Here is a 144,179-nt window from a genome sequence, read left to right as displayed (position 1 = left end):
ACACTGGCACTATATGGCAGTAGCAAGAAATGAGGGTATTTGTATTCCCAATATATTCTTTGAATTCCCAGTCAGACAATGGCACTGTATACCAGTAGTAAAAATTGTGGGTGCACGTAACCCCAATATATTCTTTGAATTACCAGTCAGAAACTGGCACTATATGGCAGTAGCAAGAAATGAGGGTATTTATAACCCCAATATATTCTTTGAATTCCCAGTCAGACAATGGCACTGTATACCAGTAGTAAAAATTGTGGGTGCACGTAACCCCAATATATTCTTTGAATTACCAGTCAGAAACTGGCACTATATGGCAGTAGCAAGAAATGAGGGTATTTGTATTCCCAATATATTCTTTGAATTCCCAGTCAGACAATGGCACTGTATACCAGTAGTAAAAATTGTGGGTGCACGTAACCCCAATATATTCTTTGAATTCCCAGTCAGACACTGGCACTATATGGCAGTAGCAAGAAATGAGGGTATTTGTATTCCCAATATATTCTTTGAATTCCCAGTCAGACAATGGCACTGTATACCAGTAGTAAAAATTGTGGGTGCACGTAACCCCAATATATTCTTTGAATTACCAGTCAGAAACTGGCACTATATGGCAGTAGCAAGAAATGAGGGTATTTATAACCCCAATATATTCTTTGAATTCCCAGTCAGACAATGGCACTGTATACCAGTAGTAAAAATTGTGGGTGCACGTAACCCCAGTATATTCTTTGAATTACCAGTCAGAAACTGGCACTATATGGCAGTAGCAAGAAATGAGGGTATTTATAACCCCAATATATTCTTTGAATTCCCAGTCAGACAATGGCACTGTATACCAGTAGTAAAAATTGTGGGTGTATATAGCCCCAATTCTATTGCTAGGGGACTTGCAGGGTATTTCTGGGGTGAAGGTGGGGGGGCACACCGTTGGAACGGGTATCGGGGTATATATCGGGTATACGGGAATACACTGACAGTGTATTCCATTCAGGATCCTGGGAAAGCTGGGTTGCGGCGATTGAGCCCGTCAGTGCCACGTTACACTGACAAGCTTCTCCCTGGAATTTAGCTCTTACAAGAGCTGTTGTGGTTGTCTTCTCCTTCCTATCCTAGCCTGTCCCTGCCTACCCAGAATCTAAGCCCTAGCTAGCTGGACGGAAACCTCCGTCCTCGGTGAATTGCAAGCTCAGAATGACGCGAACCTGGGCGGCGCTGTTCTTTTAAATTAGAGGTCACATGTTTTCGGCAGCCAATGGGTTTTGCCTACTTTTCTCAACGTCACCGGTGTCGTAGTTCCTGTCCCACCTACCCTGCGCTGTTATTGGAGCAAAAAAGGCGCCAGGGAAGGTGGGAGGGGAATCGAGTAATGGCGCACTTTACCACGCGGTGTTCGATTCGATTCGAACATGCCGAACAGCCTAATATCCGATCGAACATGAGTTCGATAGAACACTGTTCGCTCATCTCTAATGTTTATCAGTCGAATCTGCCAATTTCAGCTTGACTAACCATCTAATGTGTATGGGGGCCTGCGGAGGGAATGTGTCGGAGGAGATAAGGATTGGGCTGTTGGATTTCAAAAGTCTGATAATTTTGTTCTGGGAGAGGAGTCTGGCAGCAGCTTTTTCTATATTTAAATTCAGAACAGAAGCACTACTAAGTGGAGTCAAGTGTCCATTTATATGGGGGAGTCTTGCAAGAAAGTCAGCACCAGGTAACAGACCCAAAGGGGTAGTGGAGAGGGGCACATGACTGTAAATGGGATGAGGAGCAGACAGGGCAAGTTAAGGGGAAGGGGTGAGATAAAGGACAGTAGGTGGGGTTGCAATGAAAGTTATAAACATATGTGGAAGGAGGGGGGAGAATCATTAGTGACAGGAGAAGCTGTAGGGAAGTTTTTCCCACCTGCTCTCCCTTAATTTTAGGTTTGTCATAGCAGTGTGCATAGGAGGGTTCTATGGAGGCAAAACGGGGTGGAGGACCAAGGGATTAACTCCACCCACTTGACAGTTTGGATGCTGGTTGGGGAACCAGATTGGTTGGTAAGTCCTGAGGTCAGGGTACCCAGGATGGATTGACACTCTGGTGTGGGTGCCCCTGGGCCAGGTGTAGTAAGGCCGGAGGTAATAACCGAAGTGTACTGGTTGGCGGTTGTGGGGATGGTGCCTTCAGAGACTCCTCTTTGTATGGGGGGTACAGTTCTGGTGTTTGATGCAGATGTTATGTTATTTATGGAAAATGTGTTTAAGGTTATGTTTTAATAAATTGCCACTGTGACCTTTTCTTCCAACCCAAGTGTCAGTGTCTTTACTGTGGTAGGTACCATGGGGGTGGTTGGAAGTTGGGTCTCCACTCACAACTAGACCATTTTACTAGTCAAGCTGTTACTTCAGTAATAATTCAATCAACAGTTCTCTGAAGTGTATGGTTAGCTTAAGAGAAGCTGACCATTCAACTATTTTTGGAGAGGAGCCTCTGGACAACTCTGATTGGAGAGGTGACTAGCTACAGGATAACGGATATAAGTAAACCCCTCACAAGCTGGGATGTTATCATGTTATTAAACCTACATTTTATTAGTTGGAATATGTACATGTATCTTGTGTAATATTTGCTATATGGCCCCATGGCTACTTGCTATGCTTTTGCTACAGTTGCACTCAATTTGCACTTCACCTTAAAGCCATGAGTTGAAGTGTGTGTCGGGGGGGGGGGTTGGGGCTGGGGGGTGATGGCTTGGCATGGTGATGTTAGGAGCAGGAAAAGGTTCGGTAAGAAGGAACAGGTGGAGGTGGATAAGTCTACCATAGCTCTAGCAAATCATTCTAAGAAGAAATATGCCATGGTACGCTGCATCATGCAGCTATAGCTGCCATTCCTGCTCAGGTCTGTATCTATTGCAACCAATACAGGACCTCTGATGACATAGATATGTGACGTCACGATGGGGGCAGAGCTCCCAATCTGGGATCGCCCTTTTAAACCTTTTGATGACTGAGGGCTGGCACGCTGTGCCTGGCAAGCTGGACCCTCAAAGATTTAAAGTAAAAATGCCCTCCTGGGGCTTTTCCTGCACTATGTGTCTCTCCTCTTGTCTTTATTCTAAAAAGAGTCCTCTTCTATGTGTTGTAGGTGACCAATGTAAAACTCTGTAAGAGGAAAACTAGGAGTTGTGTTTAATGTCAGCAGTTGTTACCTGATGTCCATGTGCCTGACATATGTATAATTTGACCTCAGAGTCAAGCCTCTCCTACCAGGCCTCATGACTAGATCTGCTGTATTTACCTGTCTCCTGAGGATTATCCATCTAATATATTCAGTGCTTGCACGTATGTTTTTGAAGATGAACAGATGACTGATAAGGAGACTAAAAAACTTCTTCTCAGATCTTAAATCATATATGTCTAGAAAGAAAAAATCTAAAGAATTCAAACAAGAATTTGCTGAGCTGTTTGAGTTTTCTAATTAATCCTAAGGATTAATGCTGGGAAGACCAAGGAGATGATGGTGGACTTTCGCAAGCGGAGATATGCTCCAATACCAGTGGATATCCAGGGGTCAGCAGCTATAAGTACCTAGGTGTGCTCCTTAATAATAAGCTGGACTGGGCTCCACAGCAGGCTCTACCTGCTTAGGAGGCTGAGATTCTTTCGAGTCCTGGGGGCACTTCTTACAGCCTTTTTCAACTGTGCCAGGCATCAACCATCTTCTTTGCAGTGGCATGCTGGGGGAGTAGCATATCAACCAGGGATAGGAATAGACTCGTCAAGCTGATTAGAAGGGCCATCTCTGTCCTGGGGATCCCCCTGGACCCAGTGCAGGTGGTGGATGATAGAAGGATACTGTCCATGGTGAGTTCCATGCTGGAGAATAACTCCCATCCCATGTATGAGACCGTGACTGCACTGGGCAGTACTTTCAGTGACCGACTGCTTCATCCTAAGTGTGAGAAGGAGCACTATCGGAAGTCTTTCCTCCCTGCTGCGGTTAGGCTGTACAATCAACACTGGGCTAAACGTAGATCACTCCATACAGAGAACTGAAAGATTATGAAGTTGTGATATCCCTCCTACTATCTTCTTTAACTTTTTCTTTTTATCTGTACCTACTGTCACTGTAATGCCTCTATCGTAGAGCTTTTTGTACTCGTATTTTGTATTTTATAATATCATTGGATTATCTATGCTGCTGTAGCACACCAAATTTCCCCATGGTGGGACTATTAAAGGATTATCTTATTTTATCTTAATTCCTATGAGAGGGATCTTCAGACATCAGAATCAGATTCAGACATGGTGATTTCTGAAAATAATTATTTATTTAGAAAAGAAAATTCTGTTAAGTAAATTAAAAATGTTAAAAATAATAATAGAAAAAAGACAGACTGTCCTCTCCACCCTGAACAAGGAGAGTCTGTTTTATTTCGCCAAGAGAAAGGCTACAGTCCTTCCAGGGCATCCAGTCTTAAAATCCATTATGGAGATGGAATGGAAATTTTCCGCTAGAAGATGCGAGATTGGTTCTAGGCTTAAAAAAAGTGTACAAATTAGGTCCTGGGGAATATGAAGCTTGGGAAGAGCCAGCCAGAGTTGATCCAACAGTTGCAAACTTCTCTAAAAAATATTTTTTTCCGGCAGATGATTCATATCTTCTCACAGATTCAAAGAATCGTAGAGCTGACATTTTTCTAAAAAAATGCATATTTATCCCTAGCAACTTTATCTGAAGCTGCCATGGCAGCCATTCCCATGTCCAGGGCTCTAAGATTATGGTTAATCCAGGGTAGAGATACCAAAGATGGCATTCCGTGGGAAGAACTAATGGAGTACTTTATTCACTTAAACTGGTTGCAGATTTTTCTTCAGACTTTCCTTGAGAATAGCCGTAAAGAATCTAGTAGTTACCATTGCAGCAAAAAGAGCCATATGGTAAAAACAGTGCCCAGAGGAAGCTACATCAAAATATAATCTATGGGAAGTCTACCCAAACTCTGCCCCCCTTTCCTGCTCATGATGGATTGGCTTGAGGAGAGCCTGCGTATGGGTTGAAGGACTCGGGCAGGATGACAGTACCCACCTGAAAGTGTGGCAGTTGTGGAATGTCTTTTTACTATTCTTCTGCCTTTCAGACCTTGTTTTCTGCTCCTTCCCCTGGAGACCTTTCTTCATGTCTGTGACCTTATCCTGTTGTCTCTTTTATGTTCAATATTACTATTCAGTTTCATTGTGAATGTTACTTATGAACTTAGTAGCCCTGCTGTGTCAGGAGCAACCCCCCTCTCCCATTTCCCTCCTTTCCCTAGTTTATTGCATATTTTGTTGATGTTTTCTACCCTCCCCTCCTTCTTGTTTCCCTCCAATCACTCCCCCCCAGCCGATTCCACCAGTGATTGATTATTTCTTTCCTCTTGACTGATTGTGTTATGTACTAATTTTTGTTGTAAAATCAAATAAAACTTTTTTAAGGTTAAAAAAAATATATATCTATCTATCTATCTAATCTGTGTTCTATAGACTTTGAACCTGGAAGACTTTTTGGGTTAAAAATGGATTGGCTAACAAGAAGGCAAAAGCCATGTTCTTTCCTCAGACCAATCAAAACTGTAAGCCTTGCCCATATTACTAGAGAAGATAAGAATTGTTCCTGAAGAGAGAAAATAATAGACAAAATGATTGTGGTAAACCCTATCAAAAATTTAGATCCCTTAGAAAAAACATGAAGATGAATGTTGGCAAACAGGATTTTTTTACATCAAGAGCTGTTAAGTTGGAGGTTGTTTACAAAAAAGTTTTCCCGCATGGTGCAGCACTACCAACAGGTAAGTGGGTTCTGGATTTTATAGAAAAAGTTTATGTAATAGATATTCTCCACAAACCAAAGGATCATTTTCTTCTGAACAAATAAGAAATTCCACATGTTTTTTGTCTGATAGTTTTGGCAAAAAATGCTATAAAAGAAGTCCCAGAAGAGGAACAATGTTCTGGAATTTATTCAAAAATTTATCCAGTTCCAGAGGTCATCGGTTCTTGGAGATTGATCATAGACCTCAGGTCTCTAAATAGCTATATGAAGAAATTTCACTTCAAGAGGCAAACAATAGGGACAGTTACAGCAGCCTTTCACACAGGCTAAGTCTTAGCATCTTTAGGCCTAAAAGATGTTTTTCTACATATCCCCATTCATCCTATTTCAAGGAAATCCCTGAGGATATCAGTCAATCATTTAGGATCAATTAGTCACTACCAATTCAAAGCACTCCATTTTGGTCTAACTGTCTCTCCAGGGGGTCTTCACCAAAGTGGCAGTAATAGTAGGAGCTACTCTGAAATTGAAAGCAATGCAAGTTTTTCCCTAACTAGATGCGTGGCTGATAGCTGCTCCATCTGCATCTCTTCTGCAAGATCACCTCAATGTAGTCATCATGACAATCAGGGAACTTGGTTTCCAAATAAATTGGCAGAAATCCCATTTGTTACCAGAAACTTCAAAAAAATTTCTAGGCTTCGTAATAAACACAGAACTGCAAGTGCTTTTTCTTCCTCAGAAAATAATGAAAAAATCCAAGCTGCAATAAAAAAAAAAAAAAAAAATGTTAAAGGGATTGTCCGGGATAATTTGAAATCAATATACTACTCTAAACATCCCCCACCCTACTTTCTAAATAACATCAATTATCAAAAATTAATAGTTACCCATATCCCTGGAGCGGTCACACATTTTCTGATTATCTGGTGACAATCCATTTCCCCATTTCTGGAAACAGATCATCACTACTACTCTTTCCCCCATCCACTCCATTATACTTACCATTCAGGCTTCTTCTGGTGAGACGGCTCCTCCTTCTGTAATGATGCTGTCTGTGTGGTAAGCGCTCTTCTCCACTGTGCACGCTGCTGCTGGTAATTCACCTTTACTGTGCTTCCACGCATGCGCAGTGGAGGTGGCTCATCGCTGCAGAGAATGAGGACTACGGGAGCAATACAGGAGGAGGGGTCATCTCGCCAGGAGAAGCATGGAGGAGTAAGTATATGGTATGAGTTGGGGGTTGGGCTGAGTAGGTAGTGAAGGGCGGGATAAATAGAGAGACAGGAAGGGGGTGTAGGGGAGGGGGAAGAGAGGAAGAAGGGGGAGTAAGGTGAGAGGGTTTGGGAGTAAGGTGAGAGGGTTAGTGAGGAAATTACATAGGAGGAAGCTGAGCATGTAAACAAAAATAGAGATACCAGCAGCCCCCAGAAATCACTTAAAACACGCTAAAATGTATATGGGTGCATTTATTAACCCATTAGTAGCATTAACAGACATTTAAAAAAAAAAATTTGCCTGGAAAACCCCTTTATCCCCTTCCCAACATCCGCCGTACTAGTAGAGCGTCAGGACATAATATGTGGCACTGTCAGAAGTCTAAGCAGAAGCAGCCATGGACTCTTATTATATGGGGACTTGTAACAGGGGCCCTTACTGTATGGGGGTTTGTAAAGGAGACCCTTACTGGATTGGGGCCTGTAATCAGGACATTATATTGTACGGGGCATATTATGGCCTGAACGTCACATCCTGACATAGTGTCAGGACGCAATAAGCAGTGCCGACTGGAGGCCTAACTAGAGGTGGTTGTGGACAGGAATGGAAAGGCAAGTGAAAATTACCTACTGCCGTAATCCAATAGGTAGTGGCCCATAGTTCCTCTGTGGGCGACTGTATTGGGGTGACACTATGTTGTGTGGGGGTACAATAATGGGAGCCCTTACTGTACGGGGACCTGTAACATGGGGCCTTACTATATATGGACCTGTGACATGGTCCCTTACTGTATTTATTTATATTTATATGTTAACTAGGGAAATTAGTGTGGTTTAAACATTTAGATTTTTTTTTTAATATTTTTAAAAATCTTCTTTTGCAGTGGGTTGAGGTTAGGTTCAAATCTGCACTGGAGTCTCCATTGGAAACTATGCCACAGAAACTTGCCAGGAATTGGTAGAGGGGAAAGTCAGTATAAAATGGCAGACACACGACGGACACCATAGACTATAATCCTCTAGTGTCTGTGGTAACCACTGTTTTAGAGTCTTGCTCTCTGTTGTTTTGCTCCCCTGGCCGAACCAGAATGATGAACAGCCCAGCACAAATGTGAACCTATTCTGAATCTGCAGTGTTTAGGGTCAATGCACATACAGTTATTGGGCGCGGATTTTGACGTGGAATCCGCACCCAATAACTCCGTGTGCATTGAGCCTTAGATTGCTTATTCCATAGACTGCAATACTACTGTATTGCAATCTATGGCAAATTCCGTATGTAAATATTCTAGTCTGCACACAGGCTTCAATAGGTAGATTATTATGGCAGAACTGGGGGCCTTCAGAAGACTCCAAGCTACCATGGTAATGGGATAGCTCCTTCAATTGCGCTATGGGAGAGCCATTCAGTTGCGGATCATGGAAAGGAAACTGAACATAACCACATAAATGCCATGGTCGCATACGCTTGCGGCATCTGAATGGTTAAATACTCTTGATCAGAGTCCTCTCTGATCATGGGCACTGCTGCCCGGTCACTGCTGTGTGAAACAATGCTCTTAAAAGTTGGTTCCATGACAAGATATCCTCCTCTCCTGAAAGCATTCCTCCTTCCAAGCTCTCTTCAAACCAGCTTACTCATGTACCAATATAAAAATGCACTAAGATTATGTCGTAAAATTCAGACTCAAAGTAAGCCAACTAAAAGGTGGTATAAATGTTGACTAGACAGCCTAAACATACACCAGATTTATCATACAGTCCCAGCCACTGTGATAAATTTGGTGCACTTGCAGACTGCCTGTCTAAGTTCACAACGTCTAACTATTAGTAAATCTGGGCCAATGTTTACAGTTTGGGATGTGAAATGAAAAGTTGATTTCAGTAAATGACAAGACTCTGTTAGCACGACGTGGTTTCATGTCACCATTATATAGTACCAGAACTCCCTGTACTGCAGACTGCTCCCATCTGGTACACATGTCTATATTTAGATCGCACCTGTACTTAATTGTTTCCCGTTAATCTTAGTCAATTATCCTAGCTTACATAAAGTTAGAAAGAAACCCTTGCTGAGAACTTCTCATTTTATTTTTTTCAACTTGGCATTTGTGTTGGTTTCAAAGCTGTAATTCGCATTTCAATAAAGAATAATCTTGAATTTTAAGGTGCAAGTAAAAATGTAAACTAGCAATTATTCCCACTGTCAAGTCTGAGAACATGAATCAAGTTTCATATACTTTATATGTATGATGTGTTTTGGAAATACTAATTTTTCCTACAACTCTGAGACAAAGGACTTTGGAATCTAAGATGGAGGCTTTGTCTTGTCTGTGAGCCTCGTGGTGAGGTCTTCAAATTACAGCAAGGGGGGGTCGTCTGAGTGGACGAAGGAAGGCTGGACATCAAAGGACTGAAGCCAATAGAAGCTGGACAACTCAGGATTTTGGACAAAGCTTTGTTGAACTATGCATTAATCCCACCTACCCTTTTTGTAAAAGTGTGTGTACTTGTAATAAAGAGTCAGTAGCTTGCTGTGTGTTGACCTGGGCACTGAAGCAATTCAGCTAGCTGATGAAACAGACTTGAATTCTGTGTCATTATTTAGCAAAATCGCGCAACAATAAGCTTCTTTAATTTGGACTGACTGATTGATCTACGATATAGTCAATTTGACTTTAAAACCACTATGTATGGTTTGTTACAGAATTTCTTTGCTTCAGTGGTAGTCATCAGGCTGGTTTCACACAAATTTTTTTTACTGTATTTCGGTAAGGCTACATTCACAGGACACAAGGGTTGTCATGCACCCCGGAGGCACTCGTTTTCATGGATCCTACATTTGAGTTTATGGAAGGGTCCGTGAAAGTAGACAAACATAAGAGGTGACCTATATTTTGACAGTCCATTACAAGGGACCATCAAAATAATGGTCAGGTGATTAGCCCCCCCAGTCACTTGAATTGAATTCAATGCTGCTTTGTGATGTCCGTTAAAAAACGGACATACTCTTAGACGTTTGATAGATGTACATGCACAACTAAGGGTCATAGCTTTACAGGGGATTAAACAGTTGCTTCCCTATTCTAAACAAAACTTCTATGATAAGGGTAACAAAGCCCACACTTTGTTAGCAAAGCTGCTACCTTTGGAGCATTATCCTGTTGAAAAGTGAACAAAGATCCCAATAAGGGCAAACCAGATGGCATGTCACTGTATATTGCTGTGGTAGCCATGATAGTAAAATTTGCTTTGAATTTTTAATAAATCACCAACATTGTAACAACACCACTGTACACACATCCTCACACCCTTCCTCCATGCTTCACAGTGGGTACCACGCATGTAGAAACCATCCGTGACTCACAAATGTATGTTTTGGAACCAAAAATCTCAAATTTTGACTCATCACAAATGAGCAAAGCACAGGTTTCCACCTGTCTGATGTTCATTTGTTTTGTTTCTTGGCCCAAGCAATTCTCTTCTTCTTCTAGTTGTTCCTCAGCTGTGGCTTCTTTGAAGCAATTTGATCATAAAGGCCTAATTCTCAGTCTGCCCTAAACAGTTGATGTTGAGATGTGTCTGGTACTTGATCTCTGTGAAGCATGTATGTGACCTCCAGCCCGAGGTCCTGAGTTTGCATTTTGCCCTCTACACACAGGCAGTTTTTCCTTTCCTGAGGTAGTTCTCGTGAGAGCCAGTTTCATCATAGTGTTTGATAGTTTCCATGACTGCACTTGAGGATTCCTTCAAAGCTCTTGAAACTTTCCTCACCGACTTTTATATCTTAAAGTAATGATGGGTTATAATTTATTTATCCGTAGTCCAGTGGGTCTTGCCATAATGTGGATTAGAACAGTAACTGAATAAAGCCAAACACTGTAGGGAACTGTATACCAATCCTACCTCTGCACAACACCACTGATGGTCTGAATCCCATCATGCAAAATTGAAATTCACAAATTAACTCCAGCTAAGGTATATTTGTTAAATTGGACACCAATGCAGGTGACTACCTTGTGAAGCTAACTGAGAGAATGCCAAGAGTATGGAAAGTGGTGATCAAAGCTAAAGTGGGCAACTTTGAAGAATCTAAAATATAAAACAGAGTCTGGTCTATGTTAGGCCTGGTTCACATCTGCATTCGGGGAGTCCGCTTGGGGACCCCTGAACAGAATACTGAACGCATTAAAAAAGCGGTGAACAGTGAAAGCACACGGACCCCATAGACTATAATGGGGTCTTTGTGTTCTCCGCGTGGTATCCGCACGAGTCATGCGGAGAGAAAAGTAGTTCTTGAAGTAGTTTTCTTTCTGCATGACTTGTGCGGACACCGCACAGAAAACACACAGACCCCATAATAGTCTATGGGGTCCGTGTGCTGTCACTGCTCACCACTTTTTTAATGCGTTCAGTATTCCGTTTATGGGGGTCCCCAAGAGGACTCCCCGAATGGAATACTAAAAGCAGATGTGAACCAGGCCTAACTCTTTTTTGTTTACTTTTTAATCCCATGTTTCCTTTCATGTTTTCATATTGTCAATATGAATCTACACTGTAGAAAAAAAAAAAAAAACATAGAATAGGAAGGAGTGTCCCAACATTTTACTCTTGTTCTATATTTAGTAAATTCCAGAAGTAATTTGCTGTTTTCTAAAACAGTAAGGCTAGGGCAACGTCAACACAGCACAGTTTTTCTGACAGCGCTTTTCACAGACAGTTCCACAGAAGTTTCCTGCTTCCATTATACCTATAGGGAAACCGCCAGTATTTCCGTAGGTATAATTGACATGCTGCAATTTCCAAAACCGCAACCGTTTTGGAAATCTCAGCTGTGCATGTTTTTCTGCAGTGTTTGCAACGTGGGTCTCCAGCCTAAGAGTGTACTTATTTGCAGTGGCATAACTAAAGTCTTGTGGACCCTGGTGCAATCTTTTGTCTGAGACCCCCTACCTCATCCCTCCAGCGAGTTCTTGATAGTGATGGTTACGGTTGCTAAGGAGTTTAATCAACCTGAGTGTGGTTAGTGTAATCTGTGGGTCTCCTTGGCTTATTGGCCAAATGGAAGCTGCAATCTTAATACTGATGCTATTGCTTATGGCCCCCTAAGGCTCCTAGGCCCCAATGCACCCTCTGCACCCCCTCAAGTTATGCCCCTGCTTATTTGGGTTTAAAAATGGGCATCTTTTTCTTCACACTGCACCTCCAAAGAGTGTGTACTAGTGAACCACTTTGTGTCTGCATGTATCTATTTTGTTTGAGGTCACCTCTTCTTTAGTGGTATTTATGGAAGAAATCAGTGCTACAGACTCTGTGAAACATTCTAACATCCACTGAATTATTCCTTGGTAAACTCCAGTGCAGATGAGAGTGACAGGCAAAAGTAAAGATTTCCTTTATACTTTGAAATCAGTAAAGATATACCTAGAAGACACTTATAATTATCAACATTTCTACCAAAGAATCCTTATATTTGCCAAGACATTCTGGCTTAGTCTCACAACTTAGTAAGATGAGTTAATAATTACAAGTTTTGTATCTTTGATCACATATCCGATCACATTTTATTTAGCAGGAAGGAAAGAAACATGTTGTGCTTGTTCAGGACATGAACTGTTGTATTTACAGTCCTATGAAAAAGTTTGGGCACCCCTATTAATCTTAATCATTTTTAGTTCTAAATATTTTGGTGTTTGCAGCAGCCATTTCAGTTTGATATATCTAATAACTGATGGACACAGTAATATTTCAGGAGTGAAATGGGGTTTATTGTACTAACAGAAAATGTGCAACATGCATTAAACCAAAATTTGACCGGTGCAAAAGTATGGGCACCATTATCATTTTATTGATTTGAATACTGCTAACTACTTTTTACTGACTTACTGAAGCACAAAATTGTTTTTGTAACCTCACTGAGCTTTGAACTTCATAGCCAGATCTATCCAATCATGAGAAAAGGTATTTAAGGTGGCCAATTGCAAGTTGTTCTCCTATTTGAATCTCCTCTGAAGAGTGGCATCATGGGCTACTTAAAACAACTCTCAAATGATCTGAAAACAAAGATTGTTCAACATAGTTGTTCAGGGGAAGGATACAAAAAGTTGTCTCAGAGATTTAACCTGTCAGTTTCCACTGTGAGGAACATAGTAAGGAAATGGAAGACCACAGGGACAGTTCTTGTTAAGCCCAGAAGTGGCAGGCCAAGAAAAATATCAGAAAGACAGAGAAGAAGAATGGTGAGAATAGTCAAGGACAATCCACAGACCACCTCCAAAGAGCTGCAGCATCATCTTGCTGCAGATGGTGTCACTGTGCATCGGCCAACAATACAGCGCACTTTGCACAAGGAGAAGCTGTATGGGAGATGATGAGAAAGAAGCCGTTTCTGCAAACACGCCACAAACAGCACATTTGGACAAGTCAGCTTCATTTTGGAAGAAGGTCCTGTGGACTGATGAAACAAAGATTGAGTTGTTTGGTCATACAAAAAGGTGTCATGCATGGCGTCCAAAAAAAACAGCATTCCAAGAAAAACACTTGCTACCCACTGTAAAATTTGGTGGAGGTTCCATCATGCTTTGGGGCTGTGTGGCCAATGCCGGCACCGGGAATCTTGTTAAAGTTGAGGGTCGCATGAATTCCACTCAGTATCAGCAGATTCTTGAGAATAATGTTCAAGAATCAGTGACGAAGTTGAAGTTACGCCGGAGATGGATATGTCAGCAAGACAATAATCCAAAACACCGCTCCAATCGACTCAGGCATTCATGCAGAGGAACAATTACAATGTTCTGGAATGGCCATCCCAGTCCCCAGACCTGAATATCATTGAACATCTGTGGGATGATTTGAAGCGGGCTGTCCATGCTCGGCGACCATCTAACTTAACTGAACTTGAATTGTTTGTCCAAAATACCTTTATCAGGATCCAGGAACTGATTAAAAGCTACAGGAAGCGACTAGAGGCTGTTATCTTTGCAAAAGGAAGATCTACTAAATATTAATGTCACTTTTCTGTTGAGGTGCCCATACTTTTGCACTGGTCAAATTTTGGTTTATTGCATATTGCACATTTTCTGTTAGTACAATAAACCTCATTTCAATCCTGAAATATTACTGTGTCCATCAGTTATTAGATATATCAAACTGAAATGGCTGTTGCAAACACCAAAATATTTAGAACTAAAAATGATTAAGATTAATAGGGGTGCCCAAACTTTTTCATAGGACTGTATCTAATATTATATCCTGATGCTACTAGTGTGCTGGGAAGATTTCCAGGCAAACACAAGGATATTCAATTATTTCGCTGTAAGTAAGATATATGAGCAGAAATAAACACGAGGCTTACAGCCAGTAATGTTGGTGATAATTCAGATAGATTAAGGTGTTTGGAGATCAAAAATAAATTTATAAATGAGTCGTAAAATACGAAAATGTAGATCATCATGTGCTAAGTAGCTACTACAATGAAAGGCCATTTTACTAGTGACACCCAGCTAATAGCACATCCGACTTGCTTTGACTTTCAGGACTGCAACAATTCATCATGGTGTACAAAGGTATCATTCACAGGTATCAGAGGACCAAGAGGGTGCCAAGTAAATATTCTACCAAATACCATTACTCCCCTATCACCAACCTGAACTATTGACACCTTACGGGAAGATTTCATCAATTCATGCTAGATGTTTTTGTTCAATTAAAACATTCTTGGTTTACATGTTACATTGTGACATGAGAAAATGTTACAGGTTCAACATTTTTTCAAATCCTGGTCCAGCTAGTCCAGCATTGGTGATCTTGCCTTATTCAAAATAATTCATACAGCTCAATTTTCCCATTCTGATGTGGATTCACACTAAAACTTATACATGGAAATCTTGATTGCTTGATGCCGAACTCTGGAGTCCCATGTCTTATGCCATACAGGGAATCTCAAATAATAAAGTAGCCGTTTAAAGGGAATAACTTGATATCAAACTATCGCATTATAGAGAGGATTATGCAGAACACTATCATACATATAGATAGTTGAATAGAAATGCTACAGCATTTCCTTGTAAAAGTAGTTTTTAAGAATACGCATTTGAACCTCATTTGCACATTTATAAAAGGGCTCTTTCAAAGAAATGGTGCAGGATGGTTAGCATTGAAATTCTTGGTTAACAATTAGATGCAATTGTATAGCCATCTGCCAGCGACAAGTCAACCTGTTTAGATGGAACCCTACACTTCAATAACTCATCTTTCTCTGGGCTTTGACTTCCAATGAATTTAGGACAAGTGTATTTCAGCCATGTTATGCTTACCATACACCACAGTCTATCTCTAAATTGCAACCCAACACAGTCCACAAACCGCAAATACACAACGCCACCACCTAATGTATTCAGAATCAGGATCAATAGGAATCTCAGACACACACTACTGCTTTCAGCAGTCAGACACAAACACACTTCAAAAAGGTAATGGTTCATAGAGCACACACAAAGTACCACTAAATTTGATGATTTAATTCAAAAGGGTTTAGTGTTATATATGAGAAAGACAAAAGATGACAAAACAAGCAAAATAGTTTTTACATTTAAACAGAATAAATCTCATAACTTAGAGTCCTTTTGTTTCCATGGAGCTTGGAGTATCTGAGATAGACTGGGCACACTCAGCTTATTCGCCGCTTGCTAAATTTTTGGAGGGATGCAGTTTACAAAATGATGTCACCTCTTGGGACTTTCCACTACACTGGTACCCTTAGGGGCTCTGTAGATGATGCATCATGACTTCTGAAATGATTTTGCCATTCCCCAAAGCCTAAAGGCACTCCTCACCTTCTGTGCACTGTTGTGTGCCCAAATAGCATTTTTCATCAGCATGTTGGGTATTCCAGGAGAAATTGCATATTAAAATTCCTTTTGAAAATGAAAAATTTGGTTCTAAAGTATCATTTTATTGGAAAATTATTTTTCAGTTTTATGACGGCTGGTAGACAGCTGCATTGACTTTGGTCTTGATGAAACACAGTGGACCTACACCAGCAGATGACATGGCTCCCCAAACCATCACTGATTGTGGAAACTTCACACTAGACCTCAAGCAGCTTGGATTGTGTGCAGCCTCTCCATTCTTCCTCCAGACTCTGGGACCTTGATTTCCAAATGAAATGCAAAATTTACTTTCATCTGAAAACACTGAACAACAGTCCATGAGTTTTTTTTATGATATTCTAAGTTATTGACATGCACTAGTGTATATATATATATTTATTTATACAGTCATGGCCTGACAGAATGTCAGGAATCTCCGTTTAGCTGCTGTTGCTTTAAGGTTACTGTGCCTATCTGTGACGGTTCTGCAGTTTTCCGGGCTCTCCTATGCGGATGTAATTAGCAGCTGAGAAGGGATATTTAAACCTTGTTCCTGCTCATCCGCATTCCTGCTATTTGGTTGTACCTTATTGAGGCTCCCATACCCTGATCATACTAGACTGCTCTAATATTGTTAGTAGAAATCTACTTGTCCTCTGATTTTGGCTATGACTTTAGCTCTTGGACAGACTTTTGGCTTGGACACGTTCACTCTTCTGATTCATCCCCCTGGTTTTGATCTACCATCTGAGTTTATCATGGGTTCTGGTCAGAATTCAGTTTGCAGAGCGATTATTTGCTAATCCATTTTCTGGGGTGATAACTTAGGTCCCAAAGTTAGCACAAGTCCATCTGGCTTCACGGCTACCTCTGGTAAAGATGTGTGGGTGCCAATGATCTATCTCAGCACTGTGTGAGATTTAAGCAGCTTGTTCTACTCCTCTCTGTTGTCAGTCACTTCCTACAATATCTGATATTTTCTCCACATATACTATTATAACACTTGTATATACACACACACTCTGAAGACAGAACATGTAAACACACAAATGCATAGAAGACAGATCATGTATACACACAAGCACAGAATATTGAACATGTACCTGGAGCCGAGTCAAGGGTTGATTATAGTAGTCTGCCAAAGCCCAATTTATCAAATAAATTCTACCTGCATGGATTCTCTGCATAAATACAAGTGACATCCCGCAGATGAAGGTCCATGGGATCAAAACGCCTGAGACTTGTTGATTGATGTCTATGCGTGACTAATCTCGTAACACACTGCCATGTGAATATATGTTCACAAGATGTTATATCAATAACGTTCAAAAAAATCTTTTCAGTGCCAGTGTAAACTTATTTGTGGTGAAGAGGATTACATACAATACACATGGCATCTGAACGCATTGTTAGAGGGAATGTACTATTAAGGAGGAGTGCATATCGTGATATATTTTTCGATTGAATATATGCAGGGAGCTGTCAGCCAGTGTGGACACCTTTAGTTGAAGTGACTGGACGTAAGTAAGTGGGATAAAACAAAGTAAGGCTGCAAGCACCCAGCATCTAAGTGGGCCCCCCTAGGAGCTTGGGGCCTCGATACTTGCTCGGGTTTGCCTGGTGCTGCGCCAGCCCTGAAAGCTCACACCTTGCAAATTGCATAAGATGAAACAGTCTTGCACGGTGCAACTTAATGAAGTGCAAATCCTACTAATATTATAAGTGTGAAAGTTTGTGTGTTTGGATGTTTGGATGTTTGTGAGTTTGTTCCTCAATCACGCTAAAACGCCTGGACGGATTTGCGTGCAATTTTCCACAAACATAGTTTTCCCTTAGGATTGAGTCACAGGCTACTTTTGGTGCCACTAAACAACATGGCTTCCTAGCAGGAGACTCACAAAAGCAGGACTCCTAGCCCCAGCTATAGACTCACACACACTGCCTGGCATTTCCTGCCTCAACCTGCCTGCACACTCCTTACTGTCACCTCAGGAGTAGCCCTCACTCTATTCACTCACATTTACATATAGATTTCCACTATATAACAGATCACATTGCCTGTATCACTACATACACAATATAACACATCACATTGTCTGTATCACTACATACACAATATAACACATCACATTGTCTGTATTACTACATACACAATATAACACATCACATTGTCTGTATCACTACATACACAATATAACACATCAGCTATAGACTCACACACACTGCCTGGCATTTCCTGCCTCAACCTGCCTGCACACTTCTTACTGTCACCTCAGGAGTAGCCCTCACTCTACTCACTCACATCACAATATAACACATCACATTGTCTGTATCACTACATACACAATATAACACATCACATTATCTGTATTACTACATACACATACCTCCCAACCGTCCCGATTTCCGCGGGACAGTCACGATTTGGGTGACATGTCCCGCGGTCCCGGTTGGAGGGAGGTATGTCCCGATTTCAACTCAGATCTGCATCCAGAGGACGCAGATCTGAGTTGAACACACATGCGGCTGAAGCAAGGAGCTGACACAGGTCAGCTCCTCACTTTGCCGCTGCCTGCCTCTCTCCCTGACTCATGCGGCTGAAGCAGCTCGCGTGCTCGCTTCGCCGCTGCGTCTCTCTCTCGCTGACACATGCGGCTGAAGCGAGGAGCTGACCTGTGTCAGCTCCTCGCTTCGCTGCTGCCACCGGCTCCTGGCTTGTAGACGCGATGTACAAGCCAGGAGCCGGCGGCAGCGGCGAAGCGAGGAGCTGACACAGGTCAGCTCCTCGCTTCAGCCGCATGTGTCAGCGAGAGAGAGACGCAGCGGCGAAGCGAGCACGCGAGCAGCTTCAGCCGCATGTGTCAGGGAGAGAGGCGGGCAGCGTCGAAGCGAGGAGCTGACCTGTGTCAGCTCCTTCCTTCAGCCGCATGTGTCAGTGAGAGAGGCGGGCAGAGAGCGGCGAGGGAGCGGAGGAGAAGGTAAGTTTTAATGTGGAGGTGGAACGTGAATCTGGGGGCAGATGAAGGAGAGGATGGCATGACACTGGGGGCAGAGATGGAGAGGACGGCATGACACTGGGGGCAGAGATGGAGAGGACATGAATCTGGGAGCAGAGATGTGGGACATGAATCTGGGGCAGAGATGTGGGGACATGAATCTGGGGGCAGATATGGAGGGACATGAATCTGGGGGCAGAGATGGAGTGGACATGAAACTGGGGGCAGAGATGGGGGACATGAATCTGAGGGCAGAGATGGGGGACATGAATCTGGGGGCAGAGATGGGGGACATGAATTTGGGGGCAGAGATGGAGAGGACATGAATTTGGGGCAGAGATGGAGAGGACATGAATTTGGGGGCAGAGATGGAGGGACATGAATCGGGGCAGAGATGGAGAGGACATGAATCTGGGGGCAGAGATGGAGAGGACATGAATCTGGGGGCAGAGATGGAGAGGACATGAATCTGGGGGCAGAGATGGAGAGGACATGAATCTGGGGGCAGAGATGGGGGACATGAATCTGGGGGCAGAGATGGGGGACATGAATCTGGGGGCAGAGATGGAGAGGACATGAATTTGGGGGCAGAGATGGAGGGACATGAATCTGGGGGCAGAGATGTGGGGACATGAATCTGGGGGCAGAGATGGAGAGGACATGAATCTGGGGGCAGAGATGGAGAGGACATGAATCTGGGGGCAGAGATGGAGGGACATGAAACTGGGGCAGAGATGGAAGAGGGACATGAAACTGGGGGCAGATGAAGGGTGTATATGAAACTGGGGGAGAGATAGAGGGGGGACATATAATTTACGGGTGACTGTAGGAGGATTATACTGTGTGCGGGCACATGAAAAATTAATGAGTGGGCGGAGTCAACACAAAAGTGGGCGGGGCTAAATTTGCCGCGGTGCGCACATTTTGTCCCTCTTTCGGTTCTTCAAAAGTTGGGAGGTATGCATACACAATATAACACATCACATCGTCTGTATCACTACATACACAATATAACACATCACATCGTGTGTATCACTACATACACAATATAACACATCACATCGTGTGTATCACTACATACACAATATAACACATCACATCGTGTGTATCACTACATACACAATATAACACATCACATCGTCTGTATCACTACATACACAATATAACACATCACATCGTCTGTATCACTACATACACAATATAACACATCACATCGTGTGTATCACTACATACACAATATAACACATCACATCGTGTGTATCACTACATACACAATATAACACATCACATTTGCTATCCCACCAAACTTTTTAAAGCACTTTTACAGTTTCACACGTCTATGTCCGCCCAATTCTCAAATCACCGCAGACGAAGTCGTTGGTAAAAGCAAGTCAGTTATAAATGCAATAAACTGGACAAAGGGCATAAAAAGATGGAAAATAGATCAGAAACACTAGAATTTATCCTGGATCTTACATTTGATTTGCTGCTTCTACAAAACCATGCACATGTACATTCATTAAGACTGGTGTTATATACGCTGGTCTTAGTGTGTCATCTGCTGGTTTCGGATACACCACATTTATGAAGAGTCACAGGCTCCTTATTCATAGTCACGCAAAAGTGTATGCCAGAAACAGTTTTCTACTCCAGCAAAGAGCAACAGTAGATTTTGACTGTCTTATGTCAAAAAATGGGATAAGTAATATTAAATGTGCCTCAAGGCTGCTCAAATCTCCCTCAGCGCTATCCACACCTCTCCTACATTTTAAGAAAAAAGAGGTGAAAAAAAAAAAAATTTAACGTGACCCTTTTTCGCACAGATCTGGTATGTGCCAAAAATGTTGTCTTTTTTCAATGTACTTTTTACCGTATAAATATACAACTTTAGGTTCTGGAACTAGAAGCCTGGATAGAAAAAAAAAAAGTTTCTTGTCAAACATGCAAATTTTATTATTGTTGTTATTTTTAGATAGCATGAACTTGTTCTCACCTTTCTGTGTATTTGAACATCTGATACTAAAATGAGAAGGGTTGGGTCTGCTGATTTTAGGACTATCCTAATGTACTCAGAATCCTGTTATCTGCATAGGCGTTTATTAGATGAAAAATCAAGATGTCGTTTGAAATTCTGTTTTATGAATCATAATTTTTTTTAGATAATTCCAACATAGTTGCAGATATTTTTTAACATTCCACAGAAAATAGCAAAAGGAGAAAGTCTCAATATTTATGTTTTATAAAAGAAGTCATTGTTGAACTCAGTTATTTGCAGTTACAGGTGGTGTTCTAGAAGTGTGCTCAATGTAAAACACTCATTGACAAAAAAAATAATGCACCGAGAAGAAGTTGTTGGAATCGAATGAAACTTTCTCTGAGTGAAGGTAATGATGACATATGTATGCGATCTCAAAGGAAGCTCTAGTACCCTGTTGAGCCACCTCTGGCCTGGATACAAGATGAGATACATTTGGGCATGGTGGCATACAGGTGGCATATGTTATCTCATGACACATTTACGAACAAATGTAGAAGCTAGGCCTGTATATTCTGCATACTCAAAAGAAGCCGAAGCTTTTGTCCCAGTTGGCTCAATAATTGCTTGATTGTAGAGATTAAAATATGATGACCAGGCCAAGGAAGTGTTGGATTCTGGCAGACACATACCTGGGAACCCTTGCAATATGTTGGTGAGCATTTTCTTACTGAAAAATGCCAGTTAGAAGCCCTGCCACAAAAGGCATGTGCCATTCCACTGGCAGACCTTCACCTACAACACTTCATCCTGCTCACTCTCATCCATTGAGCTAATAACAGAAGAAGTCTCCCAGCTCCTTTCATCTTCTCCTTACTACTACTTGTATTAGTACTACTAATCTGAAAAATCTCTTTCATAAGGGCTTATATGTTATCCAATATACATACAAACTGCTGCCAATTTTCCAACAACAAAAAAAAAGTAAGAAAAATAAAAAATAAAACAAGCTTACTGACAGTTCAAGTCTAATAGTTACTGACCAGGTAATCCTTTTAGTACTTTTAGTACTAGTACTAATTAGCACTACTTTTCTTGAATTTTTTTTTTTTTTTTTTTTTTTTTTTTTTTTTTAAAGACATACACACATTGTTAGGATTGTTGCCAATCACTATTATAATTAAGCAGTGGACAGTAGAATGACTGGGAAAAAAATTGGACAGGCAAAAGGAGGGGGAGGAGAAAACACTTAAGCAAGTACTAACAATAAGGATTTTGGTGGCAACCACAACAATTCTAAATCTAATGGGCACTATTCCTTTCTTGTTGTTCTTGATCTCGCTCACTATAAACTACCAACATCGCTTTGGTGTTTTCCACTCTATTAGCCTCAAAGAAATTGCTCTGTCTTGGTTCTCTCTTCCTAGCTCCATGACCTGATTTTCAGTGTATTATTTGGTGGCTCTGTCTTGTCTCCTCTTCTCTTTGTGTTGGGGTTTCCCAGGACTCAGTCCTAGGTTCTGTTCTGCACTCATTCTACACAGCCACTACTGGACAAACTATCAGCAGATTTGTCTTTACGTGCCATCTTTACGCTGATGTCATCCAACTATATACATCCTTCTGTGACATTACCCCTCCAGTTCACCAATAACCAATACCAACTACTTTCTTGCTCATGTCTCTTCTGCATGGGGTTTTACTCCAGAACACCAATGACTATCTCTCTGCCCTCTCTAACATCATATCTTCCCTCTATCTGAAACAGAATCTTTCAAAGATTGAACTGTTGTTTCCTCCATCTGCTAGCTGACATTTTCGTTTCAGTCTGTAGCCTTACAAAAACACAAATGCAGTATGTCTGCTGTCTTGGGGCTAAGTTTGAATCTCATGCCACCTGCAGCTCAAAAACAGCTCCAGAATCCAACCTTTTCTTAGGGCCCCTTCACACTACTGATACGCTGCCTGATTCTGAACGTTAAAACACGTTCAGAATCAGCACGTATAAAGCAGATCCCATTCATTTCAATGCATACGAGCATACGAGCGCTCCCCATTGAAATGAATGGACTGCTTTTTTTCTCTACGAGCGCTCCAATTGAAGTCAATGGGAAGTGCTCGCGTGTACGGCTCGGCGTGTGAAGGGGCCTGGCGCTCGGCTCATTCCGAGCCGTACACGCGAGCGCTTCCCATTCGCTTCAATGGGAGCGCTCGTAGAGAAAAAAGCAGCCCATTCATTTCAATGGGGAGCGCTCGTATGCTGGCTCCCATTGAAATGAGTGGGATCTGCTTTATACCCGCTGATTCTGAACGTGTTTTAACGTTCAGAATCAGGCAGCGTATCAGTAGTGTGAAAGGGCCCTCATAATGGAAACATCAAAAATCCTTATTGTCACCCTGACTCACTATCAACTTTACTACTATGATATCCTACTAATCGGCCTTCCCCTCACTAAACTCTACACTCTACAGTCTGTTCTGAATGCGGGACCCAGGCTCATCCATAAATCTAAATGCTACACTGATACCTCCAGTTCACCAATACCAACTACTTTCTTGCTCATGTCTCTTCTGCATGGGGCATTAAACAATGAATGAATTAAAAGCAGGGGTGTAGCTATGAGGGGTGCAGAGTGAGAAATCATTATCAGTCCCTGTAGCCTGAGGGGCCAAAAGGCCTCTCTACAACATAAGAAGAATCCAATATTATAGATATACTAGCTGGTACCCGCGACTTCGTCTGCGGTGATTGTAACAGTGGGTATATACAGGCGGGGGTAAGGTTTTCGTAGTGTGTATAAGGGATAGGATATGAGATGTAACTTTGTATCTTGTTGTTGCTGTGATTCAGAGAATCCGTGAGACTTTTGTGTTGGATGTAACTTGTATTTGAGCTGCTATACGGTGTTGTGAGAAACTTTACATAGTGTCTTTGGGACAGAAGTATTTGAAGTTAACCCTTTCCCGCCAATGGCATTTTTTGATTTTCGTTTTTGACTCCCCTCCTTCTAAACCCCATAACTTTTTTATTTCTCCGCTCCCAGAGCCATATGAGGTTGTAATTTTTCTGGGACAAATTTTTCTTCTTGATGCCGCCATTATTTATTCGATATAATGTACTGGGAAGCAGGGAAAAAATTCTGAATGGGGAGGATTTGAAGAAAAAATGCATTTCTGCGACTTTCTTACGGGCTTTGGTTTTACGGCGTTCACTGTGCAACCAAAATGACCTGTCCCCTGTATTCTGTGTTTCGGTACGATTCCGGGGATACCAAATTTATATGGTTTTATTTACATTTTGACCCCTTAAAAAAAATCCAAAACTGTGTTAAAAAATTTTTTTTTGAAAAGTCACCATATTCCGACAGCCGTAACTTTTTTATACGTGCGTGCACGTGGATGTATAGGGCGTATTTTTTTGCAGGGTCGGGTGTACTTTGTATTTCTACCATTTTCGGGAAATGTTATTGCTTTGATCACTTTTTATTCAAATTTTTATCAGAATCAAAACAGTGAAAAAATGGCGGTTTGGCACTTTTGACCATTTTTCCCGCTACGGCGTTTACCGAACAGGAAAAATATTTGTAGAGCTTTGTAGAGCGGGCGATTTCGGATGCAGGGATACCTAACATGTATGTGTTTCACAGTTTTTAACTACTTTTATATGTGTTCCAGGGAAAGGGGGGAGATTTGAATTTTTAATCCTTTTAATTTGTTTTTATATTTTTTTTACTTTTTTTTAAACTTTTTTTTGCATTTATTAGACCGCCTAGGGGTATTGACATGGGTGGGCGGTGTCGCGGATTATCAGAGCGGTGGGGGTCGGCAAACATGGCTGCTCCGGAGCGTTATAGAGAGCCTCCTGGAGTATCGGTAAGGTGAGGGGCAAAGTGGTAAAGTCTATGTATATGTGATTGTGTGGGGTTAGGGGCGAGGCTGTAGAGGGCAATATGAATTTTGTGGCTTGCTATGGTCCAAAGTGTGTGAGATTGCAGAGATGGTGGTGTGAGTTTGGGTTTTGTGGGGGTCCTGGCACAAACGTATGTGCGATATTGTGACGAAAAGTAGCCTATTGCGCAATCGAGTGTATTAACTATGTTTGTGGAAAATTTCAGCCAAATCGGTGGAGCGGGTTTTGCGTGATTGAGGAACAAACATCCGAACATCCAAACTCACAAACCCACAAACTTTCACATTTATAATATTAATAGGATAAATCATAGCACATGGTAAGTGGGGACCCCTTTCATATTCTGAGTTATCCCCATCACTGAAGTTGTAGAAAATCATTTGTAATGTACTGTTTATTGAAATTTCATTCTTGAATGTAGCATGTACTAACCTTGATAAGCTACATCTGGTGTGCAGGTGGGCATGCATGTGCGAATGTTATCATGCAGTCAGAGAAAATTGCGCATTAATACAGTATATATAATACGCTGTATATGGGCTTTTTTCTGCTTGTCAGTTAGAAAGCCAAGCTTGCACTGAGATGTGGGAAAAAATTAGTTCTTGGTGGTGGTCTACTATGTGTTTTTATTATTTGTGAAAAATTCTCTTTAGGGACTATACTCTCCAGGGGAAGGAGACAATAATAATGTGGGAAGGCAGCAGAGAGGAGCAGTGAAGCAGACACATGTAAGTTGTTACAGGAACTGTAGGAAAAACTACTGAACTAAGATCTTGTGTTTCGTCTAGTCTGTCTGCCCACATTATTACTTGTTCGGTGCACAGATATGAGAAATCTGAACAGAAGAATGATGTGGGGCATAACTTGCTCTGGGCCCAGGAGCCTTCGGGGGCCCATAAGATGCCTCTTCCCAATATAAGGAGACTAGTACTATGAACAATAAATTACAGTTGGAGGGCCTGGCACACGTTTTTCATGGGGGCCCAGGACCTTCATGTTACACCACTGGATGTAGTACGTGTAATAAACTGTGGAACAAAGAATCTGTCATAACAAATCTAGATAAGGTGGCAGTCATCTGAAAGTGGTGATCTTTCCACGAGTGACTGGAGGTTAAATTTGGTGATCTAGCAGCCATGTCCCCTATTACTCATAAGTGACCGATCCATGATAAGTTATTAGTCATCTGATGGACTGCCTTATCAATAATGAATTACTATTCAATACGTACAATATAACAAAAAAATTTCAATGTAAAACATGTAGGATTCTAAATGGTCAAAGGTTTTATGTTGTCCAAATGAATTTGTGCTTGCTGTCCAGTCCAAGCTTTGGGACACCCAGGCTTCCATTAGTTCCCTCCTTACATCGACCAGTATAACCTTAAAAAAAAAATGAGTGTGATCCACATTTACACAATCAATGCATTATCTCACAATACAGTATATTGTTTACTTCAGTACAGGTACAGTTATTATTCTACTTTGAGGCTGAGGTGTTAGCCAAATCTTAAACAAAGTTATTCACATGTTCTTATGCCTTAATGTGGTTTTCTGCATCTATCTAGGCTATCTGTAGCTATTGCATTTCAACTACATTATATTTAATGAGTGAAAGCTGCAACACAGACATGGAGCTATTTCAGGACAAAAATACAGACCCTCTTTTTAATCCTGTGAACTCTCTAAAGGGGTTATCTGCTTTCTCATACTGATAGCCAAACCTTACCTAGCTTAAACTACTGAAGTGCTGCCCCATAGACTTCAATGGGATAACGCTGCAACACCTAAGCTGGCTGCTACACTTTGTATGGCAAGTAAATTAGAGTGGTTCCCAGCATGTAAACATTGACGAGAGCCATGCTGACTCGGAGCAGCTGATCTGTGGGGGCCCCAGGTGTTGGACCCTTTGAGATCTAATATTGAAGCCTGTCCTAAGGATAGGTCATCAGTATTAGAAAGTGAATAACCCCTTTAATATTAATAATAGTAAAAATAATAACGAATTGTTGTATTTGCCAATAAATAATGCAATGTATGCTAGTATACAGTTACATTTATAACACTGCTGAGACAGATGTGTACTTGGGTGGAAAAACTACAACACAAAACCTAATGTTATTAATACTTGAGTGACTGTAGCAGCCTGGTAAGCTAAGATTTCACCCAGCCAAATACTGCTGACAAAAGAGAATAAAAAACTACCTGTTTTTTAACCTTGAGATGTCTAAACATTTTATTTAATATAATAAGTGACATTATTAACAGTATTATTTCAAACCTTTCCACATATTGATAACTTGTAACTGTGAATTTGTAGACTAGATTTTGACTGAGAATTGTATTATATGCTGTTTTGCTATGCATTTTGTTCTCTGTTTCATAGCTGGGACTGCCTGTTCTTCTTTTCTCTTTGGATTCTGTCTCTTGCCACCAGGTGCCAGTTCAGCCTTATTCTTGTGAACCCCAAAACCTACCTGATTACTGTGAGCTCTAAAACCTACTTGATCCTGATATCTGAGCCTGATTCTGGTGTATTGTAAACCTTGAAACCTGCTAGTATCCTGCCTGCATACCTGAGGTGAACTCCAAAAATTGAGCCCCTTTCTTGTCTGTACTAGGTGTACACTAAGATATGCGCCTTCATTCTGTGCATCTTGAGGCCTCTCTCTATTGTGTGAACCCCAAAACCTGATCTTGTATCCTGTCTGCTTCTGGTGTACCCTGAAACCTGTGAATCCTGAATCCGTGCCTGTATACATTGTGCCAAAAATGGTACTGCTCGTATTTCAAAGTCCGATACCTACTTTTCCTGGACCCTGTTCCTAGCATCTTCCAGATCCTTGCCTAGGGTCTTTGCTTTGTTGCTGTTCCAGTCATCTGTGGGTGTCTTTTTGCCAACTGAGGTCTGCTGTGCCATGTTCTACTTGTTCCTGCCTGTGTTATGTCCTGTCTGTTCCTGATTGTGCCACGTGTTGTCCTGCCATTTCTGTTTTCATTACTTAGGATCCACAATCTATTTCTATTATATGCTGCTTTACTTCACTTTGATACATATTGACAGTTTGATATTGTATTGTTACTGTATTATTGATACATATTGACAGTTAAAAAACACCTTCACAGCAAGCCTTGTTTCACAAGTAGTATTATAATCCTCTCCTTTATATTCTCTAAAAGATCACAACTATACAGACAAAGATACTGCACTGTCATTTTTCTCATAATAACTAGAGATGAGCGAACACTAAAATGTTCGAGGTTCGAAATTCGATTCGAACAGCCGCTCAATGTTCGTGTGTTCGAACGGGTTTCGAACCCCATTATAGTCTATGGGGAACAGATACTCGTTAAGGGGGAAACCCAAATCCGTGTCTGGAGGGTCACCAAGTCCACTATGACACCCCAGGAAATGATGCCAACACCTCTGGAATGACACTGGGACAGCAGGGGAAGCATGTCTGGGGGCATCTAACACACCAAAGACCCTCTATTACCCCAACATCACAGCCTAACAACTACACACTTTACACACTCAATACCACCTCTCTGACAGTAGGAAAACACCTTGAAACATGTGTATTTGGCACTTGCAGTGAGGAGAGCTTGTCACCAGCAGTGAATTTGGCCCTTGTAGTAAGTTGAGGTTGGCACCAACATTTGTTTTGAAAATCAGGGTGGATTGAGCCTCTAACCAGCAGAGTTTGGGCAAATTCATGGTGGAGGGAGCCTCTAAAAACCCCAGTTTGGACCAATTCATGGTGGAGGGAGCCTCTAAAAACCCCAGTTTGGACCAATTCATGGTGGAGGGAGCCTCTAAAAACCCCAGTTTGGACCAATTCATGGTGGAGGGAGCCTCTAACCAGCCCAGTTTGGGCACATTCATGGTGGAGGGAGCCTCTAACCAGCCCAGTTTGGACCAATTCATGGTGGAGGGAGCCTCTAAAAACCCCAGTTTGGACCAATTCATGGTGGAGGGAGCCTCTAAAAAACCCAGTTTGGACCAATTCATGGTGGAGGGAGCCTCTAACCAGCCCAGTTTGGACCAATTAATGGTGGAGGGAGCCTCTAAACAGCCAAGTTTGGACCAATTCATGGTGGAGGGAGCCTCTAAAAACCCCAGTTTGGACCAATTCATGGTGGAGGGAGCCTCTAACCAGCCCAGTTTGGGCAAATTCATGGTGGAGGGAGCCTCTAAACAGCCCAGTTTGGACCAATTCATGGTGGAGGGAGCCTCTAACCAGCCCAGTTTGGACCAATTAATGGTGGAGGGAGCCTCTAAAAACCCCAGTTTGGACCAATTCATGGTGGAGGGAGCCTCTAAACAGCCCAGTTTGGGCAAATTCATGGTGGAGGGAGCCTCTAACCAGCCCAGTTTGGACCAATTAATGGTGGAGGGAGCCTCTAAACAGCCAAGTTTGGACCAATTCATGGTGGAGGGAGCCTCTAACCAGCCCAGTTTGGACCAATTAATGGTGGAGGGAGCCTCTAAACAGCCAAGTTTTGGGAAATTCATGGTGGAGGGAGCCTCTAACCAGCCCAGTGTGGGCAAATTCATGGTGGAGGGAGCCTCTAAAAAACCCAGTTTGGACCAATTCATGGTGGAGGGAGCCTCTAACCAGCCCAGTGTGGGCAAATTCATGGTGGAGGGAGCCTCTATCCAGCCCAGTTTGGGCAAATTCATGGTGGAGGGAGCCTCTAAACAGCCCAGTTTGGGCAAATTCATGGTGGAGGGAGCCTCTAAACAGCCCAGTTTGGGCAAATTCATGGTGGAGGGAGCCTCTAACCAGCCCAGTTTGGACCAATTAATGGTGGAGGGAGCCTCTAACCAGCCCAGTTTGGACCAATTAATGGTGGAGGGAGCCTCTAAACAGCCCAGTGTGGGCAAATTCATGGTGGAGGGAGCCTCTAAAAAACCCAGTTTGGACCAATTCATGGTGGAGGGAGCCTCTAAACAGCCCAGTTTGGGCAAATTCATGGTGGAGGGAGCCTCTAACCAGCCCAGTTTGGACCAATTAATGGTGGAGGGAGCCTCTAACCAGCCCAGTTTGGGCAAATTCATGGTGGAGGGAGCCTCTAAACAGCCCAGTTTGGACCAATTCATGGTGGAGGGAGCCTCTAAACAGCCCAGTTTGGGCAAATTCATGGTGGAGGGAGTCTCTAACCAGCCCAGTTTGGACCAATTCATGGTGGAGGGAGCCTCTAACCAGCCCAGTGTGGGCAAATTCATGGTGGAGGGAGCCTCTAAAAAACCCAGTTTGGACCAATTCATGGTGGAGGGAGCCTCTAAACAGCCCAGTTTGGGCAAATTCATGGTGGAGGGAGCCTCTAACCAGCTCAGTTTGGACCAATTCATGGTGGAGGGAGCCTCTAAACAGCCAAGTTTTGGGAAATTCATGGTGGAGGGAGCCTCTAACCAGCCCAGTGTGGACCAATTCATGGTGGAGGGAGCCTCTAAAAACCCCAGTTTGGACCAATTCATGGTGGAGGGAGCCTCTAAACAGCCAAGTTTTGGGAAATTCATGGTGGAGGGAGCCTCTAACCAGCCCAGTGTGGGCAAATTCATGGTGGAGGGAGCCTCTAACCAGCCCAGTGTGGGCAAATTCATGGTGGAGGGAGCCTCTAAAAAACCCAGTTTGGACCAATTCATGGTGGAGGGAGCCTCTAACCAGCCCAGTGTGGGCAAATTCATGGTGGAGGGAGCCTCTAAAAAACCCAGTTTGGACCAATTCATGGTGGAGGGAGCCTCTAAACAGCCCAGTTTGGGCAAATTCATGGTGGAGGGAGCCTCTAACCAGCCCAGTTTGGACCAATTAATGGTGGAGGGAGCCTCTAAACAGCCAAGTTTGGACCAATTCATGGTGGAGGGAGCCTCTAAAAACCCCAGTTTGGACCAATTCATGGTGGAGGGAGCCTCTAAACAGCCCAGTTTGGGCAAATTCATGGTGGAGGGAGCCTCTAACCAGCCCAGTTTGGACCAATTAATGGTGGAGGGAGCCTCTAAACAGCCAAGTTTGGACCAATTCATGGTGGAGGGAGCCTCTAACCAGCCCAGTTTGGACCAATTAATGGTGGAGGGAGCCTCTAAACAGCCAAGTTTTGGGAAATTCATGGTGGAGGGAGCCTCTAACCAGCCCAGTGTGGGCAAATTCATGGTGGAGGGAGCCTCTAACCAGCCCAGTTTGGACCAATTAATGGTGGAGGGAGCCTCTAAACAGCCAAGTTTGGACCAATTCATGGTGGAGGGAGCCTCTAAAAACCCCAGTTTGGACCAATTCATGGTGGAGGGAGCCTCTAAACAGCCAAGTTTTGGGAAATTCATGGTGGAGGGAGCCTCTAACCAGCCCAGTTTGGGCAAATTCATGGTGGAGGGAGCCTCTAAAAAACCCAGTTTGGACCAATTCATGGTGGAGGGAGCCTCTAACCAGCCCAGTTTGGACCAATTCATGGTGGAGGGAGCCTCTAAACAGCCCAGTTTGGGCAAATTCATGGTGGAGGGAGCCTCTAACCAGCAGAGTTGGTGGAAATCAGGGTGGAGGGAGCCTAGTATTAGCAGAATTGTGCAACGCTTATGGTGGATGAGTATGAGGATGCGGAGGAATTGGAGAGGTTGAGTACAGACATGGAGTTTCATGTTGGGGTGCTTTACACAGGTGGGCACAAAAATGACGGCTCTACCCAGTGGTGGTTCATTTTTATCAAAGTGAGCCGGTCGGCACTCTCAGCTGACAGACGGGTGCGCTTGTCAGTGATGATGCCACCGGCTACACTGAACACCCTCTCAGATAGGACGCTGGCGGCAGGACAGGACAGCACCTCCAAGGCATATAGGGCAAGTTCAAGCCACAGGTCCAACTTCGACACCCAATACGTGTAGGGCGCAGAGGGGTCGGAGAGGACAGGGCTGTGGTCGGAAAGGTATTCCCGCAACATGCGCCTATACTTCTCACGCCTGGTGACACTAGGACCCTCCGTGGCGGCACTTTGGCGAGGGGGTGCCATCAAGGTGTCCCAGACCTTAGACAGTGTGTCCCTCGTTTGTGTGGACCGGTGAGAACTTGGTTGCCTACTGGAGGAACTGCCCTCCCTGCCGCCAACGTCACATGCTGGAAACATCTCCATCATATTCTGCACCAATTGCCTGTGGCAAGCATTGATGCGATTGGCCCTCCCCTCTACCGGAATAAAAGACGAGATGTTGTTTTTATACCGGGGGTCAAGGATAGCAAAGATCCAGTACTGGTTGTCCTCCATGATTTTGACAATACGCTTATCGGTTGTAAAGCACCCCAACATGAACTCAGCCATGTCTGCCACAGTGTTAGTTGGCATGACTCCTCTGGCCCCACCGGAAAGTTCAATCTCCATTTCCTCCTCATCCTCCATGTCTACCCATCCGCGCTGCAACAATGAGACGATTCGAAGTTGCCCGGAAGCCTCCTGTATCACCATCACATCATCGGACAACTCTTCTTCCTCCTCCTCCTCCTCCTCCTCCTCCATTAAACGCAGTGAAGCGGACAGATGTGTGGACCTACTCTCCAGCTGTGACGGATCGGATGCTATCCCTAACTCCTCTGTGTGATCTGAGTTATCCCTGATGTCAATCAGGGATTCTCTCAGAACACACAAGAGCGGGATTGTAAGGCTCACCATCGCATCCTCAGAGCTCACCCTCCTTGTGGACTCCTCAAAGACCCGTAGGATGTCACAAAGGTCTCTCATCCATGGCCACTCATGGATGTGAAACTGAGGCAGCTGACTTTGTGGCACCCTAGGGTTTTGTAGCTGGTATTCCATCAAAGGTCTCTGCTGCTCAACCACTCTATTCAACATCTGAAACGTTGAGTTCCAGCGTGTGGGGACGTCGCACAAAAGCCGGTGTTGTGGCACATGCAGGCGTTGCTGGAGAGATTTTAAGCTAGCAGCGGCTACTGTCGACTTGCGAAAGTGGGCGCACATGCGCCGCACTTTCACCAGTAGCTCTGGAACATTGGGGTAGCTCTTTAGGAAACGTTGCACCACTAGGTTGAAGACGTGGGCCAGGCATGGAACATGTTGGAGTCCGGCAAGCTCCAGAGCTGCTACCAGGTTCCGGCTGTTATCACAAACGACCATGCCTGGGCCCAGGTGCAGCGGCTCAAACCATATTGCCGTCTCATCGAGGAGGGCATCCCTCACCTCGGAGGCAGTGTGCTGTCTGTCCCCCAAGCTGATCAGCTTCAGCACAGCCTGCTGACGTCTACCAACGCCAGTGCTGCAACGTTTCCAACTCGTAGCTGGGGTCAATCTAACAGCGGAGGAGGAGGCGGTGGCGGAGGAGGAGGCGGTGGCGGAGGAGGAGGCGGTAGAGGAGGAGGAGGAGGGGGGTGTTCTTCTCGTGTCCCTGCCAGGAATGTTAGGCGGGGAGACGAGGTACACCGGGCCAGTTTGGGAAGCAGTTCCAGCCTCAACTACATTCACCCAGTGTGCCGTCAGTGAAATGTAGCGTCCCTGTCCGCATGCACTTGTCCACGCGTCGGTGGTCAAGTGGACCTTTGTGCAAAGCGCGGAACTAAGGGCCCGCCTGATGTTGAGTGACACGTGCTGGTGCAAGGCGGGGACGGCACACCGGGAGAAGTAGTGACGGCTAGGGACGGCATAGCGAGGTGCCGCAGTTGCCATCAGGTCCAGGAAGGCGGGAGTTTCAACAAGCCGGAACGCCAACATCTCCTGGGCCAGCAGTTTAGCGATGTTGGTGTTCAAGGCTTGCGCGTGTGGGTGGTTAGCAGTGTATTTCTGCCGCCGCTCCAATGTCTGAGAGATGGTGGGTTGTTGTAAAGAAACGCCTGATGGTGCCTTTGATGGTGCAGGAGAAGGAGATAAGACAGGACCAGGGGAGGATGAGGTAGAAGTCAACAAAGTGGCGGAGGCAGATGAAGTGGTGTCCTGGCTCGTCCTCTGGAGTGCATCGCCAGCACAGTCAGCAGTGGCAGTGGCAGAGGCAGAGGCAGTGGCAGAGGCAGTGGCAGTGGCGTGAACGGCAGGCGGCCTTTGTCCTGCCGTTGCTGCCTGCCACTGATTCCAGTGCTTGGATTCCAAATGACGGCGCATTGAAGTGGTGGACAGGTTGCTCTTCTCAGAGCCCCTAATCAATTTCGAGAGGCAAATTGTGCAGACAACACTATATCTGTCCTCGGCGCATTCCTTGAAAAAACTCCACACCTTCGAGAAACGTGCCCTCGAGGTGGGAGTTTTTCGGGGCTGGGTACGAACTGGAACATCTTGGGAGATTCCGGGTGTGGCCTGGCTTCGCCTAAGCTGCTGACCTCTGCCTCTAGCTACCCTTTTTGGTGCTGCACCTGCCTCAACATCCACACTACTTTCCCCGCTTGACATCCCCCCTGTCCAGGTCGGGTCAGTGTCCTCATCATCCACCACTTCCTCTTCCAACTCCTGTCTCATCTCCTCCTCCCGCACAATGCGCCGGTCAACTGGATGCCCTGACGGCAACTGCGTCACATCATCGTCGATGAGGGTGGGTTGCTGGTCATCCACCACCAAATCGAACGGAGATGGAGGAGACTCTAGTGTTTGAGCATCTGGACACAGATGCTCCTCTGTTAGGTTCGTGGAATCGTGACGTGGAGAGGCAGGTTGAGGGACAATGAAAGGAGCGGAGAACAGCTCTGGGGAGCAGGGACAGTTTGGGTTATTGTTCTGTAAAGCTTCGGAATTTTGGGAGGAAGGAAGACAAGACTGTTGGGTAATAGGAGGAGAGGAGGCAGAGTCTGACTGGCTGCTGGACAATGTGCTGTAAGCGTTCTCTGACAGCCATTGCAAGACCTGTTCCTGGTTCTCGGGCCTACTAAGGTTTGTACCCTGCAGTTTAGTTAATGTGGCAAGCAACCCTGGCACTGTGGAGTGGCGCAATGCTTGCTGTCCCACAGGAGTAGGCACGGGACGCCCTGTGGCTTCACTGCTACCTTGCTCCCCAGAACCATTCCCCCGACCTCGCCCACGGCCTCGTCCACGTCCCTTTCCGGGAGCCTTGCGCATTTTGAATTCCTAGTTAGAAATTGGCACTGTATACCAGTAGTAAAAATTGTGGGTGCACGTAACCCCAATATATTCTTTGAATTCCCAGTCAGAAACTGGCACTATATGGCAGTAGCAAGAAATGAGGGTATTTATAACCCCAATATATTCTTTGAATTCCCAGTCAGACAATGGCACTGTATACCAGTAGTAAAAATTGTGGGTGCACGTAACCCCAATATATTCTTTGAATTCCCAGTCAGAAACTGGCACTATATGGCAGTAGCAAGAAATGAGGGTATTTATAACCCCAATATATTCTTTGAATTCCCAGTCAGACAATGGCACTGTATACCAGTAGTAAAAATTGTGGGTGCACGTAACCCCAATATATTCTTTGAATTCCCAGTCAGAAACTGGCACTATATGGCAGTAGCAAGAAATGAGGGTATTTATAACCCCAATATATTCTTTGAATTCCCAGTCAGACAATGGCACTGTATACCAGTAGTAAAAATTGTGGGTGCACGTAACCACAATATATTCTTTGAATTACCAGTCAGAAACTGGCACTATATGGCAGTAGCAAGAAATGAGGGTATTTGTATTCCCAATATATTCTTTGAATTCCCAGTCAGACAATGGCACTGTATACCAGTAGTAAAAATTGTGGGTGCACGTAACCACAATATATTCTTTGAATTACCAGTCAGAAACTGGCACTATATGGCAGTAGCAAGAAATGAGGGTATTTGTATTCCCAATATATTCTTTGAATTCCCAGTCAGACAATGGCACTGTATACCAGTAGTAAAAATTGTGGGTGTATATAGCCCCAATTCTATTGCTAGGGGACTTGCAGGGTATTTCTGGGGTGAAGGTGGGGGGGCACACCGTTGGAACGGGTATCGGGGTATATATCGGGTATACGGGAATACACTGACAGTGTATTCCATTCAGGATCCTGGGAAAGCTGGGTTGCGGCGATTGAGCCCGTTAGTGCCACGTTACACTGACAAGCTTCTCCCTGGAATTTAGCTCTTATAAGAGCTGTTGGTTGTCTTCTCCTTCCTATCTAGCCTGTCCCTGCCTACCCAGAATCTAACCCCTAGCTAACTGGACGGAAACCTCCGTCCCCGGTGAATTGCAAGCTCAGAATGACGCAAAGCTGGGCGGCGCTGTTCTTTTAAATTAGAGGTCACATGTTTTCGGCAGCCAATGGGTTTTGCCTACTTTTTTCAACGTCACCGGTGTCGTAGTTCCTGTCCCACCTACCCTGCGCTGTTATTGGAGCAAAAAAGGCGCCAGGGAAGGTGGGAGGGGAATCGAGTAATGGCGCACTTTACCACGCGGTGTTCGATTCGATTCGAACATGCCGAACAGCCTAATATCCGATCGAACATGAGTTCGATAGAACACTGTTCGCTCATCTCTAATCACAACTATACAGACAAAGATACTGCGCTGTCATTTTTCTCATTATAACTGTGTGACAGGAGCCTGTCTAATCATCAGCAGTAGCTGCAATAGGAGTTTCTTACCCACCCTGTGGAAAAGTCATAGGGCACAGTCCATATAATTTCATCATCCAGAAACTACTGAAGCCTGTTAAATTGACACTTAACTCTCCATAGACTCAAATACCAAAGAGGGTCACCAGAGCTTGATTCACATTGTCCCTAGGCAATGGCCAGAGTTTTACATGTAGAGAGAAGAACCAATTTAAGCCACATCAGGAAAATTCAGTGTTCCCGTACACATAGTTAAATCTTAGAAACGATCCATACTCTGAGTTACTGTAATATGTTCAAAGACAAATAAAGAGCACCTCATGGTGGGATACGCCTAAACTATATATAGCAAAGAAGACTAAAACATATACGCTTCCGGCAGAGGCATCTGTCGCTCCTTTACTCAATGAATCAGCTTCTTTGCTAGGCAACATTGAGGATCTATGTATAGATATTGCGTCATTGCGTAATCTAATCCTAGAGAGAAGACATTCACCTGGGATGTGATTATGTATTTCCGTCCATACAGCTGTTCACTGGCATGACAATATGCATGATATATTTTTGCATTAACCTATAATCATTACCACCGCCTCTTCACCATCTTCCTCATCATCTGAGTACTCAAAACCATGCATAAGTTATTCATGAACCAGATGTGGGCATAAACTATGCCCGTTGAGAAATATTGGTTTGTAGGTTTGGGAAGGAGGGGGGGGGGGGCTGAGAGACTTATTAGACTTATTCTGGATGGATATAGAGGAAGGCCTAAATTGTGTGTGCTGGCGCATATAAATCCAGCCAAAACTGCTGTATTCTATGAAATACATTATATCCGGTCAGGCCACCATTGCACGAACATTGGCCCAAAATGTAAGATGGGATGAGAAAGTCACAGCAGAGCATATCTTGCTGGCCTAACTATAGGCAGATATTGGAAATTAGGAATCTCTGTTTCAAAATCTACTTACTTGTAAGTATGTAGTACCTGTAGGAAGATTGGTTGACTCATTAGGCAAGTGTGGGAGCATGGAGTGTAGTTGTGGGGTTGGTTCATTAGCTATAGTAATGCCCGTCAGTTTACATCCACTGCCTGTGTCCAGAACTTGAAAAGTAGGGACACTGAGTTTATGGTTCCTTTGCTCAGTCACGTGGTGTCTAGTTGTTGGAAAACCACTGATCAAAGGAACCATAAACTAAGAGAACCTTCCTGTGAACTGATATATGTTTTTTAACAGTTTATTTGCATGTACTGCTTTCCATCAATTGTGTATCTAGCACTCTATTCCCGTATAAATATTCTTGCCTTCAGATATTGTGTTATACCAGCCTGATGAAGGGACCTTTTTAGTAGTCCCGAAAGCTCACAATATGTCATCATTTTTATTTAGCCATTAAAAAAGGTATCAACTACTGAAGACTCCTCAAAAAAAAAATTTATATTTCATATCCGCTGGCTAACACGGTACAGAGATATTTGTTTGGCTGGTATGTTTTGCTACATGATTCTATTATCTGATTGTTGGAGTTTGCCCCAAGTCATTCACAAAACAACAAAGCTTTTCTATTTCAGTTGTTTGTAAGATACTATAAATATATATATTGATTATTGGATCGATAACTCTTAGGATGGTTTCTGATGTATGATACATTGATACACTTGCTTCACCCAATGAAAATATTAAGTTGCAGTATTTTATCCTTAAAGAGGAAGACAAACTATTTTTGTTATGAATTAAGAAACGCAAAGACGATTTTCCCCGAGACAGTTTTAATACATCAGTGTATCTATTGTATGTAGAATAAGCAAGTATGTGATGTCATCAAGGATCTATTTTATGTGTTTGTGGAAATGGTTGACAGTGGTAATAAAATTATTACATAATTTTGTGCTATTTGGATTTTCTTTCTTGGTTCTACGGACTCATTTTTTTTTTCACTACTTAGTATGAATCTAATAAGGGTGGCTACATTCTTCAATCCCTTTGTAATATCCACTATAACAGCACGTGGTAGTCAAGCCTTTAACTCCATATTTAAATATGGTGGCCATTCAGGACCTGAGCAACTGCCATAGCCACCAGGTCTCTGCTGTAGTATACAGAAGAGACCCGATGCTAATGCTTGTTATCAGTGCCTGCACTGATCGCGGGCATTAAAGCCCCCAGCTCCTCGGTCAAAGCTGCTTACCATACAAATGCCAATATTTTGCAATACATTGCAATGCATTAGCATTATAATGCGTTGAATAAGTGATCAGACCACTGGAGGTTCAAGACCCTTTAGTGGGATCTAATAAATGTAGCAAAAAAAAAAAAAGTTGAAAAAAAATAAAAAAAGTATTGAGAAAGTTTAAATCACCCCGTTTTCCTTAGAATATATATAAAAGTGAAAAATTACTGTGAAACACATACACATTAGGTATCCCTGTGTCCAAAACACCCTATTAACAAATTTATAAAAATACTTTTCCCGTATGGTGAACACTGTTGCAGGGGGAAAAAAAAAAAAAAAAAAAAAAAAAAAATCAGAACTGCTGAACTGCATTTTTTTTTTTTCACTGTTCCGTCTCTGATAAAAATTTGCATAAGAGTGAGTGATCAAAGCAATAGACATTACCCAAAATGGTCTAACTAAAAAGTATAACTGAACCCTCAAAAAAACATTCCTGTTATGATCTGGGGATCAGTCAAGTTTAAGGAAAAACACACACACAAAAAAAAAGACAAAAACAAGAGTATGAGCAGTTAGGAATATCTAGTGTGTGATACTTCTAATCCCTGCCTTGCACACTAGAAGTAGCCGTGGGCCCGACTAACTAACCTGAGTGGGCGCAAACACAGCTGGAGAAATAACTCACCTACAAGTGAAACAGAAAACCTGTCTAGTTTCACATTTATTAAGAAGAGGCAAGATACCGAAAAAATCCCCCAACAGGTGATAAAGTATAGAGGAGAAAATAAATGTGAAACACAGAAAACTGACACTATGCAAAGGGATAGGCTAAACAGAACATAGTATTACACACAAAAACCCTACAGAAGATCCAAACATCCAAGCAGTAAAAGGCTAGGGTTCACTGCACCCGGAACAACTATGGTTGGCTCAATAAGCTCAATACTTAGCTAATATCCAGATAGTATGAGTAGGCAACAAGGAAGGCTGAATGGGCCAGGACTCAGACACAGATGAATAAGCAGTTTCAGGCAGACAGACCACAGGACATTGGCGTTTAAGACCGGCATCTGATAGCATGCACAGCGGATTTAAATAAAGAGCAGGAGCAGCCAGAGAAGGGATTGGAAGCAGCACAAGAACCGCCAACAGCCTGTAATGAGTTCTCAGCACTGCAGAGGACTTAACCCCTTCAGAGGCAAAGACACACTAAGGCACTGACCCACAAAGCAACTCATCACGTGATCCATGCACGAGTGCTACTGCAGAAACAGCATGCCCAGTGTGAACACATACCTCCCAACCGTCCCGATTTCCGCGGGACAGTCACGATTTGGGTGACATGTCCCGCGGTCCCGGTTGGAGGGAGGTATGTCCTGATTTCAACTCAGATCTGCGTCTAGAGGACGCAGATCTGAGTTGAACACATATGCGGTTGAAGGAAGGAGCTGACACATGTCAGCTCCTCGCTTCGCCGCTGCGCGCCTCTCTCGCTGACACATATGCGGCTGAAGCGAGGAGTTGACCTGTGTGAGCTCCTCGCTTCGCCGCTGCCGCCGGCTACTGGCTTGCAGACACGATGTGACACATGTGATGTGTCAGCGAGACAGGCGCGCAGCGGCGGCGAGGGAGCAGAGGAGAAGGTAAGTGTAATGTGGAGGTGGAACGTGAAACTGGGGGCAGATGAAGGAGAGGACGGCATGACACTGGGGACAGAGATGGAGGGGACGGCATGACACTGGGGGCAGAGATGGGGGGACATGAATCTGGGGTAGAGATGTGGAGACATGAATCTGGGGGCAGAGATGGGGGACATGAATCTGGGGGCAGAGATGGGGGACATGAATCTGGGGGCAGAGATGGAGGGACATGAATCTGGGGTAGAGATGTGGAGACATGAATCTGGGGGCAGAGATGGGGGACATGAATCTGGGGGCAGAGATGTGGAGACATGAATCTGGGGGAAGAGATGGGGGACATGAATCTGGGGGCAGAGATGGAGGGACATGAATCTGGGGGAAGAGATGGAGGGGACATGAATCTGAGGGCAGAGATGGGGGGACATGAATCTGGGGGAAGAGATGGAGGGGACATGAATCTGAGGGCAGAGATGGGGGGGACATGAATCTGGGGCAGAGATGGGGGACATGAATCTGGGGGCAGAGATGGAGGAGACATGAAACTGGGGGCAGAGATGGAGGGGACATGAAACTGGGGGCAGAGATGGAGGGGACATTAATCTGGGGGCAGAGATGGAGGAGACATGAAACTGGGGGCAGAGATGGAGGGGACATTAATCTGGGGGCAGAGATGGAGGGGACATGAAACTGGGGGCAGAGATGGAAGGGGGACATGAAACTGGTGGCAGATGAAGGGTGTATATGAAACTGGGGGAGAGATAGAGGGGGGACATATAATTTACGGGTGACTGTAGGAGGATTATACTGTGTGCGGGTACATGAAAAATTAACGAGTGGGCGGAGCCAACACAAAAGTGGGCGGGGCTAAATTTGCAGCGGCGCGCTACGCGCACCCCACATTTTGTCCCTCTTTCGGTTCTTCAAAAGTTGGGAGGTATGTGAACATTCCCCTGCAGTACGTCAGATGATTCATGTGCCTAATGCCGTTCAGACACTCTGCGTCTGCACCTAACAGGCTGAGACCGCAAAGACTGGGTCATAACAACAAACCTATGGATCCCCATACGCAGAAATTTTTCCTGCTTCCCAGTACAGTACAGAATAATAAATGGTACCATTATGAAGAACAATTTGTCCCACAAACATTAAGCCCTCATATGGCTTTGTGAATGGAAAAATAGCAAAGTTATGGGGTTTGGAAGGTTGAGAGTCAAAAACGTAAATTTAAAAAGTCCTCAGGCAGGAAGGGGTTAAACTTAGTACCTGTACAGTTGGTCCTGCGGCAATGGCTTCCATCAGAGACATCTCTAATCTTGGTAATAAATAAATGCTGTGGCCTCCAATTCGCTTTTTGGTCCCTCCCCTGATGCTATTCCACCACTCCTCTTCTAGTTTTGAGAAGGTGCTATGACTTCCTCGTAGTGAGATTTCAGAATCCATTAAGTTTCTATGACTGCCAGAAGCCTTCTGAGAGCTCTTAGGCCTGCCTTAGGTTAGCCTCAAAAGTTACATACCTATTGCAGACCTCAATAATATAGAGATTATACTACAATACATGTACATTTGAGAAGCTATATTAGGCCTACAGTCATTCACATAATGTGCTCTTGTGTTGCATATTGGCCACCGTGAGCATCTGCAAAAGTTTTTTAATTAATCAATATCCAACAAGCTGTGCATGTACCACCTACCTAGTGGTCTAGAAAAATGACTGTGTACTATATGATTATAGTATTGGTTTTCCTAAAACCTTCTGAGGCCTTAGTGTTGACTTGTTCTGGCGGATTAGGATCAGCAACTAGAATTCACCAGTGGCTATAAACAATGGTAACCATCTCATCCCAATTGTTATGTAATGTGATTATAAACCTGACAGTCTATTGTTTATTAATGTCTCTAATCTTTGGTTTAGGAAGAGTACTTCTGTCTATCCTAAGGGCCTGATTATAAGATTTTTTTCACCACGAATAATCCTGTTTTAATGTAGCTGTGAATGTAGCTTTAAAATCTCAAAATTTTGAACAATTTCTACGCAGATGAAGATAATTATAACTGTTTGCCATGTTGTTGCGCCCTCCCTCCCCCTGGTCTCCACTTATTATACTCTGGGATCAGAAGAAACTCCAGAGCAGCGAATTCCAACAAGGATGTCTTGGAAACCCTGAGGAAACTTTTTTTTCATGGGTGCCCTGTGTCTGAAAAGGTTGGGAAACATTGCCCCAGAGTATAAAAATAGCATTTATGTCTTGTGCCAAACAAGATCGCCATGAAACAAACCTTAGGGGGCATTCACACGATGTAACGCGGTGTTGATTCTGACATGTAAACTCGTGTCAGAATCAGCGCTGCAAAACAGAATTCCATTGACTTCAATGGGTTCCGTTTAGAGCGGGTAACACATTGAAATCAATGGGTTAAAAAGCCTCACATTGATTTCAATGTGTTACGCGCACTAAACGGAACCCATTGAAGTCAATGGGATTCTGTTTTGCAGGGCTGATTCTGACACGAGTTTACATGTCAGAATCAATGCCGTGTTACATCCTGTGAATGCCCCCTTACAAATATTTGTCTAAATGAATCTCATGAGGTTTGCCCATCTCTAAAGAAGACCAGTTACTGGACTTTGAGGATAAGAATGTTGCCCCATCCTTGTCTGATGTAGGACTGCGCATGGGGTGTACTCAGGAGTCACAGTTTTTGTGGTGGATTATTATATCTAGGATTAACTTGGAAAAATTGAAGACATACAGAAAGCAAGAAGGAATAGGGCCAACTAACATGAGGCTTCATAAACTGCCTCTCCCATAACATCTATGATTGGGTCAGAGAATAAAGCTACTACTCAGCTTATATGTTAGAAGAGACATTTTGTACACAATGGACCCCCTGCATTGTTACATGCACACCCCCACCTCTTGGGCATATAACCTGTCCTGCAGTTGACTAGATACTCTGTGTACTGAAAATGCAAATATCTGTTTTTGCTACAAATTTTTAAAGGGTACCTGTTTGTCATGAATAATGTAAATATCTGAAGGGTTATACTGGACAGTCTGTCCTTCATTCATGGATTCCTATCCATTTTTCTGCAGCAAATGTCAATTTCACTCTCAGGCTGTACGCATGTTCAATACGAAACAGTCTGTCCTCCCTCATTCATTATTTCGGTTAGTGGTTTCTATTCATGTAATTCTATCAGGAATAACTGTAAATTAGCAAATAAATTGCTGAAATAAACTCAATTGACTATAATATATGAGATCCAGAGACAGGAACTGCAAACATAGGGCATTATGCAGCTGAAAAACTTCCTGACACAGAAAGGTCCGGGTTCACACAGGGGTTTTTGGTCTGGATTTTGGTGCAGAATCCATCTAAAAAAATCGCCTCCCATTGAATTTAATGGGTTCCTTTTTCCACGAGCAGTAAAAAGGAGCGAGCTACCCTTTCTTGAGGCGGATTCCACGGATGATTCAGCCATGGACATCCCCGGCGCGACACTCCCTCCCGACTAGGCCCATTCATTTGGGCCTAGTCCAGAGTGGAATGCCGCGACTGGATGCCGTTGCACTGAACCGGCATCCACTCACGGCTAGCCGTTTTTTGTCAATAAACAAGGAATAGGGGAAATGGAAAAGCACAGCCCTCTCACAGTAATCCCGGTGATGGCAGATAGCCACAATCACTTCTGTCCCCATGCGGACCCCCCAAACAGAATTGTGATTGTGAAACTGTGTTTTTTGTGTGGTGTCCGCACGAATCATGTGGAGAGAAAAGTAGTTCATGAAGTACTTTTCCCTCCACATGACTCATAAGGAGACCGCACAGAAAACACATGGACCCCGTTATAGTCTATAGGGTCTGTGTGCTTTCATAAGCTCACCGCTTGTCAATGCGTTCGGTATTCCGTTCGAGGGGGATACCCATGTGGACTTCCTGAACGGAATACTGAATGCAGATGAGAACCAGGACTAAACAGTCAAAAGTATATACAAGTACTTAGTAGACTTCTTCCATTTTATGCTAAGAGAACTTGCAAATAGTTCTCAGTTCAGTGTACAGAGAAAGCTGTTGCTGACTTGTGGAGACTTTGATGAAAACCAGACCCTCCCCTCTCATTCACTATGTGAAGAGACCAGACACTTCTCCCTCCACTCACCGGGAATCCATCTTAGGCTGGATTCACATGGTCAGTGTTTGGTGAGTGATTTTCATCAGGGATTGTGTGGCAAAACTAGGGTACAAATAGGTACAAATAGGTACAAATATTTCTATTATACCTGATCTCTGTGTAGTCTCCACTCCTAATTTTGTCTCAAAATCGCTGCACAAAATCACTTCCTAAACACTGCCATGTGAAAGCAGCCTTAGTCTGTAGAAAACTAAGTACGGACTTCCGTGAAGTGAACAATAAATTAGTTATAAGTGAGACACCTAGTGGCAGCAACTTTAGAGAGGCCTTTCAGACAGAAAAAACAACATTTATAAATAAACTGCATTACTTATTGGTCAAGAATAGAGATGAGAGAGTACTATTCGAAACGGTAGTTTCGAATAGCACACTCCCATAGGAATAAATGGATGCAGCCGGCACGCAGCCGGGGCCGTCCTGCGCGCCAGCCACTCCCATTCATTCCTATGAGAGCGTGTTATTCGAAACTAACGTTTCAAATAGTACTCGCTCATCTTTAGTCCAGAATATTGGTGCTCTTTTAAATGAGACAAAGTATTCTGAAAAGTTAATAACCATTTAACCATCTAATTTGCCTGGTTCAGGACCAGAAACATTTTCCGTTTTTGTCATACATTCGGTTATAAGGCTATAACATTGTTTTGTTCGGGTTATAGAAATAATTTTGCATATTATTTTCTATGCCAAATGGAGCTTATATTTTTGTTACTTTTTTGCATGTTTTTTTCTTTTTTATATAGCAAAATGTAAACAAAAAAGGTGGGGAAAACAAGTTTTTCACACGTTTTACTTTATTTTTTTTAGTAGCGCAAATTGCTACTGCTATTTTTTGAAAAAAATAGTTTTCCCTCTCCATTATGGTAGTTATTATTTAGTGTTGGGTCATCAGGAGCAGGGCTAGAACCTGTGATGTGGGCGTGTTATTGGCGTTTGTTACTATGTTACTTTAATTTTCTTATTGTCTTTTTATTTCTGTATTATGTTTTATGTTGTGCCCTCCATAAGACCTTTGGGGGCATTTTAGCAGTATTTTTTTTAATCAGGCTGATTTAAATTCCAGAAGCTATTGTTTTTGAGTTTTTAATAGATAAAAACATGCGTTTCTGGTGGCAAGTACTAAATGTGTATGTGTATATATAACGTCAGACTGAAGTGTCTAGAGCCCACTAGAGGGGCCCACCCAACAGCTTCTTGGTACTAGCCTACATCTCAGCAAATAAATTTTTCTAATTTTTTTCAAAGCTTTGATTTTTTTTTCTAAAGGTATTAAAACATAGCAAAAGAATAAATGTGTTATTGTAGTGAATTATACTGGCCTGTGGAATAAAGGCAACATCTTATTTTTACTGCATTACTGCATAGTGACTGTAAAAAAAAAAGAAAAAGAGCCCACAAGCAAATAGTACAAATGCAGTTATTTTACAGCTCCTCAGTACATAGTAGAGAACATTAAATGGTACCATTATGAAATACAATTAATTAAGAAAGAAATAAGTTTGGCTTTTGGAAGGTGGCAATGATAGGAGCTATGACGTATAAAGAAAAGAATTAATCTGAAGTCTTCCTCAATTTTGTTAAAGGGATCCTATCATTCAAACGCATTTTTTTTTTTTACTAACACGGCGGATTAGCCTTAAGAAAGGCTATTCTTCTTCTACCTTTCATTGTCTTCTCTGCGCCGCTGTTCGCCTGAAATCCCGTTTTTTGTCAGTATGCAAATGAGTTCCCTCGGAGCACTGGGGACGGGCCTCAGTCGGGTGCGTCCCCAATGCTGTGAGAGAACTCTCTCCAGCGCCGCCTCCATCTTTGTCATCAACTGTCTCTTCATCTTCTTCTTATGGTGCGCGGTGGTTCAAAATTTAACACATGCGCAAGTTGACTTCACATGCGGGTGGCCATTTTTTTGTGGCCGCTTATGCAAGCAGTAAAAATGCCATAGAACTACAGGAGTGTACTGCGCCTGCTCTCGTAAGCGGCCACGAAAAAATGGCCGCCCGCATGTGACATCAGCTCTGTCCGAGGCCCTCTGGCAGAGCCGACTTGCGCATGTGTTGAATTTTGACCCACCGCATGCTGGAAGAAGAAGATGAAGAGGCCGTTGATGACTAAGATGGATGCAGCGCTGGAGAGAGTTCTCTCGCAGCATTGAGGATGCCCCCAGTGTTGCAAGAGAACTCATTTGCATACCGCCAAAAAACGGGATTTCAGGCTAACGGCGGCGCGTAGAAGACAACGAAAGGTATTCCAACGTGTTAGTCATATAAAAAATGCGTTTGAATGATAGGATCCCTTTAAAAGTGGGTAAGTATGCCTTATCGCCTTATAGTGTTAACCATTAAATATAGTATATTTTACTAATATGTAGAACTATAAATACACTGTAGTAATTAAATCTGAAGGTAAATCCTTCTTGAGTTTGGGTTTCAGGAATTATCTAGTGGGCATTGTCTTATCTTTTTCCTTGACAGCTAACATTTGAGCTGTGCAATTCAGTAGAATGCATTTACATGGGTGACTGCAGCTGTCATTCCCATGTTCTGCTGGCAAGTAACTGAAAAAAACAGAAGCTCTTGTTTTTCGTACGGTTTGCCATCTCGCTATAAAGAGGACGATCTGCTAAGTGGTAATGTGAAACCTGTGAAATCCACAGAATGTGTCAGTGGCTTCAGATAACATTTATGTACTGTATTTTTCCTTTTCTCCCAGCAAGGTAGTGTGTGGTGTTGTCTATTCTTGCCTCACCTTTTAAGAAACATCTGCCTATTTCTATGAAAATTACAGAAAAATATATAAATATATGAAATAGAATATTTGTGACAGATAAAGAATTATATACAGAAATTAATGTTGCTATTACAAGACTAAAGGGCAGATCACTTGTTGGAAGTGTTATCATGGGGACATGAAAGTACAGTAACCATATGCCTTAAAAAGGACCTTTCACCTCCTGGAGCACATGCGGTTTTATATACCGCTAGAAAGCTGACAGTGCGGTGAATTCAGCGCACTATTGGCTTTCACGTTCTGTGCCGCCAGTGAAGGGCTATCGGTGCTGGTACCATAGCTCTTCACTGTCAGAAGGCCATTTCTGACAGTCAGTCATGAACACCCTTCCTCACAGTATCGTCTATTGTGCTGTACTGTGAGAGCGGTGCGGAACGCCCCCTCCACTCCTGATAGTACTTGTCCATAGATGAGTATTGGGGGGGGGGGTTGCTCACCGCTCAGCGTCATCACGGAGTGGTAAGGAAAACCCCCTCTCACACTACTGCACAATAGACGCTACTGTGAGGAAGGGCGTTCCTGACTGACTATCAGAAACGCCCTTTTGACAATAAAGAACTATGGTACCGGCACCATTAGCTCTTCACCGGGGGCACAGAACATGAAAACCGATAGTGCGCTGAATTCAGCGCACTGTCGGCTTTCTAGCGGTGTATTACACCGCATGTGCCCCAGGAGGTGAAAGGTCCTCTTTAAGCTTATAACTTGAAGACGTAAGGTAATATAAAATAGTCTTGACATATTTTATGTACACTTAAGGGCTGTTTATATATCATTCCTGGTAATTCTCCTTTAATTATAGTCTGAACCCGGGATTTTCCGGCCAGAATTTTGCAGAAGGTTAAAAAAGCCTTCCATTCAGTATAAAGAGGTTTTTATGTTAGGATGTTCTTGATGGAGTAGACTTTAGTACCTAATCACACAAGTAGCATGTGGATGGAAGCCTGGATAATATCATCTCCAGCCAGTTGTTTAATCATGTAGCACATAGACATGACTATCTCCTTTGTCACATTCCACTTCCATATAAACAAAGAGCTCTATTGTCTGTTTTGGTTGGCAGTTCTTTAGACAAGAACATTAGTCGGTATGTCGGGAGCGAACATGTGAGAATGTCTAAAAATAATAAGGAGCAGAAGACTGTAATTGTATATTAAGACATATTGATGGCTTTACATAGGCACATGAAACATAAACCATTTGTATTACTGTAAGTGAGAGGGTTCTAAGGTACTAGTAAAATATTTATTTTCTTTGAAAATATTATTGGAATTAATGGTTTAGACGCTGGTTTAGATTACTATGCCCATGTGTGTTCAGGAATATAGAATGTAATTTTCAAGGATTCCTCCTGCAGCTGCACATGCTTACTGCTATACGTGTCGCTAAGCTGTAAAAACAACCTTCCAGTTTACACCATATTGGAATTATGCCTTGGCTTTCTGCCGGTCATATTGTCACCCCAATATTGTACAGTATGACATATACCATGTCATCTACATAACCATGCACATACTGCACCACATGTTAATGACAATATCATATTGGTTGAAAAGTGGGGAGCAAGGGCAGTAACAACTTAACAATAGAATATTGTTAGGATAGCCATTAATATTAGATCATGGCAGTTCCTCTCTTGACACCCTACCAAGTAGCTGCATGAAGGGTGCATGGTGCGCTGCCAAGAGCTGCAGACTCTTCAGTATTTACATTGATCCAAATACCTGCACACTTTCTACTTAGTGGTGTCGCGGGGTGTCGTAGCTTCTTCCTTTTAAAATTAATCACTGGACCATGTTTCCTTAAATCGTTTAAACAGCTGATCAGCAGGGTTGCTGAGAGTTGAGCCCCCACCAATCTAATATTGATGACCTGCCTTATAAATAGGCCAGCATCTACCATCTGATACTGGGAAACAATATGAATACTTTGCAAAATAAACACCCCTTTAGATGCCAAATGTTATGGTTAGTATTCACATTATGATTAGAGATGAGCAAGTAGTATTCGATCGAGTAGGTATTTGATCAAATACTACGGTATTCGAAGTACTCGATCGAGTACCACTCGCTAGTCGAATGGAAAAGTTTGATGCAGAACCAGCATTGATTGGCCGAATGCTATACAGTCGGCCAATCAACGCTGGTTCTTCTCCTACCTTTAGAAGTCTTCTCCGTGCAGCTTCCCCGCGGCGTCTTCCGGCTCTGAATTCACTCTGTCAGGCATCGGGCCTGGGCAGAGCCGACTGCACATGCCTGCTTGTAGTGCGGGCATGCACAGTCAGCTCTGCCCAGGCCCGATGCCTGGCAGAGTGAATTCAGAGCCGGAAGACGCCGCGGGGAAGCTGCACGGAGAAGACTTCTCGGAGGATCCAGCCCGACCCTCACTCGTGGACTTGGTAAGTATAATTTGATCGAATGTTGCCTACCCCTGTAGCGAAGCATTTTCCCCCCATAGACTATAATAGGGTTCGATATTCGATTCGAGTAGTCGAATATTGAGGGGCTACTCGAAACGAATATCGAATCTCGAACATTTTACTGTTCGCTCATCTCTAATTTTGATCTTCTGGTCTTGTCCTGTACCTAAAACAGAAGTCTTAAAACAGTTATGGGAAACCTTTTAGAGACCAAGTGCCCAAACTGCAACCCAAAATCCTTGAGAACTTTGAGAGCTCTATCCCTCCAGAAGTGCACTTTTTCACTGCAATTGACTGTATCTCAAGTTGTATATTCAAGAAAAATATTCTGATGCTACAGTTATTATTTACCTGAATGACTACCCAGAATGGAAATATTTTAGGACAGGTTCATGGGCTGTGATTATTGTCATTGAGGAAAATGTCTTGTACTGTCTGATCTGTATTCTATGTAGTAGGCACTGTGCTGTTGTAATATAAAATAAGATAAGATTATCCTTTAAAGACTTTTCATGTTCTTGGGCACATGTGGTTTTATATACCTCCAGAAAGCTGACAGTGCACTGAATTCAACACACTGTAGGATTTCCCATTATGTGCCCCGGGTGAAGAGCTATCGTTGCTGTTACTGATATCTCTTCAATGTCAGAAGGGCGTTCCTGACAGTCTAATTGGGAACGCTGAACAGTGAGGAACACCCTCAACCCCACCCGCTTCTCTGACAGTACCAGTCTATAGACTAGTAGTGGGGGGAGCGTTCTTCACCCGGGTGTGTGTATCTCTTGGCGAGTTTTTTCTTATCCCTATCACGAAATGGGTATGTTATTTCCATCTTCTATGATATATGTTTTATGTTAAGTGACTTTATCATAGTGTCTCTTTCTCTCTCTTATACTTACCTGCTTGGCCCTTGTGACCTCTTTCTTCCAATGTTAGCAGACAACCTATATATGTTATTTGCATGTCTATTAATTGATATTCGCTGGTCTGGCTGACCTCTCTATATGTCACTAGACACATTATAATAGATAGATTGTGTCAACTGGTACAGCCCTGTATATATACAAAGCTAGTATTTAACTCTTATAGATATTGTATTTTGGCTGCTATCTCTATATCTAGAGCATTTACTCCGGATTCATTATCTATTTATGTATACATAACTGGTACTTAATCGCTATAGTTATTGTCTACTTTGGACTTGCTGTTCATCTATTGGTGTCTGCTGGGTTAGTTATGAGAACCATCTTTAACATTTATACGTATTTGGGATATACTTTAGGGAGATTTTGATATACACTTATTATTGACCCATTGTTTTGGGATATTTGTATTTATGTATTATACTTACCTCGCTGGACGATACGCTCACACTTGTCTGATGGTATTGTTATTTTGTCACTTTTTAATGTTGAATATGTAGTGTTATTTATGTGTATTTAATAAATTAAATTTTATATTTTGAGCATTTTCAATCCAGTTTCTTTGTTTATTTGTTCATTAGGTTTTTGAATCTGCGTACATTTACTGACTATACTTAAGGGTTCTATTACGATACTGTATGATGTGGTTTCTGTGCCCTTGATTAGAGCCCACAAGTGGAATTATTTCTAGAATTCCTGCAGATCAGCTGTACCGAGACATTGCGGCTACAGGTAATAACAATGCCTTGCTCCTCACCTGCCATACAGTGTGCACCACTGCACTACCTAAACTCACTGCTACACTCTGTATGGCAAATAAACCATGTGGCTCCTGGAATTGTTAACATAACCTTTAGCCGAATTGTCCTGGAAAAGCTGATCTGCAGGGGTTGTCTGACCATCAATATTAGGAGGATTGATAAAGTCTTTAAAGTGGAATTGGAGCAACACATGTGGGGGATGGGGAGGTGTAAAATAAAATTAATAAAAAGCATACTCACCTGTCCCCAGTACTCTACTGTCTGCCGGCAATGTCCATTCATTCTCGTGCCAGAGCCTTCTTGCTGGGAGTTTTGCTCCTCAAGTGACCGCTTAGACCAATTAGATATAGGAGGTACAGGATTCCCAGAAATGAGGCACTGGCAAGAGACAACGGGATGCTGGGAAGAGGTGAGTATGCTTTTATTAAATGTTACACCTCCCTGGCTGACACAGCGGTCACTCCAATTTATGTTTATGGACAATCTTTTTAACCCCTTCCCGACATGCGCCGTAATAGTACGGCGCGTGTCGGGTCTGTAACTATGGCGACCGCCCGGGAGCCGGGCGGCCGCCATAGCCGCCGGGTGTCTACTGCTTTAAGCAGTAGACAACCGGCTCTAATGCCTCCGATCGGTCCCCGGACCGATCGGAGGCATTAACCCCTCCGGCGCTGCTGTCAAAGGCGCCGGAGGCGCCATTTTCCCGGCGGCGCATGGGCGCCGCCATTTTGGCAGGGATCGCATGCTCCAGGGCCGATGTCACGTTGCCATGACAGCCGGGAGCCTTGTTAAAGGCTCCCAGCCGGTCTGCAAATTCTCTCTTTTGCAGGCTGGTGTATACAGCCTGCAAAAGAGATGATGATTTTTTGCAATGCATTGCAATGCATTAGCATTGTAATGCATTGCATTAGTGATCAGACCCCCTGGGGTTCAACACCCCTAGGGGGTCTAATAAATGCAAAAAAAAAAATAAAAAAAAAAGTAAAAAAAAATATAAAAAAATATAAAAAGTATTAAAAGTTCAAATCACCCCCCTTTCCCTAGAACAAATATAAAAGTAGTTAAAAACTGTGAAACATATACATGTTAGGTATCCCCGCGTCCGAAATCGCCCGCTCTACAAATCTATAAAAATATTTTTCCTGTTCGGTAAACGCCGTAGCAGAAAAAATAGTCAAAAGTGCCAAACCGCCGTTTTTTCACTGTTTTAATTCTGATATAAATTTGAATAAAAAGTGATCAAAGCAATAACATTTCCCGAAAATGGTAGAACTAAAAAGTACACCCGGCCCCGCAAAAAAAGATGCCCTATGCATCCCCGTACACCTATGTATAAAAAAGTTACGGCCGTCGGAATATGGCGACTTTTAGAAAAAAATTTTTTTAACACCGTTTTGGAATTTTTTTTAGGGGTCAAAATGTAAATAAAACTATATAAATTTGGTATCCCTGGAACCGTACCGAAGCACAGAATATAGGGGACATGTCATTTTGGCTGCACAGTGAACGCCGTAAAACCAAAGCCCATAAGAAAGTCGCAGAAATGCATTTTTTCTTCAAATCCACCCCATTCTGAATTTTTTTCCTGCTTCCCAGTACATTATATAGAATAATTAATGGTGGCATCATGAAGAAAAAATTGTCCTGCAATAATTAAGACCTCATATGACTCTGGGAGTGGAGAAATAAAAAAGTTATGGGGTTTAGAAGGAGGGGAGTCAAAAACGAAAAACGAAAATCAAAAAATGACATCGGCGGGAAGGGGTTAAAGTGGTTGTCTCAGCCTAATTTTTTAATGGCCACTTCACTGGTCCAACCCATACAGTGGCTTCTTCACTGGTCCCCCATACAGATTTGTTCCATCCAATATACCTCATTGCATATTGAACACTATCTCTTACCTACTAATACTGAAACAAGAAGGGACAAAATAGAAGAGCTAATAATTTTGTTAAACTACTTGAAGTAAGACTGGGGGTACATAGCACAAGACCAAAGAACAGCGTGTTGTCCTGTACCAGCACTAATGAAGGTAAATGGGGTTAATATTTATTCATCTCGGAGCAATGGAAACATCAGGGTTGCCATGTAGCCTCATTCACTTGCATTAGTGTAAGTGTTGCAAGGTGACAGAGTGAACTTTGGTTTGCTGACAAGTTGTTGACAAAATCGCTTTGTAGCTCCAGCCTATGGCTGAGACTCCAGCTTTTTTTATTGCAGATTTTGTTGCGTTTTTTTTTTTGAGCCAAAGCCAGGAGTGGATTGAGTAGAATGGACTTAAGAGCTTCTTATATATTTCCAATTTCTTTTGTAGCCATTCTTGACTTTGGCTAAAAAAAAACCCCACAACAAAATCTGCTACAAAAAAAGCTGCATTTCTGCAACGTAGGGCCTCAGTCTGAAACTGTAAGTCTGTAACATGAAATGCAAGCAACCCTAATAAAAGTAGAGGGTGCTGCTCTTACTGACATGGACAGCATAAATATACAAATCATACGCTTGATTTTACAATTTCCATCTCCATCATTCACTTTAGAAGGCATGAGTGATGGTTTCTTATAGTCTAACTTCAGTAGATTAGGCTCTGTTCACAATAAAGGAAGCATAGTGATAGTTCCAGTGCCTGGACATTATACAGGGCACCTGTATCCGACTCTGTGCACTATAGTCTGGATGTACCTCTAAACAGCTGATCGGTGTGGAACCAACAGCCAACCCCCAACCATCAGGTATTTGTGGTCTATCCCAAGGATAAGTTATAAATGAAAAACAAAAAATCATGGACAATCCCTTTAAAGTTTAATTTTGATATTATACTGTGCCAGCGAAAAGAGTACACCCTTATACTGTGGTTAGATCTAACAATTTTAGTTTAAAAATTTCTATGGAATTTGCATTGTCCATACGGCTTTCTTGCAGTTTTATTTTGTAATATTAGACTTGCTACATAATAGATTTTGCATTTTTTTTTCCAATGTTTTCAAATATACTTTTTCTCGGAATCACACTACAGTAAATACAGTTAATACTTGAGACTTTTTGCCAGGATACCTGCACTTACAGATTTTAATCTTGCATTATTCTTTGTTTGTGGTCAGATATCACCAGCAGAGATGAATACTCGAGTATAAATCGACCCAAATATAAGCCGAGACCCCTAATTTTACTACAAAAAACTGGGAAAACTTATTGATTCGAGTATAAGCTGGGGGGGGGGAATCCACCATTGCAGATAATAAATCTGCTCATGTACATTGCAGCTTAGAAACTCCATGGGGATCAAAGTAATAGCAGTTAACCCCATCATGTCTCTCACATTAACCCCCTGTGTGCCTCACATAAGAGTTACTGATATGTGGGACATATGGAGGTAATAATTAGGTATCTTCATAATTAAGGTCCTTCATTAGTACCCTCATGTGTCTCACATATTAGTAACCCTTATATGGGGCACACAGGGGTTAATATGAGGGACATGATGGGGTTAACTGCTATTAATGTGAGGCACATGGAGTTACTGAAACTAAATAACTAACCCCAAATGCCTGACATTAATAGGCAGAGTAACTAAAGGAAGGTCCCTGTGTGTGTCACGTTACTGTAGCTTCCTCTCCTCCATACAACAGACATCTTCCATAAGACACAATGAATCCTGGCCACTCATCTACAGGGTAGATGCTAAATCCTAGTGTGCTAAAGGACCTCTGATGACATCATGACCATGTGATCGGACTCTGGTGTGGGCGGAGCTACTAGGATTTAGACTCAACCTTATCTGTAGATGTTACATACCAGTGGCTACAGGACCTTTGATGACATCACAGTCATGTGACCTCATGACAAGCCAATCACAGAGCAGTAGAACTAAAGGACCTCCCCCTTCCAGTTTTCTGTGCTCTATGGACCCTGACTCGTGTATAAGCCGAGGAGAGCTTTTTCAGCTGAAAAAGTAGGCGTATACTTGAGTATATACAGTAATTGTGTTGGGTCTGTTCCAGAGACACTGGATTCATAGTGGGGAACTGGCTTTAAGAAGAGAGGTGCAGGCAGCAGCTGGTGAGGTTATCTACAGCAGGTAAGCAGTGTGAACTATATTCAATCTCATCTGACAGTGCTCAGTATCTTGTTCCTGCAGGAAATACACAAGGAGATTGGGATCGGTTCCATGTTTTGTGATTTATGAATTGGTTTCAAGCTTGGGAGCGGAGAGACAAAATCAGCCGCCGGGAGAAGAACACCCCGGGGTGCCATGGACCACCAATGTGCAGGGTGTATTGCGGTTATTAGATAACTGGTAATTCCACTGGCGCCTATACAGGTTAGTTATGTTATATGAAAATTACAGTATTTATAATGACATTTCTATGAAACTGATAGAGCATGTACAACACTTGATAGTTTCTATTATCCCTCATAGAATTGAATGTACCTGGGTGTGGAATGTATTGCATTAGAATTGTCCAAGAAAGCCAGGAATGAACAACCTAAAAACCCTTAATAGGAGTCTGTCACCAGATCCCAGCATGTCAACCCAGCCCTGCAGATAGATAGGTTAGGGTCAGAAAGTGTTTTCCTCTTGTGAAGTTGTTCTGTTGACAAGATATCGCCACTTTTGTCAATAGGCACAACAAGGGTGTTTACATTGCTCCAAAGAGCTAATTTGCATATTGACAAAAACCATCAATATCTCAGGGAGAGAGGCACTGATTTAATAGGTGAAATCGCCATTTGATTCAGGTGACCCTAACCTAAGTATCTTCAGGGCTGGGTTAATATGCAGACTCCCTTTAAATTTTTCTTTGTGCTCATATTATAAAGTACAGAGTCTACACGGATTATTGCAGAATGCTTAGTAAGGCCTAGTTCCAAATAACGTTAGCCAAATTACTGAGTAACCCATTTCCAGGAAAATCTAGGCAGTACATTTATGGATAAATACTCTATCGAGGCTTGGTAATGTATTTTAATTTGCCATATATTTTAGCTTTTATGTATTGGTGACCTCTAGAGGAAACTTCTAGAAATGAAACAAAGTGAAATTGTTCTCATGCCTATTCTACTGTTCTGCTTTGTCATTATTACTTGTAGCATATAAATGCTGTTCAATATTATATTTTATGTTATTTAGACAGTTTTTAACCAGTTTCTTTTATGTATGTGCCTGCAGACAGGTTTTCATTTTCTTTTTTTGGAAACCGTGATATTCTCATCCAAATACATAACAAAATTGCAGCATGGAATCCGAATATGTACAAGCTTCATTTTAAAGAGAAAGACTCCCCAAACCTTCCCTAAACCTCTGAATTGGAGGGCCCTTAAAGGATCAGTGATGAATGATTCCTCTTCCTGAAGATAAGGCAGACCAGTATCCATCAAGGAGATGAAAATCTTATTGCTCCTCCTTCCACCTAGGAAGTTGCAGTGGATGAAGGAACCCCATAACCACACAACTCATTCCTGACTGTACTCATAGATTTTTCTTTCTGTGTCAACAGTGGCAAAACTATCGCCATAGCTATTGTAGCGGCTGTTCTGGGCCCATGACTTTAAGGGGCCGGTCGACCCTTTGCTGCTTTTTTATTTGATAGGCCATTACTTGCTGGTTTACACCTGCAGGTAATGGCTGATATTTACTTAATGATCAATGTTCCTACCCACAACCACTTCTTCTTCAATCGCCAGGAGGTCCCTGTGACGTGATGTGCACTGCAAATGGCCGTCTGAAGGCTGAAGAGGAGTGGAGGTGACCATAGGCAGGATTAGGGATTGATAAGTGAATAGCAGCTGCTACCTGCTGGAGTAAGCGGCCATAAGTATTGTAAGCAGGCATTTTCTCGTGGCCAGCGGGCATGCGCAGTCGGCTTTGCCCTTGGCCCGAGGCCTAGAAGTCTGCGCCGGAAGAAGACGTGTGAAAAGGACGTTGCTGAAGAAGATGGAGGTGGTGCTGGAGAGAGTTCTCTCGCAGCATTGGGGACGCCCCCAGTGTTGTTTGAGCACTGGGGCCCGCCCCCAGTGCTGTGAGAGAACTCATTTGCATACCGACAAAAACTGGGATTTCAAGCGTGCGGTGGCGTGGAGAAGACAACGAAAGGTAGGAGAAGAATAGCCTTTCTTAAGGCTATTCTGACGTGTTAATGAGAAAAAATGAAGCCTGAAGTATGGGCCGCAGACTGATGAACCAGACTCTTCTGAGTTGAAGTAAGTACTTTTCATTGTTTTAGGCTAAGGCCCCATGGCTGCAACAAAAAAGAGCAGTGGGAAAAACCGCAATGGCAATGGCAACTGCTGGTGTTTCCGTAGGTATAATTGGCATGCTGCGATTTCCAAAACCTCAACAGTTTTGGAAATCGCAGCATGTCCCCAGCATGTATTTTTTTTGCAAACGTTTTTGCAAATCGCAGTATGTCAATTATACCTATGGAAACACTGGCATTTTCCATAAAGGTATAATAGAAACTGAAAATTTGAAATTCAATACCATCTTTATGCAGATGATACCCAACTATATACCTCATCCTGTGACATCACCCCTGCACTACTACAAAACACGAGTGACTGTCTGATGTGTCTAACATCATGTCTTAACTTTATCTGAAATTGATTCTTCCTCTTACTAAACTCTCCCCACTACAATCTGTCCTGGAGGCAGCCGCCAGACCCATCTTTCTGTCAAATCAGTACACAGACGCAGTACACAGACCTTGTGTCAGATGATGTATTGGTTGCCCATCCATCACAAAATACAATATAAAATTATTACAATCACCCACAAATCTATCCATAGCACTGAACCCCCCCCCCCCCGTATCTTCTCTATTGTCACTGTCTACCACCTTTACTGTCCTTTCCGTTCTACAAATGACCTTAGACTTGCATCCTCTGTTATCTGAACATCCCACTCCCGTCTCCAAGACTTTTCTCGAGCTGCACCATTGCTCTAGAATGCTGTACCTTGGACAATCCAATTAATCCCCAACTACAGCAGCTTCAAAACTGCCCTAAAATCACATCTGTTTGGTTAGGCTTATTACATGACCTGATCACCGTATAGAGTGCAGAGGTGTACAACAATAATACTTTTTATCCCTCCTCCTCTGTTCCTCAGATCCTGTCCTCTCCATCTAGAAGTTACACTGCACTCCTTACATTTAATATCTTTTTATTCACAGATACCGGCTGGAGACGGGTTCATACAGCTTCAGTTACATAACCTTTTCTATGAAAAGATGGCTGGACCATTGCAGTAAACAAGCCCTCTGACCTCTTGTGCCCCTCTACCTCTTCATAGAATGTAAGCTCTTGTGAGCAGGGATCTCACTCCTTCTGTTTGATATGTTTATTTCTTTGTCAAATTGTAATGTCTCAGGCCTGGTTCACATCTGCTTTCAGTATCCCATTCGGGGGGGGCTGTAAGGGGACCCCCTGAATGGAATTCCGAACGCATTGTCAAGCGGTGAGATTATGAAAGCACACAGACTCCATAAACTATAATGGGGTCCATATGTTTTCCACATGAGTCATGCAGAGAGGAAGGTACTTCTCCACGACTCGTGCGGACACTGCGTGGAAAGCACACAGACCCCATTTTATTCTATAGGGTCCATGAGCTTTCAGTGCTCACCGCTTGTCAATGCATTCGGTATTCCGTTTGGGGGATCCCCAAGTGGACTCGCCGAATGGAATACCGAATGCAGATATGAACCTGGCCTTATATTGCCTGTTCATGTGTCCTCTGATTTGAAAAGTGCTACAGAATATGTTGGCGCTACATGTATAAAGTTATTATGGTTATTACTAAGGTATAGAAAGGATGTGCTGTTCTGCACAAGGTGGAGATCATATCATATTTTGTTTTTTTTTTCTCATACTGTTCATATTTGTTATTAATAGTGTTGCCGTTTTTATTGATTATTATTTATTTATTGTTCTTATGTAGTTTTTATCTCTTTTATGTGAAGTATAATGAACTATGTATTAACTATGCTTCACCTCAGAGGTAATAAATGTACTGGCTGACAAATGTACTGACTGGCCAGTCCTTCCTACTTATCGCAGGTTGGTAGCTAACAATTGCCAAGCTATGACTAAGGACTTGTAAACCTGAAAGACGTAAGCAGGTCATGCTGTTGTCATATCTTATCTGGATTTCATGTGATTTATTAAAGTTGAAGTTCCTTTTATCCACAGTTGGAGCTCTTTGTATTTTCAGGAAAAAAATATGCAAATCTATTTTCCAGGATGTAATTAGGAGAACAGTGCACGCTGTACGCTGCCCTCTAGAGGGCAGCATCCTTAACATCATACATGACTCAGTTAAAAAGTCTAATATCATGATGCGGATTTAATTGCCAAATTAGTATTTCTATTCCAAAAGGAACAGATTCCCAGCTATGGACAGCACTGTTTCGGCCTATTGGGCCTCCTCAGCATAGCATAGGGATACTGATTTGGCAGAGTGAGAGACTATTTTCAGGAATGCAGAACACATTGGTGTGCATGGGGTTATTCAAAATGATGGGCCATTGTGCTATCTGTTGAACACCGATCTCAAAACACGGTTATGTGCAGAGTGAATAAAAGCAAGAAAACAATTGCCATCAGTATCCTATCAACCTATTGTGGTACAAGTGAGTTGCCTAACTAGCATTAATGATGAAGATCAGAAATTGGGACTGTTTCCCCATAGTGAAGCTAACAGTCTCCATCTTCTGACATGTTTAGGTGCCTTCTGGCTTCCATTGGTTTCTGAACTCTCAAGGTTCTGGCCACCGGGGAACCGGTGAATCCACCGGTGGGCCCCAAGCTTCATCTCAATTAGTCCTGGGTCGGCAGCCAGTGCAGGACCTGCATACATTAAGAGCAGAGGGAGGTCCCTTCGGTGCTCTGCTACAGCACTGATATCGGATACTCTGATAATGAGGAAAGCCAGGAGGTGGAGCTAATGGCTGTGCAGCATGAGGATGCTGCCTGGACCTTGCTCCTGCATCTGCATCCTGCAAAGAAGAGGACTCCATGTGTCTCACATTAATATCAATTAACCCCATCATGTTTCTCACATTAACCCTTGTGTGCCTCACATAAGAGTTGCTAATATGTGAGAAATATGGGGGTACTAATAAAGGACCTTAATAATGAAGATACCTAATTATTAATGTAAATCCGCCTGAAAGAATGAGCATCTCACAAACCAACTCCCAGAAAAAAACACCTGACCGGCTCCCATTGATTTCAACGGGAGCCGTCTTTTTGGTCAGGATTTTGAGGCGGATACGGCCTCAAAATCCTGACCAAAAAATCCTGTGTGAACTTACCCTGACACGTAAGCCAATTTGATAAATCCGTCTTGCTGGAATAATCCTTTAGTTCAATCTAAGAGGTACTTGTTGGAGGGAAAGTAAAATACCAGGTAGATTAGACGAGAATACTTTTTAGAGGAACAGTTCAGGGACTAGACCCAATTTTGAGCTTCTTCTTCTGTTTAAATGATAAAATTCTTCACCTATAATCTCTTATATCACCTACTACAGTTATACATGTGAGGTTCTTAGCGCACATTTTGTCAATTGTGCGAGCCCATCTGCCACGTCAAGGCGACCTCATTCAGATGGGTCCCTACACTAAGACTTTACTGCCATAATAAACACTGTATTCCCCTATAGTCAAAACCCCAGAGATCAAGTTCTTGGAGACTGCACTGTAACAATGAGTACAGTCCTATGAAAAAGTTTGGGCACCCCTATTAATCTTAATCATTTTTAGTTCTAAATATTTTGGTGTTTGCAACAGCCATTTCAGTTTGATATATCTAATAACTGATGGACACAGTAATATTTCAGGATTGAAATGAGGTTTATTGTACTAACAGAAAATGCGCAATATGCATTAAACCAAAATTTGACCGGTGCAAAAATATGGGCACCTCAACAGAAAAGTGACATTAATATTTAGTACATCCTCCTTTTGCAAAGATAACAGCCTCTAGTCGCTTCCTGTAGCTTTTAATCAGTTCCTGGATCCTGGATGAAGGTATTTTGGACCATTTCTTTCTACAAAACAATTCAAGTTCAGTTAAGTTTGATGGTCGCCGAACATGGACAGCCCGCTCTTAAATGATCTGAAAACAAAGATTGTTCAACATAGTTGTTCAGGGGAAGGATACAGAAAGTTGTCTCAGAGATTTAACCTGTCAGTTTCCACTGTGAGGAACATAGTAAGGAAATGGAAGACCACAGGGACAGTTCTTGTTAAGCCCAGAAGTGGCAGGCCAAGAAAAATATCAGAAAGGCAGAGAAGAAGAATGGTGAGAACAATCAAGGACAATCCACAGACCACCTCCAAAGAGCTGCAGCATCATCTTGCTGCAGATGGTGTCACTGTGCATCGGTCAACTATACAGCGCACTTTGCACAAATAGAAGCTGTATGGGAGAGTGATGAGAAAGAAGCCATTTCTGCACGTACGCCACAAATAGAGTTGCCTGAGGTATGAAAAAGCACATTTGGACAAGGCAGCTTCATTTTGGAAACAAAAATTGAGTTGTTTGGTTATAAAAAAAAGGCGTTATGCATGGCGTCCAAAAAGAAACAGCATTCTAAGAAAAACACTTGCTACCCACTGTAAAATTTGGTGGAGGTTCCATCATGCTTTGGGGCTGTGTGGCCAATGCCGGCATCGGGAATCTTGTTAAAGTTGAGAGTCGCATGGATTCCACTCAGTATCAGCAGATTCTTGAGAATAATGTTCAAGAATCAGTGACGAAGTTGAAGTTACGCCGGGGATGGATATTTCAGCAAGACAATGATCCAAAACACCGCTCCAAATCCTCAGGCATTCATGCAGAGGAACAATTACAATGTTCTGGAATGGCCATCCCAGTCCCCAGACCTGAATATCATTGAACATTTGTGGGATGATTTGAAGCGGGCTGTCCATGCTCGGTGACCATCTAACTTAACTGAACTTGAATTGTTTGTCCAAAATACCTTTATCCAGGATCCAGGAACTGATTAAAAGCTACAGGAAGCGACTAGAGGGTGTTATCTTTGCAAAAGGAGGATCTACTAAATATTAATGTCACTTTTCTGTTGAGGTGCCCATACTTTTGCACCGGTCAAATTTTGGTTTAATGCATATTGCGCATTTTCTGTTAGTACAATAAACCTCATTTCAATCCTGAAATATTACTGTGTCCATCAGTTATTAGATATATCAAACTGAAATGGCTGTTGCAAACACCAAAATATTTAGAACTAAAAATGATTAAGATTAATAGGGGTGCCCAAACTTTTTCATAGGACTGTATATAAGAAGTTGATCTCTTGCCCTGTATGTAAAGTGTTAGTGTAGGGACCCATCGTAATAAGGCCAATAAGTGGTTGATGGGATCAAAAATGTCATGTTAAATTTGTACTATAATATTACTATAGCTAAAACATCATTGAAACTTAATTGTACACAGGATCTATAGGAGCAGCAACACAAGCTCAGAGTAGAATTGCTGTAATTGTAGTAGACATTTTTATTCTATGTTTCTTACAGGTTTCTTCTAGTAAGGGGAAGTATTTGTCAGTGTAACCTTCTAAAGTAAAAGTAGACTTTCTAGAATAGGGGCAGACAACCAGCATATGTGACCTATAAAACTGTTCTTTTGCCGCCCCATAAGCACTGTGCGGCTATCACCATGGGACACTATGGAGTGGGCAATACCAGATATAGACTGTTGCCATCAATGCTTAAAATGGAGATACCCCTTTATGTTGTATCGCAGACTTTGAAAGTGTTACAGTCTGATAATGTAGCCCTTGGACCACAGAAGGTTGTGCACCCCTGTTCTAGAATATTTTCAGAACTAATAGTAAATAGGTGATATAAAATAGGTTACCCACCTTCTATTATTGATGGTCAATCCATCAATACTAGATCTGCGAGAGTCCGACACTGCAGGTCAATTGTTTCAGAACAGTGTGGCTCCTGGTAATGGGGAAAGGCTAGGTGCTGCACTGCTAACAACATTAGGTATTGCAGTGCTCTCCTATAGACTTTAATGAGGCCGACGCTACACATTATACGGCAGGTAAGCAGTGCAGCTCCCCGTATCTAAACCTTACCATGAAGAACACTGTTTCGGAGCAACTGATCTGTGATCTATCTATCTATCTATCTATCTATCTATCTATCTATCTATCTATCTATCTATCTCATCTATATCTATTTATCTATCTATCTATTCTATCTATCTATCTATCTATCTATCTATCTATCTATCTATCTATCTATCTATCTCATCTATCTATATCTACTATATCTATTTATCTATCTATTCTATCTGTCTATCTATCTATCTATCTATCTATCTCATCTATCTATATCTACTATATCTATTTATCTATCTATTCTATCTATCTATCTATCTATCTATCTATCTATCTATCTCAACTATCTATCTATCTATCTATCTATCTCATCTATATCTACTATATCTATTTATCTATCTATTCTATCTGTCTATCTATCTATCTCAACTTTCTATCTATCTATCTATCTATCTATCTATCTATCTATCTATCTATCTGTCTATCTCTACTATATCTATTTATCTATCTATTCTATCTGTCTATCTATCTATCTATCTATCTATCTATCATCTCATCTCATCTCATCTATCTATATCTACTATATCTATCTATTCTATCTATCTATCTATCTATCTATCTATCTATCTATCTATCTCCTATCTATCTATCTTACTTGTTCTATAAATGATGGAGGAGAATAACGTACAGAGATTCTCATGTGAACAGAGGCCTGTACCATTCATACCTGACCCGTCACCCCTCCCCCCAGACATTATGTATAATATGTGTAATAAGGTCTTCAGTACTAGGATTAAACCCCACTCTCTTACCAAAGACGTCCCCCATAGTTACCACCTGGCTGAGCAGGGCCGAGTCCACCTCCATCTCCATCACTGCCTCGTAGTAACTGACACCGGACAATTTATTTTTCAAACTCAGATCCAGCAATCCTATTGGCTGTAAGTGGCTGCAGTTACCATGGAGACATAAACAACCCAGGATTTAACTGTTTAAGTGCCAATGCTGTTTTATTATTCATATTTTTATAATAATTTTTATTATTTATTGCTATATGACTATAGGAAGGTGAATAAGATGCAACAGCAAATCCTCATCATCTGCCATGGTTTATACTGTAACTAAGATCTTACCTTTACTCCATGTGTTAGTACAATCAAATTCATGCTAAATATATATAGATATATTTTTGTTTCTGCTTTTACAAAATAACAGCTCACCCAATGGAAAAGAATGGCGTTTATGTCACCGCAATTCCAGAGCCATGTGTTTGTTTTTATGATTAGCTTTTATCATTCTCGGGGAGAGGAAAAAGAAATTTCACTGTTGATTTTTTCCCAAATATTTAGTTAACATGATAAGTTAAGGGGACGCGGCGTTGCCGAGCGGAGGGGGTGGGGCCGAGCGGATGGGGTGGGGCTGAGCGGAGCGAGCATGTTTAGCAGGCAGAGAGCAGACAGGGAGAGGACCTGCTCTCTGCCTGAGCATGAGTGGCGGCCTTTGGAGCAGCGCTGCTCCAGCAGCCTCCCCAATCCACCGCTCAGTGACGGTGACCCTAAGCCAGTCCAGGACAGCTTGTCCTGGACTGGCTTAGGTCAGCAAAAATGCCGCCCTCCCCGTGGCCCTGTCATAGCGCCGCCTGAAGCGGTCGCTTCAGGTCGCCTCATGGGAGGTGCGGCACTGCGCAGGGGGCCACGTCATCGCAATGTGATGTGCGGGGCACAAGGCCCAGGGTTCTACGGAAAGAGGAGAGGCGACAAGCAGGAGCGGGGTGAGGTAAGTGATGCAGCTAGGTTCTCCCCAGTGATGTGATCAGATTTTAACAAACTAAAAAAAGTTACTCACCTGTCCCCAGCTCTGAATGGACACTGGTAGCCGACAACGGATCGCCAGGGACAGGTGAGTATGCTTTTTTTTGTTTGTTTGTTTGTTTTTTATCTTACACCTCCTGCTCGCCACATGGGTTGCTCCAATTCCTGGGACTGTGTGTTGTGTTTCTTTTATTTATACTTTTTTTTTTTCCTTTTATGGTGCGAGCTGCTCCTGCCCCCCCTCCCCTTTCCCCAAGCTGGGACCTTGATAGCAAAGAGACTGGCTTTAGTAGGAAGGAGGACAGCAAGGACAACTATGGCAGCAGCGGTAATGGCACCTCCACCAGCGGCAGCAGCAACAACCTCCCAGCCGGTGACCAGGCTGAAGCAGACAACATCCTCGGCATAAGCAGCAGCGCCAGCAGCGACCTCGTTGCCCTTACACATAGTGGCTCCAGTGGCTCAGGAGGTACTGTCCACAGGGGTGTGGCAGTGTCTGGGGGGAGAAAAAGTAATCTGGAAAAAAGTGCTCTGCTTGTGAGGGGACAGTTGCTGAAAAAGTGTCCGTTTCATCGGTCGCTCAAGTTGTTGGAAGTATAGAGGGGGGTCTGGGGGTGGTACTGGCTCCGCCTCTTCTGGGCCGAAAAGGTGCTACGCCAGTGTTGTCTCTGGGCCTCCAGCTGGTGTGGCCTCATCTCCATCACTGGGTTCCAGGGACAGCGAGTTGCAACAGCGTCTCCTGGAAGCCCTACGGGTGGGACAAAGGACTTTGATGATAGATGGTCAGACGAGGGACCTTGAGCACTGGGTCGAAAGATTTACTTAACAACTTTATTAAAGCCAACCTGACAAACCTCTATTCAGAGAGGACTCCTTCGTGGGTAGCCTCCTGCCAGGGATGGTTTTGGCCCTTCTTCCAGGAATGGGAGTCAGGAGGGCAAGTGAAAGACCTGCGTACACCACATAGATATCTTCCAGCCAGGGCTAGCGTCAGCGCACGGCATAGTCGGGCAAGTGCCGGGGCCCTCAGAGCCTCTGGGGGCCCCCCGGCACTTGCCCGCCCCAGCACTTGCCTGTCCCGATATCAGCTCATCGGCGTCCGACGGACGCCGATGAGCTGAATTAAATACATAAGCGATTAAAGCAGGAGCTGTGTGTGAGATCAGCTCCTACTTTAAAGCTGTGGCCCGGCGTGCGTGTGTAGGCGCGATGACGTCATCACATCGCGCCTACAGACGCAAGTAGGGCCGCAGCTTTAAAGCAGGAGCTGATCTCACACACAGCTCCTGCTTTAATCGCTTATGTGAATGGAGTGAGAGCGTAGAGAGGAGCGTCGGGGGAGCGATGGAAGGTGAGTGTAAGTGTGAGTGTGGTTTTTTTTGTATTAATTATTAAGGTGGAACATAATGAAGGGGGCCCATGAAACTGGGGGAGGGGGGCGAACGGCATGACACTGGGGAAGATGAAGGGGGTGGGGAGAGAACGGCATGAAACTGGGGACAGAGATGGAGGGGGCCCAATGAAACTGGGGAAGGCAAATGAAGGGGAGGGGGGAATGGCATGACATTGGGGACAGAGATGGAGGGGGCCCAATGAAACTGGGGGGGGCAAATGAAGGGGAGGGGGGAACGGCATGACACTGGGAAAGATGAAGGGGTGGGGAGAGAACAGCATGAAACTGGGGACAGAGATGGAGGGGGCCCAATGAAACTGGGGGGCAAATGAAGCGGAGGGGGGGAACGGCATGACACTGGGGAAGATGATGGAGGTGGGGAGAGAATGGCATGAAACTGGGGACAGAGATGGAGGGGGGGGGACGGCATGACACTGGGGCAGAGACGGGGGACATGAAACTGTGGGCAGATGAAGGGGGAGAACGTGATGAAACTGGGGACAGAGATGGAGGGGGGACATGAAACTGGGGGCAGAGGAAGGGTGTATATGAAACTGGGGGATAGATGGAGGGGGGGCATATAATTTACGGGTGACTGTAGGAGGATTATACTGTGTGGGAGCACGTGATAAATTAATGAGAATGGGCAGAGTCAACATAAGTGGGTGGAGCCAAATTTGCCGGGCACGCAGAGCGCGCCGCACATTTTGCCCCTCTTTCTATTCTTTAAAAATTGGGAGGTATGGCGTTGGTGACGCCACACTCCTGTGTGACGTCACTTGCTTCATCTGCAACACACAGTGTCTCGACTCCCCCACCTCCTTTACAAGGGGGCCCACTGAGGCTCTGTCGCCCAAGGGTCCATAAAAACCTGGAGCCGGCCCTGCTTCCAGCTTACATCTCCCCGGTCTTGAAGGTGATCTGCCGGTGGAGTATGGGGATGTGGGAGACCAGGAACCAGTCGAGGCGTTCCCTTGACACTAGGGTCCTGTTGGCCCATTTCCAGAAGCCCCTGGCACTCAAAGATTGCCCAGGTAGAGTCCTGAGGGTTGGGTTGAGATTGTTAAATTCAGCTAGGATTCCACAGAAGTTTTGGGATTTGACCTGGCGCTGTCTTCAGGGTAAGTTATATGTGAGAGGGAACTTGAAGTAACGGAACTCCAACGAGTGAGGCTGCCCTCGAGTGGAATGTGGAGACATGCTGGAAAGCATGGAGCACTTCTTGCTTCAGTGCCCTTTCAATATAGAGGTTTGTAAATTGGTAGGGCCTCCATTGGCTGGTCTTGACTAGCCGGCCTTTCGTACACTGAATGGACCTATGAGGCATTCAAACAGTTGGAGGGCAAGAATTGCCAAACACTTTTTCTAGTTAGCATAGTGGTTAGGTACCATTTGTGGTCAGCACGGTGCTTAGTTTTGATGCGTAGCAAAATCCTCTCCAAGGAGGAGGTGAGTAAGAACATCTTGGTGGACCTGGTGAGGGTGCGCTCTCGGGAGTACGAGAGGTTGGGGGAAGAGGAGGCGGGGTTTCTCTGGTGGGGTTTCTCTGGCAGGGCCTGGCCTTCTCTGATCCTTGAGGGCCAAATGTAGGGTCTATTAGGTAGGGTAGGGAAAGGTTAGGGACAGCCTTAGGGATAGGTTAGGGGCAGCTTTTCTTGAGTAGGATCAGATATAGGGAAAGATAGGGTGAGTGTAGGGCTAGTAAGTAGATAGGGTGGTTAGGGAAAGTTTGTTGAGGGATGGGCCTCTTGTGCTCCTTTTTCCTGGTGTTGGGCTTGTGTGCCACCCTAGTGATTTTTGTTTTAGTAAAAGGACTAAGGGTAAGGGGCTCTAGGTGACCAACCTTAGGCCTTCGGGATTGTATAAGTAAGGGGGGGAGGTGGGTATGAGTTTGGGGACATTGGTATTTGATTATGTATTTTTCACACATTTATGTTTGGTAGGATGTATATACTTTCGTTTAGGAGGGTAGGTAGGTTTTGGGAGGGGGGTATTGAGGGATCAGGGGGGTTTGTGATGTGTGTGCCTGGCCTGGACCTGGACTATGGGTGGGTAGTGCCAGGTGTGATGGAGGGAAAAAGAATTATATGAAAAAAAAAATGTAGAAGTAAAAAAAAATATTGAGGGGAGGTTAGTTAGAAATAGAGGAAGAGGTTTTGTTGGTCTTGTTTATGTTATTATGTTATGCTATGATTTGCTGCTAATTTTCGTTTTTTGTTTATGATGTTTCTTGTTGTTTTCTGATGTATTAACTTGTTATCTTTACTTTTGATTTAGTATGGAGTGTGTGGGAGTGGATGGAAGATGGTTACTTGGCCAGGCGGAATATGGCTCCCTTTTTGTTCTTCTGTTTATCTATGTGGATGGATTTTTTTACTAAATTGCTTCAATGTCATGTTTTGTATTTTTTCAATAAAAAAGCTTCAATTCCTAGACAACCTCTTTAAAGGATTTATCCATCTTTCTAATATTGATGGCCTGTCTTTAGGATAGGTCATCAATATTACATCTGTGGGGGTACAACAGCCTGAAACTCTGCAGATCAGCTTTTCTAGGATAGTGTGGCTACAAGTAATAGTAATAATTCTAGGAGCTATGCTGTTCACTTGCCGTGCAAGGTGTTGTGGTGGGTTTAAGTAGTGCAGTGGTGAACAGTATGGCATTGTATTACCTGTAGTCACGCTGTCTCGGTACTGATGATCTGCAGGGGTCCTGGCGGTGGGCACCTAGAAACAATTCCACTGGTGGGCCCTAGGCATCCCAGTCCGACACTGGTTCTGGCACTATCTCTAATCTTTATTGTGGTCAGGTACGGCTGAAATTTAGAGTCATCAGTAAATGACAAATCAGCACAAAAGCTTTTCTCTTTTGGGTCGCTGACTCCAAGATGTCCTGGAAAATCAGCGTTCTCATGACCAGAGTATCTTCTCTTTAATGGTCCTATTAAAGGGACTCTATCATTGGGAAAAGTCATTTTTAACTAATCACATCCTTGCATAGCCTTTAGAAAGTCTATTCCACACCTGCCTTTAGTATGTAAATTGCCTCAGTGGTTTTTGAATAAGTCCATTTTTATTCATATGCTAATGAGCTTCCAGCCAGCACAGGAAGTTCCCAGCAGCACTTGTCTCTGCTATTATCACCTATGTGTGTGTGTGCAAACAGGAAGCTGAGTCATCATCATCATCAGCAGCCTGTGCTGTATACACCCATAGGAATCAATAGCAAAGAGGGTACATGATGCATCATGCAACCAGTCTAATTAGCATATGAATAAAAATGTACTTATTAAAAAAAACCACTGAGGCAATTTACATACTAAAGGTAGGTGTGGAATAGACTTTCTAAAGGCTATGCAAAGATGTGATTAGTTAAAATTTACTTTTCCCAATGATAGAGCCCCTTTAAGATATTTTACAATGGCTTTGTGATTCTTCCTTTTTCCATCACTGCTGTTCTTTCCCAGTGGGCCATATCTGTCTGCCCTTTCATTTGTCACAGATCATTTATCTCCTCCAGTTGCAGAGTTTGAGTAAGTTCTCTCCTTACGTTGGTCACCTCCAATACTTTCTGGGACACCTTCAAATCACAAAATCTTGTGGCAAGGTCTATTTTCTAAGTCTTCTAGTTTGCCTATTGCTTTCTCTACAGTTTGATTCAGGCCTGGCCTTCCAGATGTCCCTCTCATAAGAAAACTTTCTATCCTAGCTGACCACAGGATGTCAGAGCTGCTCATGTTCATACCACTTTGGCACATGACTGCATAGACCACACAATTGTCTATTTCCTCAATAATTAACATATCAGGCACAGAAAGTAATAATGCCAAATGTAGAGGAAAAAAGGATACAGGGGAGAAAAAAAGAAGACATAGCTTCTGTATTTAAACATTTAATGGGTCCCTTCTGAAAACTTCATTATGTGTCCAGGCCTAAAACAATCAATTAAAGTAGTGTAAATATATGTCTTATTACAGGACAAAACAGATTATAGTAGAAAAAGATAACGCTGCTATAATACATCAAAGTACATTTTATTTTCCCTTTGGCCTTACATGAATATTACTGAACACTCTTCTTTTGTTTCTTTGGCATTTCCTCTTCGCCTAAAACAAAAAAAAAAAATCCAATGGAATTAAAGCCTTAGAAATAGTATTCACTGCCTCTGAACTATCTTTGCTTTTCTTCTCTGGATAAAGGGATTGTCCAATAATAAAAATATAGTAATAGCAATAAATGTTGTAATAGTCCTGCTGGACTTTCACTTGCCCCAAAGTGATGACATGCCATACAAGCATCCATCACCAATTGCAAGCAATGCATTTTTGCAGTATTTTTTTCACAGCATTTTTTAACTGTGTTTTGCTATATGGGGTCTTAGCCTAAAGGAGGCCAACCTCACAGGAAGGGACAGTGCACAGTGCAAGAAGGGCAATAGTAATGGAGATCATCACAAAACCCATGACAACTTTGAAGTTCCAAGCTCTCACAGCCGTAATGGGAGAGACTGCATACAAAAACTAACATAGCATCTGAACAACACTAGATGGGAGAGTTTCAAAAAGAAGCTGTTGAAGGTTAGGGCCATATGTGCAGGGATCACAGAAGGTAAGCCGTCACACATTGTTTAGCTGCTAACCATCTGCAATCTACAACAGCCACAGCATTGTGGACTAAAGTCAAACAAATCTCATCAGCATACTGCAACTAAAACCCACATAGCAAGTTACCTAAGGCTAGATTCACACAACCGAGGTGCAGTGGCGTAACTAGGAATGGCGGGGCCCCGTGGCGAACTTTTGACATGCCCTCCCCCCCCCCCAACCGACACCAAAGACCTCTACCGACCCCCTCCTCCGCACTCTATTATGTCCCTTAGTAAGCCCTGCACACAGTATTATGTCCCTTAGTGGCCCCTGCACACAGTATTATGTCCCTTAGTGGCCCCTGCACACAGTATTATGTCCCATAGTGGTCCCTGCACACAGCATTATGTCCCTTAGTGGCCCTGCACACACTATTATGTCCCTTAGTGGCCCCTGCACACAGTATTATGTCCCTTAGTGGCCCTGCACACAGCATTATGTCCCTTAGTGGCCCCTGCACATAGTATCATCCCCAATAGTGGCCCCTTCACACAGTATTATGTCCCTTAGTGGCCCCTGCACACACTATTATGCCCCATAGTGGCCCCTGCACACAGTATTATCCCCATAGTGGCCCCTGCACACAGTATCATCCCCAATAGTGGCCCCTGCACACAGTATTATCCCCCATAGTGGCCCCTGCACACAGTATTATCCCCCATAGTGGCCTCTGCACACAGTATTATCCCCCATAGTGGCCCCTGCACACAGTATTATAGCCCATAGTGGACACCCATAAACAATTATTATACTCTGGGGTCTTTTCAGACCCCAGAGTATAATAATCGGAGACCCGGGGGAATAAAAACATAAAAAATTACTGTTTCTTACCTGTCTCCCGGCTCCTACGCTGTCTTCTCCGCTGCCGTCCTTCTTCTATGACGTCGGATGTCACATGACCCGGGAAGCAGGCCGGGTTCATGTGACGTCAGAGATGTCAGACAAGTAGGAAGGAGGCCTGGTAGGATCGTGGAGAGGTAAGTAACAGTGTTTTTTACGTTCCCTTACCTCTCCCGGTCCGCCGATCATTATACTCGGGGGTCTGCAAAGAATTTAGTATTGTGTATTTGTGGGGCCCGCGGTGTCACTTACCGATCACGGCCCAGCCAGGGCCCTGTGGCAGCTGCCTCTGCAGTAGTTATGCCCCTGCCGAGGTGCAAAATGACTGTTGTTCCCAAGGGGCAACTATTTTCACGAATCCCCATACATTTCAGTGTATGGAGGGATCCATGTAAATGGACAAATAGAAAATATTACCTATATTTTGACAGATTTACCGGATTGACCTTAATGCTGGAAGTGGGACTCCTAGGATCCTAGTTATCTTTGATGGTAGGAGTCCCTGCCTCCCAGCAACATATTGTCCTGTACCAATTACAGTATGGGGCAGTATGTCACTGGGAGGCAGGGAATCCTACCATCAAAGATAACTATACTGCTAAGAGTCCTGCTCCCAACATGACGTTCAAGCTGGTAAATCTGGCTAACACACGGACCAAGTTTGACGGGTGAAACTCAGTTGCATGCAGTTAGCCTTAGGCCAGTGATGGCCAACCTCAAAATTTATAGTATAGTATAGTATAACTCTGGTCGCGTGTCACTTCTACAAAAACCCATAATTTTGCGATATTTATAGCTCTAATAACAAAAAGACATATTTTTAATATATGTTCTGTATTTATTAATAGAGCAAAAACAAAATATCCTTTACCTTACTGCTTAGTAGCTGTTTTGTTGCTGAATTTCATTTGCTAAATCTTCAATTGAAGGTTGGTATTTTGTACACTTCAAGACCAGCAAGTTCTTGGCAGCATTAACTTTCTGTAATGGGGTGTTCTCTTCCCCAGTATTGCTGAGCAGTAACTGTGTGAGATTTTGCTATCTACTTTAAGATGATGGCCGGAGTGAAGGAGCACACATGCCTGAGATGACTCTCCTATCCCCCTGCAGCCATCTGTCGCTGACAGGGCAACTGTGGGGCACAGTTCTAGTATTCCCAGTTTTCTGGGTGCAAGTCTGCAATAAATTAGTGTGGATGGGAGCTCTGGCTTCAATGCCTAACCTTAACACCAACTTTACTAACGGAGGTAAGATGGCCACCGTTCACAAAGCGTTCTCAGCAGGAAGCAGAAGAGATGCCGCGCTCTGAGCAGGAGAGCTGCCCTGCCTCTTGCTTACTGTCTGCGAAAACGTCTCAGCTTGTCACCTGTCATAGGTTAGCCATCAGGGCCTTAGGCTAAGCCTACATGGTGTTTTTGTCTGGGACCCCTGTTACAAAAGCAAACATTACCAGGTCACTGTGTGACTCCTTCACTCTAGTTAGTGAATGGAGGAGTCGCACTGCAACCCCCAGTATGCCGCGGCCACGATTCTAGTCACAAAGAAAATTGAATATTGCGCAGCGTTTTTGCAACTAAAAGCTATGGAACCTTAGGAGATGCAATGTACATCACACACTAATATTTGTGAATGAATCACAGGGCAACCTGACAATCGGTTGCAAAGGGAGTCACAAGCAAAATTGGTGTGTGGCCTAAACCTGCAGCATGCCAATAACTGCTGCAGATTTCACCTATGGCTTTCAAACATTGCAATGCAAAAGCTGCCAGCTGCAGAGGAGGAGGGGCAGTGATTTCTACAGGCGAGCCGCAGCAACCAAAGTGGATGCAGATGAAGATGCTTCTGAATTTTGCTGCCAGTCAGCCAGAATATTGAAAAAATGTATTACATGTAGGCTGCATTGTACGCACTGACAGCATAATCCTTTTGGGATCAGGCCTGAAAAACTTGTGAAGATATAGGATCATGGATGATGCAAAATACAATGAAGGCAAATCTGCTGAAGTCTGAAGAGAATTTTGAATATCTCTAGGTAAGACAAGAACCTCATAAGAGATATCACCAGGACATACACATAGATCAGAGTATGGTGATTTGTGGCTGGACTGAAGAATAAATGTACTTCTCAGTAGCTATGCTACTTGATGGTGCTTGAAAGGATTTACAAAGAAGATTGCAGAAAATTGGAGTGTAAGTTATGAAAAAACGTCTTTACTAAATGCCATCTTAAACAGGGTTCTCTCCATTCAATTATATTATGGTCAATGCGTGTGATCACTTTGTAGTAATGTTTATTATTATGGAGATGACATCAGTATAAAATAGGGTTTGGGGGTTTAGTGAAGGTAAATCACGTTCACATTCGTACAAATACAATTCAGTACAAGAACATTCCACCATATCGCAGCCAAAGCATTGTGTTAACTGTGCAAATATGCTGCGAGTGCAGTCAGTCCCTACCTCGACCAGTTTCACCCTTTGGCCGTCTCAATCCGCAATTCAATGCGAGGAAACAAATTCCCCTTTCTCTGCCAAGTGGAATAACATCTAGTATTGAATCCGTTTCATAGGTATGTGGGTGGTAATGCTCTTAGGAAATGTTTTAAGTTCCTGGTCATTTTTGCTGCCAAACCTTGTTCTATCATTGTGGGCTGTTTTGTTTTTTTTTCCTAGAAATCACAGCAGATTTGGATATGTGTAGTATGGAAGCAAATCCCTGCCCAACCGCATGTCTATTCACCCTGAACTTAACTGCACCATCAGGACCTAAGTGGCTCTTAGTTCAGGTTATCAGAGCGGTTATATGGCTGCACAAATGAGCCCGTATTACATTCATGTGAAATTGTCTTTATGTAAGCAGTTATATGGCTTCACAAATGTGCTTGTATTACGTTCCTGTGAAACTGTCCTTATGTTCCCATACCATTAGAGGTTAATCATTGTAGTCATTTCTTGCAGTAACTGAGCCATCATTCTAGCCACAGTCAACCAGGCTTGTGTACAGCTGGAGCATCTACTTTACCATGGCGGGGTCCGGACTGCTTCTGCTGCAGGCAGGATGCTTGTCACTGGGCAAATCCTCAATGTAAAGACTTGTCAAAACACAGCACGACCTCATGACATGGCAGACGAGATCATACTGCTAGACTTTGTATCATTGGTAGGTCACAGCTGCTCAGGTTCACTTTGACACATGGCTGCGTGGACCACTCAATTATCAATTTCCTCAATAATTAACATATCAGACACAGAAAGTAATGGTGCCAAATGTAGAACAAGGGGAAAAAAAATATCCAAATGCTTTGCCACGAAGTGAAGCAAGCCCAGTATGGTGCCAGATATACTGTTTTGGTGATATGACAAGTTCTTTTTGAAAAGGCTATGACACACTCTTAGTGATAGGGTCGGACATCTCTTAGACCTCGTTCACATCTGCGTCGGTAATCCGTTCGGGGGAGTCTGCATGTGCTTGGGATCTGTGTGCTAATGTGTTCAGTAGTCTGTTCGGGGAGGTCCCCATGCGGACTCCCCTGAAGAGGTTACCGACACAGATGTAAACGAGGCCTTAGAGATTTTTTCAAGTTTGATAAAAAAAAAAAATTAAAAAAAATCTGCCAAGAAATAGCATAAAATAATAGAACCTTTACTTGTTAAATCGATGCCGATGCCATTGTCTTCGCTCTTCACCAGCTCCTATTTATTTTTCTAAAGTAATGATGTCCCAATATACCTGCGTCCCTGTTACAAGGTGCACTGGTTATTGGTAATAAATTAGACAAGTTTCCAATGCACTTTTTTAATTGCACAAAGTTGCTCATTTTTGTTAAGAACTGCCGCATGCTATAACTAGCATGATGTTATATACTAGAATGATGTTATATACTAGCATAATGTGGGATAACTGGTGTAAATTGATTATCACATTCCCCTTGTTTACCTGGCTTCTGGAATTTGTGCAATCCCTTCAAATCTTTCAAGCCCTGGTTTGGGGCTACTCTCTGAAATAAGAGACAGACCACGTTTTCAGAGTGTAGATGATTTATTAACCAAGACCCCAGTCCACAGATAGAAGCAAACATCTTTTACATGCAATGCCACCACAAACCTTTGTCTACATGAAATACAAAGCTTTTTTTTTTTAATTTTATTATTATTTTTTTTTATTACATACAGCTTGTTAACTTACACAAAAGATTAAGTTGTTGGAAGCAACTTTGGAAACAATGCAAATCTGGATATGGAGTTGAGCTACGAATACAGTAGGCTTGTAAAGGAAAAATACACCCAAACTGGTGGTTAGGCTCACTGAATAACATGCAATAGTCTGCCTTGCTCTGGCATCTGTAACCATTAAACAAACTTAAACAAGATGGCTGCCTACCGTGCCATCAACAATATTAAAGGGTATGTTCATCATCATTTTACCGTTGATATGTAATTTAATCTACATAAACAGCAATTTAGCATTGTCAATACAATTTATCACTAACCTTGCAGTGATATGGATTTGTTCTCTTCTATAATCCAGAAATGCATTCACAGTATAGATTTTCCAGAATTGTACAGTGCTTGGTATAAAGATACAAACCACTAGAGCAAGCTCAGTGCACCAGCAAAGAACGGTGGAACGTTTCCGATGATGTCTGTAGCATGAATGCAGCTCTGGACTACAATACAGGTTGTAAAGGATAAGTAATACAATGGGGGAGATTTATGAAACTATCTAAAAGAAATATCTTTATTTCCATTTGCAACCACTCGGCACAGATTTCCTTCTGTATTTGCAAAATGGAAAAATTGGATGATACAGGCAAAATTCCTTATCTTTAATGTAAATGAATTTTGTACATGTAGTCTGTGATCAGATGTTCAGAAGTGTACATACCCTTTAAATGTACAACAATTAGAACTTAAAGGGGAGATCTATTATTCATTTACGCCAGACATCTGGTGTAATTTATAAAAAAAAAAAATAAAAAAAATAAAAAAAAAAGTGCAAATCTTTCGTTTGCAGTTTCTCAAATACCAGTTACAACAATTGTTGCAGCTCACGTTTTTGCACCTACCACGCCACTTTCACGAAAGTGAAATTAATATCATTTACACCAGTTTACTGTTGCAAATGATTAGTAAAATCTATGCCAGCTACAAGGCCCAGCAAAGCCACCGCATTTGTGAAGAGACGTGATCTTCCTCATAACTGAGGCGGCTTTTCTGCCAGCACCAGGAATATAATGACGCTCCATGCGCCAATCTTCATAAATATGCCCCAATATTTTCTACCAACTCAACATATTTTGGGTGTAGTATCCCTTTAATTGGAAAATGGATATGAACTTGTTCAACTTTGGAGAGGCACTACAAATCTGGATCATTTCAATCATGGATCATGTACACGTTTTATTTTTCTAGAATAAAAAGAATATTTAAAAATAAATAAAAGGTTTAAAGGTAGGCCTCAAATTCACCCTCTCAGGTTTTTACACACACGAAACAGTAGCTAATCCCACCAGACTTTGTATTTCAAAGACCAAAAATAAACGGTTTATTTACTAGGTCGACCAATTTGAGACTGAGGGAAGAGTCAGCCGCACAGAACAATGACACTGAAAACAAGATGGAAGATCTGAGCGGATATTAGCGTTTGTCTGGTGCCAAGTGTCAGTCAGTATGCTGATAGAAGTCGTCAAATGTGTTCTGGCAATCGGTCAGACTGATTCTGTTCTTAGACTATGGCTTCTTTAGTAAAGTGAATGAGCCAGAAAATCAAATTTCAGAACATTAATGACTAACTATTAAGTGGACTGAATGGAGGATAATGGAATACACTTTCAGCAAGAAATGATTCCCAGGTCTACTTATTCTCCTCCTTTTTCCGCAAGTCTTTCCAGTATTGAGGATCCAATAATTCAGCTGGAGAATGCAGTTCTCATGACAAGGATGAGATCATGCATAAAAAGAAGAAGAGAAAAGAATGTCTGGCATTTTCCATGTGAATAGCAGGCATCTGACTGGGCTTTACCATGGCTTTCTGCACTGCTTTTTATACAAGGATCCCAGAATGAAATGTTAAAGGGGACCTCCAATGTTATATAGAAAGCTAAGCAGGCAGATCTTAGACTGACCAGTTTTGTTGGAGCTGGCCAACCATCTAATAGTCATGGGGGCCTCCTGACTCTCTTAACTCCAAGTTATTGTTCGTTCTTAGCAGATCACTCAATTGTATAGCGCATAAACTGCAATAAGCAAGATCTGCCTGCTTGTACACGAAGCGCCGCATGTCTTAACAATTCATAAGTCAGCACCCTGCCCTCTTCTCATGTCAAGAGAAAACAATTGCTCATGGTCTCATATAAGAGAAGTTCTCCAGCAGAATTTGTTTTAACAAAATGATTCTAAATATGTCAGAAATAGGGAAAGCTGTAAAGTCCCGCAAAAGTCTAAATTTTGACCCCTGGGTCATCTAAAAAAAATTTAGACCTCAAACCCAATACTTGAATGATCACAGAAAAGTTTGCTAAGGACATGCTCCTTGACAATCCCGTTGGAAGGCAATCTATCCTAGCAACCAGGATGGTCAGGCATCAAGGCAGGTGAAAGGCTGCTCTCAAGTAATCCCCCCCCCCCCTCTAAGAAAGTGTTATCAATTAGATTTTTATAAAACTGAATTTACATGAGAACTCCCATATAAGCTATTATAATAATAATTTCCACTTATTAAAGGAGCTGCACATAATTAGGAGTTCATTTTGTTTCCAAACAGTGCCACTCTTGCCCATGGAGTGTGTCTGGTATTGCAACTTACAGTGGCAAAATTTGCCCATAGAACACAGTAAAAAAAACAAACGCAAACAATGGCTTTGCATGGAAAGGTGTAGACTGCTGACTATGTCATACACTGAATTAAAGGAAAACAACAAAACATGATTTACAAATGAAGTATGAACAAAACCTTATGCAACACCAGGCACTTCTCAGAAAGCCAAGAGCGGGACAAGTTTCTGGACAATCCCTTTAATGATCTTAACATGTCACATTTGCCCTATTATCTTATTATTCCTAATACTGTTCTACAAATTGTGCTAAAATGACACCTATGGGACCTGTACTCTCTTTTAATATATAAGCCAGCTTCCAAATTCTGACATTACCTGTAGTATTGAAGTTGCAAGGTATATCTTACTCAGTGGATACAGAAGAAAAAAATATCATATTAAAATGATATAATATTGGGAGTATGCAATTGAACTTCATGCAATATTGTTATAGTCCCCCACATAACGGAAGAAGTATGTTATGTGGTGTCAGCCCCGCTAGCAAAAAAGCAACAGGAGTCTGGAATGCAAGATATCTATGCATGCTATACTAATATGGCAAACTTGGACACTGTGGTAACAAGGTCCTTGTCGCAGAAAGTGTTCTGATATAATACAATGTATGATTAATAATGTGTGTAATCTGCTAAATATAGCAAGGTATATATTTCCTGCTCTGTGTAATGAATTCCAGTTCAACCATAACAGTGCAAATTATGCGGCCCCGCACAGGGCACCAGCATCTCACATGTCTACAGAAGGTTCTAGGGCAACTTGCTGATAACCACCAACCATGGAAAGATATTTGTATGCTTCATACCTATGACCATCACCATTTGATCTTTTGGTGTCACGCAGTGCCCTTCTCGTAACAAGTACATTTTGGAGGGATAGCTTTACTCACAGGAAGCCATTATGTTTGTATAGCAGCAGAATGTATATGTGTGTGCATTAAATAAAATTTTACTTATCCGTGTGTAGGGGTACTCTTCTGCTAGTGAAGGTGTTCTTCTTGTGGGGGGGGGGGGGGGGGGGGGAATTTAAAAAAAATTCTACGGTGTATCTGATTTCTAACCTGTATTTCTCACTGGATGTGGACTTATCTACTTGTACTATTGAACTTCTGCAGTTTGGAAGGGCTTTTGCAAGTACAAATATTTCCTCTATTTGCAGTACTTTATACTGTACTGTTCATTCCAGAAGTATATGGTATGGATAAATACTTTATATAACATTTGTAATCCAGTAATATATCATGGGCTGTTATTGGTAACTGCTCACATACATTTTTTAGAATGAAAAATTTTCACCCCCCCAACCCATGTTTAGGAACGTAGAAAGAGTTAAAAAGTTGATTTGGTAAAGAATACATTTCTGGGGCATCACAATAATCTGCAGATTTCCCCCCACAAAATGTATGTGTTACATAACTGCTCAACTTACAGGGCAAAGTTCTAATTTACTATGCCAGTGCTTTTCTATTGCTTCCAGCATCTAAAAAAAAAAACAGCCAAAAAATTTGTGACACCCCTGCACCTGTACTCCGAGCACTCTGGTTGCACGTACATACTGTTAGTATCTTGAAGACAAAACGTGCTAATGATGGCAACTATATGCCTACTATATATTCTATGGAGGTGGAAGTGTCTAGGGATGAATAAACATGATACAGGGATTGTATTTGGTCTTCCTTTAAAATAGAAATAATAGTCAGTGCTATACTTTAAAAAAAAAAAAAAAAAAAAAATGTCCGTCATGTATACGAAGTTTGGACTATTTTGGGCTAATAACCAATTCCTTAGGTCCCCAGCAACTCACTAATCAGCACTTACAATTTCTATTAGTCAGATCCGTTCCAAACTGAGCTCAACAGCCTCAAAGCAATGATCGAAATTCTAGAATCAGAAATGGATGGAAAGCAACAAAACTCCCATGGAAACGCTGCTGTTGGCAAGCCTGATGCTCTGCTCACTGTGAGTGTTTCGGCATTTTTGTCAAATGTGTTTACTATTACATTGTGTTGGGTTTGTTTTCCTTCCTATAGGGAATATCCTAGGTATTTTACTGCTGGCTGACCCCCATCTGCTGGTGATCTGCCTCTGGTTCTTCTTCTTCCACATCTGCATTGTATTCTTCAAAAGTGTCATCATCCACATCTGGGAGACCGAGTAGCTGTAGCAAATAAAAGAAAGAATCTTCAGAGACTAAATTCCATTACACAAAGAATATTAATAATAATAAATCAAATATCTCACAAACATAACTAGCAGCCAATCTTGCTACAACGCTGCTTTTACATTGCTTACACTACGTTCGGCATCGGGGTGTCCATTGTTCTGGTCTGTTGGAGGCCCAGAACAAGAGACAAACTGCCCGCTAAAATAGCGGACACGAACAGAATCCGATGGACACCATTGACTATAATAGGGTCCATCAAATGCCTGTTCTTTTTAGCTAAATCCATGGGAAGAAAAAGTTGGATTTGCAGGACTTTTTCGAGCAGAGATTTTTGACACACTGCAATTGAATCTTTGAACAGTAAATCCGACGCAGACGTTAAACCAGCCTAATGCTAGCAGGCTTAGGGCCCTTTCACACGGCGTAAGCGCGCCACTCATTTATACATATATCGGCAAATACGCGCGCTTCCCATTGAAATCAATGGGCTCTGTTTTGAAGCGCCCCGCTCGGACACGTGTTTAAATGAGCGTCACGCTTACGCCGTATGAAGGGGCCCTTCGGTCACTGGCAACACTCTTTATTGCCTAGAAGGTTGACGGCAGAAAGACCACTTTTATGCCCTTATATTATTTCCCTTCTATCTTAGGACAGACATGTTCATCTCAGACATGTATAAAAATCACTTATTGAAGAAATGTGGATTGTGCACCCTCTGGTATTTTTTATTAACACATGCTGAAACCTTTAGCCCCTTTCCGCCACAGCCATTTTTCGTTTTTTTACTCCCCACATTCCAAAAGTGATAACATTTTAAATTTCCATTCACAGAGCCATATGAGGGCTTATTTTGTGTGGGACAGATTGTACTTTGTAAGGGTACCATGTAATATGAATAGAACGTACTGGGAAGCTGCAAATAAATTCTGAATGGGGTGAAAGCAGAGAAAAAACTGCACCTATGCTACTCTCTTATGGGTTTTGTTTTTCCTGCATTCACTGAAGTAAAAAATGACACGTAACCTGTAATAATAGTTAGGGTCATACCAAAAACAGGATTTCACCACTCATAGTAACAGATTGCCGGCCCCTCGTTCCAGGAGACGGTAATAGTCACAAACAGTGTGGCACATGTGCTGCTGATAAATAGATGCCTCACTCACATTTGACTGAGGCATCTAAATGGTTAGTGGTTAGAGCGACCCCTGATCTCTGAAGGCGGGCACTGCTGCCGGGTCTCCTCTGTAAAATACAGCAGCTATAACTTCTAAACATTGAAAGATTTCAATGGATAAATGACAGGTAATAACTGTGATGGTTTTGGAAATTGTAGCGTGTCAGCAGCACGTATTTTACCACAAAGTGGAGATGAGATTCGCTAGAATCCCATCCACTTTGCTGTCACTGTAAAACGCTGCGTTTTTTTCATGTAACATTACTTTGCTTATTATTGTTGGCACACTGTCCATTTGCACTGCTTAAAAAAGGCTTCTCTGTAAGCTAAATGTCTTGATTTTTAAACCTGCCTTAACCTACCCATGGATAGTATCTCCCCATCCATTTTGTGTTCACACAAGCAAACGTTTCACATAAAATAGCAGTGTGGCATGTTACAGAGCAAGAGCAGCTGCGCAGACTGATATATAGTTTTGTAGGAAACGAATCTGTAGAACTTGTCATTTATTCAATGAAATTTCTGCTCATTCTGTGTTTAAGAGTCCAATGGGCGGTCTCAGACTGACAGCTAACTCTGTATACATACATAGGCCCAGAATGAAGAGAGGGATAAATGAAGTTATGATGAATCTATTGCCACAAAACTATATAACAATCTGTTCAACAACTCCCCTATAACATACTGACTACAGTTAGCATTGCATTTAAAATATTTCCGCCTCTCATTGGCTTGCATTGATTTTTTGAGGCAGAATCCAACTGAAGAATGGACATGTCGCTTCTTTTTTCCACTAGTGGAAAATACCGCTAGCAGAAAAAAAATTACATATGACTGCAAGGTGAGGCGCTTTTTGGAGGCGGATTCCGGCTCAAAATCCTGACCAAAAAACTCAGTGTGAACTCAGCCTAAGGAATACACATGGATACCTCTGAGATTTCAATCTTCGCAACAGAATGTGTAATTCAGGGCTGCACTATACAGCTTTTTTGCTTATCTTTACAGGTCCAATATGGATTTAGGTGGAATTTCCCTTTAGCCTGAAGCCACACATTGGCTGTTGCGTTTTTTTTTAAGAAGAAAGCAAAAAGTACAGCACTGCAGACTACCTGTAATATAAGTGCGCACTACTCTCTGTATTGTGTGTACAGCTTCATTGAAAGTGGTTCATTGTCACACTCATGGATAAAGTAACATGATCATTAAAGGGAACCTGTCCGGTTTTTATTCTACCCTAAACTGGATCCAGCATCCCAAAATGATCTTTCCTATGGTGCCCCTCACTAAGCCTTCAGTTGCTTAAAAGTCAAATAATAAGCTTTTAAGGGCTAGTTCACACGTGTTAGGGTGGTCGAGGAATTTGGTCAGGAAAAAATCCGCTTCGGGAATTAGGAAGCATTTTTTTGAGCGTTTTTTTGATGCATTTTTGTTTCAGGTTTTTGGCAAAAATAGACGCTAGCGGGTTTTCCGCCTCCCATTGACTTGTATTGACTTCCTGAGGCGGAATCCGCCTGAAGAAAGGTCATGTCGCTAGTGGTCTACATAGACCTCTGTTGTGAGGGGGTGGATTTTGAGCTGTATTCCTTGAGCCCTAATACCTTAGACTGGCATATGCAAATTTACCTCACCTAGGCATTGGGGCAGGCGCAGCCTCATCTATACACTGCAGTAAATCACACCCTATAAGTCAGACAGGTATCAGAACAATGTCAGATAGGGAGGGACATGTAAATCACAATTATTTAGTGCAATGACTCAATGACTAGATGAAGTTGCTCCCTAGTTAAAGGGGTTTCCAGAAATTACAAGTTTTTGTCAATAGCTGGGGAAGGTGAAAAAAAAAACAAAAAAAAACCCCAAACCCAATGCTATATGGTGAAGTGGAGCCTGGGGCTTGTTCTGGCAGAAGTCCTTGCCACACGTGACTGGCCTCAGTGGCCTAAGGAACCACCATGACAGGTGATTTATGTGAGTGATGGCCTGTGTCTTAATTGGCCTCAGCCGTGACAATAGACAAGGACATACGCCAAAACAAGGGCACCGCTAGACCAGACAGCAGCCAGCAAACAGATTTAGGGTTGTTGTTTTTTTTCCACGTTCCCCAGCAAAAATGTGTAATTCCTGGACAGTTTGTAAACGCCAACCAAAGACTTGGGGTCCCTCTCTAAGCTTTCTGCTCCAAAAACCTACGGAGGCCAAACCACAAATTTCAGAAGGCCATTCACTGATAAAAAAAAACCCCCTCATCTCTTCAGTTTGGCATCTGAGGGAAACTAACACCTTCACTACACTTAGGATATTACAACATACTATTTAGTTAACTCCTGGGTTGCACTTTAAGTTCATTGCGAGGAAGGTGAAATAGACGTTTTGTTGTTGTCAGTATATTTATTTTTTATATATTTTGTTAATGTAATTATCAAAAAAGGGGTATTTTTATTATTTTTTTTTCTATCCCACAACTTAGGTTCTGTGGGAGAAGTCTGACACCCTTAAAAAAAAACTTCCAGGAAGGGACCCATAGAGCAGGGAGACACATGGCACCACAGTACCCCAAAAATAGTTTTGTAATCTTAATTTCCCACTTTTTCTCCTCAGATTTTTAATTCCCCTCAGTGTTCTTAGGGCGGGTTCACATCTGCGCCCCGATCTCCGCTTTCAGGTTTCCGTCTTCTGCCCGAGAAACTGGACAACAGTTTCAGTCATAGCTCCCTTTGACATCTATAGGACAGGGTATTGTTGCTGGATCATAAGGGGTACTCGGTAGTTCCGGTCATGTGAACAGGATTCTTCCTATTTTAATATAGGAGCAGGCATTGCTCTATTCAGTTTTCTGGATCTGCTATAGTTTGCCAAGGACTATACTTGTCTTCTCTTCAGTAGTGCCTTAGACATCACCACTCAATTCAGATGAGGGGAGATTCTCATACTAAATGGCGGTCTCATAATAAGTGACGGTCTTCATTGCTAGACCTCCACTGATCCAGCAATCTTCCTCTGTCCAGTTATTACAAGACTAGTGAATGGAAGGCAAGGACAAGGAGGAGCCTATGGCTACCTTCACAATGTACACATAACCCCAGACGTAAGATGTACTGTAATTGTTACACATGTTTACTGGGCAGAAACATTGTACTTACTGGCCTGAAAGACTTGAAGACTTTCTCCAGTATTTCATGAAGAGTTTTCTTCCCACAAGATGAAATGTAATCCTGCGCTAGCTGCAGGAAAGGCAAGCAGTCTTCACTTTCACTCCACACATGCTGAAAGACAATGAAGGAAATAATACCAGTGAGCTATTATACCCCAGCAACAATAAAACACATTATGTAACTCAATCATGGCAGACAATGTGCGAGAGGTGAAAGGTCACTCACTGCCTCTCCTTGGTTATTGCATCTCATCATGGTTTTAAGATGGATCGGAGGATGGGTATTTTTACCCATCGGACTGTCAGGACTTCTGCCCACGTACGCGCTAAGTACAGAGAATGCCCCATTGTGGTCGGCGATTATGACTGGATAATTACACCAATGAAGCAATGCTCCAACAATAAGATTTGTGTGCTGGATTTGATTATAGTGCTCAGCTCGCAGCGAACAGAGATAATCATCTTTGTGTGTCTACAGGCTTTTATTAGTCAGACTAATAATGGAGAGTTCATCATCTGACATTGTGCAGGATGAGATCAAGTGCGGGCGCAGCTGGTTACCTCTACTGGACTTTGTTCCTTATTTTCAATCCGTTTCCTTGTGCCAACGCCATACGTCTACCTAATGTACACTGAAAACCCTACTTCAATAAGATTTTACAGATTACAGAACATGCTGTGAGCGCATCCAAAATTATCTCATTATTTTCCAGCTGAATTTTTTTTTGTGACTCTTCTCAGATTAAAAACATCGCCTTTCGAAATCCAAAATTCGGATCCCATTAATCTCATAATGTATCTTTATAGCAGCTGGAGATTTGTTTATTGATCCAAAGCCCTGCATACAGGTAACTGGCAAAAATCTCACTGCCCGTAGTTACTGTTTTAACCGCTTAACAACTGTCTTGACAGCAAGTGATATAGGTCCAGAGCAGTGGCGTAACTAGGAATGGCGGGGCCCCGTGGCGAACTTTTGACTTGGCCCCCCCAACCGACGGCGAAGACCCCAACAACCGACCCTTCCCCCCTCCACATTCCTGCACGTTCTACTATGCCCCACAGTGGCCCCTGCACACAGTATTATGCCCCACAGTGGCCCCTGCACACAGTATTATGCCCCACAGTGGCCCCTGCACACAGTATTATGCCCCACAGTGGCCCCTGCACACAGCATTATGCCCCACAGTGGCCCCTGCACACAGCATTATGCCCCACAGTGGCCCCTGCACACAGCATTATGCCCCACAGTGGCCCCTGCACACAGCATTATGCCCCACAGTGGCCCCTGCACACAGTATTATGCCCCACAGTGGCCCCTGCACACAGTATTATGCCCCACAGTGGCCCCTGCACACAGTATTATGCCCCACAGTGGCCCCTGCACACAGTATTATGCCCCACAGTGGCCCCTGCACACAGTATTATGCCCCACAGTGGCCCCTGCACACAGCATTATGCCCCACAGTGGCCCCTGCACACAGCATTATGCCCCACAGTGGCCCCTGCACACAGCATTATGCCCCACAGTGGCCCCTGCACACAGTATTATGCCCCACAGTGGCCCCTGCACACAGTATTATGCCCCACAGTGGCCCCTGCACACAGTATTATGCCCCACAGTGGCCCCTGCACACAGTATTATGCCCCACAGTGGCCCCTGCACACAGTATTATGCCCCACAGTGGCCCCTGCACACAGTATTATGCCCCACAGTGGCCCCTGCACACAGTATTATGCCCCATAGTGGCCCCTGCACACAGTATTATGCCCCATAGTGGCCCCTGCACACAGTATTATGCCCCACAGTGGCCCCTGCACACAGTACTATGCCCCACAGTGGCCCCTACACACAGTATTATGCCCCACAATGTCCCAGTACACAGTATTATCCCCCATAGTGGCCCCTGCACACAGTATTATGCCCACTGTGGACACCCATTAACAATTATTATACTCTGAGGTCTCTTCAGACCCCAGAGTATAATAATCAAAGACCCAAGGGGGGGATACTGTCACTTACCTATTCCCGGCACCGCTGCAATCCTCGGTGGTGTCGGTCATCTTCCTTAATGTTCGGCCGTCACATGACTCGGGACACAGGTCCCGTTCATGTGACGTCAGGGACCTCACAGTAGTAGGCCCGAAGCCCGACAGGAGCATGGAAAGGTAAGTAACATGTTATTTTTTTTATAGAAAAAAATTATCTTCTGGCAATCAAATACTTAAAATGTAACTTTTACTTAATTGATATAAAAAACATAAACATGTTTCAGGAGCAAGAAAAAAGAGGAACAGCTTACGCGTTTCAGGACATGGTGTTGAGTCCCTTAGTCATAGCATGCTATGTCATGCTATGACTAAGGGACTCAACACCATGTCCTGAAACGCGTAAGCTGTTCCTCTTTTTTCTTGCTCCTGAAACATGTTTGTTTTTTATATCAATGAAGTAAAAGTTACATTTTAAGTATTTGATTGCCGGACGATAATTTTTTCTATTTTGTCTGTTGTTGGCCCTTACAGTCTGGGGTTGTCCGTTGCAGTCATTGCATATATACATGCAGTCAGATGTAGCGGTTTTTCCTTTTGATTTTTCTTTTTTTTTTTTTTATGTTCGCTTACCTCTCCCGGGCCTCCTATCATTATACTCGGAGGTCTGAAAAGACACTACGGCCTACTAAGGTACTCCTGGAAGAGACATACACTCACTGGCACTCCGGAGTGTTTCTGGACTTGGATGGGATAAGATGGCTGTTCAAGTTATTTTGTTTGTATCTAATGAGCAATATATATATATATATATATATATATATATATATATATATATATATATATATATATATATATATATATGAGTGATGGCGTGACCCCCACCTTGAGCTTATATAATATGATAGGGCACAAGCATTCATTTTTTACCCCTGATGAGTGGGTGTATTTATAAACATTGCACACCACGAAACGTGCATGTCGAGTTATGTTACGTTGTTTGAATGCTATTGTGTGGTTTATTAGCCCTTCCTGCTATAGTGCATATAACTTCTTGGAAAGGGTTAATTAGGAACGTTCCCCTAGATAGGTGAGGTTCCGGTCAGGGCACTGGCTAGTTAGAGCGGTGACCCTGTATTAGGCTATAGGGTGAGTATAGCCCCTTCCTTAGATTATTCAATAGGGACTGTCTTTATTTTCCATATTCCACCCTATTTTCACATGAAACGGCCTATCTTGTAATTATCCCTTCCAGTCCCTTCGGAATTATCCTACCACGGATTGAAGTTGGGAAAGTGCGATTGGTTACCTCACTTAGGACCGCCGTGTCCCCTTTGAACAACCCCGTGGTTGTGGATTTTTATATGAGGTCATGAGTCAGATGCGTGACTTTTTATGGTTTATATATATATTTATATTTTATCTAGTACCATTAAAAGGTTAAGTTTTATATTCTGATTGCTCTTGTTGGATTGTTATTGGATTAGGTGAGTAATATTTTGCACTGTATAGTGTCTTTTGGGTTGGACATAACGGCCTACTAAGAAAAAATAAAAACGCAGCGGTGGCAGCTGTCGCCGGGCCCCTAATGCCCTGGGCCCTATGGCAGCTGCTACCCCGGCAGTTACGCCACTGGTCCAGAGTCCGCAGCTATGTCTTCTGACATCACTGCTTTAATGTTTCTGCAATCTAGAAAGTCAGGGACCCCCCCCAAAAAAAACAAACAAAAACAAAACAGTGTCTGTTCCCCAAAGTGAATCAATAAAAGTAGATCCTAAGGATATGCTAACATGGCAGAATTTGGTGCTAAATTTTTAAAGAAAAAAATTATTTAAAATAAAAACTTACAGCGGTTAAACCCCCCACATGGGTGAAATATTGCATTGGATTCCGCGGATTTACTCTTCATTTTTCGCCGCGTGAACATACCCTAACAGAAATAATTGAGTGTGGCTACCAAGGCTCAGCTGAAACTTGTAATAAGTCCCTTATATACAAGCCTCAATGATAAGACAGTATATAGAAGGCTCCTAAGTCCCTCTTGTATTGGCTAGGATTCCTACCAATCACAGGAAGGCAGCTCCCAAGTCTCCACTCCATTTAATTCTATGGGAATACTGGAGATGACAGCGCTGTGCTCTGCTTCATGGAGGAGCGGATCACTACTCCATTTACAAAGTAGACAAATGAACCCTGTTCTTGTAAAGAATAAATCAACACAGAACATTAGATCTAAAAACAACCTGGTAATAAATGGCGGACATTTGGGTTTTGTATTTACTGCAGATCTTCCTTGGGTCATGCTATCCTCACAACTGCATAGTTTCTCCCAGCAGAGAGGCATGGTGACTTAGCGGATTAGATTTCAATAACTGATGCTTTATGTCATTAATATCCATAGAGAATGAAGAGATTAAAATTTTAATATTTTGTCATCACTAAAACAAACACCTTGGTGGAAACAGATGGACCCCATTATAAGTTATTGGGGTCTGTTGAGCACTACTGGATCCAACACTTCATCATTGTGAACAGAGGGTAACCCTGGTCGTACCTACAGCACTAGTTTGCTGCATTTATAATAACCTAAACTATTAAATCATTGAAAAGGTAGGGCTGGGACATTTTGACTAAATAAAAATCTAGATTTTTTTCACTTCCACTGTAGTAGAGAAGCCAGATCAGAAGTGTGGCAACGCATTGAGGTTTTTCCTGAAGTGCTTTTCACAGAAAGTGAAAGAAAAGGAACCTACAGCGGACTTTCGGCTCCATTATACCTATAGGGAAACCACCGGTGTTTCTGTAGGTATAATTGACATACTGCAATATCAAAAAACCTCAACAGTTTTGGAAATTGCAGCATGTCCTCTGTGTGTATTTTTTCACAATGTGTGGATTGGATTTGCTAGAATCTTGTCCATTTTGCAGAGACTGTAAAACGCAACGGCGTTTGCTGTAGCGTTACACCACATGGGGCCCCGACTTTAGGTGTAAACTGAATTTTATTGAAATTTTCAAAAACAAGACAGGAAAAGTCACAGAATATTACAACAATGTGAAAAGGGAACAAACCCGGGGAGAATCCAAGATCCTGAAAACAACAAAACAGCACAAAACAGAGTGGGCCAAACAGGGCTAAACAAGTGCATGTGCTGGGAGCGAACAACACTGAACAGCAAAAAAGGAACAACTGCAGACACAGCACAGCCCAAAGAACGGGACTAACACAACACAAAACTGAGGGAAGACTACACACCACAAGGACAGGAAACAATAGGGAGAGAGGAAAATGACAGCCGACAGAAGTAAAAAGAGGGACAAAAACGCCCATAAACCCCCTAGGGGGGACTAACCAAAAAAGTTAGGGGAAAAGGGAAGAAAACTCAGATGAATCCTGAAACATGATCCACGGCCGCCAGAGGGTCTCAAATTTAGACGAGTCCACGAGGTCCTCTGCGACTATAGCTTCCATCCTCCTAATAAGGAGGAATTCCTGAAGCCACTCCGACAAGGAGGGAGCTACTGTGCTGCGCCAGTGGCGTGGAATGACCGTTCTGGCGGCTGTGAGAAAATGGCGAAGTAAGTCACCCTTGACCCTAGAAATCTTACCAGGGATAAGAAAGGGCCCCCGACTTTAAGGCTCCGTTCCCACGGAGTAACGTGCCGCTCATTCTGACACGTAAACATGTGTCAGAGTGAGCGCTTCAAAACAGATCCCATTGACTTCAATGGGTGCCGTCTTACACACGCTATACATTGAAATCAATGGGTTAAAAAGCCTTCCATTGATTTCAATGTGTAGCGCGCGTAAGACGGCACCCATTGAAGTCAATGGGATCTGTTTTGAAGCGCTCACTCCTGACACGTGTTTACGTGTCAGAATGAGTGGCGCGTTACTCCATGGGAACGGAGACCAAGGGTGAATCAACCAGAATTTTTTTTTTTTTTTATTAATCTATCTGATACATAAAACCATTATATGGGCAGAACCGTGGCTCAGTGGGTAACATTGTTGTCTTGCAGCGCTGAAGTCCTAGGTTTGAATTCAGCCAACATCTGCAAGAAGTTTATAAGTCCTCCTTGTGTTTGTGTGGGTTTCCACCCACGCTCCAAAGATACATTAATAAGGAATGTAGATGTGAACCCCATATGGGATACAGCCTGTAAAATGCTATGGAATATTATGGCACTATATAAGGAAACAAATTAAATAATATTACAGTATATATGATTTATACACACCCTACCACCGCCTGCATATTCAGATCACTAGGCTAGGTCACCAGTAAATGTTGCTCATCTCTCCACTTCCCTACCAGTGAGGTTATACACGGGAAACATGTGGACAGACTAATGTAATTCTTGGAGTGATAGATGCAGACGTCTGTTGCTCTCTCCTGCTATTGCTGTTCTCTGCCTACTATAGATTGCAGAGTCTTCACTGATGAGCTACACAACACCTTGGTTCCCTACACCGCTGCCCGACATTCCCCCTCAAGTATCCTGGCACTAGCTAGCCATTACTTTGTGATCTATCACCAAACTCCTGCCTCTAACACTTGCCAGAAACCAATCAGTGTCTTTGAAGAGGTGAAGTTCCAGCTTATTGTCCAGCCTCCTTGACCCCATGCTGCCAGTCCTGCAGCTGCATCCCCCCACACAGATATTAGCCAATATAGACTTCACAATTCTAATCAAAGCCAGTTTCAGACCAGTATTAAGAGACAAGTGTTATTGTATGTATAATGAAAAGTTATATTAACCTATCACATGGTCATGGAATGATTTTTATCCACTGGCAGTAAGCGGAATCAATGACAGGAAGCAGAGATCTAGAAAACTGTGAGGAATAGATACAGGAGGGATATATTTCATAATAAACAATGAATAATAATCTGAAAATGGATAACCCCTTTAAATAAAGAGTCAAATTAATCAAATATTTTCAATTAGTTGCTCACTTCTACTTATGCTCAAGGAAATAGTTTTTTTTTTTCTTATGCAGACTGTGAGCCCCATATAGGGATCACAATATGCATTGTTTTCCCTATCAGTAAGTCTTTGTAGAATGGGAGGAAATCCACACAAACACGGGGAGAACATACAAACTCCTTGTAGATGTTGTTCCTGGCAGGATTAGAACCCAGGACTCCAGCGCTGCAAGTCTGCAGTGATAACCACTGAGCCACCGTGTAGCAAGTACTTCCGCCAGAACAAGCCCAATGGCACTGTAGGACCAAACAGCGGCAGGGAACACCAAAGTGCCGGGGACAGGAAAGTATGGGATTTAATTTTTTTTTATTTTTCACCTTTCCCGGCCTTCATAAAAAAAAAAAATTCCTAGATAGCCCCTGTAAGAAATATTTTACTCTGACCTAACCCTTTTTATTTACATTTATTAAAATAAATACTTATAGGTCTAGATATCTCAGGAAATTATGTGAAAATAGCACCACTGGCTGTTTCTATTGAATAGCTTTCCTATGTCCACTTGAGTAAAGGTGCGAGGTGGACACACATGCTCAGTCATGCCTACAACTTTAGGAATGTGGAAGAATCCGTGGTTCGCTGATCAGGTTGACTCTGAAGCTGCATTGTTCTCTCATTATAGGCTGTCCAGCCTAATTTTATTTATTTTTAATTAGGCTGCGGGAGGTGACCAGCGCAGTCCGCTCCTGCTGCTCAGCTGTCTTCTTTTGCCAGAAGTCCTGACCGGCCGTGACGGATCATGTCCCTTCTGATGAGGCCTTACCGGTCCCATGCAGCAGGACTTCCACCAGTGTAAATAAGTTTTTTTTTTCCATCCTGTACAACCCCTTTAGGCTAAGGCCCCACAGGTCGTAATCGCAGCGCTGCATGATCGCATTGCGGTTCTTTCCGCAGCGCTTTGAAGAGAAAGTTCCTGGAGTTTTCCTACGCGGATTTTCTCTTCCCATTATATCTACGGGAAAGCCGCCGGCGTTTCCATAGATATAATTGACATGCGGCGATTTATAAATCTGCCACGACTTTGCAAATCGCAGCGTGTCCGCACTGCGTTTTTTTTTCCGCAAAGTGTGCATGGGATTCACATGAATCCCATCCCCTTTGCTTGCACTGTAAAACACCGTGATTTTCCACACAAATCGCGGCGTTTAAGTCCCGTGGGCCCCGGCCTTAAGGCTGAGGCCCCAAATTGCAGAAAAACAGCTTTTATTGTTGCAGATTTTGTTGCAGTTTTTGAGCCAAAGCTAAGAATGGCTACAAAAGAAATGCGAAATATATAGTAAGCTCTTATACTTCTACCTTCTGCTCAACCTACTCCTGGCTTTTGCTCAAAAAAACGCAGCAAAATCTGCAAAAAAAACCAAACAAAAAAAAAAAAAAAAAAACTACGTTTCCATGGTTTTTCCCCCAGTGCTTTTTTTTTTTGCTGTAGGATACCATGTGGGACTCCGCCTAAGGGCTCGTTCACATCTGCGCCCGGTCTCCGTTCTGCAGGTTTCCATTTCCTGCACAAAACAGAGGCAGGAGATGGAAACCTGCAGGACTCTTTCAAACCCATGGGACCCCAGCCTAAAGGAGTTTTTCAGGCTAACTGGAAAACACATGGGGTGGGGCGAGTTGTCCAGTGGTGGACACAGAAAGGCTGTTCACCACATGGCACTTTTCTAGCAAAGTTCCTGGAATATTTGGGGATATAAGTATTTGTAATAAACAGAAAGACAAAAAAAAATTACTAATTATGCATTTGATTGTCCAGGAATATTTAATCTATGACCAATTCTTTAGAAAGACCCTAAATATCTGATCGGGGTAGGCCGTCAGCTGGCATCATACCCAACCCCTCCCCCCCATCCAAGATCATCAGTTTGGGGCCCGCTTCCAACGCCCATGCAATATACAGCACAGAGACAGAAACAAATGGCTCTTCACATTGTATTGCAGAAAGGTACTGACACTGCAGCTCAGCTCCCATTGCCTCCAATGGGCCAGGGCTATAAATTAAAAATTCCAACTCGTGAACAATCCCGTCAGCTTAGAATTTAAGGGCACAACAATATTTCCCTTATAACAAATCTGACAGAACAGTCAGTCCTAGTTTCCTATCCATATAGTAAAACCTTAGTGACTGCATAACCGGGTTTAACATTATGATGTCATAGGTGGATTACTCTGGTTACATCACAATCAGTGCAGTCTTTCAACACAGCAGTCAGACTTCCACAGTTGGTCAGGAAAAGTCACTATGATCACCAGCCACTCTTTCGTGATGGGATTACATGGATAACATTATGCCCATGTGATCACCAGGTTAGTCCTACTCGTAGTATATACATCATCGCGCAAAAGTTTTAGGGAGCTAGCGAAAAATTGCTCTCAAAAATAGAAGTGTTTAGAATTTATTTTTGTCAGTTAACAAAATTCTAAGTGAATGAACATAAGAGAAATCTATATCAAATAAGTACTTGGTGTCACCACTCTTTGCCTTCAAAACACCATCAGTTCTTCTAGGTACACTTGCATGATATTTGAAGGATCTCAGCAGGGAGGTTGTTCCAAATATCTTGGAGAACTAACCACAGCTCTTCTGTGAATGTAGCCTTGGGGAGCCTTCACGTAGAGTATACGCTCCGCTCATTCTGAACGTAAAACTCTTTCATAATGAGCGCATAAAAAGCAGCTCCCATTGACTTGAATGGGTGCCAGAATACGAGCTTTTTTCCCTATTGCTTTCAATGTGATACGCGCGTATTTTGAGCCAAAACCAAGAGTGGCTACAACAGAAATGGGAAACCTATAGGAAGCTTCTTATACTTATCACTAGAGATGAGCGAACACTGTTCGGATCAGCCGATCCGAACAGCACGCACCCATAGAAATGAATGGAAGCACCTGTGACGGTGACTTTGCCGGCGGCCGGCTGGCGTCACAGGTGCTTCCATTCATTTCTATGGGTGCGTGCTGTTCGGATCGGCTGATCCGAACAGTGTTCGCTCATCTCTACTTATCACGCCTGCTAAATTCACTCCAGACTTGGTTCAAAAGAAATGCAGCAAAATTTGCAACAACAAAGTCTGTATTTCTGCAATGTGGGAACTTAGGCTAAGTGACAGTCTGTTGTCTTGATAGGTTACGACCATGAACTTTCTATGGTTGGGCAGTGTTAGGGCTCGTTCACATCTGCGTCGTCGGTCCTTATTGCAGGTTTCCGTTTCCTGCATAAAACAGATGCAGGAGACGGAAGCCTGCAGGAGACTTTCTCACCCATTCATTTGAAAAAAATGAAAAAAATCCGGTTTCGCGGCGGAGAGCCTAAAACGCTCACCGCCGCGCACGGCCGGACCCGATCTATGGTTTCCGTCTTCTGCCATGCAGAAGACGGAAACCATAGTACGGAGACCCCAGACGCAGGTGTGAACCCAGCGTAAGAAACCCAACTGTGAGTTCCTTATTGTGGACATGTTATCAGGGAGAGACATAAGGGTATGTTCACACGGCAGAAACCTTTTCTGAACTCTCTGCGCAGTTAGTCGCAATGGAATGCCAATGCAGTGCACTGGCATCCCGCTCTCGATTAGGCCCAAATGAATGGGCCTAATAGGAAGTGAGGCTCGCCCTGTGGCTGTCTCAGCCGCGGAATCCACAGGAAGAAGGGGCATGTCGCTAGCGGAAAAAAAAAGCGAGCGGTTCCCATTCAAATGAATGGAGCTTTTTTTGAAGGCGAATTTTGAGACAGATTCCACGTCAAAATCCACCTGATGTGTGAACACATCTGCAAAATTTCAAATATTTATATTTGCTAAAAATGTTTCACTTTTATTTGTCTACAGATATAAATATGGTTATGTTCATGGGAAACCTCTTTAATTTTGTTAATTGACAAAACTACTATCCCTCCTAAATCTGAAAGCATTCTTACTCCGCAGCACCCATGTCTACAATGTGCACACAATACTATATACCTTGTGCTTGTAAGATGTATAAGTAAGTACCCTGGAGCTGATATAAGACCCTGAACTAAGAAACTGAGCAGAAGATAAGTGAAAACAAACCAAGTGACATCCTGCACACCAGGTTTAAATCATCAGACCCAGGATGTCACTTGAAACACATCATCTCCCAAGGAACACCATTATTTTCCTGACAAGCCCTCTTTAAGACTTCATACAAGGGGCAAACTCAGGCCAATACTTCCTTCCAGGGGCAATGTATGGCTAACCATGAACCCTGTGTAAGGTCGTGCACTGGTGACCCAGAAGTATCCGAATCCAAAAATAACATGTAATAGATGATGATTATTCTACAGATACGCCCCATCTGCTGCACTTAGAGACCACCTCAACAATAAGTGTTCCATATTCACCACGGTCATGAAGGAGTTAACAGCTCTTTAATTATGGATAGAAACAAAATCTACTGCTAAGTGCACGCCACACCTCTGCGCCAGGGATGCCAGCCATCTTCATGCCACCCAACCCTAGTCAGCAAGCACATGTGTAATAAATGGCAGTAGATCTGGACATGCCCTGGGTGTGCACTGTACTCAGCCATTAACAATGCTATGCCCGTGGTATGCTGGCACTGTGCAGGGCATGGACTCTAACTCTTGACCCTGTTTCAGCAATCTGCACAGGGCAGTGGCCAAAATAGGTCTCCTGCCAAAGGGGGAGCAGCTGTTGAATCTAGGGGTGGAGGCAAAGCAAAATATTCTAAATGCTTCCATGTATGGTAAAATCCCTCATGTAGTGTATATATATATATATTATAATATATACATATACACACACACACCATGCCTAGACAGACCACAGGGCACTACCAGGCCTGCCCGTCTACTGCCAGCCTGCAGTGCACCACACGCCACTGCATCTGCTAGTAGCCATAATGGCCACACTAGGCCTGTGACGACTAGACATGGTGATGCCACTACGTGAATCCCTGCCACCATGCCCCTGCCATGCCCAGCTCGGGTACCAGGCCCTCGGAGCACAGCCACCAGGGTACCTGGCACATCACAAGGCGCACACACTCACAAAATTGTCCCCGCAGCCGTTGTCAGGGCACAGCACGTAGAAGGAGACCCCGGGGTCGGCGTAGAAATCCATCCTCCGCTCCGTCTCCTCGGTGGCGATCAGGTCGAATGGGGTGTTCGAGCACCATTTGTCGGCGACGTCTGCCAGCTGCTGGAAATCCATCCTGGCCTGTGCCCACACTGTGATCTCCCAGGTGACAGGCTATGTATGCATTGTTTACATGCTGCTGCTCATGGAGGGAGTGTAGAGGATGGGGGCAGGGAAGGCCGCGGCGATGCAGCGGATGCTCGGGTATTGTTTGCCTCCCGGGCCGCTCGGAACGCAGCTGCGGGTTGGGCTGTTGCCGTGTGACGAAGATAATGCAGGTCGGTGACGTCACAGCAGGCCCTGCCTTGCGAACAGCTGGGTCGTCAGCTCCCGTGACGTCATTAAGGCGGTGCCCAACCAGGTTCGGCGCGTCTGATAAGATGGAAGATGCGGCATCCTCGGAGATATGAGCCGACAATGGCAGACAGTGTCCTACTGGCACCGCCGGCTAGTGTGTACAGGAACCAGAAAGCCGGGCGTCAGTGCCCACCAGGACTGGCTGAGAACCGCTAGTAGCAACAAATGTCGCACATATGCCGCAGAGCTCGTCATACGTGCTGCGCTTAAAGGGGAACGCCACCTCTAAAGCTGTTTGATGGAAAATACGATGGCAGTGCACACATAGCAGTACACAGATAATAATGTCACATTCTGTGCAGGACCACGGCTCTCATAAGCAGTCACATTCAGGGTGCCATTGCAAACTGCTGCAAAGTGTAACTGTAAGCAAGACTAACACAGAAATCCAGGGGAGAAAGCTGAGCGCTGTCTAATGTATAGGGGGGAGGGGGGAGCTTCTGTATTATGTCTAATTCCACTGGGTATATGGGCAAAGGTTTACTCTTGATGAAGCAATTCTTACACCACTCTAAGGCCCCTTCACATGAAGCGGACAGGAATAGGACCTGTCCTGAGTTCTGTGGCCCCAATTTCTGCTTCAATTATACCCATAGGGAAACCATTGGTGTTTCTGTAGGTATAAATGACAACAGCAACGGTTTTGGAAATCGCAGCATATTTGCTTGCGCATATTTTTCTGCCACGGCCAACCCTTCGTAATTAAGCCACGTGGGACCTCGGCCTTAGATGGGTTTTCTGCAACCAAATCGAATTTTCATATAGATGACCTCACTACAGGATGAGTGAACTGGTTTGTAACTAACCAGATTTGACCTGTGACCAAAAAAAAAATCTTTAATTTAATTTTTTTTGTTAAAAAAAAAGACATCCAATCAATCTGATAATATTAGCTAATCACTATTTTATAAGTAGTGCAGTAAAATGACTGGAAAAAAAAGCGGGACGGGTGGAAGCAGGGGAAGAAGGAAATTTGTGCTAGTACTAATAAGAATCTTCTGAGAATGAAGATAAGGTTTTTGATTATTTAGTTTGATGATTGGTGACGGGAGGATATTGCATCTGATGAGATGTGGCTCTTCCCCTTCCTTGACTGACAGCCATGTCTCCTTCATCTTCACTGACACAGATCACTACCAGTGGTGTGGCACATGCTGAGAAAGAGATTTCTCGTAGTCTGAGTCGTTTTCCTCTTTTTGATGAGTTGGATGAGACCGCGTTTTTTGGAAGTACAGGTGGAAGAGGAAGACATGACTGTTGGTGCTGGAGGTAGTAGTGGCAGTGCATATGACAGTGGCGTAAATACCGGGTTAGCAGCGGTAGCGGGTGCCACAGGACATTAGGGGGCCCGATGGCCCCTGATGTGTAAATCCAGCGGGTAACGGCCCTATTTACTTGCCAATGCCTGGGATTAGTAAGTGGGGCCGCAGTCTTGTGAACCCCAACAAACACCGCTATCATTATACTCTGAGGTCTTTTCAGTCCCTGGAGTATAATGATCGGAGACCCAGGGAACATAAAAAACACTGTTACTTACCTCTACTGCACACCAGCATCTTCCAGGCATCTTCAGGCGTATTTGGTGATGTCACAGACATCACATGGGTTTGAAAAGACCCCAGAGTATAATAGTTGTTCATGGCTGATCCACTATGGAGCATAATAGTGTGTGCAGTCCACTGGCAGCCACAGATGTTTCTTAACACACTGTTGGCATAACACAATAAAACAAAAGCCCCCACCATTGCTTCTTCCAATACTAAGACCATGTTGGTGCAGCATTCAGCTCCTATAAAGGGATCATTTTTGGAGGCATTTTATTTTGGAAAGTCACTGCCTCTTCATTATTTTTCAATCAGGGACACTGCCACATTTTTTTTTTCAAAATAACAAGTCTATTGCACTTACAAGTCCCCAAAATAAGCTAATTTTTGTATAAAAGCATTGCTTTTTTTTCACTATAACTGCCGTAAATGTGTAAAAAACATGGACTAGCACCTTTATCAACATTCCTAAGCACCAGAGTATAATAGTTGTTCATGGCTGATCCACTATGGAGCATAATAGTGTGTGCAGTCCACTGGCAGCCACAGATGTTTCTTAACACACTGTTGGCATAACACAATAAAACAAAAGCCCCCACCATTGCTTCTTCCAATACTAAGACCATGTTGGTGCAGCATTCAGCTCCTATAAAGGGATCATTTTTGGAGGCATTTTATTTTGGAAAGTCACTGCCTCTTCATTATTTTTCAATCAGGGACACTGCCACATTTTTTTTTTCAAAATAACAAGTCTATTGCACTTACAAGTCCCCAAAATAAGCTAATTTTTGTATAAAAGCATTGCTTTTTTTTCACTATAACTGCCGTAAATGTGTAAAAAACATGGACTAGCACCTTTATCAACATTCCTAAGCACCACACAGATATATATATATATATATATATATATATATATATATATATATATATATATACACAAAATGGATGATAGATACAAAGTAGAGTATTATCTTTAACATAGAAAAACCCGTTTGACTACAATAGTCAGAAAGGTCACAGTTACAAGTGGTCAGTATTGTTTTTTTTCCATTTTTAGGGCTCGTTCACACGGGGGCGGTGGGGGCGGATTTTGACACAGAGAGTGACGAGAGAGACGTGTCACTCTCGGGTCAAAACCCGCCTGCCACAACCATCGCGGTCGCGGCTTTCCCCTCCGTACCCGGCTCAAATGAATGAGCCGACATCGGAGGGTGCTGCCACTAGGCAGAAGCCGTGGCTTAGCGCGCCGCGGCTTCCACCTGAAGAAAGGTCATGTTGCTTCTTTTTTTCTGCTAGCAGAAAAAAAAAATGCAATCTACGTAGACCACTATTGTAAAGGGGCGGATTTTGAAGCGAAATTTCTTCCCCTGACATTTGATGAACACTGTAGGGTTATGGGATGGACCTGTTTCTTCATCCAGTCTCATCTACTATGTAACTGTTAATCACTTTTCTCTGATAAGATGTATTACGTTTGTTATATTCACCTGATCTATTCATTTACAAAAAAAATATTTGAAACAACCGTTATTCTTTAAAGGGAATATATCATTAAATTGCTATTTCTTCTCACTAACACTTGGGAATAGCCTTAAGAAAGACTATTCTTCTCCTACCTTTAGATGTCTTCTCCACACCGCCGTTCGGTAGAAATCACGTTTTTTTCAATATGCAAATGAGTTCTCTCGCAGCACTGGGGGCGGTCCCTAGCGCTCCAGAAAGAAATCCCCAGTGTCTCCTCCATCTTCATCCGGAACGCCCTCTCCCTGCGTCTTCTTCCAGTGCTGGCTTCAAACTTCTATGCATGCGCAGTTGACTCTGCCATCGGGCCTCGGGCAGAGCCGACTACACATGCCCGTGGCTATTTTTTTTGTGTAAGCGGAAGGAATGACAGAGACAATGAGTTCTAAACTTGACCCAGCCCCTATCTACTTGACTCAACTACCTTAGGCGGTAGCAGGGCAACTGGACGACAGTTCTTTCTCTAGGACAAGACAAAACAACACAGAAGCGGAGTCAGCAAGCTGAGGTCATACTAGAGAGACAAACAGTACCAAATCGAAATCCAAAAAGCAGAGGTCAGTAATACAAAGCATGAGCAAGGACAACCACTTAGCAAGTCAGAGACACAATAGTCAGCAAACGTGTGAGCTGGTGACCTGTTTATAGGAAGACCAGAACCCGCCCCAGGCTTGATTGGTAGACAGGCTATCAATCACAAAGCACACAAAAAGTAACCCTAACTGTGCCAAGACAAAATGACCAGAGTCTAGGAGCAGGTAGTCATGAGAGGACACGCCTCCTGCGTTGTACATTGCAGCCAGAGGATGGCGCAGAAGTTCAAACAAGTGCAGACATAACACATATCCTATGGCTCCTCAAAGAAGTCAGTAAATATAGGACATGGCTGAATGTAACACATGGATTATTTATGTGTGTACACTAACCATGCATAGCTAAGCCTGTCTTTCCATCAAAGCTCTCTGATGAAAAAGTGCTGCAAGCTCTGCTAAACACATTGTACAGCACTTCCCTTATATTGTTATACTATTCAGTGGTAATTGGGTAGGGGGTGGTCACTTTATACTTCCCAAAGTACTTTCTCCTCTTCATATGCGTGTTGCTTGGCGTCGATGATCCACCTAAATTCAGCAAATTGCTACCATGGATAGTTTGCCTGTTCTGGCGTTTCGGCAGCTGTTAAGCTGTCCTGCTGCTGAAAATGTTCCTCACGCTGTGTCCGTGATTGTTCCGGCATCTCAGCAGCTTGCTGCGATGCCATATAATGAGCGTGTTGTTGGTGCCGATAATCCCCCTCAGCTCTTCTTGAGGAGAACTCTGTGACTTCTGGCTACCTTTATAGCTCTCATTGTTTTAGAATTTTGCGACAAATTAGATTTTCTTTTTCCCAGCAAAGTAAAGTTTAAAAGTAGCAAACTGCCAATTTGGATTAAAGGTGTTTTCCCTTCCAGTGTGTCAGCACTGCCTGGAGCAGATCAGATAATATGCAAATGCATGTAAACAATAGAACATAGGGTTAGCTGTGTGTTTACATACAGAGATAACAGACCTGACTTTATCAGAACCTGAGATAAGCTGCTGCAAGAGCAGTTTAATATAGTATGTGAACATAAATTCACAATAGTCGTGAAGCCATGTCATTTACCGGGATGAAAAGTAGCCTATATGTTAATTCAAGATTACAAACTATCTATGTGCCGAATTTCATCTAAATCTGTTCAGCTGTTTTTGCGCGATTGAGTAACAAACACACAAACATCCAAACACACAAACTTTCACATTTATAATATTAGTAGGATAGGATTTAAAGGGCTTTTTTATGCTCCTATGACTTGCAGAGAGTTGGATTTCTATTTAAAGAACTACAGTTCCTATGATTTCTCTCCTCTCTCCGAAACATTGCCTACATTTACAAAAGGTAAGGTAGTGCTGTAATAACTCCTTGTCTTAAAATACAATAGTTATGCAGAAATTCTGTCTCAGGAATGGAGGTGAGAGAGCTAAGGAGTAGTAGAGATAAGAACTATATTATGTGTTAGGAGGGAATCATCACACCTGCACTTGGGTTTCCATTCTTCAGGCTTGCTTTGGTACCCAAAAAACGGAAACCCAATCTGCTTAAAAAGGGGTTACCCGTGGAAACCCACAGATTCCATAAACTATAATGGGGTGTGCTCGCTTTCTGCCCAAAAAATGCATAGAGAAAAGTCCTGCTGGAATGGTGCAGAAACCCCCAGCGGAAAGCGAGTGCTGCTGTAAATCCAGGTAACAACCCACTGCAGGTTGTGATAGGCTGCAGCAGTCATATGCATTGACTTTTTAAAAATTATTTTAAAAAATTCTCAACTGTTTTCATGTTTTAAATGGCTGCACTACCCCTTTAAATATTATATTTTATTTATTTCACACACCTCATTCTTTTCTCCCTTTTTCCCCACATCTCTTTCCCTATTGGTACATGCCATATGTATTTCTCATCAATATAAGGCCTATGTGGACTGAAATGTTGCACTTTGGGCTAACAAAGTCTTTTCTTTTTTTTTCTATACATTGGAGTGTTTCCTATTTTATTGAAGATATATGAGTGGCTGCCAAAGCCAATCAAATCAATAGACATATTTCGAAATGGTATAAGTAAAAAGTACATCTGTCCCCACAAAATAAGACACCTTCTGCATTCCTATACATTGAAATATAAAAAGGTGATGGGTGTCAGAATATGACAACTCCAAGAAATGTATTTTTTGGAAAGCTTGGTATTTTGTTTTTAAATGGTTAAAACGTTAAGAAAAAAAAACTATATACATTTGGTATCATTGTAATTGTACCAATCCAAAGAATATAGGTAACGTCATTTTGGCTACATAGTGAAACATTCTGAATTTTTTTCAGAAATGGCCACTCTCTATCATCTCTTCTGTCTATCATGTATTTCCTTTCATGTGGCCTAAATGCTGTGGTTTGGCTGCAGCGGAAATGCCACAGAAAAATCTGCAGTGTTATACAGTCCCTGCATAGTGGATGGGATTCTAGCGTATCCCATGCACATATTGCAGAAAAATATGCGCAGCAAACACGATTTTCAATACCATTTCGGTTATGGAAATCTCAGCATGTCAACTATACCTACAGAAACACTGGCAGTGTTATACAGTCCCTGCATAGTGGATGGGATTCTAGCGTATCCCATGCACATATTGCAGAAAAATATGCGCAGCAAACACGATTTTCAATACCATTTCGGTTATGGAAATCTCAGCATGTCAACTATACCTACAGAAACACTGGTGGTTTCCCTATAGGTAATGGTGTGATGGTTATAATCATGTAATATATGAAAAACATTGTTATGCTTAAAAGCTGAATGCTAGAATCCTATGAAAAAGTTAGGGGTATTAATCTTAATCATTTTTAGTTCTATATATTTTGGTGTTTGCAACAGCCATTTCAGTTTGATATATCTAATAACTGATGGACACAGTAATATTTCAGGATTGAAATGAGGTTTATTGTACTAACAGAAAATGTGCAATATGCATTAAACCAAAATTTGACCGATGCAAAAGTATGGGCACCTCAACAGAAAAGTGACATTAATATTTAGTAGATCCTCCTTTTGCCTCTAGTCGCTTCCTGTAGCTTTTACTCAGTTCCTGGATGAAGGGATTTTGGACCATTCCTCTTTACAAAACAATTCAAGTTCAGTTAAGTTTGATGGTCGCCGAGCATGGACAGCCCGCTCTCAAATGATCTGAAAACAAAGATTGTTCAACATAGTTGTTCAGGGGAAGGATACAAAAAGTTGTCTCAGAGATTTAACCTGTCAGTTTCCACTGTAAGGAACATAGTAAGGAAATGGAAGACCACAGGAACAGTTCTTGTTAAGCCCAGAAGTGGCAGGCCAAGAAAAATATCAGAAAGGCAAAGAAGAAGAATGGTGAGAATAGTCAGGGACAATCCACAGACCACCTCCAAAGAGCTGCAGCATCATCTTGCTGCAGATGGTGTCACTGTGCAACGGTCAACTATACAGCGCACTTTGCACAAATAGAAGCTGTATGGGAGAGTGATGAGAAAGAAGCCGTTTCTGCACGTACGCCACAAATAGAGTTGCCTGAGGTATGAAAAAGCACATTTGGACAAGCCAGCTTCATTTTGGAAGAAGGCCCTGTGGACTGATGAAACAAAGATTGAGTTGCTTGGTCATACAAAAAGGCGTTATGCATGGTGTCCAAAAAAAAACAGCATTCCAAGAAAAACACTTGCTACCCACTGTAAAATTTGGTGGAGGTTCCATCATGCTTTGGGGCTGTGTGGCCAATGCCGGCACCGGGAATCTTGTTAAAGTTGAGGATCGCATGGATTCCACTAAGTATAAGCAGATTCTTGAGAATAATGTTCAAGAATCAGTGACGAAGTTGAAGTTATGCCGGGCATGGATATTTCAGCAAGACAATGATCCAAAACACCGCTGCAAATCGACTCAGGCATTCATGCAGAGGAACAATTACAATGTTCTGGAATGGCCATCCCAGTCCCCAGACCTGAATATCATTGAACATCTGTGGGATGATTTGAAGCGGCTGTCCATGCTCGGCGACCATCTAACTTAACTGAACTTGAATTGTTTTGTAAAGAGGAATGGTCCAAAATACCTTCATCCAGGATCCAGGAACTGATTAAAAGCTACAGGAAGCAACTAGAGGCAAAAGGAGGATCTACTAAATATTAATGTCACTTTTCTGTTGAGGTGCCCATACTTTTGCACCGGTCAAATTTTGGTTTAATGCATATTGCACATTTTCTGTTAGTACAATAAACCTCATTTCAATCCTGAAATATTACTGTGTCCATCAGTTATTAGATATATCAAATTGAAATGGCTGTTGCAAACACCAAAATATTTAGAACTAAAAATGATTAAGATTAATAGGGGGGCCCAAACTTTTTCATAGGACTGTAGTTGCTTATGCTTGAAACTTGGTATAATGTTATATGATAAGATGGCACTTGCATCCAGGATGGGTGCAAGAAAAACAAATGCTTGGCTTGCTGCCAGAAGACAGCTCCCCGAGGTTACCACGCATGTCAATTAGTCAGAAACACGGCTTTGACCTTATCAATGGAAGCAGAAAATCTTTCTGTGAAAAGTTTTGCTGGAAATACTGTGATTCGTTGCTGCCATGGTTTTTCCTGCAGTGCTGTTTTGCTGTGTCCTGCTATGTGGAGCTTTAGCCTCAAGGTATGGCTAACTCCCAGAGCTTATCTTCAATGCACGTACACAGTTTACATGGCATCAAAAGGAAATATCTAAAAAGTATCCATAATCACACTCTATAAAGATTACTTCATCGGTTAGGTTAGATTTAGCCATCAGTTCAAATGAGAAATCGGCCCCTAATGCAGCATAATGTGAATGAACAAGTAACTTAATTATGGTGAGTTGTATTCAGGCCGCTGATTAAGCAGAATGTCTTGAGAACAATATGCGTATCTCCAGGAGCAATGCTTTTTTTACCTACACCAATGACCATAAATGTCAAGCTGGAACAATTATGCAAAATAAAGCACATCTTTAACTTACAATGTGCCTGCTTGGCAAAATACTCTTGTTGCTGGCAATTCAGAATCTCAGACTTTAGTACAAGTTCAGGTGGAAGCTGCACATGTATTGTCAAGAACAGAAGAATCAGATGCAAGAAGGACTCTTCTATTACTATTGTGGAACGTAGTTGGGTGACATCACAGATAGAAATGTCCTACTGGCCCCCTTGGAGGGAAGAAGGGGAAGCGCAGATGGCCTTGTACAGGAGCGGGGATCAGTAAGCTAGTAAGGCCGCGGGCCCTTGGCAAGTGTATTTGTTGGACGAACCCCAATAAATATTGTTAAGCAAAAATTAATTCTTAAAGTACAATGTAGAAAAAGATTATTATTTACTCACAATTCCTCATAGAATGTAAGCTCTTGTGAGCAGGCCATCACTCCTATTGTGTGATATGTTTATTTGTCACATTGTAATGTCTCATATTGCCTGTTCATGTGTCCTCTGATTTGTAAAGTGCTACAGAATATGTTGGTGCTATATAAATACAGTTTATTATTATTATTACAATTGGTACCTATGTAACTTAGGAAAGAATTTATCATGTACATATAAAACTTGCATGAAATACAGAATTACTAGGTTAGTAGACTACTATCTACTTCTGCTATATACCGTGTATACTCGAGTATAAGCCGACTTTTTCAGCATATTTTTCATGCTGAAAAAGCCCCCCTCGACTTATACGCGAGTCAGGGTTCACTGAGTACAGAAAACTGGAAGAACCTGGAAGGGGGAGGTCCTTTAGTGCTACTGCTCTGTGATTGGCTTGTCATGAGGTCACATGACTGTGATGTCATCAAAGGTCCTGTAGCCACTGGTATGTAACATCTGCAGAAAAGGTTGAGTTTAAATCCTAGTAGCTCCGCCCACACCAGAGTCCGATCACATGGTCATGACGTCATCAGAGGTCCTTTAGCACACTAGGATTTCGCATCTACCCTGCAGATGAGTGGCCAGGATTCATTGTGTCTTATGGAAGATGTCTGTTGTATGGAGGAGAGGAAGCTACAGTAACGTGACACACACAGGGACCTTCCTTTAGTTACTCTGCCTATTAATGTCAGGCATTTGGGGTTATTAATTTAGTTTCAGTAACTCCATGTGCCTCACATTAATAACAGTTAACCCCATCATGTCCCTCATATTAACCCCTGTGTGCCCCATATAAGGGTTACTAACGGGCGACTTTTTTTTTTTCCTTTTATTACTTTTTTTTTTTTTTTACTTTGAACCAGCGCAGGGGAGCTGCTTCTCTCTGCGCTGGTTCAGACGTCTGCGTAGGCGGCGTCACTAGGCTGCCTATGCACGCTGATACGTACTCAGACGTCTAGGTATCAGCGTGGGCGGCGTCATCATGTGATGACGCTCGCTGATACCTAGACGTCTGAGTACGTATCAGCGTGCGTAGGCGGCCTAGTGACGCCGCCTACGCAGACGTCAGCCTGTAGGAGAAGAGGATCGCGGAGGCGGCGGGAGCAACAACAAGATCGGTAAGTATAAAACTTCTTTTTTTGTTTTATAATAGGCCGCTACCTGCTGGAGTATCTCCAGCAGGTAGCGGCCTATTTACCTACCTCCCCAGACCTGCTCACTGCCGCCCCCGCTTCCCCATGTACTATAGGCCGCGGAGGCCGGCAGTGAGTAGGCCCGGGCAGGCCGCGATCCCACTACCGCCATTATTATACCCGGGGGTCTTTTCAGACCTCCGAGTATAATAATCAGAGCCCCAGGGGAGGTGAGGGAACATAATAAACAGTGTTACTTACCTCTCTGGATCCGATGTTACTCCTAGCAGGCTTCGGGCCTATATGGTAATTCCCAGATGTCACGTGGTCTGGAATATTACCATATAGGCCCAAAGCCTGCCCTAGCAGTACCATATAGGCCTGAAGCATGTGCTAGTAGTAATAGCCTGTTACTGCTAACACAGGCTTTGGCCTGTATGGTACTGCTAGGGTTGGCTTTGGGCCTATATGGTAATATTCCAGACCACGTGATGTCTGGGCATTACCATATAGGCCCGAAGCCTGCTAGCATTAAAGAGGACCTTTCATGGGTTTGGGCACAGGCAGTTTTATATACCGCTGGAAAACTGACAGTTCGCTGAATTCATATCCGGGTCCCGGAGAGGTGAGTAACAGTGTTTATTATGTTCCCTCATCTCCCCTGGGGCTCCGATTATTATACTTGGGGGTCTGAAAAGACCCCTGAGTATAATAATAGTTCATGGGTGTGCAACTGTGGGGCATAATAGAGCTTGAAGGTTCCACTGTGGCCCCTGTAACCTCTATTATGCCCCACAGCAGCCCCCCTGCAACCTCTATTGTGCCACTGTGGGGCATAATATAGGCTGCAGGGGCCGCTGTGGGATATCTATACATATATATGGGTTGGATGTGTGGAGAAGTGAGGAATCAAAGATGTCTATGTTTCAAACTTTACAGAGTCAAGTCACAGCTGAAAGAAGTGGTCATGGCGGTCCAAAGGGAAGAGACTGGAAATGTGGGGAGACGTCTCCTGTGAGTATTACTGCATTGTATTTATTGTAATGTCCGGGCCCCCCCCCCCCCTGCTGTCTTTGGCTGACGATCAAAAGATGAACATCACCCCCGTCTTTCGATCGTCCGCCTCAGGCAGCAGAGAGGCTAGGTTCACCACTGGTTACTAATATGTGAGACACATGAGGGTACTAATGAAGGACCTTCATGATAAAAATACCTAATTATTACCTCCATATGTCCCACATATCAGTAACTCTTATATGAGGCACACAGGGGGTTAATGTGAGGGACATGATGGGGTTAACTGCTATTACTATGATCCCCATGGAGTTACGAAGCTGTAATGCACATGACCAGACTTTTTATCTGCAATCGTGGATTTTCCCCCTAGGCTTATACTCGAGTCAATAAGTTTTCCCAGTTTTTTTGTGGTAAAATTAGGGGTCTCGGCTTATATTCGGGTCGGCTTATACTCGAGTATGTACGGTAATTGGTACAATGTTTCATGAAATTTTAGCAATATAACTACCAAGACTGTGACCGAGGTTTGCATCTGCTCTTCAGGGGTCCATTTGTGATTTTATGGGAAGAAACATTCATTCTGTTTACTATTGTTCTGCTCTAAAATCCAAGCTTTTTAGCATTTGTTTTTTCTAAAATAAGTTTATTCTGCTTTCTTTTGATGTTTCTTTAAATTAGTATGAATTATTCATGAGAAATGCAGGAAAAAGCGGTGTACACAGACAACATAGGGCTCCACAGAGAAATGTAGAAAGCCCCCCCCCCCAATGATGTTGCTCATTCTGTACACTATGGTCTATAGTGCGTGATTCTTAATGAATGGCCATATTAGTGAAAAATGCACCAATATTATTAAGAGGCATACACCTATTTTTGCACCTCAGATAGTATGTAATGCAGGAATTTAAATCTATGCCAACTCAGGGCTCAAAGAAGAGCGTCGCATTATCCAACACATGGCAATATACAGCAGGGACAACTTTCCTAGAGACATAATGGAGGCGAGGTATTTTATGCGCTCATAAAAAAATAAGCAAAAAAAACTGTTTAAAAACGGACATTAACGCTAGGTTCACACCTTATCCGCTTAAATCTGCTTGTGGGGACCAGTTGTGTGGTGTTATATGTTCAATATGAGCCTAAAGCTGGGAATGGTACCACAACTGTGGAAATGATCTTGTGTGGTACCACTTACAAAGACACCTCATCGGACGGACCTTAATGGTTACAGATCAGTAACATTGACATCCCACTTGATGAAGGTCTTAGAGAGACTGGTTCTCACACATCCTCGCCCTCTAGTGTGCTCAGCTATGGACTCTCTCCAGTTTGTTTATCGGCTGAGCATTGGGGTGGATGACGCCATCATCCACCTTCTACACAAAGCTTTTTCTCACCTGGAGAAACCAGGAAACACTGTAATGTTCTTTGATTTCGCCAGTGCTTTTAATACCATTCAGCCAGGGCTACTAAGTGACAAGCTGGACCTTATTGGGGTGGACCATCACCTGTCCAACTGGATCCTAGACACAAACTGACCTCAGTATGTGATAGCCCGGGGCTGTGTGTCCAACACCGTGATCTGTAATACGGGGACAACTCAAAGTACAGTTCTTGTCCCTTTCCTCTTCACACTGTACACTGCAGTTTGTAGGTGCAACTCATCTAGCTGCTACTTACAGAAGTGCTCCGATGAGTCTGCAATAGTAGGCCTCATCACAGACGATGACAGGGAGTACAGAGAGTTAAACCAGGATTTTGTGGATTGCTGCCAGCGCAGCCACCTCAGGATTAATGCTGGGAAGACCAAGGAGATGATGGTGGACTTTCACAAACAGAGATATGCTCCAAAACCAGTGGATATCCAGGGGACAGGCATTGAGAAAGTCAACACTTATGATTACCTGGGTGTGCTACTCAATAATATGCTGGACTGGGCTGATCACATGGAATGCGCTGTACAGAAAGGCTCACAGCAGGCTCTACCTGCTAAGGAGGCTGAGGGGCTTTGGAGTCCAGGGGGCACTTCTTAGGGACTTTTTCAACCCTTTAGTGGCATCAGTCTACTTCTTCGGAGTGGCCTGCTGGGGGAGTAGCAAATCAACCATGGATAGGAATAGACTCGACAAGCTGAATAGAAGGGTTAGCTCTGTCCTGGGGAGCCCCCTGGACCCAGTGCAGGTGGTGGATGACAGAAGGATACTGTCCGTGGCGAGTTCATGCTGGAAAACAACTCCCATCCCATGCATGAGACTGTGACAGCACTGGGCTGTACAACCAAAACCGAGCTAAGCGGAGATCATTCCATAGACAGAACTGAAAGATCTTTAACTTGTAATATCTTCTCTACTACCTTTTTTAACCTTTATTTAATTTTTTTTTTTTTATCTGTACCTACTGTCTCTGCAATGCCTCTACCTTGGAGCTTTTGTATTTGGATATTGTATGATCTATGCTGCTGTATCACACTGAATTTCCCCATTGTGGGACTATTAAAGGATTATCTTATCTTGTGATGCTACCACACCATGTTTCAGAGTGGAGATGGTGTGTTCAGGGTGATGAGCAGTGTTACTTTTCCGCCACACATTTTTGCTCTACAGATTATAGCAATCCATATGTCTTTTTTCAACAATGGTTTTCTTCTTGCCACTTTTCCATAAAGGCCAGATTTGTTGAGTTCACAATTTATAATCCTGAGGACAGATTCTCCCACTGGAGTTGTGGATATCTGCACCTCCTCCAGAGTGACCATGGGCCTCTTGGCTGCTTCTCTGACCAGTGCTCTTCTTTCTGGAACTGTCAATTTAGGTGGTCAGCCATGTTCTGGTAGATTTGCAGTTCTAGAATACTATTTCCTTTTTTGGACAGATGATGGATTGAACAGTGCTATTTGGGATACTCAAAGCTTGGGATTTTTTTTAATAACCTATCCCTGCTATAAACGTCAGAACAACTTTATCTCTGACCTCTTTGGTGAGTTCCTTGGTCTTCATGATGCTGTTTGTTCAATAGTGTTCTCCAACAAACCACTGAGGCCTTCACAGAACAGGTGTATTTACACTGAGACTAAATTACACACAGCCGGACTCTATCAACTAATTAAGTGACTTCTGGAGGCAATTGTGCACACTGGATTTTATTTAGGGGTATCAGAGTACAGGGGGCTGAACACTTTTGCATGTCACACTTTTCAGATTTTTAATTGATTAAAAATTTTAAAGCCATGTATCAGTTTCATTCCACTTCACAATTATTTGCTACTTTGTGTTGGTCTATCATTTAAAATCTGAATAGGATACATTTAAGTTTGTGGTTGTTAGGTGACAAAATGTGAAAAAGTTCAAGAGGTATGAAAGTCACTATAACTGGCACCCCCTAAACAACACCATAATGTAATATTATATTATGTGTCATTAAGGGGTTAAAGAAGGTTTCCCCTCTCTCATCAGTTTGCCTGCTTCTTCACACTTCCTGTATTCTTCAACAAACTAGTGGGAGAGCTTTCACTGTTTAAACAGGACACTATGATTTACCTCACTAGATATAGACATTGCTTTTACCATGACATATTATTTATTATCATTACTAGAAATCTAATATAGAAGCAGATGAAATAATATGCATGATAAATGTATATTACATTACACAGGTTTGTAGAGAAGACTTATCAAGCTTCTACAAAGAATGAATTTCCATTAAACTCAATGTTATTTTTGTGTTTACATCGAGATAAACACACTGTCTGAGCCTTTATCCGCAAACAGCAATTAGCTGGCGTGATTACCTGAACCCTGAACTGTGCATAACAGGGAAATAACTCAGCACCACCCCCCCTCCACAGAGCAGTAACTCATCCCTCTGACCTGTGTTATCAGATATAAGACAAGGACCAAGGAGAAATAATTTGATTACAGGCAAACAAAGCAGCACTTCTAAGGCTGGATTCACAGCAGCGTTCGAACTCCACTCAGGGATTCTGTTCCCAAATCCACATGAAAAATGTGGAGAGAAAAGTCCTGCAAGCAGGGCATTTCTCTCTGTATTTTTCAGTTGGAAACCTGGTGGACCCCATTACTGTCTATGGGGTCCGTGGCTTTCTGCTTTTTAAGCAGGTTAGGTTTCTGTTTTTGGGTCCCTGAGTGGACCTGAAGAACAGAAAACTGAATGCTAGTGTGAACCTAGCGTTAAGCAATTTGTTTAGAAAAACTCTTGAACTTACATAAGCTAGCAGTAGAGATAGGATCCTTGAGATTGGAAAAACCCTTTAAAGGGATTCTACCAATAAAACACATTTTTTTCTAGTTACCACGTCGGAATAGCCTTTAAAAAGGCTATTCGTCTCCTACCTTGGGAAGTGCTCTCCGCCCCGCCGTTCGTTCAAAATACCGGTTTGTACCGGTATGCTAATGAGTTGTCTCGCAGCGATGGGGGTGTCCCCATCGCAGGAGCAGCGATGGGGGCGTCCCCATTGCAGCTCGAAAACCGACCGCAGCACCGCCTCTATGGTCTTTGGTATCCTCCCTTTCCTTCTTCAGCAGCCTGTCGGACGCCTGCGCAGTACGCTCTGTTCGGCGAAGATTGCCGAACGTACTGCGCATGCGCGAAATTGCGGTCCCAGCCATAGTGCGGGCACCGCAATTTCGCGCATGCGCAGTGCGGAGAGCACTTCCAAAGGTAGGAGACGAATAGCCTTTTTAAAGGCTATTCCGACGTGGTAACTAGAAAAAAATGTGTTTTAGTGGTAGAATCCCTTTAAGGTCTGTAATCCTTTAAAGTGTAACTGTTCTACTAAAACAGCAGGCTTTGCAACAAAATAATTTTAAAAAAATGTTCATGTTTGCATATGAATATCAAAAACATATCACACAATGAGCAATCCTAGAATATTTTAAAAATGGTTTATACCTTATCAATACATATATACATACTTGGTGCTAACACAATTTTAACAGACATGAATAGTTATTTCCTTCTAGTTTTCCCTTATATTTAAACATACAATGTGAATGGCGAGGAGGATTTTACCCATTGTTTGAAACTGTCAACATTTCCTCCAAATAATCTCAGGGCTCAACAAGTTTGTGCTGACCCTATAGCAAATAATGATATGCTAGTATTTATGAATGTCTCATGCACAGAGAATTCAAGTGACGATAGGTACACCTCTGTGTGATGAAGTCTGAACATCTACTTTCTGAAAGAGCTATTTCAGAATATTTCTAGACTATTGCAGTGCCTGAATATTTGGGTGCATCAGTGCTTCTATGTACACAATCAAATAAAATATATACAAGAAGAAAATCTCTTCTCAGTCATCGCTGTCGCTTCCTGATTCACTCAGTTGTAGGTCGTGTCCTAATATAAGAAAAAACAGAAGATAAATTGCAGCAAGAGACAGATACATACTAACGTAATAGTCTCAAAAACATTATATGCACAAAACACGACAGATTTACACACGTGGACAAAATTGTTGGTACGCCCTTGTTTAGTGAAAGAAAACCCCACAATGGTCACAGGAATAACTTGAATCTGACAAAAGTAATAATATATAAAAATTCTATGAAAATGAACAAATGAAAGTCAGACATTGCTTTTCACTTCAGCAGAAATTTTTTTAAATAATAAAACTCATGAAACAGGCCTGGACAGAAATGATGGTTCCCATAACTTAATATTTTGTTGCACAACCTTTTGAGGCAATCACACGATTCCTGTAACTGTCATTGAGACTTCTGCACCTCTCAGCAGGTATTTTGGCCACTCCTCATGAGCAAACTGTTCCAGTTGTCTCAGGTGTGAAGGGAGCCTTCTCCAGACGCCATGTTTCAGCTCCTTCCAAAGATGCTCAATAGGATTTAGGTCAGGGCTCATAGAAGGCCACTTCAGAATAGTCCAATGTTTTCCTCTTAGCCATTCTTGGGTGTTTTTAGCTGTGTGTTTTGGGTCATTGTCCTGTTGCAAGACCCATGACCTGCGACTGAGACCAAGCTTTCTGACACTGGGCAGCACGGTTCTCTCTAGAATCCCTTGATAGTCTTGAGATTTCATTGTACCCTGCACAGATTCAAGACACTCTGTGCCAGATGCAGTAAACAGCCACAGAACATAACAGAGCTTCCTCCATGTTTCACAGTAGGGACAGTGTTCTTTTCAAGATATGCTTCATTTTTCCGTCTGTGAACATAGAGCTGGGGTTTTTTTCCATTAAATGAGGGGTACAAACAATTTTGTCCATGTGTGTTTCTTATTTATTTACAGCCACCAGTAAAAAAAAAAAAAAAAAAACATATAATTGTACTGTCTTGGAAGCTCTACTTATATCATGGCTCTTATAGAAACGCATGTAGACTGGCTATTATACCAATTGAACTACATAGACCTACAGCTGGTAAAAGACCTCTATCCTCATCTACATTCCTCTATCACAACACTGCTGAGTGTACTCTCAACAAACCCTCTGCTAATAATCATTTATAGGGCGTGGAGAGGGGTGAGAAAAAAAACTGGGCCAGATAGAGTATTCCCTAAAATCCTTAGGTACCGTCCAACTAAGAAAGCAGTCGATTCCCATCCTCTTGAAGACCTTGTAGTTAATACTTGTACCTAAGATAACGGGGGTCTGTGAAATGACCAACTGCTGCTCAATTGCGCCGACCTTGCAAGTTAGGAAGATCTTTAACCATATTGTGCTATTACACCTGAGGAACTGTGTAGCCCCCCCCCCCCCCCGCCCTACATAACCTTCAATTTGCTTATAAACCAAGAGTGGGAATCGAGGATCCGATCAGCCTCCTACTACAGAGTGTACACCAATCTTGGTGGTCAAGGGGTATTTGTCAGGTTGACATTTTTCTTCATCAGCAATGTGTTCAACACCATCATATACAAAGGAAACCTATTCAATTAGTGCAACATATATTATATTGAGACAACCTGGGATAAACATACTGATCAGTGGGGAACTGGCATCATGGTTTAGGAAATTTCTTAGGTTAACAAAGGAAATATTTCTCTGACATTCACAGTGTGCCGAAACAGAAGCCCCTTTTACTCATTCTATACATGGTGGCACAGAAGACTATATTACATATGTGGATTTCACACCAACTCCCCCACGATTTTATGACTCACTAATAAACTGGATTGGGTTTAGTCACAAATGGTATCTCATGAGGTGACCTATACTGGGAAATTCTTTACACATGGGGTCATTTTATTAACTTATTAATTAATTCTACTAACAAAAGACACACAACGATTTTTACTTGACCGACCAGTACATTAAACAACAGCTGCTTGGTACTCCATCCATACAGATGGGGAGTTAACCCGTTTATGCTTTGAGTTCCATTATTGGAACGGCAGGCTCATAGCACACAACTCAAAAATTTCAACCTCCGGCATAAATTGGTTAATATGAGTCTCTTCCACTTACCACAGAGGGAGACGTGGGATGGCACCACATGCTTGATGTTTACGGTTACCCATGGCCATGACGTGATATTCAAATGATAATGTGACAAATGGTGTTCCTGACTTTTATATAACACATTGTATCATTTAGGTATCACAAGCCTTAAATATTTTGCATAGAAGTTGCTCGGCGAATGTCATCTTGTAGCATTAATAAGTCTGGTTCACATCTGCGTTCGGTATTCCCTTTGGGAGTCTGCATGGGACATGAATTGACATGCGATGAGCAATGAAAGCACACGCCATAGACTATAATGGGGTCCGTGTTTTCCGCGCGCTGTCCGCACGAGTCATGCGGAGAGGTAAGTAGTTCATGAAGTATTTTTCTCTCCGCATGTTCCAGGCGGACAACACGCAAAAGAACACACAGACCCCATTATAGTCTATGGGGTCCGTGTGCATTCATAAGCTCACCGCTTGCCAATGCGTTCAGTATTCCATTCGGGGGTGCCATGCTGACTCCCCAAACGGAATACCGAATGCAGATGTGAACTAGGCCATAGCTGTAACCTTGGATTGTGAACTGATGTTTATTATTTGTCAATGGAAAATGTATAAATAAAGCTATAAAAAAAAAAACTCCAATAACTTAAATTTTTAAGGTATGTTTAACTTTTTCATCTAGTTATTGGAGCACACTACAATACATTCATTATACAGTAAATAAACTTTTTTTTTTGCCTTTTAACATATTTCTTATGTGCACATTATAAACGCAATAAGTTAGTTTACTTTCTTCATGAAGGCATTTCCGCATTAATATTTTCACTCCCCTGGTACATATAGAAAATTCCAAGTGACTTTCCCTTGCTGTACAGAAGAGCAGGGGAAGATTCTACTTACTGAGTGTATTCATCAGCTGGTTACTTCCCTGGGGTCTGTTAGTGCCATTGGAGATGGTCGTTCTGTTACTGTACTGCTGAGAGGGTGATGTGTGTGTGTCATCTTCTCCACCGCTGCTAGAGCTGTCATCATCGCTCCCTGAGGAGCTTCCTGATTCTGAGGAGCTGCTACCACTGCTGCTGCTCATCTGCTCAATGATCTCCACCTCTGCCCTCAGCTCTATTGTCAAGAGAATACACTCTTATTGTTAGCCTTGGAAATAAATATTCTCATTATTACTGGGACAGAAGGAAGCCTGAATTGCCTGGGGTATATAGTGCCTATTATTATTAGCCCATATAGTTATCAATGACACCCAAGCATCTAGATTCTCTAGAATATCCAGGAGAGGATTGCTGAAGAGACGTTTATTGATAACAGTAATAACAAGGACAACACGTTCTGCATCTAGGATACGACCCTTTCTCAAATCCACAACAGCTGCGGTGAACTTTGTTCATTTAAACTGAGAAAAAGGTGCCAAACCAATACTCACATGTATAGAGGGGTGTTCACAATATGCGGTTTAAAATACACATCCAGATTTTTCCCACAGGAGTAAAATAGATACAAACATATTAAAAAGTGTATAAAGCACATAACCAAAAAGCAAGAGATATATACACACAGCAGATCTAGTTAAAGGGATTCTATCATTAATTACTCCATAGAAAGAGAAATATATTCTGAATGGGCAATAATGGAATGACTACAGCACGGTGGGTCAGTAGTTAGCACTATAGCCTTACATTGCTGAAGTCCTAGGAGTTAAAGGGGTTGTCCCATCACAAGGATCCTATCTATACTGCTTGTTAATGTGAATGTAAGACTTTTCCTAAATACACTGCTTCAGCAAAACTGCTTTGTTTGTCCACTATCTTACTTTATTCATTTTTTTTTTGACACATCCCTTGACTTATCTGATGTATCTGCTGCTCTGAGGGGGGAGGGAGGAGGGGCTAAGTGCACGGGAGCGAGCCTGGAGGGGGTAGTTTACCCTTTGGGGGGAAGGGGCCGCCAATACAGACGGTTAGACGTCAGCACAGATGCCTGCAACATCGCTATGCTCCTGCCCTGCATGAAGCCAGCAGCTGCAGGAGCGATGCTGCTATTCCGGGGGGAGGCGGAGGAGCGGAATAACAGCATCACTTCTGCCGCTGCTGGTTTCATGCAGGGCAGGAGCATAGCGATGTTGCAGGCATCTGTGCAGGCGTCTACACTCCCCGGCATCTCTATTACAGCGGATGCCGGGTCTGTATTCACATATGCAAAGCCAGCGGCGAGATGTCGCTGGCCCTGCGTGCACGCTCATAGACCAGTCTAGTCTTCACAATGCGAATACAGACCCGGCATCCGCTGTAATAGAGAGAGGCGGATGCCGGGTCTGTATTCGCATTGTGAAGGCTAGACTGGTCTATGAGCGTGCACGCAGGGCCAGCGACATCTCGCCGCTGGCTTTGCATATGTAACCTGCCCACCAATGATGCAATAAAGCCGGAAGAAAGAAGAATTTACAGCAACGAAGACTGGTGAGTATGCGACGTGGGAATACCCCTTTAATCTGACCAAGGACAACATCTACAAGGAGTTTGTATGTTCTCCCTGTGTTTGAGAGAGTATCCTCAGGGAACTCAGGTTTCCTGTCACACCCCAAAGACATACTGATATGGAACTTAGACATTGTGTCCCCTATATGGAACGGTGACGGACACTGTGATAAGCAGCTTGTGTGAGTTTTATCTGTGTGCGTGTGAAATATAATAGACTATAATGGGGTATTATATAATAATAATATATAATTATAATGGGCATCTAGTGGGGGGAGGGAGGTGTGTTTCAGCATTTTACACCTGGGCTCTTTCTATCATATACTGTAATGGGGCCTGTCATCCTGCACAGCCATGTTTCATTTGGTATTTAGGCAGTTGTGGACTTTTTTCTGTGATATGTTTTCTGTAAAGAGCTGCGGTATATGTTGGTGCTATACAAGATAAAATAAACAGACCCAAGTAGCGGAAACACCGCAGTTTGACAGTGTGGGAAATGCCGCGGCAAATCTGTTGCATTTTACAGTCCCTATAAAGCGAAGAAGTAAAGTAAATCTAAAAACAAGGTAAAGTTTGTAGGTTAGTTGTTATGGTAATGGGATAGCTTCTAAATTGACATATTCATATGTTCTAAGTAGGCAATAGTATGCTAATGACAGGCAATGGGAAGTGCAAATTTTCTGGTAGCAATAGCAATAGACAGACATTTAGAGAGTCACTAGTCAGGAGTAAACAATATTATGAACTTTTTTTTTTCTTCTTCTTTCTTTTACAGTGTCAGGCCTGGTTCACATCTGTGTTTGGTAATCCGTTCGGGGATTCCACATGGGGACCCCCCTCCCCCAACAGAATACCAAACGCATTGTCAAGTGGAGAGCTTATTAAAGCACACGGACCCCATAGACTATAATGGTGTGCTTTCCGCGTGGTGTCCGCACGGAACATGCGGACAGAAAAGTACTTCATGATCTACTTTCCTCTCCGCATGACTTGTGTGGACAGAGTGCAGAAAGCACATGGACCCCATTATAGTCTATGGGGTCTGTGTGCTTTCACTGCACACCGCTTGTCAATGCATTGCATTCGGCATTCTGTTCGGGGGTTCCCCATGTGGACTCTCCAAACGGATTACCGAACGCAGATATGAACCAGACCTTGCTCATTTTATCTTCCATCATAAAACACTGCCTCACTGACCCTCCAAGAGACCCACAACATTGCCTCACTGACCTCATTCAAACGCTGTGGTTAAAGCTAATTTCTGAATCAATAAAAAAATTAATATTTAAATATCACATAAAAAAATTAAATTAAATTCATGAAATGAATAACGCTTTATGCAAAAGTCACCATTACAGCAACATCTTTTTGAGAACATTGATATATTCCCTGTGTAAGATAGTGATGGGAAAAATCAAGGAAGGAAGATATATTTCCCCCAGATTTCTTTCATATATGTACTAATAATATGGTGTCAGAAGTGTAAAGCTTCAATTCCTAATCCTTTTCTGTTGTTAGGCAGGACACGGTCTGACAGGTTTCCATCTTCTGTCTGCAGAAGACAGAAACCTGAAAAGTTAGATTGGGCGCTGGTGTGGACCCAGTGTTAATTGTTTCACCTGCATAGAAAGGTTAATACACAAGGGTTGGAGGAGCCCAGTGTTGGATAGGATTCTGGAGGGGTTCAGTCTGGATGTGTGCTGGAGCTGTAGAGTTTGGACCTCTGCCCTCAGCCTGTGAGTGAAAATTTTACTCATCACTGCTGAGTGGTCAGTGGCTGGTAGAACAACGCTTCGTCTAGAGAGGAAGGTCTATGTTAGATCTCAGGCGAGCCGCTTCTGTTTTCTTTGTTGCTGATAAAGGCCATTCTTTTCTGTTGGTTTTAGACCATAAAAATAAGCACAGGCATCCCCAGTTTGCACCCTACAAGCCGTGTCATTGTTTCTATCTGTTATGGACCCGCTTTGCCGACCACTAATCCCCACACCTGCAATTGGTGTACATCCTTTAATGAAAACTGAGGCTGTCTAGTGGTAAGTTTTTGAAATAACTTCATAAGGGTGACATCTTGTGGCTGAGATTCAAAATAACTATTTAAAGGGGCTCTATCAGCAAAATCATGCTGATAGAGCCCCACATATGCGTGAATAGCCTTTAAAAAGGCTATTCAGGCACCGTAAATGTTATATTAAACTAACCCCCCCCCCCCCCCGTTTTAAAATAAAACCTTAAAAAAGAATATGATCTACTTACGCATCGTGCACGCTGGGCGGGCATTGAGGGTGTGTCTTCTTCTTCATCCACGCCTCTTCTTCCTCCGATGTCCTCCGGTCCCGTCCTCCTCCGGCGCTCGCGAACTGACACTGATATAAAAAAATGGCCTGGGCACCTGCGCAGTAGCATGCGGCTTCTACTACGGCTACTGCGCAGGCGCCCAGGCCATTTTTTTATATCAGTGTCAGTTCGCGAGCGCCGGAGGAGGACGGGACTGGAGGACATCGGAGGAAGAAGAGGCGTGGATGAAGAAGAAGACACACCCTCAATGCCCGCCCAGCGTGCACGATGCGCAAGTAGATGCAATTTTTAACAATGTATTATTAAGCATGTATTTACTGATGTAAGAAATAAAGGTGTAATGGTTCTCATGCTAATGCATTATTTAAATAGTTTCCTGCTCCTGTATCTTTTTGCTTTGGTCATGTGTTATATACACATTTTAATGTTTGTTTACAAATTAATCCATTTGACACCTATAAGAAAAAATTGTATGAAAGGTGTATTTAAAATGCATATTACGTACCCCCATCCAGATATGTGGCGACTAGTTTGGCACCTTTTTCTTGTTTAATTATCAAAATATTCACTGCAGTTTTTATTCTGGACTCCAGAGAGGGTCACATTGTTTTTATTGAAATCAATAAACATATACCTGCTGAAATGACCTGGACTGTTATACCCCCAAACACCCCCCCCCCATATAGCGGTCACCAACTAAGAGGAAGATGAGACTCCACGGACTGTTATACCCCAAATCAACCACCCCAACACCCCCATACCCACCAATCACCCCCACAACTCCAACTCCCCCCCCCCACACACACTTTACTAGCTTTGGCAATGCCAAATATCTATTCAGACGTGCCAATAAAGCTTGTTTGATTTGATTTGTGTCCATATTGTTTGCGCTGAAACAAGGATCCACCCATTCAATGTACCACCCCTGGAATAGCTTACTTTTATGCTGATTTATCAGTAAAGAGTAAATAAACTTTCAAATAACTTCTTAATTTACCAACAGGATTTGTGTCGTTAATACATTTTATAATATACTTTTTAAATAAAATTTTATTGAATCCTTTTTTTTTTTTCAATTAAATTTTGGATCCTTTCTGCGAAACCCTGCATTTTTTAGCCCTGCTTTCCTTCTCCAAATAATCTGTAACGTGTACAGGCTTGTGTCGGTCAGTTGAAACAGTTATATCTTGGCAATGTGCTTTTTGTGTCATATAAACAATGAGATTCTCAAGATTGCAGTTCTATACTATATCCAGAGATATCACTGAAAATACAGTGTATCAGCTGTATCATATGAAAGATAAGAAACTCCTCTGTCATATGACACCAGGAATACGTTTCTTTGTTTTATAATACCCAAGACATTTAAAATGACCCCCCCCTCCCCATTATTTTTCCTGTTGTTCAAGTTTAGTTACGCTTTAAACATACACAGTATGTTATATAGTGCGGTTCCATTACTAATCTCATTATACAGTTTTGGCTGCTTTGTACAGTCCATATATCACCTATTCATCTATGGAAACTTAAGTGTTTGGCTGGGTTTACATGTAGCGGTAAGTATACCATGTGGCAAAAAATAAAACAAAAAAACCCTGCAAAGCTGCCATCATTTATGGTAAAATTTGGACAATTTTTCCATGCAGCACAGTATGCTATGTGTGAACCTAACCTAATAAATGGTTCTGGAAGATGTAGGTATTTACAATTAAGAGAGAGAACAAATCACTAGCTTGCTCTTACCCCTTTTTATGTCATCTAGCTGAGGTTCAGGAGAAGGATGATCTTTCAGGGGTGAGGTTTTAGGTCCTGCAGAAGGTTTTGATGGCGCTTTAAACTGTGACGTTGGTTGTGAGGACCGGGCAGATTGCTGTTCTATCCGGGCTTGAATCTTGCTGCTGCCCTCAGCCCTAAAAATGATAAATACAAATTGTATATTTTTATTCTCCTCTATAAAATTCTGCAATAGAGGTAAAGCAAGGCTACAGGATAAATCATTGATCATTGGCCCCTTCCTGAGGCAATCATGGATGAATGCCGGAGGTTCAAACAGTTTTAAAAGGGTTGTTTGAGGGTTTAAGATTGTACACAAGGTGGTTCCCTGGTACCCCAATTATTATCTTTGCAGAGTGCAGAGAGAAGAGGGGGGCGAAGGAGAATCATCTATACAGAAAAAATATATAGATGAACCTCATTACTGATTGAGGTGACATTACAGAGATGACATAACTGTACACATTGGGACAGATTTACTATTGCAGTATCGACTGGTGAAAAAGGCGTCTCTATTTGTTGCATTTAGCCTGAGAAAAATTTTCCAACTTGCTGGACAATTGAATTTGCCTTGCATGGAATAGGAGGTGAACCTTAAAATGTGTCAAAATGCACTGAAATTTTGGCATAAACTTCTGGTTCAAACTGACAGATGGCATAAAATTAGACTAGACAGTCTTCAGACCCACCAGATTCATCATCCAGCATCAAACACTTTGGTGAATCTACAACATACTGTCTAAAAATTTGAGAGATATTGTAGAAGAATGCAGTCGGATGACACTCACATCTAAGTGTCATCCGAGTGCATTCTGTTATGCCCTTACTTCTATGGGGGCTTCTGTCATGTTCTGTTCCAATGAAATGGACAAGATAAGACCTGCTCTATTTTCAATTGAACGTAACGGACCCTTGGACACCCCCTTGGATGGGGCATTTGGACGTGTGCACGAAGGATAAGTCACAGTGTGGGACGTTCCATATAGAGATGAGCGAGTACTGTTCGGATCAGCCAATCCGAACAGCACGCTCGCATAGAAATGAATGGACGTAGCCGGCACGCGGGGGGTTAAGCGGCCGGCCAACGTCAAAGCGGAAGTACCAGGTGCATCCATTCATTTCTATGGAGCGTGCTGTTCGGATCGGCTGATCTGAACAGTACTCGCTCATCTCTGGTTCCATACACAGCTGCTAACCACCAGCAACAGCTGAGCCTGATAATAGCTGTTTGAAGGGAGTCCATCACCAGAACCCAGCCCTGCATATAGAATGGTTAGAGTCCACTGGATGAAACTGGATTTGCCCCTTTGCCCCCTGCTAAGTGCTGATGTTGCTCTGCACAACTGACCAGTGGGGATCCGTCACAGTGACATGACAAGAATAAGCATATAAAATAATAAAGAAGGGGTATTATTGTAATATTCATTGTCCATTTCAGTCAGGGTATACACCAATCATAACATTGTTACCTAGAGACGCCAGGACTAATTGGCTGTACCTTGTTTTCTTGACTTGTATACTGCTGCTGAGCTTCTCCAGAACATATTCCCCAGTGTCATGGTTGATGATCAGCACACAGTCCTTCTGGTATGGTCGCTTGTTTCCTTTGAATACTGTCATAGGAGGTGTTGAACCCTGCAATACAGAACAGGTAAACCCATAGATGTGATTATATAAAAAAATATATCCACGCATCATTTATCACACATTCCTGCCCTATAAATCTGAGTGAAGTGCCACTTACTTCAGTCTGTATTCTGTTCCAAGCCATGAAAAAACAGCCAGCGTCTGCTAATGGCTTGAAAGGGAAGTCTTAACAAATGTAGATTTCCCTGGGACTTGTAAATATGTAGTTTATACCCTTCAAGAGAAGGATCTAATGTGTAAATGAACCCTTATTGGTAAATGGTAAAACAAATGAAGGTCCGGCTGCCCGCCTAGCAATGGCTTTTCTACCTTGGAGGAATAAAGACATTAATGACCTCTAAGCAATCTAAGAAAATAAAGCCAGAAAGAAAGACAAAGCCAGGCTAGAAATCCCCAGGGAAGATCATCTTACCAAGCAAAAAAGATTGCAGAGCACAGGTGTAGAGCAGAAATAGATGCTGATATCATAGGGATTTATAGAATCAATGGTACTAGAACAACAAAAGTTTTTTCAAGTCAAAATTCAGACGGGAGGCTCTTTATGATGTATTCAGAATAATATGTAGAATATATATATATATATATATATATATATATATATATATATATATATATATATATATAACTACCCATAAGGCAACTCCCTAACATGGCAATATTAATTATTTTTTGTTCTCTATGCAGTGGTCCAACATTTAAATGAATGGGAGGTGATCGGCAAAGCCCTGGTCTAGCCAATACACAGAGAACTGAGCTGTCTGCTGCCTGCTCCATTCTCTGAGAACAGCCTATTCATGGAGGTGCTAGATGCTGTAGCCTCACTGATCTCACTGCCCAAAACCCAGTGGTACATCCCTTTCCTTTGGCTACTAATTGGCCTCAGCAGTCACGCACTGAATTTTGGATTATAATAAAACGATCATCTTCCTAAGGTTTGGATGAGCGCTGGTCTCCTTTGAATTTACAAGTAGTTTGGAATAGGTCTTGGAGTTCGTCTTCCTTGACGGTGGTTATCCAGCAGATATGTATATCTGCTTCAACTTACACAACCGGCTATAACAAGGTGGTTATGACTTTTCTCACAACAACAAAAGGTGAGAGTTCACCTATTATTGAAATACACCAGTGGTTTTTGCTGTAGTGGACTTAATGTGTTACAGTACTGTGATACAGTATTAAGCTATGCGCTGCTCGTGATGTCTCTTTCTTTTATTTAAGTTGCAAACACTTTGCATGCCACTGTTCCTAATGGCCATGGAATCCAAGGTGTTAAACAGCAGCAATGAGTGTTATTACTATCCTGCTCTCAATTACAGCCAGGGTCCCATTGCGTTGGCATGAGCACTGCTTCTGAGCCTGCGCAATCACCATCGTGTACATATATGTTTTTGGGCTGCACTAATTAACCCCATAACAAAACATTACATTCTATTACATCATGGTGTCGCTAAAGTATCTGATGGGTGACAGCAATATTATACAGCCAGCACCCACCATTCATTGTCACAATTGGTACCTCCACAAAGACAGTATATAACAATGTAATAGCTGCCTACCCAGAAATCCATGACTCAGTGCTATATCTACTTAGAATATGAAGATTCAGTGTTGTCATCTGCAGATCAGGCCTTCAGTTACTGAGGAATAACTTGAATAAACACATGGAGCTTCTTGGCAAGCAAAAATAATTATTCATTAGGGAGTCTGTAAATGTCCCTGCTGAGTAATTACAATGGGAGTTGTCCTGTAATATTATATTTAGCTGAGATCTAGTCTGACAGCTCATTTGATCTGGCACATAATACTTTGAGCAAATAAATTGTGCATCCAAACATTTCACTTACTGGGATGTGTGGTAAAGTTATCGTAACTTCATCTCCTTTCCCAACCTGAAGTTCTCCTTCACAAGATGTATCTATGGATGCTGGCTTAAAATCATCTAGAGAAAAAGAATAAGTGTCAATAAATAAAGGTTGTAAATTCCTTCCACAGAGTATCAATACATCATGTTGTGAGCGGGTGAGAGTAGTGGGTTGAACAAGTACACCTTTCAGAGAAATGTACAACTAAAAGCAATACATGGATGATGTTAGAGATCTACATGAATAACAATTCTCTAAAACTGTTTAATGATCAGACACACCAAGCACAGGCACAATCCTTAAATGGACTGTCCCAGCTCCCTCTATCATCAGCTTTGCCTATTGTCTCTTCTTCACACTTCCTTTATTCTTCAACAAGCTGAGGAGAGGCGGCTTTGAGCATTTGATGAACAGGACACTACGAAGTACCTCAGAAGATATAGACATTGCCTTTACCATGAAAGATTACTTATTATGCTTACTAGTAATCTAATATAAATGAAGTTCAAATAATAGGCACAGGAAATGTATATTAGATCACACAGGCTTTAATAGAAGACTTACACAGACAATGGACTTGCAGTGAACTCAGTGTTATCATAGAGAAAAAATACTGTCTGAGCCTTTATCAGCAAATTACAATTAACTGAACCAATTTTCCTGCCTGCACTGCTGTAGATAAGAGCACTCTAAATGAATCCCTATGACCTGGGAACTATTTGTTCAGCCAATCAGACAACAATCCAAGAAGAACAAAATGGCATCTAAAACATAACCTTTAATAATCAAGGATAAAAAACATGTACAATAAACATTAATAACAACAATGTGCATCCCACCAGGGTCAGGTATTAGAAAAATTACATATACACTCACAGTTCTCCCAAAACAAAGTATGAATATAACAGGACACGGCGCTCCTAGAAGTAAAACCAGTGGGTCTTACCGTGTCCGATGTGAAGAGGCGCCAAATGAGTGCAAAAATGTATGGCTAGGGACCAGCCCAGACTAGGCTGCAGGAATGACACAATAAGGGAGAAAAAGGGTGCGGGCCCACAGTGGGTTCGTCCTGCGGTTGCTTGTGTTCTCCCTTACCCGAAACTATTTTATCTTTAACCATCGAGACTTCCACCAGCTCAGGGGCTGCGGATGGGGAGCCCTTGCGCGCACTGATACCCAAATTTGTTCCTGGGCTGGTGGGAGCACTCGTTAGGTTCGGGTGGGTGGGACTGCTACTGGATGGGCAGGTTCACGTGTGGGCCCATTATATCGTTTGCATCTTTGTCATCTGGGAAGGGTCAAGATTTGATTTGGACTAATTTGTCACCACACTCAATAATAATCACATTGGGTTGTGGTTTACCTCAGAAGTGGATTACAGTGTGTTGCCTTTCTTGGATTTGAAAATCTTCAGGTCTGCGGCTGGTGACTTACAAACCACCATTTTTCGTAAATCCAATTATGGTGGGAGAGTCACCACCCTCAGCCCCTGAAGAAGGGCATCCCTAAGGGACTGTAACTTAGGTTGAGGCGTAACTGTACTACTCTGGAGGAGTTTAAGACAAAAGCCGACAACCTGAGGTCACGTTTCCAGGCCAGGGGTTATCCCGACTATGTTTTACGTTCAGCAAATCAAGCCGCTTTCCAAAGTGACCGCAGCCAGTTGTTGGTCCCTAAAATTGAGGTACCCTCAGACAATCAGATCAGATTGATTGCCACATTTGATGGTGCGTCCACGTCGGCGCGTTACATTGTCAACAAGCACTGGGCCATTTTGTTGATGGATCCAGATGTTGCACCCATAGCAGGGCCAAAACCAAAGAATACGTACCGGCGTGACCGCAACATTCACTGCGTTGAGCCCGCTGCTACCTCTACTTGGCTTCCATCTAAACCTATGGGATGCTTTTGTTGCAGTGGATGTGTGGCTTGTACACATATAATTACTTGTAAGAAGTTTACCAGTCAGGTGACTGGTAAGACCTTTGATATCCCATCGTTTATAAATTATCATACTAAAGGGGTCATATACAGGGCCACTTGTGGTTGCGGACTTGAGTATATCGGTAAGATGATTCGTGAATTCAGGAGGAGAGTGGGTGAACATTTGAATGGTCGTGATACTCCTTTGGCACAACATGTGCGTACTGTACATTTGGGAGATGTGTCTTCTGTCAATTCTGTTGGAATTGATGTAGTCAAGCCTCCTGTATGTGAAGGGGACTGGGACAGACTGGTGACACAAGTGGAGACCAGATAGATTTTCCAATTACGGACCATGAGTCTATCTGGTCTAAATGAAAGCTGTCAGATCGGGTCTGGCCGTGAACGCCGGTGAGCGTTTTATGCTCTCCGCCGCAAAAGCGTTTTTTTAAAACTGGACACAGAGTACTGTATGTCCGACTTTGTGTCCGATTAAAAAAAAACAATTTTGCGGCAGACAGCAGAAAACGCTCACCGGCGGACATGTTTCAAACCCATTCAAATGAATGGGTATAAAAGAGTCCTGCAGGTTTCCATCTCCCGCTCAGTTTTGTGCAGCAAACGTAAACCTGCATGAACGGAGACCGGGCGCAGATGTGAACGAGCTCTTAAGCGTATTCCGTACTTTTGTATGCCTTAAACAAGGAGCGGTGGTTTATCCCCTCACTTAATCTCTTTATCTGACCTGTCTCCTATTGACTGATAACAGTGGTGACTGGTAGTGAGTTGTGTGTATTGGTTTTACTCTCTATTATACACAAGTTGGCTAAAAATGTGTTTGTGACACATTATGCCTATTCCCCTGATGAGTTGGGTGTAATTGAATGTACACTAACGAAACATGCATGACAGGTGGTGCATAGTACATGTTTTTTATCCTTTATTATTAAAGGTTATGTATAAGATGCCATTTTGTTCTTCTTGGATTGCTGTAGAAAGAAGCAAGAAAACTCTGCCGCCCAGAGAGCAATAACTAATCCCTTCAACTTGTTATCACATTAGAGGAAGGGGACCAAGGAAACACTGCATAAACAATGGGAGGGATAATCTAACATAGCAGGCAAATGAAGCAATGTTGCTAAAGCAATGCATGTAGGAAAACTCTTGAATTTACATAAGCTAGCAGTATAGATAGGATCCTTGAAATGGGAACCCCCCTCTAAGGGCCCTTTCACACGGAGTATACGCTGGCTGATTCTGAACGTGTAAACGTTCTGAATCAGCAGCGTTTAAAACAGATCCCATTGATTTCTATGGGAGCCGGCAAACGTGCGCTCCCAATAGAAATGAATGGGCTGCTTTTTTTCCATTCATTCTCCGTGTGAAGGGGCCCTTAGACTCTATTCTCTGGTGAGTGATGCCCGTGATCACTGAAAAAAAGTATGTTTTTCTTTTTGACAGCTCAGAAACATGGCTCTGTTTTCACTGACCCGACTTCCCCATTGTGAAAAAAAAACGAATGTCACACTGGTGCCAACTCGCCTGTGAAAAAAGCAGGGCCCCGAATCAGCGTGGGCGTTTTACGGCTGGGTTCACATCCCAAAGGCCGCTGAAAGTTGGTGGAGAGAAAAGTCCCGCAGCTCCTGCATTACAGTCAATAGGGTCCGCCGGTGTCCATGTGTAACCGCTGAAACAGCAGTCTGGTGTCAGTGTCAACCTAGTGTAGTATAGCATTATAGGGGTTGTTTAGGATTGTAAGAAACATTTGATAAAAAAAAAACCCAAACAAACAAACAGTATTTAGCATTAACCACATCTAAAAAAATAATTAAAAATAGCTGCATATGTTCTAAACTAATAAAATAAACAGTACTCACCTCTTATTGCTACTGGCAATACAGCACAACTGCTCCCACCCTCCTCCTAGTATTTGTTCACAGACGGCCATTATCTGACTGCTGCAGCCATTCAAATCCCGCGCGTGCGCAGTAGTGCTCCCTCCGGAGCGCTACTGTGCACGCTCCAGGGCCATTTTTGTAGTAGTTCCCCTTAGAACTATGCGAGCGTACTGCGCATTAAAATAAAATTAGCGGTGCCTAGGGCTCATACAGCATAATTTTGATGATAAAGCCCCTTTAAAGTCCCTAATTTTCAACAGTCCTGGCAAATTTGTCATACCCCATTCAGAAAAGGTGTTGTGGCATACAAAGCACCATCTCAAAGTTGACCTGGATAGTTTAGGGACCAGTCCAGGTAGTCTGGGGGTGTTGTCAAGGGTGAAAATGGAGGTGGGATCGCCACAAAAGTTGACCTGAATGCTCCATATGAATGTAGTGGTGACGCACATGTAGTCAAGTCAACTAACCTGGATTTCCAGGTAGCCTCCCACTTTTCAGGCCCCCTCACCCAATCATCATGGTAATATACACGTTCATCTGGCTGCCAGTTCTTATATGCACACAGACACATTGGGTAGCCCCAAGTACAAAAATAGCCAAACTACAAATGTAGCGGGGGAAAAAAATGAAATTGGCCGATCCACTGTTTTCTCATAGTTTCACCTTGTAACAAATTTTAATAAAAGGCAGTCAGACATTCCCTAAACTGTCCCGTGAAAAAGGCATCTGATACAGCCCTGTATTCACAAATAGAAAAAATATTATGGGTGTTCTGATATGGTGACTCCATACTTTTAGTATTGCTATGATTGTGATGGCCTGCAGAATCTAGCTAACATGTCATTTTGGCTGAACAGGGAACCCCATAAAAACAAAAGCTATAAGAAAATGTCGCAAAGGCACTCCTCCCACTCCAAATATCCCTGCAGCTTCCCAATATGTCATACAGAATATTAAATGGTACACCTATGAAGTAAGATCTGTCCAACACAAAGTGAGACCGCAAACAGCTCTGTAAATAGAATAAATATATAACTTTTGGAAGACGGGGGTAACAAACAAACATCAAAAAATGGCTTTGGAAGGAAGGGGTTAAACATATTGATCAAATGCAGTGTGCTCTTAGCTATAGAGACATTGGCTCACGGCAGGTATAAGGTCACAGGGCCATTGTGACTGGCACTACACTTGGCACCCAGTTGCTTCATACATTGTGCACTGTTCAGTAACAACTACAAGCATTGTTTTATACTTAAAGGGATCATATCATTTAAACTAATTTTTTTCTGCCTATCGTGTAGGAATCGCCTTAAGAAAGGCTATTCTTCTCCTACCTTTAGATGTCTTCTCTGTGCCGCCGTTTCGTAGAAATCACGATTTTCTTCGGTATGCAAATGAGTTCTCTTGCAGTACTGGGGGCGGGCCCCAGTGCTCAAACAGCACTGGGGGCGTCCCCAATGCTGCGAGAGAAATCTCCAGCTCCGCCTCCATCTTCTTCAGGAATGGGTCTTCTTCGCGTCTTCCTCCGGGGGTCGGCTTCAAACTTCTAGGCCTCGGCAGCCGACTGTGCATGCCCACAGCTCACAAGAAAATGTCTGCTAGCACAGTATTGTAAGCGGTCATTTTCTTGCGGTCGGCAGGCATGCGCAGTCGGCTTTGCCCTAGAAGTTTGACCCCCAGCGCTGGAAGAAGACCCGTTCCTGAAGAAGATGGAGGCGGCGCTGGAGAGTTCTGTCGCAGCATTGGGGACGCCCCCAGTGTTGTTTGAGCTTTGGGGCCCACCCCCCAGTACTGCGAGAGAACCATTTGCATACCGACAAAAACCGGATTATATACCGAACGGCGCGGAGAAGACATCTAAAGGGAGGAGACGACTAGCCTTTCTTAAGGCTATTCCTACGTGTTAGGCAGGAAAAATTGAATATAAATGATAGGATCCCTTTATACACTACACCCAGAGCAGGACCTCTTCATGGGGATTACTCTGCCTGACACTACTGGCACCTACTGAAAAGGCCACAATACCTCAGTGACAGAATGACATCAGCAACATGACATAGCTGGTGGTCAACAATAAACAAAGATGACGTCAGTGGGAAAGGCAGCGAATGATTGGCAGAAGACATGTGACGTCACTACCCGGTACTCACAGCGCACAGTGTGGAAGGAGGAGCGCGGCCTCTTCTCGAAGCTTTCTCCTAATCTCAGGCCGTGTTCCTCCCGGTCCAGAGGCGGTGGGGGTGGCGTCCCGTTCATTTCTTCAGGCTTAGTGCGTTACGCAAGCGATGTTGGTTATCACATAAACAAACCGGTAAGTGCGTCTTCCTCGATTGTCCTGGTTGCGCAGGCGCAGGACTGTCCGGAGTGCAGGGTTCCCTACCTGAAGGCAACAACGTAGATAGTGACGCGCTGAACCGTGTCATAGAGTCCATCCTACTGTACAGAGTGTCAGCGTGCTGCAGCCATAACATTCCGGAGAAACCTCACCATACTTTGTGTAGTTCCAGAACACAGCTAATCTCTAGGACCTTCTGTAAGGAATGACATTCAGTGTTACTATGTGAGATAAGGAATGTAAGTTATACATGGCATACACTGGGGAGCCATTCCTCACTGGGTTACATGTGCTCAGGTAAACAGGGCAGAGATTATTCTGGAGGCGGTGAAAAAAATGCAGCAAAATGGCTCTTTTTTTCTGCACTGTTTTTCACGGAGTTTTTGCTGTGCTATTACCTGTGTTTTTCCCCCTATTAAATATATTGGCAGAAATGCTTGCAATTATGCAGATAAAATGAACGTCCTGCAATGTGTATTAAAGGTTAAAGGGATTGTCCATGAATTACAGCACTTGGGTAGGAGTTCAGGGAATTATACTCCCTTGTCCTGGAAGTCCTTCCACACGTTCCTCAGTCAGTAACCTCAGCAGTCACAGGAAGGGAACCGGTGACATCACTTACATATGTACAGTGGCGTAACGAGGAATGGCGGGGCTCCGTGTTAAACTTTTAACATGGCCCCTTCCCAATCAACGCCACTGCAGTCCTCGGTGGTGTCTGCCATCTTCAATGACGTCCACGCGTCACATGACCCGGAACGCAGGCCCCGGCCATGTAACGTCAGAGATGTCACACAACTATGCCCACAGCTTGTCTGGAGTGTGAAGAGGTAAGTAACACTGTTTTTTATGTTCCCTTACCTCTACCTGGTCTCCGATTATTATACTCAGGGGTCTGAAAAGACCCCCAAGTATAATAATAGTGATTGTGGGGCCCGCGGCATCACTTACCGATCCCAGCCCCTGCCAAGATCGGTAGGCAAATAGGGCCCGTTACCGGCTGGAGTAACTCCAATTAAAAATCCAAGGTAACAGCCAATTAAGAAAAAAAAAATGCACCAGTAGCGGCTGTTGCCAGGCCCCAAATTTGGTACAGAGATACTTCAGGTATCTGGGAAGGTTTAAGACAAGACTCCAACTCGCTCGGACATACCATTGCTGAGATACAGCATTCCAAACATAATGCCCCCCCCTTTAGCTAATACAAACCTGCAAGTCTTTCACTCATATTCCAACTACAATACACACGGTCACTCCACATGCACAATCCAACACTGATATCCAAACTGAGATACACGCATCAGAGGATTAGATACACAGATCAGCACACAGTGTCACACGCCAGAGGATTAGATACGCGCATCTGCTCACAGTCCCACACACCAGAGGATTAAAGAGGACCTTTCACCATTTTGCCCACAGGCAGTTCTATATACTGCCGGAAAGCTGACAGTGCGCTGAGTTCAGCGCACTGTCGGCTTTCCCGATCTGTGCCCGGTGTGAAGAGCTTACGGTCCGGTACCGTAGCTCTTCTATGGTCAGAAGGGCGTTTCTGACAGTTAGCCAGAGACGTCCTTCTTCACAGCACAGCCAATCGCGCTGTGCTGTGAGAGCCGGGAGGAACGCCCCCCTCCCTCCCTGATAATGCTCGTTTATGGACGAGTACTGCGAGCAGAGGGAGGGGGCGTTCCTCCCGGCTCTCACAGTACAGCGCGATTGGCTGTGCTGTGAAGAAGGACGTCTCTGGCTAACTGTCAGAAACGCCCTTCTGACCATAGAAGAGCTACGGTACCGGACCGTAAGCTCTTCACACCGGGCCCACATCGGGAAAGCCGACAGTGCGCTGAACTCAGCGCACTGTCAGCTTTCCGGCAGTATATAGAACTGCCTGTGGGCAAAATGGTGAAAGGTCCTCTTTAAATACGCGCTTCTGCACACAGTTCCACCCACTGAAGGATTAGATACGTGCGTCTTCACGTAGTTCCACATGCCGAAGGATTAGATACGCGCATCTGCACACAGTCCCACACACCAGAGGATTAAATACGCGCTTCTGCACACTGTTCCACCCACTGAAGGATTAGATACGTGCGTCTGCACACAGTTCCACATGCCGAAGGATTAGATACGCACGTCTGCACACAGTTTCACTTTCCGCGCCGCCGTTCCGTAGAAACCCTGGTTTTCGTTGGTATGCAAATGAGATCTCTCGCAGCACTGGGGGCGGGCTCCAGCGCTCAAACAGCACTGGGGGCGTCCCCAATGCTGCGAGAGAACTCTCCAGTGCCGCCTCCATCTACTTCAGGAACGGGCTCTCTTTGCGTCTTCTTCCGGCGGTGGCTTTAAACGTCTAGGCCTCGGGCAGCCGACTGCGCATGCCCGCTGGCCACAATAAAATGGCCGCTTACACAGTATTCTAAGCGGCCATTTTCTTGTGGCCGGCAGGCATGTGAAGGCGGCTTTGCTCTAGGCCCGAGGCCTAGAAGTTTGAAGCCACCGCCAGAAGAAGACGCGTCAAGACCCCGTTCCTAATGAAGATGAAGGCTGGAGAGTTCTCTTGCAGCATTGGGGACGCCCCCAGTGCTGTTTGAGCGCTGGGGCCCACCCCCAGTGCTGTGAGAGAACTCATTTGCATGCCGACGAAAACTGGGATTTCTACAGAACGGCGGCGCGGAGAAGACATCTAAAGGTAGGAGAAGAATACCTTTTCTTAAGGCTATTCCTACGTGTTGGGGACACAAATTTTAGTTTTAATGATAGGATCCCTTTAAATTCCTACGTATGAATACTTAGCCTTGTGTTGACTTATGAATTGGGCTTTCCATTTTTGTACTCAGCCAGAAAAACAGGATGCAACCAGAGATGTATTTGTCACATAGTGGACATCAACACTGCCCCACGGACTCCACTGACTATAATGTAGCCTGTTGGGTTGCTGCCATGTTGTTTGTGATTTCATTGGGCATGCTGTGCTATTTTATGTGGTATTGTGGAATCTTGTAGATTATTGCACATATGTATATAGTCTATGACATTTTAATGTAAAGGGCTCTTCCGGTAGTTACAAATTACACAAGGTAATGCAATTTTTGGAGAGGGGTAAATGTTAATGTATTATAAAGTAATTGTATCTTCCTATTTTTCATAACTTCACTATTCAAGACTCATAAAAAAAAAACAAAAAAAAACTTGCAAGTCTTCAGTAGGTGATACCTTTTTTTAATGGCTAACTCATAATGATGACAGAATATAACGTTTCGAAGCTTCCTCTGGCTTCTTCTTCAGATATATCTGAAGAAGAAGCCAGAGGAAGCTTCGAAACATCATATTCTGTCATCATTATGACTTAGCCATTAAAAAAGGTATCACCTACTGAAGACTTGCAAGTTTTTTTTTTTTATATTTCATAACCACTGGCTAACACGGTACAAAAACAATCATTTTCCTTATTCAAGACTTATGAACATTTCTCTTGTTAACTTTCCACTAGAACGAAGTAACATGGACCCCTGTACTATGGACGAAGAGAAGTCAGTGAAGGATACTGAATCTGCTTGTGGGACATTTTCCTCTTCAGAGGTTCCCTTTCAGAAAAAGGTTGACAAGCTAGAACTTCCAGACACTTCTGTCCATAACGAGGTTATACTGGTATCTGAATTCAAGCAACTCAAGCTAGAAAAAGAAGCACAGAAAAACTGGGACCTTTTCTACAAGAGAAATAGTACAAATTTCTTCAAGGACAGGCATTGGACAACCAGGGAGTTTGAGGAACTTAAAGCATGCAGAGAGGTAGGGCTTTGTCTCTCAGTACCATATAGTTATGTCACCTTTTTATTTATTTCTTTGAATCTCTTAGGGCTTCTTAGGAATGATTCGTGCAGGCAGTGCGCGACAAGCACATGGACCTCATTATAGTCTATGGGGTTCATGCACTTTGACAGCACAGCGCTTGCAATTGTGATCGTATTCCGTCCGGGGGTCTCCATATGGACTCTCCCCAGATGGAATACATACACTAGTGTGAACCAACCCTTAGTCTATAGAGGATTGTGCATACACAACCATTCAAGTGGGGCATGAGATTACCATTTTTATAAGTGGGGTTCCCAGCAGTTAGACATCGGGCAGTTCAGACTATTCAATGGATAGATGATGAGTTATCATTCCAGGACAACCAAGAAGCTACTAACCATACCCCATTTTCTGCTTTTCAGTTTGACAACCAAAGGCTGATTATGCTAGAAGCTGGCTGTGGTGTAGGCAACTGTTTATTTCCACTGTTAGAAGATGACCCTCATCTTTTTGTATACGCTTGTGACTTTTCTCCTAGAGCCATACAATTTGTCAAGGTTTGTATTGCTTTATACGTTACCATTTTTAAGTTATTCCACAAGTTTGTAAATTGGGTTGAGAAGTCAGTTCTTATCTGACATATGTAGTCTTTTATGGCTCATGTACCGTATTTTTCGGACTATAAGACGCACTTTTTTTCCTCCCAATATGGGAGGAAAATGTGTGTGCGTCTTATAGTCCGAAAGCAGCGTGTGCAGCGTCTGTGTCCTGTCTATGAGAATCAAAAGGAGAGCAGCACGGTGCCTGCCCCGCCCCTCCTTCCCTGTCTGTGTCGTGTCATTGCAGGAGCGAGATATGAGAGGCAGAGAAGTAGGGGCAGGCCAGACAGGTGAAGGAAGTGTGGTTTCAAGCTTGCCGAGAAAACCACGCCTCCTTCTCCTGTCTGGCCCGCCCCTCCTTCACTGCCTCTCAGATCTGGCTCCTGCAATGAAGCCACACAGACAGGGAAGGAGGGGCGGGCCAAACGGGAGGAGGAGGCGTGGTTTTCTCGGCAAGCTTGAAACCACGCCTCCTTCACCCGTCTGGCCCGCCCCTACTTCCCTGCCTGTGTGGCTTCATTGCAGGAGCAAGATCTGAGAGGCAGTGAAGGAGGGACGAGCCAGACAGGTGAAGGAGGCGTGTTTTCAAGTTTGCTTAGAAAACCACACCTCCTTCACCCGTTTGGCCCGCCCCTTTTTCTCTTCTTCCATAGCTTCACTGCAGGGTGTCTCTTTCCATCCATGGTTTTCTTCAGCGGCAGTAGCGCGGCAATCCGCAGGCCCCGGCAGCTAAGACAGTCCCCGGCAGCTAAGACAGTCCCCGGCATCTGCTGTAATACACCGGCGGATGCCGGGGAGTGTCTTAGCTGCCGGGGCCTGCAGTATTGTCACACTCCTGCCGCTGAAGAAAACCAGCGGTGGCAGTAGCGCGGCCATGCTGCAAACCCACATTCAGACTATAAGACGCACCCTCATTTTCCTCCGAAATTTGGGGGAAAAAATGTGCGTCTTATAGTCCGAAAAATACGGTATATATGTTCAAATCACCCCCATATCCCTAGAATACATATAAAACAAAAACATTACTGTTGAAACACATACACATTTGGTATCCCTGTGTCCGAAAGCCCCCGGTTCTATTTACATTGGTGAAATATTATATTATTAGGTTATTAAATATTTCACCAATTTTTTTTGCTTAATTTTTTTTTTCCCTATTTTCCTCCTCTAAAACCTTAGTGCGTCTTATGGTCCGGAAAATACGGTACATGACTAAACTGTGTGCACAAGCCGGGCTTGACGAAACATTGCTTCTGGGAAATCACATGTGTCACATGAAATGAGAAGTTTTAATGTATAAATCTGTTTTAAAAAATCTGAATAATATTGGAGATGCAAGAAGGTACAGTTTTTCTCCTTTGCAGATTTTAATGACCACTGATCTGCAATTCTGTGGATTCTGTATTTCTCTTCACAGCAAAATTCATGTTACAATCCAGAGACCTGTAAAGCTTTCCAGTGTGATCTGACCAAAGATGATCTGACAGATAATATTCCTGCAGACAGTGTGGATGTTGCAACATTAATCTTTGTCCTCTCTGCTATCCATCCAGACAAAATGCACCTTGCCATAGAAAATATTTACAAGGTAACTTGCTTGAGTAGCTATGCGTTATGCCACGTATGTTTTTTCTCTGTGACAAATTGTGACAAATTGCTCTTCTCTGGGCCTGTTTTTTTGTCTTTACCTAGCAGCAAGAAAAGTTTGTTCATCTTTTATTATGTGAGTGTTGTGTTGATTTGTCGGTCACAGACACATTCAGTAGCTGCGTCTATGCTCCCCCATATTTCTTCTGAGTGCACTCACATGAAAATGCCCCTCTTGCATTACTAAGACTAAGCTGATGCAACCAGTCTCACAGATGTTCCTATGTGAAGGATGCTGTTCACTACAAAATATGATTGCACCAATAAAGTAGACTCTTATTATAAGTGCACTCATCTTATTTTTGATAACATAGACAATGCTATTGCTAAAATTGTATTGTTGTAGGCAGTGTAACACATTTTCTTTTATCCAAGCAGCTTAGCTTATTCTGTGTAGGTCAAAGCCAGTTGAAGCAATCTTTTGAAGGAAAAACAAAACAAAAGGCTCTTCACACTTGTATAGAGTTGGTTAAGGATTTTCGCATGGGTGGATATAGGGCAGAATTACTATTGAAAATGCAGCACAATTCAATTTCTGCCAAAAAAGCTAAAAGCTTTGCAACATTTTTTTCTCATACTTTCTGAGTCTTGCTCGTCAAGGCAGCGTGGCTTATTAGTAAAGGAATGGCACTTATCAGTAAAGAGGAAAGGGTTAAGATGCACAACTATTTTAACAATTTTTTTTTCCAGAAACTAAGCAACTAATGTAAAGATGTAACAGATTTATCATTCAGCATTAGACACAATGGGGTGCAGTTTAACACTGGTTAGTCTGAGTTTCTTATAGTGAGTGTTGTTCAGTGACAAACCGCACTGATAGGCCCTCCTCCTACATCAGCCGGTTACTTGGGAATATTAAAGGCATAATTCTCTGGCACATACGGTCATTATTTCAGTAAAGTAAGTATTAGTAATCTGAGGGTAGGGTCTCTGTGTGCTTTACATTATGCAATGCTACAACCCACTTGGCTGGTCCCTTGACAAAGCCCTAACGGGCGAAACGCGCGTCGGGTTTGGAAGTGGAGTGGGATATCTGGCCTTAGGGCCTATACGGTCTGTATGCAATTATCTTTATAATCTTTTACCTTTCTATTCTTATGGGCCTCTAGGTTTTCTATTTTGGCAGGTGACTAGCAGCTGTGGTATGTGGCTGTTGCAATTCTAGCATTATATTCTGCCCTTTCTGTGCTGCGGTTGTGATATATCTTCTGCTTATATTTATATACACCTACTATTTCTGGCCTATCATTATGCTATTTATATTTATTTGTTTTGTATTGTGCATACTTACCGTAGTCCCTATCTTCACTCCGATTTACTGGGTATTTCAGTTCCCCCTTTTGTATTTTTGTTATATGTTGTATTGTCATATTTGATTTTTTAATAAAAATTGTTTTCACTTTTGCTTAAAATCTTGTTACCTGGTGGTTTCTATGGTTTTCTGTTTAATCACACCAGAGGTTATACCCATATGTGGTATATTTTTGTATATTTAATGGCTGAAGGGAGTAGGATAAGCAGAACACCAGAATGCTCCAGGTGACTGCGCCAGTGAGCTGATGTATGTCATTGGACTTTTTAGACATTGTCTTTTACAACAGGTTCTCCGTGTGTATGTGGGTGAGTGTGTAGGTGTAACTATCCTGAAATTACACATGCAGTTTTTTGAGCCCAGAACACAGGGGTACAAAGTAGAGCAGAGGTATCAGTCTTTCCTTTATACTTTTCTTACCTTTTTTTTTTCTTCCAGTAATAGCCTTAGCTTAAATAACTGCATTAAAACTGGCCTTAAAAACTGCCTGTGTGATTCCAGCCTATATAAACTTGTTTTCCTCTTTGTTTTATAGGTGATAAAGCCAGGTGGCTGTGTTTTATTCCGTGACTATGGGCTTAATGACCATGCTATGCTACGCTTTAAAACTGGAAACAAACTTGGAGAAAACTTTTATGTCCGGCAAGATGGAACACGGTCTTATTTTTTCACTACAGGTGAATTGTTCACTTTTGGTTTATACAACAGAGTAATTTTTTTTAGCTTTCTTTTACCCCATTGAAAACTAAATAGCACATTGAATGCCAAGTATACCATACATGAGAGTACCATTCACCATTTATAAATTGCTTACACATAAAGCACTCTAGTTTTAAGGGTGCTTTCACATGGAGTTACGCTCCGCTCATTCAGACACGTATACACGTGTCAGAGTGTGAGCGCTTCAAAACAGATCCCATTCACTTCAATGTGTGACGGCTTACGCGCGCTACACATTGAAATCAATGGGAGGCTTTTTAACCCATTGATTTCAATGGGTAGCATTCGTAAGCCAGCACCCATTGAAGTGAATGGGATCTTTTTTGAGCGCTCACACTCTGACACGTGTATACGTGACTCAATGAGCGGAGCGTAAACTCTGTGTGAAAGCACCCTGACACATAAAACACTCCAGTATTACCACAATGTTTCCCTAGCTGAAACTGTTGATTAAGTAACCGAATCCAGTATTCAGCCATATATACCTCTAGTTTTCCACATGTACCTGCCCTTATTATATATTCCTTTTTCTGGAATGCTGCTCAGACACTAGTATCTTGAAGGTCATGCTGTTAATGCCTGAAAGTTGTATATTCTGCCACCAAATCGTTGACAGCGCATCATCAAGTCTATACTGATGCTCAGCGTGTAATCGTCGCCCCAAGTATTTTATAGAAAAACCTTATACATTGTACAATTACAGGCATCCTTCATTGAATCTGCTACAATAAGAGCCATTGGGTTACCCATTTATCTAATATGGAAGCACATCTGTCGGCTTTGCTCATCTTTGTAAGGGCAACATTATCATAGCTACAGATGTACAGTATGTAGAAATACTGCACACATATCCAGTACAAGGTTCTGTGTTTAATCCAGTGATATGGGGTTTAATGACAGCATAAATTGGGTCCAGTTACAAGTCAAAGGTTAGCACATATGCTTATCCAAAGCATAGTATCAAAATGGTATAATCAATGGTAGTAGTTAATACAATACTGGAAAAGTGCAAAGTTTGAAAACGGTGTCAATATCCATATTCCACCACGACTCTGGTACTATATTAGGGAAGGGGCATTCCAGAAGTAGGTATAATGCATTATTGGGCATTAGTACCTGCCCTGTTGCACAAATCCGTTACTTCTGTTTTTGATGGGTGTACTTAAATAAACCAGAAGGATTGTGAGTATGGGGAGTTTGGACTGTGCCTATCAGTAAGTGTGCATTGGACTTTGCTATAAAATACAAAGTTGGTGCTGCATTTTCTGTTCATGAGCACAACACTTATCGAGCATACCCCTGCTTCCGTTTGTCCCTTGGGATACTACTTGACAGGTTGCTATGCATACAGTGGTCAGTCAGTCACTGTTCCATGGAGCAGGAGAGGTGGGATTATTGCTGTGCCCATGAATATAGACTGACGGTATTAGACCTGTATATTCTTTGAGGACTGCTAGCACCCAAATGACACAATATATTTTTATGTTGTTTTGACTATTAGCAGTACAAATCTGTCAAGGACAGAGGAGGACAATGCGACTGCCGTATCCCATTCAGTGTTTTAGTAAAACCGTGTCATGTAAAGGAGGATGGGGGTAGCACACAGCTCTGTCAGACAACGGCTTGATGCAGAGGTTTAGCTCGGGTTTCTGGGAAGGGAGGGGGGCAAACTTATCGGAGTGGGCCCCCACTTACACTTATATTCAAATATTATCACTATATGGTGACCATATATTAGTAGATACCGGCTCTATGCATAGCTCTGCAGAGTGGCTGCAGTGATGATATCACGTTGACAGCGGGTCCCATCAGTGTGACATCACCAATGCAACTGCTCTCTATACTAACAGAGCAGCGGAGGAGATGACCAGCACAGCTCTGGAATGGAAGCCTGCATTGAAAATATCTGATTTCTTCGGCCATGCCACTGCACAGAACATTTTTTGTCTCTGTAAGCCAAAAACAAAGATTAAAGGGATTTTCTGCGTAAAAAATGGGTTTTTTTTAAGTCTTAGTGCTATTAATGGGTTAATAAATGCACCCATGTACCTTAGCGTGTTTTGAATAATTTCTGGGTATCTCTGGGAGCTCCTGGTATCTTCTGCATTTGTGTATATGGTTCAACTTCCTGCTATGTAACTTCCACACTAACCTCTCTCTCCTTCCCATACACCCCCTCCCTGTCTCTCTAGCTATCACGCCCACTACTAGCCCGATCATTCGGATAGGTCATCAATGTCAGAGAGCTGAGAGTCAGACTGTCAGCACCCTGACATTTAACTGGGAGAATTCTGCAGTCTTTTTGTTGTTTTTCTTCATGCTGTCTATCTACACATTGTCCACTGAGTAGAGGCAGCTTCCCCACATACCCTGCACTGCTACTACTAAATAGTTGGCACACTGGTAAATAGACTACTGTACACAATGAAGAGAAAACCGTGTACACCTGAATTGCAAAGCCTCATCAAACTGCTGGTGTTTCCGTAGACAAAATTTACATGCTGCGATTTCCAAAACCGTGTCGTTTTTGGAGATCGTAGCATGTCCGCACCGCAGTTTTTACCGCAAAGTGGGAATGGCATTCACTTGAATCCCATCCACTTTGCCTGTACTGCAAAACGCCGCGATTTTCGTCCTGTGGGGCCCTGGCTAAAGCCCCACATTGCGGAAACGCAGCTTTTTTTGTTGCAGATTTTGTTAGTTTTTTGAGCCAAAGCCAGGACTGGATTGAGCAGAAGGTAGAAGTATAAGGCCTTCCTATATATTTCACATTCCTTTTGTAGCCATTCTTGGCTTCGGCTTAAAAAAAACCTCAACAGAATCTGCAACAACAAAAAAAAGCTGCTTTAACACAATTTGGGAAAATCAAATTTTCCCAAATTGTGGAAAATCAATCTTTCTGGAGAATCTATGATTGATACATAGCGCTCCATAGACTTAAGTAGAAAAACGTCTCACCAGAACTTAATTTCCACTACTGCTATGCAAGGATCTGATATTAAACATAAAAACAAGAAGTAGATTGTTACATAAATGTGTTTAGTCATATTGTTTTTGTTTCCTTTTTTTCAGAATACTTGCAACTTCTTTTCACAAGAGCTGGGTTCAAGGAAGTCTCCAATGAGTACGTGCTGCGAGAGACTGTGAACAAGAAAGAAAGCCTGTGTGTGCCTCGTATTTTTGTTCAGAGCAAATTTTATAAACCTCAATGATTGCTGTTTTTTACATATTTTATTTAAGTATTTTTTTGTTTTTTTAATAAATTCATGGCCTTTGTTTTTGGTTGTATATTGCTGTATACCACAAGTGATATAGGCAACTTGTCACCAGGTTTGGGGCCACTATACCAACAGCATGTTCTTATGCTGCTGGATTTTAGGACCTCAAAATTGGTGATCTAACTCCCTTACATGGTACTGTTTCTGAGTTTTTTAAGTTGTAATCTGCTGGAGTTGAGTCATGGCCTCTAGGGTTGAGCAACTGGGATTAGAAAAGATCGCATTCCGATCAGCGATCGAGTAAATTTCGCA

General features: G+C 42.9%; 3 protein-coding genes across 5 annotated transcripts; 1 reads left to right on the top strand and 2 right to left on the bottom strand.

Annotated features, from left to right (window-relative positions):
* Positions 1-76,110: 76,110 nt before the first annotated feature.
* Positions 76,111-97,811, bottom strand: MTURN (maturin, neural progenitor differentiation regulator homolog). Its single transcript, XM_075271307.1, has 3 exons — positions 97,302-97,811; positions 85,289-85,411; positions 76,111-80,968 (listed from the first exon to the last, which is right to left on the bottom strand). The coding sequence occupies exons 1-3, from the start codon at positions 97,461-97,463 to the stop codon at positions 80,858-80,860; spliced, it is 396 nt and encodes a 131-aa protein (XP_075127408.1). The 5' UTR covers positions 97,464-97,811; the 3' UTR covers positions 76,111-80,857.
* Positions 97,812-111,931: 14,120 nt separating this feature from the next.
* EAF1 (ELL associated factor 1) lies at positions 111,932-132,535 on the bottom strand. The gene is made up of 6 exons (XM_075271303.1): positions 132,395-132,535; positions 126,406-126,500; positions 124,413-124,549; positions 122,885-123,051; positions 117,261-117,479; positions 111,932-114,296 (listed from the first exon to the last, which is right to left on the bottom strand). Exons 1-6 carry the CDS (start codon positions 132,498-132,500, stop codon positions 114,250-114,252), a joined length of 771 nt encoding a protein of 256 aa, XP_075127404.1. The 5' UTR covers positions 132,501-132,535; the 3' UTR covers positions 111,932-114,249.
* METTL6 (methyltransferase 6, tRNA N3-cytidine) lies at positions 132,440-143,875 on the top strand. 3 transcript variants are annotated; one of them, XM_075271301.1, is made up of 6 exons: positions 132,440-132,555; positions 136,070-136,368; positions 136,794-136,928; positions 138,388-138,558; positions 140,465-140,606; positions 143,722-143,875. In XM_075271301.1, exons 2-6 carry the CDS (start codon positions 136,081-136,083, stop codon positions 143,859-143,861), a joined length of 876 nt encoding a protein of 291 aa, XP_075127402.1. In that variant the 5' UTR covers positions 132,440-132,555; positions 136,070-136,080; the 3' UTR covers positions 143,862-143,875. The 3 variants fall into 3 exon arrangements, with proteins under 3 accessions (XP_075127402.1, XP_075127403.1, XP_075127401.1); XM_075271302.1 differs by lacking the exon at positions 132,440-132,555 and adding an exon at positions 132,778-132,818; XM_075271300.1 differs by lacking the exon at positions 132,440-132,555 and adding an exon at positions 132,813-132,876.
* The last annotated feature ends 304 nt before the right edge of the window (positions 143,876-144,179 follow it).

Source organism: Leptodactylus fuscus, chromosome 4 (assembly GCF_031893055.1).
Source record: "Leptodactylus fuscus isolate aLepFus1 chromosome 4, aLepFus1.hap2, whole genome shotgun sequence".
Classification (NCBI taxonomy): Eukaryota; Metazoa; Chordata; class Amphibia; order Anura; family Leptodactylidae; genus Leptodactylus; species Leptodactylus fuscus.
The sequence above is the reverse complement of the archived record's forward strand: the minus strand, read 5'-3'. Positions and strand labels throughout refer to the sequence as shown.

Bases quoted from the DNA above. Each gene is read 5' to 3' on its own strand.
- MTURN (XM_075271307.1), bottom strand. From the start codon at position 97,463: ATGGATTTCCAGCAGCTGGCAGACGTCGCCGACAAATGGTGCTCGAAC. The intron at 85,412-97,301 runs GTGAGTGTGTGC...ATTGTCTTTCAG, and splicing joins ACGGCTGCGGGGACAATTTT to CATGTGTGGAGTGAAAGTGA. The intron at 80,969-85,288 runs GTAAGTACAATG...TATTTGCTACAG, and splicing joins TCTTCAAGTCTTTCAGGCCA to CTACTCGGTCTCCCAGATGT.
- METTL6 (XM_075271300.1), top strand. The intron at 136,369-136,793 runs GTAGGGCTTTGT...TCTGCTTTTCAG, and splicing joins AACTTAAAGCATGCAGAGAG to TTTGACAACCAAAGGCTGAT. The intron at 140,607-143,721 runs GTGAATTGTTCA...CCTTTTTTTCAG, and splicing joins GTCTTATTTTTTCACTACAG to AATACTTGCAACTTCTTTTC.
- EAF1 (XM_075271303.1), bottom strand. From the start codon at position 132,500: ATGAACGGGACGCCACCCCCACCGCCTCTGGACCGGGAGGAACACGGC. The intron at 126,501-132,394 runs GTGAGTACCGGG...CTTTTTCTCTAG, and splicing joins CTCCTTCCACACTGTGCGCT to ATGATTTTAAGCCAGCATCC. The intron at 114,297-117,260 runs GTAAGTAGAATC...TTCTTATATTAG, and splicing joins CCAGCTGATGAATACACTCA to GACACGACCTACAACTGAGT.